Below are 123,966 nucleotides of genomic sequence, written 5' to 3' on the forward strand. Positions count from 1 at the left end.
AAGGCCTAACTTTGGGGGAGGTGGGGGAAAGGTTCAGTCAACCTTGACATTTCAAATCAAGACATTTATCAAGGTAGTTGCATCAACTGCAGCAGGGAGATCTTTTCTTATTAAGAACCCCTATCTGGCAGGTCTTTACATTTAGTATCATTGTTGTGGCTATTTTCCTTAATGAGAAAGAAGAGGGTTGTCTTACAAGAGACTGAAAAACCTAAACGTGTACAACTTGGGTATGTGACAAATAAGGGGGTGACGAAATGTGAAATTCATTTAAGGCAGCCAACATAAATAGGGAAAAAACCTGTTTAGTATAGTACAATGATTATAAATGTGAGGAAAGTTATGCAGCAACAATGAGGGTAATTTATCCTGAATATTACAAAAAGCTCTAACAGTGAGACTGAATTCATGTTCTGTGTTGTCAAGGGAATGGACTAAATAACATGAGAGGATTTTTCCCCCTCCTGTAATTTTCATCATCTTATGATTCAGTGATATATTTCCTTCCTACCTTTGCATTTCATTCAGATCATGCATAGGTACAATACCAGAACAAACTTCCTAAGCCAGTGGGCTGAAAGCTCTGATCCTGTGAGCAATACAGTCTTTTCAGGAATTGAATAACCTCTCACTTAAATGCAGTAATACCAATTGGCTATTTTCTTGCCATTTGATAGTTGTATTTTCTCCTTACAGTTCCCACTGGACAGCTGTACTAAAACTATCTGCCCTAATGATAATTGCATATGTAAGTAATTCAAGGCCAATTAATGTATGTTCTTGTGCCAGTACTGTCCTTTTACCTGACTATACTTTTCCCACACCCCTTACTACCTTAAAATATCTTTGAATTCCATCACTACCTCTCTCAGCCACAAAGGACTTACCTCTAGTTTTACAAGAGTTACCTATAGGTTTATGTGCACAAGTCCATGGGACCTGATGAAATCCATCCATGGGTCCTGAAGGAGCTGGTGAATGAAGTTGCTAAGCCACTGTCCATCATATTTGAAAAATCATGGCAGTCTGGTGAAGTTCCCGACAACTGGAAAAAGGGAAATATAACCCCATTTTCAAGAAGGGGAAAATGGATGATCCAGGGAACTATAGACCAGTCAGTCTGTGCTTGGCAAAATCTTGGAGCAGATTCTGCTAGAAGGCATGATAAGGCACGTGAAAAACAACAAGGTGGTTGGTGACAGCCAGTGTGGCTTCAGTAAGGGGAAATCCTGCCTGACCAATTTGGTGGCCTTCTATGATGGGGCTATGGAACTGATGGACAGGGGTGGAGCAGTTGATGTCAACTACCTGGTCATGTGCGAAGCGTTTGACACTGTCCCACACAACATCCTTGTCTCTAAATTGGAGAGATATCAATTTGATAGGTGGACCACTTGGTGGATAAAGAACTGTCTGGATGGCTCTATCCAAAGAGTTGTGGTCAATGGCTCAATGTGCAGCTGGAGACCAGTAACAAGTATGTCTTCTATTGCTCTCAAATCTAAGACAGTATTTACCAAGGAGCCAAACCAACTTTACTCAGAGTTGTATCCATGCCGCCAGTTCTTTATAGATCCCAAAATATATTGGTTGTTATCGTACTTTAATACCCCATCTGTAGTTTTTAATTATGGGCAAAAAAACCCAAAACATCAACAACCAAAAACCAAACCAACACATTCAAATGATAATTCTTATCATCCTTGTTTTTAAATACAGAACTCTGAATATGACATGAAATTGTTCAGACTCAAAAGACCAGTCCTGATCTCACCTCAAATAGTGAAAGTCTGTGCCAACATGCAATGATGATGCAGTAAAATCAGTATTTGAACAAAAATGAGGCACATATATATTTTTTAAGTTTCACACAGAATTGAACATTCTGGAACCTTTTCTGACCTTCGGGGATGAGTTTATTCCACTGTAAATATGCCACCACTTATGATAATCTACAGCAGTAATTGCAAGAGTGAATTTCATACATTCTATTTAGCTGAAAAAAAAACCAAACCAACCAACCAAAAAAAGCTATTCCAATGCTTTTCAATTCCATGGGAAACATACAGTGGCATTGCCTTCTCTGTGGGACAGTCATTCTGCTGAGATACTAACAGGTTTGAATTAACACAAATTCTAATTGAGGGGTGGACATGTGTTTGAGCTTTGGACACCTGAGATCACAAACTTATTTCAGATGATCTACTGAATAGCTGTCAGTTGGTAATGACTTTTGGTTGCTGGGCTCAATATGATTGGGTGAAAATTGGCTCAAAGCTTCTGTATCTTATTAGTAATCTCTTAAGCAATTATCCTACAGCACATGCTTCACCTTTATTTCTTTAGTTATACTTTACTACCATGAAGTACATACTTACTCTGGGCAAGGGGCAAGAGGGTGGTGGTGAAGAATTAAGTTAGGAATATAATCCCACTTCTTCATGACAAATTCCTGTTTATACTAGTAAATGCTAACTTTTATTTTTATGATAAGTAAAAATGAGAAATAAAGTAATATTTTAATTATCATTACAGTCTAAATTGCAAGTTATGTATTTGAAGAATAACTTCTTTCAGTGACGAGAATAAGGATTCTCTGCTTTAAGAAATGTAAATATACGCTGATTTTCTAAGGTGCTAAGCAATCCACACTAAATGCTATGCCAGCAGGACAGTGAGAAAGAATAATTCACATTGTGTCCTGGTGGCTGAAACCTTCAAAAAGAAGCAAAATCATTTTTCTCATCATGATGTATAAAAACTCTTCAAGCCGAATCATGAGTTATCTTCTACTAGAAATGTCTTAATTCAGACTTTAAAAAGAAATTTATGCCTAAAAATTAAAGTTTTAGTATAATGCTTAAAAAAAAATTAAAAAAAAATCCAGATGACTTAGCTTAACACTTACAAAAGCAAGTTTTACTCTTTTTAAATAATATACACACTCTTATTTTGCTAGTTAAGTACATACTGGGATCCATTTTTACAGCTAGCTTTCAATCAATCCAAAGTGGCACATTTTATTCCAAAAGAACTTTGTGTTCTAAGAAGCTCACTTAGCTTTACACGAGAATGGAGCTTCAGTATATACATTCAATATCTCATCACACACTCCAGGTCACAGCTCTCTTCCAAGCAGTTTACAAAACCTCTTTAGAATGCTAAAGGGAATTGCCATTTTCTTATGCCCCTGTAGTACCTCATATTGATACACGGGTAACCAATGTACAGGGGGGTAATACAGAGAAATTGTACAAGGGAGTTAAAGGAATTCCTTTGCTTAAACAAAAGTGTTGTCTGTCCTAAGTACCTGCCATTGCCATCTTGCCAAGGCATTGATTACTGCTGGAGGGGAAGAAACAGATGCTAATTCTACTGACAAAAGCAGATGAAAGGTCCTGCTGATAGGCGGCAGGAGAGGCAGACTGGGTGACCAAGCCTTAAAACCATGACAAAAGCACAGGTGTTGGGTCCTACTGATAAGCGGCAGGAGAAGCAGACTGGGCGCCGACTAACCCTAAGTCCATGTCTGAAGATTAAAAGGTGTAAAGGTTAAGAAGAGGAAGACTCATTTACTTCATCTTGAAGACCCCTGCCCACAGGAGGAAGACTCATTTACTTCATCCTGAGACCCCTGCCCATGACCAGAAGGGGCACTGCGCAAGTGCAAAGGACCTTCTGGCTCATTATAATACGAAGCGGGGATAGATAATACATATGTATAGGCGGATTGAGCAACCTCATGTCTATGTATACCTTAAGAGAATAAATGTAAAGGGACAACAACCCTGAGGTGTGCATGCTTTGGAGGAGCTATCCCCATGCACCTCAGCGCTGAATAAAAGCATACCTACTTTACAACTTTAACTAGTTGTGGAGTCTATCCGCGCATCAATATACACATACAAAATGGGTTCACCTACCCAGGCGCTTAAGCATTTACATCAGTAGAACCACCAGCACTGTCTAGCTAGCTGCAGCCAAATTATTCAAATAGAAAGTACAAAATGCCCAAGTAACTCCCTGCTACATACACACATACCAAAAATAAATAAAACCCCCTACACTGTTCAAGGATAGGGAGAAGTGATTTCCTGGCCCTAACCAATAACAGCATGCAATGGGTACAGTGCAAATATTTATGTGGGAAGCAGTTACTCAATAGCCTTTAACCCTCTTCCCTTAGGTATAAGATAAGCCTTCGGTATTTATAGATTTTATCTAATTTCCTGTCTCCAGGCTCTCATGCTGTTACACAATGTCTTGCAAGAACTTAAATTCCATCTTGAGGGCATTTAGCTTCTTTGTGCTTACAACGTGTTCAGAAAAACACACAACTTCTTCCTCAAATAAGGAAAAACCCCCACTTTTAGTAGCTAACACAACTGTAGTTGTCATAGTCATAGTTTGATCATACAATCATATCAGCTTCTAGCTGAAGCAATTCACTTTTTATCTATCCCAAATATTCAGTAGAGATTAGTAATCTTTCTTCTGGCCTTTATTAATTTTGAACAAACTAAACCCTTTATCTCTCTTCACTAAAAGATTAATTAGCTCCCTTGATCTTAACTGCACTACTCTGGTTCCATTCCCTTTCAAGGCAGTCTTTCTGAACAGAGGTAGTCAGAACCATGCATCCGCTTTTCCAAGTCAACCTACCACTGTTCATTATAATTATAAAATACTTCCCTGACTCTAAAAGCACTGAGGATACTTCATGTACTCTGTTTCAGGAGAATAGTCTTGAGATGCTTTCTCATGGCTTTCACTGGTGCCCACAGTCATTCTTCAGCCAGAATATACCCAAGATGTTCTGCATGTAACCAATCTGTCTAGATTCACTGAGATATGAAAAAATAATCTGCCTCTTTTCCAGCATGGGACTCTCAAAATATCATCTTCAGGTCTAGTGGTGGTCAGGCTGCTTAGAAGTATTACGCTGTAATAAAGATGAAGAACAATTGTTAGTTACCACATTCATACCACTTCAAGAAAGTATTAGGGCAATGATTTCCCAAGTTAGGTACCACATTTTCATTTTTTATTTTCAATAGACACAGTATTTAAGCCTTGATTAAGCAAACCCAAACAATCTGGCATACTGCAAGCACACATTTAACCACAAAAAGAGGAGGTGCCAAAACATCTTCAGAGCTGGGTCTCTGCATCTGACCTACAAGGGTGTTTAAGGTAAAAGCATTTTCTTCTAATCCTTCTGACACTATCTTCCTCTCACTTTCCTCTTTTTCCATACCATACTTCTTTGGTCAACTTGTCTCAACTAAAAAATGTAATTTTAAAATAAACTAATTCAGCAGAATTGCTGCCATCTCTTTCAAATAACCTCTGAAGCAAAAGATTAGGTAAATTCTTCTCACACAGCCAATTTGCCCTGTTCTCCACTGTTTTCAGCCTAGTACCAGCATGTAATGTTAGCCAAGGATTAGTAAGAGATAGTGTATGACCACACTGCAGCTTGAAGTCAAAGGTCATTTTTTTCCCACCAACACCTTACATCAAGAGAATTATTATTATTATTATTATTATTATTAAATGTGATGCTGTAAGTTATACTGCTTTTGTGGGATTTCTCTGTGACCACTGTCCAAACAGTCTTCATCACTGAAATAAAATATGACTTTTTCCCCTTACAGAGGCAGGTTGGTCTATAAAGAAGTGACATAATCCAACTTTGGACAAAAGAAGCCTGGTTTCTACTTAGATAATGCCAGTGACCTTTGCCAAACTCTTTCCTTTCTTATTCTGTGAGTCATACTGTTTTAAACTCCAAGCTCTTTCACCTTAATTTGCCTTGTATCTCTTCACAAATGAAGGGCGTGAACTGACAACCATTACAATACAATAAATAACCCTATTTCTGGAATAAGTTTGCAATAGAGACCACCTAAGAATAATTTTTCATAAAGATTAAGTACTCTGACTGTATTGTTGAAATAGGACAGTTGCTAAAGATGAAATTTTGTTCAAGCTCTTGATCTTTAGAAGAAAAAGATGAAGCTCAGAAATTCTATCTGTGACATAAATAAAAGCTATTTAACCATATGGGATTGTGGGTAAGACACACACCACCCATCACTGCCCACCCTCCCCCCTTCACTTTTTGCTTCCTATTTCTCTCTTTGGCACAAGGGAGCTAGCACATTATACAGCAGCCCCCAGAAGCCTTCATGTGGAACAGAACAGACATCTCAATCAGTATGATCTTGGAGGAGGACGTATGTGATGTCACTGCTTGAAGCCAGGAGAGGAAGAGCACACAGGCAGTAGCAACAGGTGGCCGCAAGATGTCCAAATAACATTGCAGTCCACACTGCAGCACAGAGCTGCAGGGAACTGCAGGTCAGTTCCACCTGGCACCTCTGCAAGTACTGCAGTGAGGAACAAGCAATTTAAGATACCTTAGCATCTTCCCAGTCCAGGAATAAAATCTGCAGGAGACAGTTTAATGAGATAGTAAAGATTTCCACCTTCCAACCATTTTCTACTAACTATGACTATCCTTCTCCCAGTATTTGCTTCTCTGATTTTCTTCTGGCAGTATAATCCATGCAGAAAATTAGCTGAGCTCCTTAGCTGAAAGATACTGACTTGTTTATTTTACCTCAATTCTAAAATATTTACAGGATACCATCTAGCTTTTGAATGTTAAGTGATTTGCCTTTGTTCACATTAAAATATTTCTCATTCTAAAGACTATGCAGCACTCTAAAATATGAGACTCATTGGCTTGCAAATTTCTCTTTAATGCTTGGAAAATTTTATTATTAGAGTAATGTAGCTGAAATCAGGGCCTCATTGTGTGTACTCCTTAAATAATGACAGGAGACTGAGGTGCAGAGAAATTAAGCACATTGATTGAGGTTAGAGAAAGGTTAGGATCATTGGAACTACAGCAGCTGTTTTGAGACCAGGCCACCATTCTCTGACAGTCCTTGTCAGGGTGCCAGAACTGCACTGAAACCAGAAACAGAACAACTGATCCACCACTTTTAAGAAAAAGGGATCACTTATGCCAGCCATAAGCAAAAATGAGAAAAATAAGACAAATGCAGTGCCACACTGATGGTAATTCTAGCTTAGGCACTGAATACTGCAGCACAAAGGAGGGATTCTTCACAAGCAAACTGGCCCTCTAACAACAGTGACTGATGGAAAAAGGAAACTGAACCCTTTCTGCACCCACAAATGATCCTGGGTTTGGTTTTTCTTTTCAACTTAAGAGTTACCTATTGAGTGATGTTCTACACATTGAGAAAAAGTTGATGAAGCTTGGATAAGCAGTTAAATAGTGTGGTTGCAAACCAAGTAGTTCTATTAGCTAGACATACCAAGACTATGTTTAAACTGGGAAGCAATCATGAGGTTGTGAAGAAAAAGTTACACTCATGCTAAAGCCAGTGCAGATTTCCCTATGCACCAACACTGTCCTACAGAAATGGGCTTTCAATTCTGGAAATCTTTTACTAGTGACAAAGGCAGCTCTCGGGAATCATGTTCCTCACACTTTTTGTGAGGAAAACTTCAATCCTTATTTTAATACATAATCATGGAATTTTAAACATTGTCTTTCTAGTTTTCAAGTTATATTCTCCATAGCATGATTTTTTTTGTCCAACTTTGAGTTCTTTCACTGAGATGCATTGGCAGAAAAGCAGCCTCTCACTACAGAAAGACAGAGAATTTTAGGTACCTCACCTATGAGAGATGTAGATTGTATGCTCACTTTGAACTCTAATAGCTCAGGGATAAAATTAATACAAAATTATCTCTTTGGTTTCTAGTGCTAATTCAGTTACAAAAACCTGAGATATCCAGCAGCTTTTACAACTCCTTTGCTTCATGAAAAAGAGAGATTTCAGCAAAGCAGCCACAGTCTCGCAATTGATCCTAAACATAACCACTCAAACCATGTAAAATCCCCACACATTAAACTATGCTAATATACTATAGTCTACAATATGCACACCGTATAGATGCTACCAACAGTAAAGTAAAATGCAACTAGAAGTGAAGCAATGTCATCCTAAAAACTAGTAAGTGTGTACAGCATATAACAAAAAATCTTAACCAGCTTTCACTATGTTGAGTAGCCACACATTTATGAAATCAGATGGGAATGTCTTTAGACATTATTTAAAGGTATAACTAACTTGTAATCATCATTTCTTGGCCTCCCCCTAAAAAAATAAAAGGAAACAAAACAAAACCAAACCAACCAAAAAAAAAACCAACACAAGACTAACATTACTTTGGACAGTTTTCAGAGTTCAAGAAAACAAATATAAAATGTTTTTCATTCATTTCTACCACATGGTTCCCCTTCCTTTCTCATGAAAAGAGAAATACAGAAGTGATAAGTAGCTTTGCCTGCAAGGCCCACAGGCAGCAGAAGGTGTAAGTTTTTGAATTAGCTTTTCAGAAGTCAGAAAACCCACAAAGCTGCCGACTCTTAAAGTTTAGTTCCAGGTACTAGCTTCAGAGAGACAGACATTGTAGAGATGAACAGAAGCAACAGTAATTTGCAGCTGGGACATTCCCTAGTAAAATCCATTTACTTAAGGCATTTCTGATTATGAACTTTTCCACTTGTTCGTAAAGTTAGGCTTAAAGGACAGTGACTAATAGCGTAGAGAAGAACTGAAATTGGAGCTCACAGTCTGAACACATGAAATAAAGCCCAATGACTGTTGCTATGAAAATAAATAGCAGTGTGTAGGTGTAACTTGTACAAATGAACTCCATCCATTTTAAACAGCCCCAAAGGCTACAGGAGAGCAAGAGTCTGGAAAAAAATACAGTCTGTGCTGAAAGTTATGGCCATGAGCTAAGACTGTGGTGGTCTTGCACAGAATGGCTGTGGGTAGAGCACGCGAGGGCATTCTCTAGTCCATCTGCCCTCAACCCCTGACCCAGCAACCACAGGGGCTTGCTCTAAATCCAAGAGTCAAATTCACAGCCTGTACAGATAAAGAATGATTTTGTACCAAAATCATTACACAAACAGGAAGGTTTGTACCTGATTCTTCTTGCATTTTAGAATTGCAGTGTACATGGTGTGAAGCAAAATGTGGTAGCTGCTGACTGGTTTGAGAATTAGGTAAACAAATCAGTGTCAGCTCAGCATGGGGGGGGGGGGGGTTGTTGGTTTCCTCCCCCAGTAAAGATAGCACAAGAACAGCGAGTATGTCCCACTGGGCTCAGTGTCCTTGCTGAGGAAGCAGCAGTACAAGGTTACACATCACTCTTGACACCTCAGTAAATAAGAATTGGCCAAATGACAGTTTTGATCTCTGATTATTCCAATGCATCAGCCTCACTGTTTAATTTGTGTCTAACAGACATGATTACAACAGAGGTGTGGGTTTTTTTTGCACCTCAGCCCTATTTTTCTTATGCATTACTCTACTAATTCAAGTTGTTTCCTTGGCAGAGAATTACAGATCATTATTGCATGTTCATGAGAAAAAGCTCCAGATAGAAAGAGGTCAACAGGTTGAACTTCACTTACTTTGGCATCATCAGCAGTTGCTCCTGCTTGTATTTTATGATAAAAAAAAAAAAGTCTCTTGTGATGCTGGAAGGAACCAAACAAAATAAAAACAAAAACATACTCAGCTTTTATGTCTTGATAATGCAGACATTTGTTTTCTCTTTGAAAAGAACAGCTCAGTACTTATTCAGGTATTTCTGATAGAAAATATCAACTTGCACAAGGCTTTACTGATAAATGCGTGTTTGGTTTTTACATTTAAAGTCATGTAAAAAATGCAGGTAAAATTCAGCTCTAATTATGTTTTCCTTTGCCCTTTAAACTTGGTAATTATTATTGAATAGAAACAGATAGGCATTTTTTCTCCTACTACCTGCAGCAGCCAAGGCTCTTTATTAGGCTTCAGAGAAACTGGCATTAAATTTGAGTTTGACAAGAATCCAATCAGTAGCATGGCTGCCTGAATACTAGTGCTGATGGTTAAATGATCAGTTGGTCTACAACTTATCACAGGCATGAGAATTTTACTTAGATGTAGCTACTGCAGAGACTGCCTAATTCAGAGGAAGATTACAGCTAGGACTGAGTTTTGTTTAACCTTAACCTTCCCAGGCAATATTTATTATTCTTACTGCATTACATCCTTGTTAGGAATTCCTGATCTCCCATTCCAAACCACTTAAAAGAATTCTGTTTGTCACTCATTAAGCAGATGTAGAAAACCACACAAAAGTTTTAATATCACAAGATTATGCAAACAGCAGTGAAAAACAGTTGCCATATTTTCCTCCGTAAGCAAGGCAAAGTCCTTCCAATTAACATTTTAATTAGAAAATTCACTTACCACGAAGGTTTCTGCATTTTCTTAAAGGTTGTAAATCAGTCTCCTTACAAATTCTTCCGCAGCATTTTTCACTGTGGTTCTATCAGAGATTACATACCCAGCAGCAAAAAGGGAGTTTGAGAGAATCATACTTGTAGCTCATATTTTATTCTCTTTAAAAGTTCAGGCACTCAGGCTTCTATTTCACTCATCACTTGTCCTTGGAGGCTACTGCAGCTTTGGGGAAATAAAACCATTATCTACTGTCTGTGAAAAATCTAGTAGTTAAAATTACAAAATAGCAAAATGTCAAAGATACCTAATTTACACATATGGTTTTAAGCTTCTTAGCTTAGTGCAATACTAAAATATATAGTCTAAAATCATTATATTCATCAGGTACAATGACCCCTTTGACTGAGATACCAAATGTAAATTCACAAACATTTAAACAGGATATCTGAGTCTGCATTAGAAATCAGCAACTGAAAATCTATTTTGTTTACTTTGTCACCAGTAATGGAATTACAGCACTGAGAAACATGCTTCCTTCTTTAACACGTTTAGCAAGCAGAACACTTTTGTCTCTAGGGTGAGAAGAGTTTAACGTTCACAACGCTCTATCTTTTGCTTCTCTTCCTCTTGGTGCTCACAAGTGTCACAGACCCCTACAACAACAGCTAAGCCTCGCTCCACAGCTGCTTTTGGTAACTGCTTCAAAAAACAAGCCCGATGAATCTTCAATAGCACGAAAGAAATTTCAAAGGAATAGAAACAGAAATAGCAAAATCTAAGCAAAGACAAACTTTTAACTGAAATTTTCTGACCAAACTAATCTTTACTCAACAATGCACATTTTCTGGAATGTGTAGACTCCAAAATTGCAAATTCTTACTGCATATGCTGCAGGTAAAGTCATGCTGATCTTAACATAGTTTGATCTGTGATAAGCACTGCAAGATGGCAGAAAAGGGGAAGAGATGAAACCCTTATTCATATACTCTGATAATGTCCAGATATTGTTATCACAGTCTAAGCTTTTCACAATGACTGCAGTGCATGGGTACAAACAATTCTTGCACCTTGAACATGACCAAGCTGCACCCCTCATCCTTACAATGGGCATTAAAAAAGCCATGTACTTCCACAGGTTTTGCAAAAATAGTTGTGAAGACGGCATTCAATATATGCTAAAGTAGAGAGAAGAATCACACATGATCAGCCAGGAATCAACCCCGGTGTAGGTACCTAGTGGAGAGCTTCTCCCTCCCCGTTACGTGAGTGAGTCCTTGGCATGACAAGGTGCTGGCTACAGATCTGTGGGTTCTGCTTCCTGAACTGTTATAGAACCCACAGTGTGATGGGGCTGAAGGACTATGTGCAAAATAGTAAGTTATGGAAAAGATGCTATGCCATCCAGCAAACAATTGGCATGCATCATACCAAGTCAGAGGCATTTTGCATTGTCTCAGAAGTCAGCACTACGTATACAAAATTGTAACCAAGCTGAGGCAGGAGACAAGGACAGAGAATCTAAGGGGTATCCCCTCCACAGAAATCTCCAGATGAGGCAAACCCTCCTCCTCTGCTTCAGAGAAACAATCAACTGTGAATGCTGCTGAAAAAATTCAAGCTTGTGTTACAAGTATGAGGGCACACTGTTTTCTCCCAGCCTTGAAGGAGCAAGTTTAGCATTGCCTAATACCTCTGTGCATTTCAGAAAGAACCAAAAACTTGGGATTGTGCATATTTGAGAAACTAAGCACAAGGTGGTATATAATTCATCCCAAGACTGAGTGAAGAAGAGGGAAATAGAACAATTGATTGTGGACAAGATTAGTGAATTCTTCCATCATAAATTACATTTACGCTGCATATTAAAATTAAATACTTGAAGGGTTTTTTTTTTTTTCTTTCAGACCATTTAAAAATGACAGGAGGAATGAGGACAAAAGCTGGATTTAAAATAGAATTTGGCAGATTTGTGACCAACACTATATGGTACATTTTAACCTCTGCAACAGAATACCAAACTTGATGGCCCAGAAGCATCTTTCAGTCCTAATTTTTAGCACTAAGTTTGTGGCTAGGAAGTGGCTCTGTTGCTGAAGCACATTTCCAACAGTCTCTTTTGAAAGTAACATCTGCCTAAAGGAGTATAAAGAAAACCAAAACAGCAGAGTAAAAAATGATAAAGTGAGCAAATGCACAATTAGGAAATGGGAGAATGGTTTTAAACTGAAAGCAGGGAGATTTGGATTAGATATTAGGAAGTTCTTTACTGTAAGGGTGATAAGGCACTGGAAGAGGTTTCCCAGAGACGTGCATACCCCAGTCCCTGGCAGTGCTCAAGGCCAGATTGGACAGGGCTTTCAGCAACCTGATCTAGTGGAAAGTGTTCCTGCTCGTGGCAGGGGGTTGGAACTGGATGAGCTTTAAGGTCCCTTCCGACCCAAACTGTTCAAGGATTCTACAAGTATGCAAAGCTCAAAGAGTTCCCACGCCTCTACCAGCAGAAACTACCTGCAGTGCCTTTTTCAGAAGGCACAGTGTAGTTCTTGCAGGAAGATGAGCCTGGTAGGGCAACCAAGAATAGCCAGTGCCCACTCCAAAGGTGGTAATCACTGCTGTACCAAATCCAGTTATTGGTATTGCACACATTAACTTACATTTATCTCCCTTTCATAATGGAATAATCTAAAACTTGTATTTGTGGCAAATTTGCCTAGATAACCTTTCCATTCCCTACCGAATTCAGAGAAGCATACACACAGTTTTTGTAAAATAAAGAGAGCAGATACTACCTGCAGAATAACAAGGCACACCTTCACTGGACATACAGCAAAAAATCTGAAAATTAAGGACCACTTCAGTGGCAATCACATGCAAAGATAATGCTTAATCAAGACTTGTACTATCTCATCCTACTGTCTCATCTTCCATTCATAAATGGAAGTTCTGACACCACACCACCATGAAATTTCATACTTACCACTTTATGTCAACTCAAGATAAAGTTTATATTGTGCTGGGCACCTGGCACTTCTTACAGACTTCTAAACAAAACTTTTTATCAGGATTAAAACAAGAAGCTTCTAGCCAGAAATCTAACTTTTCTTCATTTCTTTACAGGCTGAGAAAGATCAAAACAAGCAATTAAGACATTTCTTTGCTTCATTAACAAATATACAAAGTTTTATTTTATTAGATTGGTTTTCTCTATGTTAACATTATTGTATCAATTATAATCCACATTCACAGCAGAAATTTTCTAATAGCATTTTGCAACACTAACTGCTGTATTAGAAATCCTTACGAGATACTCATCTTTTGCTAGTCAGGTAACTTGAATAAAGTGCAAAACCACAATAAAATTTGACAGACATATACCCAGCTCATACTCAGGGGAAAATGAAGTTTGTAAGACCAGTAGATATGGATTCTCTGCACACAGGAATGTGACCTGAAGACATCAGTTTTCAAGTTTTCCCATTACCAGACATGGATTACAATGAGTTATTTTCCATTGCTCTTAAGGGCAACAAAACCAAAGCACAGAAGGTTACAAATGAAACAAAAGATATTGGCCAGACTACCTGAAGCTTAGCCCTGTATTTGGTACCTTTTGCCCAATAAAGGTTTTATGAAGAACTGATGAGCAGCAACAGTTCATTTCTTGATAGCCTCTTTAACTTCAAGGAATTACTAGGACATAACACAGCACTTTTCTTGGAACCCAACTCATAAAGGCCTTTTTTCTTTTTTTACTATGCTCACAGACATAAACATAGTATCATTCAACTAGTGATTCCCAACACTAGATACTGAAACCCAAACCACGAAGATAGTAAAGCCTTTAAATTTTACTGTAATTAAGTCCAACTCACGAAGCGTAATCCAAGATATCATGCCTTCCTTTTCAGGCACTGGTGCAGTCTTCCCCACACTCTTTTCAAGACAAATGAAGTATCAGAAACTCCAGGTGCCTTTCCCTTTCTTCTACATGAGTATTAGTTTTCATGAAGCCCTTGGGTGCTATGACTTAACATCATCTGCAAGGAAGACCACTCAACCTTTTTACTTACAGAATTCAACTATACAAACTAAATGTTGCTCAAACAGTCAGACTACCTCCTTAGTAGCTGCTAACATTGCTTCTCTTCTACCATTTCCCAAGAAATTAGTTTATTATGACAAGCTTTAACAAATAACAAAGTTTTAGCCATAAATTGTATATGCATCCCTTTGTCATGTTACTAAGCTCAATTTGCTAGTAAACATGAGACACCATCAAAACAGGAAACTACCTCAACAGCAAGCTTTAAGGATCATGTCCTGTTTACAGCTTCGTGTAACTGAGAAGTCCACAACAAACATTCCCAAGAATTCATTTTTACATAATTTTCTCCTTCACATTGTTACTTCACTAAAGTCAATGCTTTCATCAAGGAAACACTTCCATGCACAGATACACAGAACAACCAGTGCCATTCTGGAGAGCTGCAGATCACATTTTCCTCCTTTGGATCATTTAAGCAGATAACCAAATTCAAAGACCCATCTGTTGTACTCTGGATAAGGCACTTGACCTGAATGAGCCACAGAGCACCAGGCCCGTGTGTGAAAAAAGTCTGGGTGCAACTTTTCTTCATCATTTATACCTAAACAAGGAATAGTTCTGTAACAGTTGTGCTCTTTCAGTCTGAAGTCATCTTCTTGCAACAGCTTGTGCAGCTTTTATGAACTGCTTCACCTTGTTCCCTAAACTTACTAGTTATGGCCACATAAATATTTTGAAAGCTTTCAGGAGTTTATTCTAACAAAGATCCTTTTAAAAATAAACTCAAGGTGCACTTCAAAGGGGCATGCAAGAAACTCATTAGAACTTGTGAAATATTACCATGAAATCACAATAATAAAATTTTAATCTGCCCATCCGCAGTTCTTAACCATCTACACTGGGAAATTTTGTCAATCTAGGTCTCAGATGATTTCAGGCCCTGAAAAAAGTTGCCCTATGGCATGCATAGTATAGATATCGCTAGTGCTACCTGGGAGAGTTCTATCTTCTCTCCTCCTCCCTCCCAAAAGAGTACCAATATAAAACAGAATTATCATAATACTTTTAATAAATTCACCCACTGTTGCATATATTTTATCTTCTGCTCAAAACCTTTGAATAGTCTAGGAGTAAAAACCCATTAACTCATCTCCAACAGAAAATTAAAGAAGTGAGGTTTGGTTTCTATCAAAACAAAAAGCATGTATCACTTCTGGGGTACTTTATTATTTTGTCAAAGACATTAATGGAATCTGGTATTCTGATCTAGTATTAGGTCAGAGTCAAAAATATCAGTTTTAAGGAAAACCCCTCATTCTATACTCATTTGAACTGCCAATACCTTTAAGCACCAGAGTAATTTTCATTTTTCCATTTCATGACTGTTCTGTGGTTCCAAAAAGACAAGTTATGCATCTTTGTTCACATACAAAAAGACAGTCTAACAGATGTAAACTATTTATTGAATATTTGCCACCAATATTGTTAAATACATAATCTTGCAGTTTTCCGCTTTCAAGTTAAAATGTCAGAAACAGAACATCAAATATTTACAATTCTTATAAGGAATGTTACATAATGACACATTAAGGCGTAAATTCTTTTGGCTTATAATTCTGAAAAGAATGATAATAGCAAAAAGTGATGCAAAATCTTCATTGTGAGATTATGATTAAGCTACAATGTTTTACAAAAATATGGTGTAAGATGGTAATAATCCCATTCAAAATCCTGCATTAGGCCCCTCAAGAGGGGCTGATAATTTATACAGTCAAAACTTTAAAATTTACATATAAAGGTACCCTATTCACCATTTAAAAGTACAACTCTAAACATATACAGTTTTCAGGCCACAGTTTTGAAGGTCTGGAGTATCAAGTTGGTTTGATGAATTAGTCGGTTGGCACTTACAAACACATTTATTGCCCTGTTAAAAAGAGAAAGACACTGCTTCAGACATTTTTAGAAACATCTCATTCAACAGAATAGAATCATAGAATAGTTAGGGTTGGAAAGGACCTTAAGATCATCTAGTTCCAACCCCCCTGCCATGGACAGGGACACCTCACACTAAACCATATCACCCAAGACTCTGTCCAACCTGGCCTTGAACACTGCCAGGGATGGAGCATTCACAATCTCCCTGGGCAACCCATTCCAGTGTCTCACCACCCTTACAGTAAAGGATTTCTTCCTCATATCCAATCTAAACTTCCCCCGCTTAAGTTTTAACCCGATACCCCTTGTCCTATCACTACAGTCCCTAATGAAGAGTCCCTCTCCAGCATCCCTGTAGGCCCCCTTCAGATACTGGAAGGCTGCTATGAGGTCTCCACTCAGCCTTCTCTTCTCCAGGCTGAACAGCCCCAACTTTCTCAGCCTATCTTCATACAGGAGGTGTTCCATCCCCCTGATCATCCTCGTGGCCCTCCTCTGGACTTGCTCTAACAGTTCCATGTCCTTTTTATGTTGAGGACACCAGAACTGCACACAATACTCCAAGTGAGGTCTAACGAGAGCAGAGTAGAGGGGCAGGATCACCTCCTTCGACCTGCTGGTCACGCTCCTTTTGGTGCAGCCCACGATATGGTTGGCTTTCGGGGCTGCAAGCACACACTGCTGGCTCATGTTCATTTTCTCATCGACCAACACCCCCAAGTCAAATGGATCATTAAGTTTGGGCAAATAAATATACTGGCATTTAAGCTCTGCAATTAGGAAGCATATTGATGTTTTACCGTATCATGATCTATCTAAAGCTTACTGCTGGCAGACTTATGTGCATTGTTAATCTTAGAAAGACTGTGTTTATTGGCTAGAACTTAAAGACTTTGGCTCTCAACCATCATTGACATCTCAATCATTTATTCTGGGGTTTTAGCTAAGAGTGGAGCAGATGATCGTTAAACACCTGTTCTTTCAAAGCTGAACACCTCATCCCCTAGTAATTTCAGAATTTGCAACTCTTCCCTCAAGAAAGCAAGCATGCATATGGAAGCAACATACTCTTTTAGATATTTTTTGTTAAGAACAAGGTGTGGAGTCACTTTTTCAGCTCAATAATGACATCTGTGAGCATAACTTTTATTTAGTGCTGATATCTTCTGGTGGGAAGAGAGCAACTTCAATGCACAGTTCAGATTTAAATTACTTCTGATTCCACAAGGATATGAAATACAAGCCCTACCTGGAATTTCTTGCAATACTGATAATACCTAACATTTTAAGCTTATCCCTACAATGTGCAGCACAGCATTTGGTTCATATAGGGCTAAATAAAACTTGTCTCTCTCAGTATGGTTGGGGTACAAGCATAACATATCCATCCCTTTCTCCATTTTTTCAGTCAAATAGTTTTCTAATCAACTGAGATTATTTAGACCTAGTTCATGTGTAAATTTACTTATACATCTATTAAGTAATCACAGAGCTACCAGAAAGAAATTTAGACCTTGGTATCATCAAATTCAGCCCTGATTTCGTTAACAATAAAAAAAAAAAAAGAATGCTTTGACAGGAGCAAGGTAGTATTCAGAGCTGGCTTCAAGAGTTCTCTCTCCTTTAGTAATGCACCACTCCCTGAGTGCTCTTAGCCAAGCTCAACAAGACCGAACATGAAAGTCAGTCCAACCCAAACCATTCTATGGGTCTATGATCTTTAAAACATAAAAAATCTTGGGGGGTATATGCTCACCCTAAACAGACACTACAGTGAAACACACAACAGTGGCTTGAAAATCCAGGGGAAAGACCTGAAAAAAGCCTCAGTCTGAAGGCTAAAATGTTCAAATGAAAAGATTAATCAGCTAATTCAAAATACTATGAAGCACTATAATGAGTTATAAAGGACAATACAAATGTAAGTCAAGGAGAACACTGCACAGATATTTAGTTCTTACAAATGGTATTTCAAAAAAATAGTTTTTCATTTATTCAATACATAAGTTTTTGTCCTTATATATACACAAAAAAAAATCACACAAAGTCATGAAATTTAACTTTATATATTCAAGTTCAAAGCTACTACTGAACATGGGTGTTGTATGGTGGTGCATTTAACAAAGTTTCCTTTCCTTAAAGGCATTACAAAATGAATAAAAGTCTTTTAAACCAGACATGATGGTCTGTGGACACAGGTGAGAAAAAAAATTAGGTAGGTTCTTAAGAAGGTAGCTTACACCCCACAGATTGTCCTAGTTTCCCATTAGTCAACAGGGCCTTTAATTATGTAAAATATTAGTACAAAAACATACTTACTTTCCATCTTTAAAATACGTTTTCAGAGTATCACTGAAACTTTTGGAGTATTTTACAAACTCTTTCTTTTGGTGCTCAAGTGCCTAAGAAAACAGAAGCACAAGGAGCAGTCTTAGTTCACATACTGTGGACTACAGTGAGAATCTTGAGGTTAAACTGGCAAGAAGATTGGCTAACATTATGCTAGGCATAAAAATTTTATTTTCTTACAAAAAAACATGCAGAGAAATTATCCTTTTACTATTAAACTACCAGGACCTATCATACAATACTTTAACAGGACTGTTATGCCATTGACCATTTAAGCTCTCCTATTCATCCTGTAATCAAAAAAATATGCTTCTTCTTATACTATTAAAAAATATTGTGTAAAAGGAGTTACTGCACGTACCCGCCGGTTCTGGTATTGGTATTTCTTGAAGACATTATTTACTGTGTCAAGAAGTTCCTTTATTGCACTCGCGATGTCCCTATTTGGCAATAAAAAAATAGTTGTCATATTCTTAAGCTACCCTATTTAAATGTCAGAATTTAATCTCCTAGTAGTCAAATACTTTTTACAACAGCCTACAAAACAAGAATCAGACAGGATGTAGCAAGACCAAATGCAAAGACATAGACCAGCAAAACACAAATTCAAACTAGGAATCAGCAAATGAAACTCAGCCTAGTAATGTGGAGCTCCCATCAAAAATCCTCAACTCTCTCTTTATCCTCATTTTATAAGCGAGGATAATGCTCTTTTCCAACGGGAACAGTGTTGCTAGCATCTCCTACAGCATTTGAATATTCATGAAAAATTTTACCCCACTATCTGCAGAAAAATACATAATATGGTACTTACTTGATTGTCTGAAGAAACCTCACTCTGTCATTGATCTCATCAGGAATCTTACTAAGAATCTGTTTAAGTGCTCGTGCCTTTTCGTTAAGATCTTGGAATTCTGGTTCTGGCCTTTCAATCATATACTCTAACAAGAACAACATATTAAAAAGACTATTATGCTTCCTCAAGTATCTAGCGACACTAGAAACACAACTTCACAAAACGCATCAGTATTGCCAAGTTACATTTGAAGGTGAATAGCTCAGAAAGAGCCATGACCAGTAAACTGCAGTGAATACACACTGCATCAGCAGAAACACAGTGCAACAATAATCTTTATTATTGAAGCTGGAAAGAGAGTCCATCTTATTTTGAGACACTGAAGACACTAACCAAATGTAGCATTAAAATAACTTACTAAAGCCTACTGTATACTCCCCTTCTCTGACAGTGTAACTGCTGCTTTTAACATGAAGCGAAGGAAAGTGAGTATTAAATTCCATATAAGTTTTATTTTCTGTTTATTAATATTAAAAAAGGTAAATTATGCACCCACACACATATAGTTACAAATACTTGTTTTCCTTCTCTTATTAGTCAAGTATGTTTTTTAAGGAGATCAAGCTTCTCCAAAAGAGTTATTCAGAAAATACAAATATTCTACTACCATGCTGAAACAAAAGTCCATGAAGAAACAAATAACCTCTTCTGAAAACACGCATGGAGAAATATATGTTCCTTATTAATAGTGTAATTAAAAAGATACTTATTCAACATAAGAGATATTACCTTCTACATCATCAGCTGCCATACGCAGAAGAGACTCTGTGAAGTTCACATCCACACTTTTTTTCTCCAAGATTTTCATAATGATGTCTTGTGTAAGACCTGGATTTTCTTTTTCAGCCTGTATGGCAAAGAAAATTTTTATTCTTAAATATGCAGTACCTGAATATTGCAAGCACAAAGGAAGATTTTCATATAACTTGCTTCCTATACTGCAAGAGTTTGCTAAAAACTTTTCTAATGGCTTTAGAATAGCAAATTGTATTGAAAACCGTTCTTTCACTACATCTATTTTCTTTGATTATATCAGAGGTTTTGTATAAACAATTTTTCCAATAAGCCCTTCCACTCATTTCAACTTGAGTAATGAAGTTTTTAATGGAATTCTGTATTCTATTTAATTTTCATGAACACTAAACTTTGAGACAAAGATATTGTATCCACTGGGAATTAATTCAAACACAGGTGCTACTGCCCCATCTCCCACGTAGTGTTTTATAAATGTGCCACTTACAAATCATATCATATGCTCAAACATCATCTTGGAATTCCTTGGGGTTCTTTTTAGTCAACCAAACAAAAAAATTCCCAACCTTCTGACTGACAACACAGCTAAGTAAAGCTACACTAGACTACCTGTGCTGTTAACAAAAAGCACTGCTGTGTCGAATGAAGGTGTGAGGTTTTTTCAGCTACTGCTGCCATTTCTACCAATATCTCAGTTTTTAAAGTATTTGCATTCAGTAAAGCTCTCTACCACCTGCTGTAAAAGCATTTAACTTTTATGAGCTCTCCTTGAGCCAAAAGACTGTCTAGGTAGATTTAAACCTAAGTGTAGAAACAGGAAAATGTTACTTAGCTGCACAGGTCACATGTTAAGATATGTCATGTCTACAATTATTCTTGTTTAAAGGTTTTCAAAAGATCACTATTTCAATAAAGCAATATAAAGGAATATCTGTGGTTTTACTCTACGAATATAACAGAAAAGCTAGGAAAATTTTTTTTCCATTTACTGCTGGATGTAAATACATTGAATTTATCCAAAAAAAAAAAAAAAAAAAACAAAAAACCCAAACCTATTACCAATCACTTTGTAAACCATTTTTGAGGTCTGCTACCTGCCTGTTTCTCAAAGCACCTATCTATTCTACATAATCTTACATTTGGACTAAGTTTATTATCCTTAATTCCACATTTAAGTTTTTGTACTACATGAAGAAGGCAGGTTTTTATTTGTTTAAAATTGCTCAATGTTTTATCATTCAGATTTCTTCTTGTAACATTTGCGTACATCTCAGACTTACAGTCCATGCAACTGTCCACTTTATTTTTATGACTACTGCATCAAGGATGCAGACTTCAAACACAAAGACACAAGGGAACAAGACAGCTGAATATGTAGCTTCATCATATGTGGTTTACTTTTTAAACAATCATTCTTCAATACAAGTTATTTCTCACCTTAATAAAAGCTGCTCTCAGTGTCTGAGCTGCAGATAGATTTACTCTTTCTAGCTGCAATAAAAGTTTAGAGTTATTATCAATTCTAATGTTATCAGAACAACATGAATCAAGTAGTCATGCCTTGCCTTACACATCATAATGAAAAAGGGAATTGACATGCATTCAAACTACTGGTCTCATTTGAGGGAGAGATATTATAAAATGAATCCCAAATAAACCAAAAATCAAACATGTCACTGGGAGAGTTTTGCATTTATCTAGTCTACAGCAAAAATCTGACAGAAGCTTTTGAGAATATTTTGATAACCTCTGATACTCACAAAAATCCAAATATCCTATTTAGTTAGCAGTAAAATTAAAATGTATTAAGTTGTTTACAGGTACATGTTCAATTGCATGTTACTTTCTCCCATAGAATACCAGACCTAGCATTTTTGTGACAATCCTCTGTAAGAGGTTAAGAAAAAAGATCAGGGGCAAACAATGCACAGAAATAAGATGATGTTAGATAGAGCTTTCCCAATCAAGATGAGCAACCCAGTATTGTGATCACATTTCCCAGTGTGAAGGGGATTCTTACATTCTAAAGCAAAGTGTAGCTTACCTCATTAAAGACAGGGTACATAACAGCATAGAGAGGCATGGAAACCATAGAAGTGGTCTCTGCTTCATTCTTCATCTCTTCCATTGTCATCCTCATTCAAAGACCCACTTCTCAAGGAAAACACTATAGAAGCAAAAAACTCCTCATTCACTGAAATGTTTCTTCTTTCTCCTTGTTGTGCCAGAATACTTGAACTTGAAAAATAAATTGTCCTTATGTTGTGCAAGAAAAAAAAAAAAACAACAAACAGTTATGAATGGTCATGACTGACAGGTTCTAAAAATGAAAAAGGACAGAACAGCATTAGTTTATTATTGCCTTGAAACTAGGAATTACTTACTATATGAGTTAATACAGAATGACTACTTCACGTAACTTCAAAACGCTAATTTAAATCTATTAAGTGAACAGATATTTTAAAGAGTTACCACCTTCAAGTTCTTATGGAATTAATTTTCCTGAAAGAAGTGATTTTATTTGATATTACAAAAATCTTGCTACCACTCATGAGCAACAGCATCAGGTTCCTAACAATTCACATATAGAAAAAGCTCGAAATGCATTACATGCTGTAAACCCAAACCTCATACAGATGCATTATGACAACTAACATGAAAACTACCTATAAATACTCCATATTTTTGCATATGCAACAAGCTGTGATTCTGTTGGGGATCAGTGCCTGCTTCCTACCCATTTAAATTCTGAATACTACTTTGGTTTTACACAAGCAAGAGTCTTCAGTTGTGTTTCCACTGAGGTTGTATTGACAGCTGTACTAGCTCCACAGAAAATTATTATTTCACTAACTGAACCTAGGTTTTAGAAGTTCTCCACCCAGCCCAGCTCACCATATCTGACATGGAGTGATCATTGCTCAGGCCCAGAAATTATTTGGAAAAGCAAAAATGTCACCCTACAGCTCATAAGAAATTATTGTTACAGCCTACATTTTTCATTCATAAGATTCTTTTAAAATGTTTTATGTAACATAATTGAGTTCAAAGACCTGAAGTCCAAGACAGGAATAAAGTTTATATTTCCTTACAGTATTTAATGGACTAAGTAAGTTTGGCGGTTTCCTAGCTAACAAGCTTCAGATATCAGGCATTTGTATGTTCAGGTATTGATTTTATTGGTATTTTAGTAAAAACTGAAAAAAACTGACATTTCTAAGAAGCAGCAGAAGCTACCACAGTGATCAATATAACTTCCCAGTAGTTTGAAGAAGTTAAAAAATGCCAAGATTGTCTCTTCAAGCTACATTCCTCATTATGCCCTGCACTGGCTAAAAATCTTCAGGTTGTTTAAACAGAAGAATAGGTATTCTTTTTTGCCCAAGGCAGGTTAAATATGTGAGTTTAGCTATAATTATACAAGTGAAATTTGTTACTTATCACAGTAAGCATGGACAAGAACTTGTGATAACTACAAATATCTTGCTTGTGTCATCGTAACACATGATTAGGCAACATGAATGCACCCAAAGGTGAGAAATCAAGTGAAGAACTGGTCATATAACAGAAACAGCCAACAGTTACAAAACAATCTGAAGTTAAATTTAACATGACTATAGTTATAAGCAGTAGCTTTTTATAAAAAAGTCTCCTGACATGGACTATTTATTGCAAAATATCATTTTTGTTTCTCTTACTGTTCCAGCCTTTCAACATGACATACATGAGCAGATTCCTAAAGCCACAGAACACAATTAGCAAGATTTTTAAAAGAGGCTGTATAGATAAAACATGCCCACATGGATGGAATTGCAAAAATTAGCACTCTCCAGTTTCCATCAGCTATCCGCAGATATTTTATGGCTGTCAGGAACGTGGAAGATTACAAAAGAATATCCATAATTCCTCAAAAAGTTGAGTCTCTCTAAAGAACATATTTCAGACTTAAATAAATTCATGCAAGATCTACTCACATTGGGGGGGAGGGGGAACTTGTCTGAACAAGTTTTCACTCACAACTGCAAGTACAAGCTGTCCCATTTATTATACATGCACATTCTTTGCTCTTAAGACTCTGGCATGTAAGGGGCAGGGTGGAAGAAGAGCTATTTGGTTTACTGTTTAATTCTGCATTTCTGGAAGTTCAGTAAAAATATATACTTACTCAAGATACTACACTAACAAACACCACTGATGATTGCATTCACATACTGAATTTACTGCATGTTTTTATCTAGAGAACTGCAATTTCAGAATAAATTTTTTAAATAGTTAGAGATCACTGAACATTGTTCTAATCTACCCAAAAGATTTTTTTTTAATCATAGCAGGAAGGGCAAAACAGGACAAAATAATCAGTAGATATAATTACTTTGTTTTTATGGTTTATCAGTATCCACAAAGAAAAGGAAATACTAAGTGAAATGATGGATTTTTTTATGATGACGAAAACCTATTACATTGTGGACTACCAGGAAGAACTCATTTTCTCCTGAAGAGCAATAAGCTACTGTTACTAAACCATGATAGTTAACTCCCCCCCCATTCAAAAAATATTATACACCATCTATCACCAGCAGACACTGAAACTCTTCAAACAAAACATAAAACTTTGAGTTTATATTAACACAAAAGACCCAAGTGTCCTGACTGAATAGGTAGATTTAAATATACATGCACACAAAAAAACACGTAAGAGCATCAAATAGTTTTGATGCCAGCATATAAAAATATATTCAATATATCACACTGGTCATTATTCCAGAAATCTTCCCGTTTTCCAGAAGATACACTAAGTAGTGACATGGTGTCATGCAAGTAAGTGACTATCAACATTGCCACACTATTTGTCTTTGCAGACAGATGTAAGTTGGATACACTGCAATCTCTGTTAGTGTTACATAGCAGGAATAATAACATTAAAAAAATCAAGCTAAAAATAAATAAATAAAGAAAGCAAATCCCAAACCCATTTATTTGCATTACAGAAAGAGTCTGACATAGCTGCACTAAACCACATGCATATACCTTTAAAGAAGGTCTATGGATCCAATCTCCATGAAAACTGAAATTTCCATTCTATTATTTAGATAGATTGTATCAATTATCAGAAGTCCACTAGCCTTCAGAATGGCCTAACTAACACCAAAGTTTAACACACATTATCATGCAGCAACTAGAAGATTTCAGTATTTCTTTTGGTATGTGATCAAAAGCAGTCAGTAAGCTGCATAGTTGCCAAACTTTATGACAACACTGTCTTCTAAAAGCTTAACTTCAGTTCACTGTCATCTCAAAAGTGTCCTTCATTTGCTATGAGTTTATCATCCTTTCATCTGACAATTGGGTTGGTTTTTTTTTTAATATTCTCAAAAAATGGAAGAAGATTCTGTGAAAACGTGATCTATTAGAACAGCAAAACATTATCATGCTGTTCAGAAAATCCTGGTAAAAATAAGAAGCAAAAAGGTGTTATTGTACTGGTAAACTTGTTTATTGGTCGGAGGTAAGGGGAAAAACAAGTGAGACAAGGAGATTCTCTGTATCAGAAGACAAGATACTGCTGCATGCAAGGCTATCTTTTTTTGTTACAATGATCCCATACATTCAAATCCGTGTATGTGCAATTAGGACCATGCTTCATGCTACATCAGATGAAATCACCCATCAGAGAGCATGTACAGGAGGTACAGAGAATTTAAAGTGCATCTAAATTAGAAAACTCTGCTAAGGTGCCAGTTAATATAATCCTGTCTGCTCAGACTTAAACCACCAAACACATCAAGCTGGATTCCAAGAGATGTACAAACATGGAGAATTTATTCTCACTGTCAGTGTAAATCTTACATTCTACCCCTTAAGCTCCAGCACTAGATTATCATCCCAGCTATTCAGCAACCAAAAGAACTGGTACGCTTTAGATGAGGAATTAGTTCGGAAGGATTCTGTAATAGATCTTTTCTCCCAAAGCCATCCAATGGCATTTTATTGCATTCAACTGAACTTTATAAGGAAAAAGTCCTACGTTAAGATAAGCTTCCGGTAAGCCAAAAAAGGTTAACAGCAAAAAACCACCATGCTTACCAAAACCTACAACTACTGCTATCAGTACTTAAGATGGTAATTTGCTTTCTCTGTGTCATTTACTGGCAGACTTTTGGTCTGCATCAAGTAGCAGAACTGCAGAACGACTTCACAAGAATATAACCAGCATAGTATGACTACAGAGTGCAGTAGTCTTTCCCAGAGCCACATGTGCTCATTGGTCAGTGTGAAAACAAGCAAGTTACCCATCAAAGAAAGGTGTTCATTTAACACTATCTTTTGAAACAGTGTTTAAAGAGAGCAGAGTCTCATGATTACAACTTCTTAAGAATTTTAAAATATCACACACCTTAGACATCAATCGGCAGGATTTCAATCTTTAGTTATGTCATCAGCTGATCTACCTTAGCACTGATATTATTTCTATTCCCTTCTCCAGGCTCCACCTTAGATCTCAAAAGCTTTAAGAGTGTAGACATTAATATGTTTTTTTAGAAAAATACTTACGAGAAACAAGGCCCAAGGCAATGATCTACCAGAATGTTTTTTAAATGTCTGGCTTCTAGCAAAAACTACAGCTCTATTCCTGCTAGAAAAGGCTATCCCTTCCTACCAAGAAGTTTTGCTCCTCTTTTTGCACTGAGAATTCAAAAAGAGGTTTTACCTTTAACCTGATCTGAGACCCAAGTTACCAGAAAAAAATAATTTGAGGAGGAAAGAGCAGGGGAATGGAAACACCAGCATAAATTCTATCCTAAATTCAGAATCAAAGAGCTTGGCTCCTATTTTTACTCTTTTTCTTTGTGAGACAGTAACTTACCTGTTAGCACTGTATTTCAGTTATAGTTTGCAATTATTTCTCATTGCATAACTTTATGGTATGAAGCTTAAAATCTTTGTGCTTCATATACAGAACTATGCTCCTCTTAAAAACTGAAGTGACTTCATGCCAGGATGGCTGAATTGAGTTAGCATATAGATCAACTGTTACAATAACAACAACCTCGGTATTTTAAAATCAATAACAAGAAGCTTTTTTCTTAAATTATTCTACTACTCTGATCCCATACTCTACTAGCACACCCAGCAGTTTCACTGAAGAGTTAATAAAAAGAATGTTATCAGAAAAATATCACTGAAGTTTTAAATATACCTCAATAGAGATACGCAGTTTTCAAACATCACACACATAATAGCCACTTACATTTGAGTTCACTCTCACAAAGCATAACTACTAACGCATTTTACTATTGTAAGAACAATTTGTATGACTAATTCAAAAATCACACGAGCTTGCAATAAACCCAATATATCTATTTTTAGAATCATGTTAACTTAAAAGAAAAAAACCAAAATCCAAGCCTACTCTGATGTCAGACTTAAAATAATGTCTATTTTTTTTTTTTTGCTATGTTGAACTTTTATTTTGATTTAGTCTATCCGAATAACACCCAGCTTTTGGGTCTGCCTACCACATGAGAAACTATCACCTCCTGGACTGCACCCCAACTACACCGGGTAGCTACGTTCCAATTATGACATCGTATAACTGAAACAAGTTCTGGTTCAGAGCATATGTAATTACAACAGTATACCCCTGTTTGGTTTTCTTCCTTTTTGGGACTGTGAAAGTAAAGCTATCACTCCACCAAACACAGCTTTGATAAAGCCACAGTTTCAAACATAAAAATACATTCCAAAAAGTAAACAAACACCAGAGAACAATCAGTCCCTCTGATAAGTGAATCAGCAGAAATCTAGCCCAAGGTTTCAGCCACACACCTGCATGTGTAATCTATGGAAAATGAACTAACCCAACTCACCAGTTAAGTTAGCAACTTAATGGGACTTAATGGGACTTAAGTCTCCCCAGACAGTTGGGTTACCAGGAGGAAGACAGCCCAGAATACCTGCTGTCTCTGCCCGGTAGTTTCACTTTCTGCTGCGGTGCGCTGCGGCCCTGGAGCCGCCAAGTTTGCGGGAAGGACCCGCGATACCTTTTTCTCCCCCTCACCTGAGGAGGTACCAACCGCGCCGCTGGCACTTGCCGCAGCCACCTGACATCGCTCTGTTCCGGCATGAGGACGAGCTAAAAATAATACACATCCGGGCCTACCGTGCCCGGGCTCAGGCGTCGCCCCCGGCCGCCCTCTCGAGACCGGCCAGGCAGCGCAGGACAGCCAGGCCGAGGAGGCTCAACCCGGCCAGCTCCCCCATACCCCGTAGAGAACGCAAAAGCACTCATAGAGCCGGGGAAGGGAGAGCTACGAGAAGGGCAGGGACAAGGACAAGCTCTCACGCCGCTGCGCCCCCGCCCTGGGGCCGAACGAAACGGGTAGCACACCCGGCAGGGCCGGACCCGCTCCATGTCAGGGCGAGGAAGGGCATCCCCTCCCCCGTCTTTTGCACACGGCGAGAGCCGAGGCCGCACTCACCTGCGGCGAGACCTACCAGCGTCCCCCCCAGCCCGCGCTGTCCTCCGCCCACCTCCCTAAGCTTGGCCCAGCTACTGGGAAGAGTTTTAATGCTTCTAACGCGGCGCAGCCCTGAAGAGTGAGCCAGGCCATGCGCGCACACACCCGCAGACCCGCCACCCCCCAAACGCACTCGCTGCCCCGCGGGTCCGCACGGAGAGCAGGACCGTGGCAAGGCACAGTGCAGCACCTCACCTCCCCCCAGCCCACAGAGCCTTCGAAGCTCTCGAGTGAGCTCCACCGCCACACCGGAAGCACAAGCGAAGAGGAAGCGTCCGCGGCTGTTACCACACACCAGGCGTTGTCCGGAAACAACCGGCAGCCGCGCGGGCCCCTGGACTGTGTAGTCCACTACCGGCGACCACAAGCCCCACAATGCTACGCGGTATCGGAGCAGGGGCGGAGACAGGCGGGGAGAAGGCGGTGGAGTCTGCCAATCGGACCGTGAGGCAGGCGAGGGGGAAGCCGGGGGGGGGAGGCGGAGCCTGTGCTGGGTGTTGAGACTACCCGAGCGGTGGTAGCGGTTGCACAGCCGCGGCGGATCCCGGAGCGGCGTGTGCTGCGGAGGGGTAGTGGGCAGCGGGCGGGGGTGTGGTGGCTGTCACCCGGCTGGTGAGTGAGCGCGTTCCTGTGCCGCTGGGGCTGTATGTGCTGGGTGGCGGCTGTTCTGGTTTATTACTTGAGCGCAGCTTTCTGCTGCTCCGTTTCGGCGCGCGTGTTGGGCTGGAGGTGGCAGCTGCGCGGAGGAGCTCCTGTGCTGGAGCGTGAGGGGACTGCTGGCCGTTAACAGTAGCCCGAGCCGGGTTCGCGCCGCGCGGGGGCCGCCGTAGCGGTGTTCCGTTAGCGCCTGAAGGGAGGGCGGCTTCGCCCGTTGCGGGGGCAGTGGCGGCTTTTGGGAACCGAGGTGCCTTCCCGCCGGTGGGAGAACTTCGGAGCAGGCGAAACAGAGCTCGGAATACCTGCAGGTGCTCCGTCATCCATCGTCTCCGCTTCTGTCTGCTGGCAGCGGCGGGGAGGAGGTGGCTGCCGCCTCCGCGGAGCCGCGGCGCCCCCAGCCCCGCTCGGCGGCGGCCGCGCCTGAGTGGGAGCGCTCGGTTCTCGAGTTAGTCTGCGGTGAGTGTTGTAGTGGGAGTTCCTAAAAACCCGGCAGTGGTGGATGGGTCTTCGTGGCTTTTCTGGACCCTTTCTACCCGTGACCGTGATGTTGGTGTGGGGTTTCTCTCGCGTATGGCATGCTTGTCTGCCCGCTTGGTCGGTAATCTGCAGGATGCATGCGTGTCCGTAGCGTTTGCTCTTTCGGGTGTTCAAAAAAATAAACTTGTGTTTACTTAATTTTTGAGGTAACTGTGTTACCGGTAAGCTTTCAGATTTAAAGTTTTAAGTTTTATTTTAAATTAGTTCAGTTGTTAAAGTGTTAACTCAGTTTTGGATTTGTATCCGTGTTAAAACTCGCTTCTTTTTTTAAATCCTGAAAAGCGCTACCTAAACTTAAGACGCACAAATTCCAATGCGAACACGTGAATGAAAAGCAAAAGTGTTAAACTTGTCAAACGTTGTCTGTAACTTCCCGCAGTGCTGCAGTGGCAAAGTGGGAAGAAGACTGACGCCTGTGGGACAGATCTTGTGCATGTATCCGTGTATGTTTACCTTCACTTAGGTGAGCAAGAACGTCGGCTAGGAAGTAAAAAGGAAAAGAGAAAGGCACTTGCATTGGTTACACTTTATTATGTGCACTGAATTTTTTCCTCTGCACACCACCGTGTTTTGTTTTAATCAGGTCCATGTGTGATCTCATATCAGATAACTCCACACCTTTTAGCATTAAAGGGCTACTTAAAACCTGCATGGTGTGTATGAATTGTGCATTATTAATCTCCTACAGTCTCAGATTTCCCATTTCCTGTTGGTTTTGATGTGATCAGTACTTTAGTCTAATGGAAAATGGAAAATTATGCCATTCTGTTCAGGTAAGAGATGTTTACCAAAATTGATGGCATGGACTGAGCCAATCATATCTAGGGTATTTTATCCTTTCAGTGAAATTAGTGTGTTTTAGTATAAATCTACAAAGCTGCACTCCTACAGGTGCTAAAATGTAAAATAGTCTGTTATTCTTCTCCTTCAGTTTTGTGATACTCTCCTAGACTGTGTCTGTGTCTTGTGTGTTTGTTGTGTTGAGGGGATTTTTTTCTGGGGGAGGGGGGAGATTTGTGGTGTTCTTTTTGGTTAGTTGGTTGGTCTTTTTTCTTAACTTATTTTTTCTTAAAGCAGACCAGATTCGTATTTTCCTATTTTATGACCATTGTATTTTTGAGTATTGTTGATTGGCTTAGTGTGGTGAGGAATAATTGCCAAGGAAAGAAGAGAGGAAGTAGGAATGATTGATCTTTAAGGTATGGGTTGTCTACAGTTACACAGGGCAACTGAAGAAGTAGTACAAGGTGAAGGCTTATGGCAATGTTAAGCTTGCTGTTAAATGAAGTTATGAATTCCAAAACTTAACTTCACAAGACTGTCTGTTCTGCATGTTCACATTCTCAAACTGAGTTTTAGTTTGGGTTTTCAAATTAGCTTTGACTTTGTCTCCCTGTTTACTATTTTTAGTAAATGATTTGCTCACGTGTATGTGGAAGTATTCATGAAGTTGTCACTCATCTACTTTCATATTCATTGATGAAACCACACCATACACTGTGTGTCTTTCTGCCTCCTGCATGCCTTAGCTACAGTGCTGCTGCCTCCAGTTGATTAAAAAATGGACTGAGATTAATGTACTTCTGAGCTGCTAAGTGATTTGCTTCCTTTGGGAGATGCTGGTGTGGTTTTGTGTTGGTAAGACTTGTGTCTCGTTATCTCTTCTCTTCTGTCATATGGAAGAATGTGTATACATACATATGTAGTCTAGCAGAGCTCTAGGAACACTACATTTTTGTAGCAGCTCTTGAAATTTATTCTGTAGATGTAAATGTCATGTTTATGCACAGTTTAATTTGTCTTCTAATCTTACCTGTTTCAAAATGTATTAGTGGACAGGGGTTAGTGCTGGTAGGATTCTTCACATCAAGATCTAGCTACTTTTAACTCACTAAAGACCTTTTCAACTAACATCTATTTTTTTTTTCCTTTTTCCACTTAAAAATTTCAAATTTGTTTTTTGGTTGCTCACCATCCATGAAGACACATTCTTTTGTCGTGGCTGAATACCTTTTAAAATTATTTCTGACAATCCACATTCTGTGTAGGCAGTACCTTATCCTGTCTTTGTAAAACACAAGCTGAATACAAATTAATATAGGGTACATCTGTCTTATATGGAGTCTTTAGGCTGTCCTCATCTTAATAAATGTTTAGTGTTCAAAAATAATGTTAAAAATTGGTGTGTAAACATGGCTTTAAAAAGTCTGTTTTTCTTTTTATATACTTGCATATCAGTGTATCTGATTGCACATCAGTATAATGGGCAGATAGTAGGGAAAGACATCTATATAGTCAATTGTGAACAGTGAGAACATTGTATTTTTATTCAAATGAATTAAAGACCATTGGAGGAAAGTTAAACTTGGAAACGTATTTTAAATTCTTTAGTTTAATTCATGTCTTCTGAGTACTGGCTGTCTTGTGAACTGGATGACAAGAAGTATCGGAACTTGGGTGGGGAAGATATAATGTAATGTATTCCTGCAGGAGAGAAGGAAATACTTGCTGAACTGTGAATCATTGACTTGACAGAACCTCTTTTTCTTTAAATGTCTTCATAAAATTGTGCTGGTTATAATGATGCTGGCCATTTCATGACAAAAAAAGTAATCCCACATAATAACTGTAAAGTTTTGGACTTAATTTCCCACTTCACTTGATATTTAAAGCAGTACAAAATTACAGGGATGTAAGTAACTTGCATCAGTCACAGTAGGAATATTTTTTTATGTATATAGTGTAAATACATTAATACAATCATTAGTAAGGCAATCTGTGTTGGAGAAGATCTCTTTAGCACTGCCATACTCTGAGTATTCAAGTAGGATGAATTTCTACATGAAATAACTTAAGTTTCCTGACTTCACTGTAGAACGATGTATCATCTCTCTTCACTTTCCCTCCCCTAAATACTATTTCTAAAACCGTACTTGCATATTGCACTAAATATAAATGTAGATAAAATAATCTGTGTATTTGCTAATCAGTAAAGCTACACAACTTTATCATTTTAGAACCAAAAGCTTAAATTTTGTTTCTATTAGTCTTGTACACATGCACACACTCATCTGCTTATGCTTCAGCCTATCCAAAATCAGATGTATGCTGGAAGTTGTCTGGTAACACTGCATTTGGAAACACAAACCTTGTAGCATGGTCACTGCCTGGCCTCATTTGCGTATGCAACAGTACCTTTCTGTTCTGCTTTTTGCTGTTTTGAGTAGTGCTGGATAGCATCTCATTTGCTGGCCTTAATGTATGCAGGATAAAGAATTGTTCTTATGTGGTATGCCAGCAGTGTGCACTCACAGCCCAGAAAGCCAACCGTATCCTGGGCTGCATCAAAAGGAGCATGACCAGCAGGTCGAAGGAGGTGATCCTGCCCCTCTACTCTGCTCTTGTGAGACCTCACTTGGAGTATTGTGTGCAGTTCTGGTGTCCTCAACATAGAAAGGACATGGTACTGTTAGAACAAGTCCAGAGGAGGGCCACAAGGATGATCAGGGGACTGGAGCACCTCCCATATGAAGACAGGCTGAGAAAGTTGGGGCTGTTCAGCCTGGAGAAGAGAAGGCTCTGTGGAGACCTCATAGCAGCCTTCCAGTATCTGAAGGTGGCCTATAGGGATGCTGGAGAGGGACTATTCATTAGGGACCGTAGTGATAGGACAAGGGGTAACGGGTTGAAACTTAAACAGAAGAGGTTTAGACTGGATATAAGGAAGAAATTCTTTCCTGTTAGGGTGGTGAGGTACTGGAATGGGTTGCCCAGGGAGGTAGTGAATGCTCCATCCCTGGCAGTGTTCAAGACCAGGTTGGATGAAGCCTTGAGTGATATGGTTTAGTGTGAGCTGTCCCTGCCCATGGCAGGGGGGTTGGAACTAGGTGATCTTGAGGTCCTTTCCAATCCTAATTATTCTATGATTCTATGATTAAAATACCAACTGTAAGGTTGTGTTCTGCTTTGTTTAGTATGCTTCAAAGTGAATGATTATGTAAACTGCAGACTGTGGCTAATGTGATAAACATTGCATGAGTTATCTGCGTCCTTTTTTGTCTTTTAGAGTCATTGCAAAGCAGCTGTAGCTATGAGATGGGACAAGAGAAAATTTCCTATGGATAAAAGCTGATTAGTTAAATACGCATCTGGCTTTAGGTTAATAAGATACGACCTCCTGTGTTGCAAAGGATTTTTTGTTTAGTTGAGTGTTTAAATATTATAATTCTTGAGAAATACTTTTTTAGACCTTGAGACTATTCTTTCGAGAAGAATCATTAATGGCAAGTAACATACTGTCTAGAAGAAGAAAGTTAAAACCATGTAGCTGTGTTCAGTTTTAACCAAATAACTAGCCTATTAATTGAAATATATTTCCACTGATTTATGCAATTGAGCCCTGCAGCCTTTCACCATTATCATTACATCTAAACAAATAATTGCTTAATAATGTAAACAGTTTATAATGTGCTGTGTGTCTGACAGTTCTAAACCTATGATGACTTAATGAAGCTAATGGACACTGGCTGCTTCTAGGAAGATTAATTCTGTCACAGTTGAAACTGAAATTGTACTATGTGTGCAGTGGGATTTTTTAAATACACAAAAATAGGCACTTGTCAGCTAGGAGTGATTTCTCCAAACCTTGGAAGAACTTTAGTTCCCATGCTTTTCTGTTTTCATCTATTTTTGTCATCCATGTTTCTGTATGAGCAGTGGGTTTGGAGATAAAGACAGGCTAAAATAATTTGGGCTGTTCAGCCTGGAAAAAAGGAAGGCTTTACAGAGACCTTGTAGCAGCCTTCCAGTATCTGAAGGGGGACTACTCAGATCCTGGAGAGGGAGGCTTCATCAGGGACTGTAGCGATAGGGCAAGGGATAATGGCTTCAAATTTAAACAGGGGAAGTTTAGGTTAGGTAAAAGGAATGAATACTGTGAGGGTGGTGAGCATTGGAGCAGGTTGTCCAAGGAGGTTCGGAATGCTTCATCCCTGGCACTGTTCAAGGCCAGGTTGGATAGGGCCTTGAGCAGCCTGATCTAGTGTGAGGGTTCTCTGTCTGTTTCAGGGAGGGTTAAAACAAGATGATCTTAAGGTCCTTTCTAAGCTTAACTATTCTATAACTTCCTCATCTGCAAAGGGAGAACTATAATTACCTTTCTAACTCTTCTTGAACAATGTATTTAAGACTTTGTTTTGCTTTTGGAATTCTGACGGAATACTGACAATTTTGCTCAGACATCACAGGAAAAAAAGATGCTTTAGTTGCCTTTTCAATACGGTAATATGCCCGAATTACACTAGTTGTGTGTTGAGTCTGGTACCTTTTGAGCAACAATGTCATTCCAGCTCTTGGTTCTCCTGTAGATGTTTGGAGTAAGCTGGAGAGCTTGAATGTCTACTTTTCAACACGGTTTTTAACTGATATTGTCATGGCAAGGTAATGTTAGGAGCATGAATACTTCATCAAAGACAGCCCATCTGAACTTTTCAAAATTACTTAGTGGAGATTGCCTCCTTCCTTGACAGTATAGCAAAATGTCATTTTCCAGTCACTATGACTATGTCTGTGGTAACATTCACTGCCCCAGTTTTTCCCCATACATCTCAGTTATGCAATTTGTGGCTAGAAAGAAAACAGGTTTAAAGGTTTTTGCTTGCTTTTTTTTTTTTTTTTATTTGGTACACTAAAACTGCCCTTTTGAATGCTTTCTTTCCACATTTAAATTTAAGCAGTTCTTGGAGCACTTAATTATTGTGTACTTCACATAGCAATTTGAGTTCACTGAAGCAACTCATGTTTTGTTTCTTGGGTATCTTTTTCCAAAAGAAGCATTTCCTCTGGTTTCTGTATGTATTTAAAGCTATTAATCAAAACCTAAGACAACACACACAGCTTATTGTAGCATCAGGTTTTCAACTTGAGATCCTGTTGATGTAAGGAAAAATGCCTAGGTACATACCCAAATTTCTGTAAGTATATGTAAAGTCTGTATGTGAATGATAACCTTTTCATCTGCAAAGAGAAATATGAGAAGTGGGAGGAAAAAGAGAGGGAAGCCAAGCTATTTTTACTGTAAATATGTCAGTTTATTGACTTGAAATTTCAGATTTATTCAAAAAAGCAGGAGGAGGAAACAGTAATGTCTGCCAAAAACAAAGTAATTAGTGGGAGTGGAAAGATGTCTAATGATTCTCACAAGTACTAAAGAGGAATAAACTAGTCTCTTATTAAACTGGATATGGACTTTTAAAACACTGTAGTAATTCTGTTTTGTCTTTAAAAGCATGTGCACTTACATATGGTGAATAAAAACCTCTTCATTAAAGTAACATTGTTTGTTCACAGTAACATTAAAGGCAGCGGGTGTTTTTCATAGTAAAAAATCAAAGCTGACTCCACACTTCTGAAATAAAGGTTCAGATAATACTGTGTACAACTGATGTTTTAGTTGAAGATGACAGAAAAGACTTTTAGTTTAAAACTTAATGTGCTTGCTGCACCGCCACTGTCTAGTGTGAAAAATAAGGTGCTGCTTCATGACTGCATGCACTATGGAACCATCTTTTTCCCTTGTCCTATGACTCTGGCTATGATTAGTTTGGTCACAGAGTGCAGAAACATGTCTGTTCTCCCAGTTCTTTCTATGCAAAGAAGCTATTAGTGAAGGTCTATGATTTCATTTTCATCCTGCAGTAATATTGACTTCTAAGTATTACAGGTGGGGAATATGTGTTGTCCATAACCCATAGTAGTAAAAAAGATGTTTTGCCTTTGGTTATTTGTTCTCTATCAGAACTGGGCCTTCCCTCTTCATCTGCTCACTTGTTTTATCTGTCTCCTTCAGTGCCCAGACCTCACCATAAAATCTCCTTGCCCATGCGCTGGCATTTCTTCTGCTGTGTCCATGGTGCTCTGTGCTCCCGCAGTGTGTACATATGGATCTTCCCTTCTTTTAATCTCCAGGTGACATTGCCTGCCTCCTTACTTCTGCTGTTTGAATATGCCATTCCAAGGAAGCAGAACTGTGAGAAGTAACAATTGTGGCTTTCTGTTTTGAAGTAAGCCATAATTCTATTGCTACCAGATCAGACAGAATATAGCAGTAGTCTGTGAAATATCCCACCCCACATGAACTTGTCCAGAAGTGGTTTGGGTTTGGTTTTGGTTTTGTGGTTTGTTTGGTAGGGTTTTTTATGTTGTTGTTTGTATTGTTTTTTTTGGAGGCTTGTTTGATTGATTGATTGTTTAAGCCAGAGACAAGAGAATGGTTAATATATAACTTCTTTGCTCATTTCCCCCTGCCTGTCATGTGACAAACTGAGGGGTGGCTCAGGTGTGTAAAGAGCATGTCTAAATAGGTGTTGGGAATTCCACAAGACCTGAGGTAACATTCCTAATAGAAGGGTAGTGCCAGATAGAAAACTAATCATCCTGAAACAATATCTGTGGTGCTTTGTAGCTTTAACTGTTCTTGCTCTTCCTTGGCAGAGGTTCTGAAGTGTCATGTGCCATGCATGCCTGAATGCAGCTCCTCAATTCACTCTCACCTGTGTGGTCACTGCATGCAACAACTATACTTGTTCTCAATTTGCTGTAAGAGAGTGCTTTTATTAGTTCTGCCCAGCATCTCTGAGGCATAGCAAATGCCATGGTAGCACAAAAATCTGTGTGGATTTTAGAGCTTTTTGGAGTCTTCACTTTGCAAAAGCTACTTGGATCATCTGTAGCTGGCAGTTTCATCTGCTCTCCCTACTGTGCATGTGTTGAAAGAAAGCAGGATATTAGATTTACAAGTAGATACCAAGAAAAATATCAGAAAAACAAGCAAGCAGGAGTGTCTAATTACGGGGAATATAGAGCAGCAGGGCATACACAGATGATGTCTATGGAAGTAAGAAACAAATTGACTGAAAGTAGATATATTTTGAGGGGATGATATGCATGAAGTGAAAAAATGCCATTGGTAATTTTTCATACATGAATGCAAGGGAGGAAAATGTACATACAATATCAGAACTTAGTACATTTGTGAATTTGAAATAACTGATAGCAGGTCTCCATATATGAAGTGACAGCAAAATAGCCTTCAGCTTCAAGAGCTGAAGTTTTCATTCAGTCACAGTGAAAATAAGTTCTTGAAGCGATGGAAGCATATTTCTCAATGACAACACTTGGATATATTGTCTTTGGAAGTAGAAGAAAGCAACATGTATTCAGGTCTGCATATAAAAATTGTTACAAGGAGCTTGGTCTTAAACAGTATCGTCTTCACTGTAATAAAAAACATGTGGAGGCACATGTATGATAATATGAGTTCCCACAATTTGTCATTTCAGGATGGATGGAGTCTAATTGAATTGATATTCACTATCCTTTCCTAATCCTTATCTATGTAAATAGCATATCTTTGAATTATTACTTAATTCCTTAATTAAAAGGCTTTAGAAGAATCCCTAATAATATTGCCAAAGCAGTAAGAAGCAAGGACAAAATTAATTTTTTGCTTTCAAAAATGCTAGGGTTATCTTGGGAGCTCAGAGAGGGTAACACCAATGAATAAAACAGTTTTAAAGAAATAACGAAAAAACTTTACTTGGTTTGAGATCCTTTGGTAGTGGACAAGTCATTTAATCTATACTTAACCTGTGTTTTTCCATCAGACTCTTCCTACTCATAAAATAAAGTCCAGTGATGAGCTTGTGTCATCTGGCTATTAGTTTGTTAAAATGTGAAGGTCTATTTGAATGTGATTAATACTTTTAACAACCTTAATGTATTGTGTATAAGCCATATAAGCAACTAGGTGGTCAAATCGTTCATCAGGCATGGCAGTCTATGCTATCCTGGAGCAGCTTGGTATAGATTTTTAGACATATTGGATCATTCATATTACTTTAAGTGTAAATGATAACATTTATAATAGACTTCCCATTTTTATTTTGTGAAAATTTCAATACAGTATTTTTATGCTTAAAGGGATTAGCTCTGAAGTCAGTCTGCTCAACAAAAACAGCAATTTGGAGCTACTTTGCAGAGCTCGCTTGAGTCAATAGGCTCTTGCTTCTTCATTTTAAATATTGATTATGGAGACTACTGAAGATTTTTTTTGCATATTTAAATTGCTGCTAGTTTTATTTTCTTACATTTTACCTGGTTGACTGGAGAAATAATTTTTTTCTGTCTATCTTCTAGATTATACAAAATATAGCTAATTAAGTCATGCTGTTTGCTCCCTGGAGTCAAAGTATAATGTTCAGCTGGCCAACTTGCATGAATCATTAATTTAGAAGACAAGCTATGGTAATTGGTGTCTTTATGCAGGCAATAGAAATGCTTAATGATATCACTCATTTTAGAACATTTTGTTTCTTTTTTTTTTTTTTAGTTGTTTTACTATATTTCTAGGCCTGAGTAGTGTTTTGTTATGGCTGTGAAACAGAATCACCTGAGATTAACTGTTTCTGTGGGAATGTGATTTTTTTTCTTGGTTTTGAGTAAAAATCTGGATATTTTCATTCTGAAAAAATATGGGATTTTAATGCTTACTCTTGGGCTAGTATGCATGTGTGCAGATTTCATGTGTGCAAAATATGATAGAATTAAAGCCTTTCTATTTACCTCAGTGGGTTTTGGACTACTGTGATATCCTCTGTTCCACAGTGGAAACTTCTTAAATACTTAATTCTGTGTTCAGTAACTCAAATGCAAAGTGGACCACTTCTACACACAGTATTTAAAATTTAACAGTTCTGAAAATGAGCAAGGATACTTTTTTGTGTGTTTTTGGTGGGGTGGGTGAGTGGGATTTTTTTTGTATGCCTTTTGTAGTTTGGGTCTTAATTTACTGGTTTAGGTGTTTGTATTGGGGTCTGTTTTTCTTAAAGGTTTGGTTTGGGGCTAGTTTTGTTGTTTGCTTGGGTGTTTTTTTCTTGTGGTGGTTTTTGTTTGTGTTGGCTTTTTTTGTTGTTTGTTTTGCTTTGTTTTAGGATGTGGTTGGTTGGGTTTTTCTGTTTGTTTGGGGATTTTTTCTTTGTTTTGTTTTGTTATTTTTTTCTTTTTTTTCAACCCTGGAATATTTGCCTCCTGTTCAGGCACCAAAATAGAGGTCTCTTGTATCTCACATGCTTGTCTGCTCCAGTTTGCTCTCTGCTGAGCCCTGGTGCACTGCACTTCCGGAAATACAGCCCTAAGTTTTGACATTATATATAAAAACAAAAAGAGAACATGTTCACAGTAAACAGGCATTTGAGCTAAATTCAAATAGATTTTGTCATTTTGGTTCAATTTTATAAAATATGAGAAGTATAATATTGCCCATAAGCTTCAGTTACTTAAAAATGGTAATCTCAACTTACATGAAGTGAGACCAACCATGTTTATTAATATTTCCTGGAAACATACAGTGACTTGGCCCTGGGACACTAAATGCCTAATTGGGTTGTGTGATTAACTTTATTCCCCTGATGGACTGAGCTGCTAAACATGCAAAGTTTTCTGAGTAGCTTAAAATATTTTTGCAATATTAGTTCAAGCCAAAGTGAAAAATTTATCAATTTTCAGGCCTTTTAAATAAAAAAAAAAAGATTCGTAGTGAACAGAACTTGATTCCTAGTGGGGCTATATGCCAGCCATAAAACTCATAAAACAATTACTACTTCTGTTTCATACCCGACATGGTGCAGAGATTTGAGTGTTACTTGCCAGTTTTACCAAAGAATCCTAAAATTACTGAACCAAAAGAGATTTTGAGATGTACCTTTATCTCTTTTCCCTTAATAGTTGTTTCATTTTGCATAGAACATAGATTATGCACATGTTTATATAGTCTTCCTCTGGCTTTCCCTCTCATGCATCTCCCATGTGAGAACATTCGTTAAAGTCCTTCTCAGCGCTGCTTTTCAGTATTTAAGAGGTACATAGTTTCATGGCTCTTAAAATTGGGCCATAAAATGTGTATGGGTGAAGATGTATGTGTGTATGTATACCTGTATGTATATGTTTAACATACATAACTGTGTGTTCTGTTTTTCAGAACATGGATAGTGGAGAAAATGTGTGCTGCATAGGAGGAACTTTGAAACTCACTCCTCTAGTTCATCTACTTTCCCAAGTTACAGTCAGCACTCTCCTGACAGCTGACGTGCTTGTCTAAGCTTCTCAAAGCAATATAGTGGATATGGGTAGATCTAGAGACCTCCCCAAGCAGCTTGTTCCAGAGCTTCATTGTCTTTGCCAGCAAAATACTGTCACTAGAAGTCCAGCCTGACATTTTGTCACTACAATTTGAGACTTTTCTTGTCCCATTCACAATGTGCACACACCCAGAATAATATTTTAATTTCTTTTTTTGTTCTCCCTGCATCACTGATATCTAAGAGACTGAAGTAAAGCATCCCCCAACTGGCATAATTTGAGCTTTTAGATCCACATTGCTTTCATACGTGGCTTCTTCAATTGTCGTTATTCCTGTTAAAAAATAAGCATCTGATTAAAGAATTCATAGCTGGACTCGTGTCACAGTCAAGATTAGGAGAAGATTACTTAGAAAATTATTCTGGTTTTTGAAAGATACTGTTTGACAACATAAGCTTTTATTTCACAGTAACCAGCTTGACCTCTTTGACAATTCATTAGCAACATCATAAAGACACTGAGACATCCACCATTTGATTGGGACATTACAGGGAAAAATTTCTGGTATGCATTCCTGGACAAAGGAATCCCAGCAATTGTTGGAGTGGCAAGTTGCTTATGTCAGGTAGCAGGTGAATATGGTTGCTGTTCTCTTCCTGAAACAATTCAGCAAAAAGATGGTGATGAGATCTATGAAAATCTGAACAACCTGAGGATTTCAAGGTAATTAGTACTATAATTTGGTAATGTCATAATGTGACTCCTGAGGAACAGGTTAAACTTGTACAACCCTTAAAACAGGTACAAGGAAAGATTTGTTTAATAAAGCCACAGTAAATAAATTTTTCCTAATGCAGACTCACTGAATGGGATTGTAAGCAGTGTTAGGGAGGTGTAAGAAGTTAGGGATAAGCTGTGGCCATTCAGGCTTGTAATTACAGCTGTGATAAGTGTGTTTTCAAGTCTTGCTGTACTGAGAGTTTTCTTAATCCATTATTTTACTAGGCCTTTCTTTGCCCCTCCTAGTACATTGTAATAATTCCTGAAACCCTATGAATCATGGAAAAACAAATGTTAGTCTATTAATTTCTGGTGATGCAGAGACATAAATTTAAGTCTTACCTAGGCAAGTGCGTGCTTATGCCTGACATCATTAATGCTGGAGTAGGTGCAGTATGCAATCCAATATTACAACTCTACACAACTGGAATATTTAAAGTCTAGCTTTTTAATTTATCATTGGGGCAAAAAATATGTAGTGAACCTGTAGCCCATTATTATTAATAGTCTTGGTTGCTGCAGACTTTGGAAGTTAGAAAAGACATGTCCCATGTTTAATGTTTGCTGCAGTTGGCTTCCCTATATTTTTACAAAAACAAGAATGAAGCTGATGCCTCAGCTGATAAGTTGGCTCTTTAACTCATGCAGAAATCTATGCTATTGAATGTCAAACAGGATTGGACACTTGATACAATTGAACTGCTTACACCTGTGCACAGGCAGTTTCAAACAAATCTGTGAGCATTACTCTTCAGTTAAAGAAAGCCTGTATATTCTGCCTTGAATGACTTTGAACAAAGAAGCATACTTAAAAAGAACTTCAGATGGATAATTTAATACTTTAAGTGATGTTTTCCCTTTAAATTCTACCACCACGTCTACTTTTCTCCCTTTAAGAGCTGGGCTAGCCATAATTTTAAACAGTACTTCATGTATCACAGTGATACACTTCCTAATTATGAGACAGAGGTGGCTGCAGTACACAGTCTAGCTTCTGCAAGGTGTACAGTTGATCTCAGTGTGCTCCTTCAAGGATTAACATGCGATTAGATAACAGCATTTGCCCATTTACACATTGGGATAATGTTATGTGGTAAATAACTAAAAAAATGTGCATGTTTTGGTCAACATTTCTCATACAGCTGTACCAGCTTCAGAAGGTCTGAATGAGGCAAGCATTCTGGTTGATTATTGGCTAATGAGTTACATGCTGAGATATACTGATTGAAAACCTTTCCTGCTGTGGCTTCATTAATGGACCTGGTTGGCACAAACTAGGTGTAAATTCCTTACTTTGAGGTACAGCTGTCCATTTTGCTTATTTAACTACTTAATTTAGATGTAACAATTGGATAACCTGTGGAAAGCTTGAAAACTGGGATCTTAGAGAGGCACAGGAATTCAGGTTAGCGTATTTGGTTTTCAAAGTCACGCTTATTAAAAAGATTAACCTAATTTTTAATAAGAATGTATATATTATCCATCAGCGTAAAATCTTAGGAGTGTATGACTCATAGCTTATAATAGAAAAAATGGGAGTAGTATTATAGTATTGCTAACAAAAGGTAGAATTAATATCAACTTGCTACAGGAAATCATAGAGGAAACACCTAAGACTTACTGGAAAACAGGTAGTCTCTTTTTGGGAGGGGGACACAGTGAGGTTTCAACCCTCATTTTTCATCATGGGTGGGGGAAATTACTTGATTACTTTCTATAAGGTATTGGAATTTTTGAATGATAAAAACCTATTCAAAAATTCTAAAAGAAAACCAAGCCAAAACCAAACCCCTAGAAAAACAAAACAAAACAAAAAAAAAATTGACCCCCCTCTATAACATACCACAAATGTGTTCATACAGCCACAGGGAGATTATGTAGATGTGTGCTAGTGACTGACAAAAGTGGACTGTTTCTTCGGTGCTTCATGATTGCTCCTGTTCATGTGAATTGCTTTAGCATTTAGAATCAGATCTAACAGGATACAAACTTCTCTGGGTGGGAGAATAAGCAAGATTATGACAAGTTCAGCTCCCTACATGTGTTTTAATGGCTCATCATTGAGTGGATACTTGAAACAACATCATTTCTTATAAACACAAACCAATGAAGCTTGAGCAGTGATCTGCAGAATTGTGCTTCAAGCCCAGATTCCACCTTCCAGGCACAGCTTGAATACTGGACTCTGAACTGAGCTGTTTTGTTCATGGTGAGCCAAGAGGGATGTATCAACAGCTACAGGTCTCAGAGGCCATAGTAAACAAAAGTATTAGAACAAAAATGTGAATATTCGTTACAAGTGAAATGAGTCTTGTTTTTTCTCTGAGGAAGCTATATTTCTTTGGTTGTTGCATATCTTCTGTTGTAGATAAAATACCTGCACAGCAGGTGTTCTTTTTTTTTGTATTCTCTGCCTTTCTTTTTCCAGCTTTTCCGTTTATTCCTTGAAACTGCTGCTGTTCCAGATATTCTCTCTGAACAATTTCAGTAACACATGCAAGGAGCTGAGGTTGCTTCTTGTCTTTCTACCCTGCCAGCTCATCCAGTTTGAACAGTATGAGGCTACTACTGTTTCTTTTTTTTTGCCTTAAGCTGCCAAGTTGATGGATGCTTATGAAGAAGCAAGGAGGAGGAAGGACTTGAATGATGATGTGGAGAAAATGTGACGATTTTGGTGTCAATCCTGTACACTATGTCACAGTAGCTGTTTTTTCCTCCTGTGCAGACATGGTGTGAGCTGATCAGTTGCCTGTATTGGTGTTTGTAATCAGTGCTAAATTTTTCTCTGATACAGATTTTGATGAAATATACTTGCATATTGACTCCATTTTGCTGGTTCAGGACTAAACACTGAGTCTTGTTTCTCATCCTTTTGTCTCTGAAGTTTTTGTGGAAGACCAGCTTTACAGGCTGTTTTCATTTTGATTTTTGCATCAACTGTGGCTCTGTTGGTCAGGTTAAGCACACTTGCCAAAACAGCTCTTTCAACTGGTGTCAAAATGAATCTTTCATCAGTCCTGTCCAGCTTCAGCTGCTGTGCCAGGACAGCTCTATTAACTGCTGGTAATGGCCTGGCAGCTGCCAGTGTGGAAGGTGCCAGGGCTGCCCGGGTGGCTGGGGAGCTCTGCTGGCACAGTGCTGTGCTTGGGAGCTGGTGTGGGCCAGTGTTTAATACCATTCTGTTGCTGGCTGTCAGGACTATGGCTGTCATGACAGTTTGTCTGATATATGCAGTTATTTCTGAGAGTAATTGTAGCTGCCTGGAAGCTCACCAATGGCTGCAGCTGCTGCAGTCTTGCATCTTCTGTGTAGAAATGGACTATGAAGCTGAGAAGTGTTAGAGAACCAAGGTCTATGCATCACAAATAACAAACCTTGCAATGATGAATTGCCATTTGCAATTAATCAGGGTATGACATCTACTTTAAATGCTGGAGTTATTTATTTTTCTAACGTAATCTGTATATCTTATTACTATACTGTAAGAAACTAATTCTGATCTAAGTTGTGTTAATGTAAGTGAATAATAGCTCTCCTGGCAATAGTGACAATCACCAAATGTAAATGCAGCCCAGTGTCAATTGCAACTCTGAAGCCAATATTGTTTTGTAGGAAAGCAAGCTGTTTTGTATATTATACTTGCATTCAGTTTATGAAATGATAGACTCCTTTTCTGAAATCCTGATACATTTTAATTGACTTTCTTCATCTTCTTGACATACTTACACTATAGCTTGATCATTTTTTTTTCTTCTAAAGTCCTTGCAAAGGAAGCTGAACAATGAATTGAAAAATTTAACTTCTGCTTTGAACTTTGGAAATACTGTTTCACAGCTAATGTATACCTTGTCTATTTAGTTATTCTGGGATGATATAAAACCTATCATTCTTCATAGCATTTTGTTAAAGACATTTAAATTTTTTCCTGAGCTGGTTGGTAGGCTTTTGAAATGCATTCAGCAAATCTCCTCCAAAGAGACACAATTTTAAGGTACCTTTGATTCCTGCGAATCACTGAATAGCAAAGGGCTTCTGTTTTTGTTTATCCCTAAGTAGTTGCATCCTTTGATCCTTCAATTTTTGAAGGTTTAAAATTGTCTGTAAGGCCTTGTATAATGCCAGGCAAACTATATAGTCTAATGTTTCATATCTCAAGTGACTTAATGATGAATATGGAGTTGCAAGAACGTGTATGGCTCTTAAAACGTTGTTCCAAGCTCATTTGCTGTAAATGCTTTCACAAAATGTATTATTAATATTTTTTTGATTCTGCTGAAACTGCAGTGTAATGGCTTACAGCAATATCTGTGACATAAGTGACAGCTTTCATCACTCATAAAACTATGCTTCAGTACGTGCTGTAACGTCGCCTTTAGACTTAAACTCTGGTGATTGCATCTGGCAGTTGCATATGGTGAAACTTAGCTACTGCCCTTTTAATTAAATTATACTTGGGAGCTTGCTGATCAACTTAATCTCACTGTAAGATAACAGAAATGTGACTATTGTAAGCAAGAGAATTTGCAGTACATGCATGAGCAGGCAAGAAGTTATTCTTGCATCTAAAGTAACTGATTGCATTGTGCCAACTCTGCTGCTTCTGATAGAAAATGACTTCTACAGAATTGGATCACACTGTTCCTTTCCCAAACAGCCCTAAGGAAATCTGAGGGAGGAAAAATAATGCTACTGTCACATTTAGGATATCTTCACTACATGGTTGCACTGTGAGTGGAGTACTGTGTTGGCCTTTTCACTGAAAATTAAAATAAATCCAAAAGTAGAGCTTGTCAGAATTGGTTCTTGTGAGTTTCTAAGACCAGATTTCACCTTCTGTGTCTACACATTGTCCTTCCATAGTAAAGTCAGGTCAACATCTTCACCACAAGACGAACATGCATGAAAGCGACCCCATTGAGTAGTGTACAGGACTGACAACCAACAAACCAAACAATGGTCTGTGTCAGATTGAGCTGTTTATACGGAACTTCACAGGTAGACTCCCCTTTTGATCTACTGAAGATACTTCAATCTCTAGCCTGGAAGGTCTCCCTAGTCAGGCTTTGTCAGCTTTCTCAGAAGGGCCACGTGTATCTCCAGTTTGAGCATTTATCCCAAATTCTGTAGTACTTAACATTTTCTCCTTTGCAAAGCTTGTTTGGCTTGTGTTTTCTTATTTATAGCTTTTGCTTTCTGGGGCACGTTGTAGCTGTCACAAATAAAAATACTCTGCCAAACAATTTCTAGAATTTCTTCTAGACAGAAGAAAACATCTAAATACTAATTTGTCAAAATCAAATTTACAAGATTTGCTGCAACAAGGCTATTCAGAGATTCACAGGAATAATAGCACACTCATTTACTTAAGGGAAATTCAGCATTCACCAAAAATGTTAGACTGATCATCCTGAGGAGTTAAACCACCACTTTGTAATGCTGCAAAGAGATAGCAACAACAGTGGCCTTCAGAGCCATCTCATTTGTGTGCCTTTTCCTTGAAAACTGCAGCATAGGGTAGGAAGGCAGCACCCTGGAGTGCGTATATATATATATGTGTGTGTGAGGTGTCCCTGCCCATGGCAGGGGGGTTAGAACTAGATGATCTTGAGGTCTTTTCCAATCCTAACTATTCTATGATTATATATATATATATATATATATATATATATATATATATATATATTTAATATTTTTTTTACCATGAAAAATTTGTGGCAATGAAGTTCGTGGTCAGTGATTTTCCAAGGATTTGTCCCAGAATTTCTTATTTTAATTCTGTTTATAAAACAAAATGTGGTCTAAGCAGCTGTCTAACTTTACCATGTCTGTCTAGCAGTAAGCCCCGTCTGACCTCCAAGCACAAACTGGATGTATCGTGCTTTTAGCTGCCCCCCCTTCTGCTGCCAGTGCTACAGGAGCACACAGTCCCTAGGGCATGTGACCGTGACACATGTGATGGCTTTAAGCTGACAGAGGGGAGATTCAGATTATGAGTTAGGAAAGAATTAATCGCTATGAGGGTGCTGAGGCACTGTCACAGGTTGCCCAGAGAAGTTTTGGCTGCCCTGTCCTTGGAAGTGTTGAAGGCCAAGTTGGATGGGACCTTGAGCAATCCAGGCTAGTGGAAGGTGTCTGGAACTAGATGATCTTTAAGGTCCCTACCATTCCAAACCATTCTATGATTCTAAGAAACAAATAGAGAAATTTTATGTGGGTCCTCATAATTGCAGGCCTTATAGTAGTAGTTTTTTGAAATAAGACCACCTTTTCTTAGTTGTCTAGGCATGATTTTAAATGTTTGCTTTAGGCTATTCAAATTTGAATATTTTGGACATGGCTTCTTGGTATCTCTTTTTATCTTTTAATTGGAGCTGAAGGATTATGCTTGAGGAAGCTCAATTAAGACAACTTTGGCTTGCATAATTACCTTAGCAGGTTAGTGACTCCATGCCAAGCTCCATGAAAGTTTAAAAACATTTGGGACTCAATAGTAGAAATTGTCAACATGCAGGTTTTCAGCATACCATTTTCCTTTCAGGTTTTCTCAAAGCTGCTGGCATTATGGGGTCATTTTAAAAGATTTGAATGAAGACTCCTGAGGGGCATGCCTTAATATATATTGGAAAGCAGAGTTCTGGTATGGTCCAAAGACACTTCTTTGTTGTAGTCATTATGTGCTAGAGGTTTACATACCCCCCAGTCTTTTATATATTGTTACTGTGCTGCTTTCTAATGAAATTAACCTCAAGGTTTCCTGTCCCAGAAGGCAATGACTCCATAATTGACAGATGGTTATAAAATCCTATAACCTTATTACTAGTGTTTGTGCAGATTGAAGTATGGATGTCGTTGCACATCTCTGAAACAGATTCAGACAAGCTTAATGATTCTAGTTGTGTCTATAGAACCTCTGATAAGGTCATATGTTCACATAAGCTGAAGATAAAACATTTTTTGGGGATAAACATTTGTTGCTACACAGAAATGTAAATGCATACCATAATATGAAGGCATTGACTTGGTAGCTAAATTTAACACGTTGTAGCTCGTATTTATGTACCCACCTGTTATCAAAAGGCATGTGTAGTTTCACATGATTGTCAGCACTTCTAGTAACCAAACTACTTCTAATAACCAAAGTACTTTGTAGATACCCTCATGTACTGCTTGCACTATCCACAATAGCCATAACTTAAATTGTTTTATGGATATCTAGTTACTCTATCATTTCCTTGCGTATATTCTTCTGGCTATAAGCAGTAATACCTTATGAATTGCATATCTATTGCTCTTAGAATTGGTACTTTCATTTACCTCCTATTACCTTCAGGCACGCTTTCCTGTATCTCAACTGCACACTTAAGCATGCCCTAGTGGGGAGACCCTTATAGCCCTTGGTAGGACATAGATTTCCTGTGTAGATGCTTGATTACAGCAGTTAGCATTTGCACTGCTGTTGCCTGCATACCTGCCTGTTTTCAGTTGTTATGTAAAAAACTATTTTTCAGATTAAGTTAACTCGGGTTATAGGTTTGTTTCATAGTACACTGGCTGTCATTCCCTGTGCTGGAGAGAGAGAGAGTGGCTGAATGACTGGGGACAAAAGGATGAGGACCTGATGGGAGGAAGTGTCACATTAGTTCTGTGGGATTTTCTAGAGGTAAAACCACAATGCTGTAGGTGGGAGGATACTTTTGCTCCAGTAATGCTGGCAGGAGATGAAATTTTTGCCTGATCTTTAAAAATCTGAAATCTTGGATACCTGCACAAAGCAGAAGGGATTTAAAAAAACCCCGATTATTACATTGTTGTGCACTACAAACTGCTCAAGTGGATTTGTAAGAATCTTGAGATTTGTGGTAACAACCACATTCCCATTTTTGCAGGGCAGTGTGCTCGAGGTGAGCCTAAACTAGTCCGAGAGCAATTCCTATGGCTGTGCACTACCTTTGCACATCCTTGGGGGTAGCCATGACAACCACAGCCTGGTCCTGGTGAACAGCTGATGATCTTGCTAACTGATCCAGCTCAGCTGGTGATCACTGCCTGCTTTTTGCAGGGAGTGTTTATTGATTTTCTAAATTGTTGTTCTAGTTAAGCAGTCCCCTCCCTCTTTGATGTTTTGTTTTATATGACTGCCAAACAAAGATCATGGAGACTAAAAGTGCCTGTGGCAATTACCGTGTTTACTAACTGGCTGAGCAGTAGGGACTGAATTTAACCATCTTGTATCTTTTCATGATTAATCTATCATAAACATGACACAATTCTGTTTGAGGGAAAGGAGGAAGCACCCAACTCCTACCTAGATACATAGAGTTTTTTTAGCTCTGATCAGCAGGGCCTCCTCCCTAATTAAATTCATCTCTCACATTACAAAACTGGTCTGCCAGACTTCTGTCTGTTCCTGCAGATGCTCTTCTTTCCAGAAGAGAATTAAAGCAGTCTTGTTACCATACTTGCTTTTCTTCCCAAGCTTTTCCTATCCTATGCTGATAGAAACAAATCAGCATTTTTTTCTCATTTGTGCTTCCTAAACCTTTGGTGTTTAGCTTTCATGTAGCCAAGAGTAATCTTGGAGGCAACTAATCTTAATTTAAGTCTGCTTACTGAGAAACTAAGGCAATATATCACACCTTTATTTGGTAGCTTTTTAGAGCTATATGTGAGTTTCTTTATAAAACCCACAGTCTGTAAAGGTGTAAAAAACAAGTTATAATCTCTTGTTTTTCAACCTGTCTGACATGTACAAAGTACAGGTATTCAACCCTTGCTTGAACTTTTGTACTTTCTTACATGGAGTCCAATTCTCACTGTTCCACAATTCATAGTACTTCATGTCTGTGAACTCAGTTTGAATTTTTTTATATGATATTAGGAAGAAATTTTTTCTTGTGAGGGTGCTGAGGCACTGGCACAGGTTGCTCAGAGAAGCTGTGCCTGCCCCATCTCTGGCAGTGTTCAGGGCTAGGTTGGACTGGGCTTTGAGCATTCTGGCCCACAGCAGGGGGGTTGAAACTAAGCGGTCTTTAAGGTTTCTTCCAAGCCAAACCATTCTATGCTATCTCTCAAAATATCTTGGCTTAGAGAGGATGTTTGCCCCTTTTGCATTTTTGTGAAAGCATATGTAGTGAATTGAATAGTTCAGAGTTTGTGGGTGTGAGGGGGTGATGTTCTACTTCCTCTTAGTCATTCCAGCCTTATGCTTAGGGAAAGGCAAGAGCTATAGTTAATCAGTCCTGAATTCTAGTCTGTCAGTGTTTTTCTCCAAATACTTCAACTGGTGTTCCCTCTGCCTGCCTACAGGATTACATCTATGGTGGCCACAGGGCAAACAGGAATGCTGCCCTTAAACTGAGCTGGTTGTGAGCTGTTGTAGCAAAGTGGTAAGCTGGATTTCAGGCCTGATGAAACCTTTCAGAACAGGTTTCTGAAACTTTGAATGAAAGGTTTCCTGGGAATTCAGCTAGTCATGACCTCTCTGCCAGTACCTACCTGATGTCATATACCTGGAGTCTCTTTTTTTATTATTTTAAGTAAAGTGTGAGGGAAATGGAAAAAAAAAAGAGAAAAAATCAAAGATGTCTTTCAGTTATGTTGTCTCCAAGAAACTCTCAAACACTGCACAGAACAATGTCCAAAGGCAAAAGAAGCCCCCAGACAAAGCAGGCATGTCTCTGTACCCAGAGCAGAACCACCAGAAGAACCACACAGGAATATCAAACTGAGTGGAATAGATGTTCAAATAAAAAAGTGTGTTTATGTTGGAGAAGCCAATTTACATTGATGTTGTGGTACAAGTCACATGGTAATATCAGGTATAACTGTGTAGTAAGGTCTCATCTGGAGGTAGAGTTGTTTCTCAGATGTTTGAAGCATTGTTTAGTGTTCTGTTACTGCTTTTTCCCCCATGAACAGTTGTAAGAAAGGACTAACCTAATGCTCAGACAGAAATGTCTAGCAAGCAATGGTTTGTGATATGCAATGGTTTTTCAAGAAGAGGCTATTGCAAGGAGAGTGTTTGTCTTTTTGCACTCATTCATCGATTGCCTTGTAGGGGAGGGTGGTGTTCACGCATCCTTTAAAATAAAATAAAATTTTAAAAAAATGTAGATTCTGCCTGAGACTGGCCCTCAAACAAGAAATTTCTGTCTTTGGACTTAACATCTGTGTAATGGAGAAGTCAGAGTAATTCAGATATCTTTTTTTGTCTTCATATCGATAGCCAATAAATGCAAATGTGTGCAGTAATATTTGAAACTGATAGTTCTTGATTTTTTTTTAAATATTGTGCGATGTAAATTTTGACTCCTTTTCAGCTGATCCAATATTTTTAGCTAGATTTCATTAATGCAGAAAACAGTGACGAGCTATACTGGTGATGACCCTGAGGAAGAGTCTAAAAAGACAAAAAGTTTTATGATAGTTATGGGAATTGTTCAAGTTCCTGGACATACACTGCATAATAGTCAGCTTCATTTCCTTCACTTGAAGTATATTTGTGAATAGGGTACAGTCAATTTTAGAAATGCTCTCCATACTGCTGCGGAAACAAAACGGAGTGCCCTCTGTTCTGAGGAGAGATGCTGAGAACATGCCGCACCATAGTGGGTGCTCAGCTGTATTTTTGGATCAAGGCCTGCTCATGGAGAAGCATGAAGAAGCATAAACCAGAACTAATGCAGCCTAAAGTAAGGCAGAATCAGAGAAGCAATAACTGTTATGACTAGAATGATAATTAAGAGCTGGATTCCCTGTTGTCAGTAGAACAGTGTACGTTTGTACTAGAAGTGCAAGAAGAATTAAACTGAAGAATTTACCAGAGACATTTCAGGTTAGATGGATGAGGTTAGACTGTTTTCACATTGGCTGGCAAGGACTGACCAGGTTTCTGTCCTGCTTTACAGTCGTCTCCCCACTATAACCTACACAGATCTTCAGTTTGCTTTAAAGCATCTTTCCTTTCATTGTACTTTCAGTCATACATTGTGAGCCACATTTTTCACAAATATCTTGAGAACACTGCCAGCAAAAGATCTGGTCACATTCTCTGCCTATACCTGGTTGTTCATTCCTGTCTCTCCTGTTCTCTTCCTTTTCCCTGGACATGTGTATAGGAAACTTCACTATGAATTCTATTAGAAAACCTCTCTAGACTAAAAGTGGGGACAAAATCTGAGTTACTTGGCTTTAATTTACTCCTACTGGGAACTTAAATTCTGTACAGCTTAACCTCTTTTATTGTCATCCATGGGATTTAAGCAAGTATTAAAAAATGAGTTTGGTTCTTTGTCATGCAAAATAATTTCACTATGAATTTTATTCGTCCACATCTATGTTCCTACTCTGTTTTCTGTCTAACTAAGTAATTGCAAATTTTATAACTTGATTGTCTCACATGAAGAGCTTTTCTGCAATGGTCAGGAGGAGATGGCTTTGATCTGTTGGGTTTTTTTAGGATTGTCTGATACCAAATAGACTATTTAAATGCTAATAAAATAACCTACATGTTAAGCACTTAATTAGGATGTATGGATTTCCTCCCTTGTTCCCTCCTGCAGTTACTTAAGTCTGTGGAGTGCTGTGGAGTGATGGAGTGCTGAATAGCTGCCTCTGCAACCAAATGGGGAAATTTCCTTTTTTGAAATTGAAGATTCTTATATCTGTTGTAACCTTGTCAGGTCTCAAAGTGAACTCAAACAGTTCTTGATACCCGGGGGGGGGGGGGGGGGGGGCGAGCTTAGCTACCTGTATAATTGCATCAACACTGAGCAACACTGTTTCTTTCCTTAGATTAGGATGTGAGATTCCCTGGACTTGCAGGCCAATTTAAAAGCCATGATGATGTTTTGGGTTTATCCTCAACAAAAGAAAGATGAGCTGCTGCTTGTCTTTTTTAGAGTATCGGTTTTGACACTGCTACTGTTTTTGACCTCCTTTGTGCCATAACTTTATAAACCAGTTTTTAGGATGTGAGACTAATACCTGGGCTCAGTTTGTCAGAGCAATGTGCCGAATCAAGTCTTATATTATACAGATAATACGCTGGGAGAGTGCTATGCTCTGCCTTTTTTTTTTTTTTTTTAATAGAGAAATCTAGAATGCCTGTGATCACGAGGAAAACAAATCCGGTTATTTCCTGTGACAGAAACACTAATAACCTAAAGTCAATAATTAATAAATGGGCAGGTTAAAAAAAATAATTGCTGCAAGAAAAACAGTTATTGGGAAAGTTTGTGGGATGTTGATGTTTTGAACAATCATAAGACTGCTTCAGTCTTTATGAAATAAATAGCAATGGTCATGGCTCTGGTTGAACTGTTTTCCATTGGGCAGCAGTGAAGTGCTGGGTAGTTTTATAAGCATACTGAAATATGTAGTCATCAAGTAATAAGCACAATATGAAGCTGGTGCTTTAGTCTTATATGACTTACAGTGCCGTTCTTAAATAGCATCAGAGCCTTTGGTGGAGATTTTTGATATCTTGCTAAGAATGAGAGAAAGGTTGATCAGGTAGTCCAGAGAGATGAAGTGATGTCAGCATAGAGGAGGGCTTATTAGAAATTGAGAAAAGGGGCAAATTTCTTATGGAAGCAATTATCAGAAAGGAGATGTGGGGTAGGGGAGAAGCAAGGCTACAGCAGCCTTGTCGCCCTAGGATCCTGTCCTTCCCCTGAAGAGCGGTAGATGTGGTTTTTCTTGATTTCAGTAAGGCATTTGATACTGTCTCCCACAGCATCCTCATAGAAAAGCTAAGAAAGTGTGGGCTTGACGATCAGGTAGTGAGGTGGATCAAGAACTGGTTGAAAGGAAGAAGGCAGAGAGTTGTGGTCAATGGCACAGAATCTAGCTGGAGGTCTGTGACTAGTGGAGTCCCTCAGGGGTCAGTGCTGGGACCAGTGCTCTTTAATATTTTCATCAACGACCTGGATGAGGGAACTGAGTGTACCCTCAGGAAGTTCACTGATGACACTAAACTGGGAGGAGTGGCTGACACACCAGAAGTCTGTGTTGCCATTCAGCGAGACCTGGACAGGCTGGAGAGTTGGGCAGGGAGAAACTTGATGAAATTCAACAAGGGCAAGTGTAGAGTCTTGCATCTGGGGAAGAACAACCCCATGTACCAGTACAGGTTGGGGGTTGACCTGCTGGAAAGGAGTGAAGGGGAAAGGGACCTGGGGGTCCTGGTGGATAGGAGGATGACCATGAGCCAGCAATGTGCCCTTGTGGCCAAGAAGGCAAATGGCATCCTAGGGTGCATTAGAAAGGGTGTGGTTAGTAGGGCAAGAGAGGTTCTCCTCCCCCTCTACTCTGCCTTGGTGAGGCAGCATCTGGAATATTGCATCCAGTTCTGGGCCCCTCAGTTCAAGAAGGACAGGGAATTGCTTGAAAGAGTCCAGCGCAGAGCCACAAAGATGATGGAGTGGAACACCTCCCTTATGAGGAGAGGCTGAGGGAGCTGGGTCTCTTTAGCTTGGAGAAGAAGAGACTGCGGGGTGACCTCATCATTGTTTACAAGTATGTAAAGGATGGGTGTCAGGATGATGGAGCTAGGCTTTTTTCAGTGATATCCAGTGATAGGAGAAGGGGCAATGGGTGTAAACTGGAGCATAGGAGGTTCCACATTAACATTAGGAAGATCTTTACTGTAAGAGTGACAGAGCACTGGAACAGGTTGCCCAGGGGGGTTGTGGAGTCTCCTACATTGGAGATATTCAAGGCCCGCCTGGACAAGTTCCTGTGTGATGTACTCTAGGTTACCCTGCTCTTGCAGGGGGGTTGGACTAGATGATCTTTCGAGGTCCCTTCCAACCCTCGGGATTCTGGGATTCTGTGATTCTGTAAAGCATGAGTGATTGCTGCAGCAGTTCACCTATTTAATTTTTTTCAGTGCAAAAATAAACAAATGGCTGCTCTGTGGGTAGAGAACAGGAAATATTTTAACTAGTGACTGCATAAGATGCTACCAAGGCATGTATGTGTACCCTGGTGCTTTTTATGTTTTCTCAGCTATAAAATATGAGTAATAATGCTTAAGTTGCATATTGTTCAGTGTTGTGTGAGTTAATCAGATAATGCTACATAGACGTTTGAAGACGAGATGTGTAATGTAAGTGTTGTATAAAGCTTACTAAGTTTCCATCAGGTGTTTGGAAGCACACAGTAAGTGGAGGCACAGGAGAGCTGGGAAGCATAAGGTAGAGGCACTGGGGTTGGTTACATGCATGTTGACTTCAGTAGATCAGTAGAATAGCACATTAACACAAATTTGCCCCATGCTGACAAGATCTGCAGACTGGCACATGTAGATGCTTCTGGACTAAAGCTTTTAGTCTTTCACTGTCTAACTTTGGGAATCTTTGCTGTGTATGTGTTAAAGTGGTGAAGAAAAGGAATTGAAATGCAAGCTCTGTTGGCTTGGTATTTCTGACCCAAGACACATGGCAGTAGTGGGTCAGATGCCAAGGTAGCCTGGAATTTAAGGGAAAAAATGGAAGGATGGAGATAGATGTACACTGCTCCAAGAGCTCGAATTTTAGTATCAGTAGTTGTGTGATGAGCTGAACTATGGTAGGGTGAGAATTGTTGCTTACTGAAGCATTTTAGCAAAGCTTGGAGGATGGATTAGTCAGAAGCATTAATGCTAGCCCCTTTTTGCTATTTTGTTTACTTCCTTGTTTCCCTGATGGATATTTCTCACTGATGTGTACAGTAACTTTATCCTCTAAAGATCTCTGAGGGGGTGTTGTCTCTTAGCTAGCATAACTACCTAACTTTTCACCATTATTTACTAACAAAAAGGATTATATTGGTAACTAAGTCAAGACTTTTCTTTCAAAGAATTTTTGGCTGCTTGTCATGTCTTTTGCAACTGAGCAACATCATGGTACATTTCATTTGTCACCAGTGTCCACAAATTCTGTTATGATGCTTGAAATAGGAATTAGCAATTGGGGCTTTGAGTGACTTAGATGAATAAATTATATCTTACTGGAAAGCCAAATGAAGGTAATGTGGATTTGTAGGTCTCCCTGGTGAAGAAGTACAGGAACACATACCGATTCCAGATCAGCATTACTTAAGAATTACAACAGAATTAAAAAGTTGAAGTTGTTGCTATGTCTTTGAGGTCTTTTTCTGTACAGGCCATGTTTTGTTAATCTGTGGCTGAAAGACTTGAAAAACCTTTAGGTCCGTAATAAAGTAGTCCATCTTTTTATGTAAATAGATTTTTATTTTTGTTTGAACAGTATGTCTATTAGTGTTGTTTCCAAATAACTGAATCATGCACTGAACTCCAGTTAGTTTTTTTTTCCCCACAAAGTTAAGACTGAAAAGTTTACTATTTTTTCTCAAGTTGAATGTATTATTACTTAAACAAGATTAACTTATTTTCTCTAAAATTTATCTTGCAGATCTTAGAATTTCAAGACATGTATTTCCTTGGACTGTTGTCTTTGCTTGCTTTCCAAAGCAAAGCCTTCAAGATAAATTTTCCCGATGAAACCATTGCTGAGCTTTCTGTGAATGTTTACAATCAGCTACGAGCTGCAAGAGAAGATGAGAATATTCTTTTCTCTCCTCTGAGCATCGCAATAGCCATTGGAATGGTAGAGCTTGGAGCCCATGGAACCACTCTGAAAGAAATTCGGCATTCGTTGGGTTTTGACAGCTTAAAAAATGGTAAGTCCTTTTAATCATGTTTTACGATGGAGCTTTTTATCTGAAAGAAACAAATGGTAACGCCTGAACAATGATGGAAGTGGCCCGGTCATGTCCATGGGTTATTAATCAGTAGGCTTCTTGGCATCCTGTTTGATGGCCTGAGCATGCTGAAGCATCCTTTAGTGCGTTCTGCATAAGCTGAGAGATGAGAACATCAGGTGCTTGGCTTGAGCACCTGAATTTGCAATTGAGCAACCTGAAGCAGTTGCAGATGACTGTTGATCTTGGTTTCTGCCTGCAAAATAAGCTTGCCTTTGCCTTGAGAGTTATAAGAAGATTTTTAGAAACATCTGGTTATAATGAAGCCAGAAAAGGAAAGTAGTAGCTTCAGCAATATTGCTTATAAGAAAATATGAAAAGCATAGTAATTTAACTGAAAATGTCTCTTACTTTTACACAAATTGTTTGGTTCTTGTAGGTAGAACCTGTAGGTTCTTTACCCTGATTCTGTGTCACTAATGTTCTTTCTGCATTGCATAATGTCCCATACAGATATACAAGCTAATGAGGAAATATAAGCATTGTGGGTATTTCAGTAAAATATGCCATGTGTTCCCATCAGCCTTTCTGAGAAGTAGGATTCAGTTCTTAAGCAGAAAACATTACTACCATTCTGTCCCATCTGTAATATGGGATGAGATAATTCATGGACCTGGGTGTACTGATGAATGTTAGTTTCAACTGTTAGTGCATGTGACTGTAATGTGACTGCAAATGGACAATATCGGTGAATGACAAAAAAATTGCTTGGAAGAGGCAATTTCTATTAATTTTGATATAAAAGTAATTGGTTTGAAACCTGAATGATAATTCTTACTCACATGATGTGCTGGACTTCTTAGTCTTTGATAAATGGATCCTGGGAAGGAACTTCTGAATACAGTGTTCAAGATGTGTTCAAAAGTACCACTGCACACATCATGTCTCTCTATGGAGACTACAGCACGTGTTTGGTTCCACAGTGTGTCTCTAAAACATTGATAAATTATCCCTTAGCACAAGACATACAAGTGTGACTGGTAAGAATAATTTTTTTTTTTTAATTTTTTTTTTAATTCCTCTTTTGGTTGAAAGAATTAGTTGATAACTGTCTGTGATGGGATTCAAATATCTCATTAATTATGCTAATTATAGATAATAGAAAAAAATAAGCTCTAATTAGCATATTCTGCCTTGTAGATTGTTCTTTCAGATCTTAAGGAGTTTGGAAAAAAGACTGCGAACTTCAGCAGAAAAAAAACCACTTCCTTTTCTGACACAGTTTTTCTTTCCTCAGGTGAAGAGTTTACCTTCTTAAAGGACCTTTCTGATATGGCAACTGCTGAAGAAAGTCATTACGTTCTGAATATTGCTAATTCTCTCTATGTGCAAAATGGATTTCATATCAGTGACAAATTTCTGCAGCTGGTGAAAAAATACTTTAGAGCTGAAGTAGAGAATGTAGATTTCAGCCAAAGTGCAGCTGTAGCTACCCAAATCAATAGATGGGTGGAGAATCATACAAATAGTAAGTCTATGTGATTCTTTTGCATACTTCCTGCAGTGTTTGTGTTTCTGAAGTATTACAGTGGTGTTGAATTGTTGCCTTGGCTTTTGTCTATTCCATTTGAGACTACAGTATCTCCTTGCATAAAAAGAATTCTAGTATCTGTTCTTTGTGAAATTATATTTTTTTTTATTGTAAAGGAAAGATCTCTCTTAAGTAATATTAGCCATGGCTAACCATGTAGTAGTAGACAGGTGAAAAAAATATTCAGATACTATCGTAAAGCATCTGTAACATTTACTGAAGGAGAATGTTTTAATGGTAGGCTTTTTAATAATATTTTAATACTCATTTTGGTATTAAATTACAAAAAATAGGTAAGTACTATTACTAACTGCAGACAAATTGTCTACAAAGGGGTTATTGGTGTATGCTTTGAATGGCTAGAGTAGATCTCTAAGAAACTCAGTTACAAGGTGGTAAGAATACAAAGGAATACAGAAGATAATTTTAAACCACAAAATCAGACCCTGTAATGTAATCTTTTCCAATGCGAGGAACTGTCAGCAGGGCTTCACAACAAAAATTTGCAGCAGGGGAATAAACACAAAATTACTGTTGTAAATATGCATATTCAGATCTGCGTGATTTAGGTCTTGCTTTGCCTGTAGAATCCCAAATAAGTGACATTTTCTGAATACATGCGGTATGGGAGTGAGGTATGGGAGTGAGGTTAGTCCCTTGTTGTGGGGATCAAAGCATTATCACATTCTACTTCATCTGACATCCTCTGGAGGTTGGTATTTTAATTGTAATTCAACAGGGGACTCACTCTAACATCAGTTATACCCTTGTAAATGTGAAGTTACTGGAATGATGACTTAACACATCACCATTTAGTCTGAACATTTGAGTCCACAATGCTTATTGGAAATGTATGGCACTAAAGTGGAATAACACCTTATATATTGATTTTATTTCATTTTGAATGTTATCTGGTTTTGTTTTGTTTATTTTTTCCAAGGAAAAATAGCAGCTACTATATTAATACTTAATTCTGCCCTTTATCTGAAGTCACAGAAATAGAGGAAATGTAAGCAATGCAGCAGATTGCAGTGTTTTCAGAGAAACATGGTGTATATCTGAAGGAAAAGTAGAATTCTTTCTTTTAGAAGGAACAGCAAGAGTTCTACTTAACACCTCCAATGTGCTGACCGAGTTCATAACCTTTCCCTGGAAGGAGCTATGTAGAGCTAAAAAGGCAGCTATGGGTCTCTTAGGGGTGGGTCGCAATAGTAACAGTCCCTCAGCCTGGTCTCTGACCACTAGATCTCATTCTTTCCTGCCTGCTAGCTCATATGGTAGAGGCTCATTTTCTCATTAGAAAAGGGGTACAAGATGGGCAGGTTTCCAATTCCAGCTTGTTAAGCATAATGGGAGGGTCAGAGCAGAAAATACAACTGTCCAAGGTTTTTCTGGCCAGGAAAATTCTTAGCGTTACAAGTGTATTAACAAGATGTGACTGAAAATATAAGGGAATATGATGTATTAAATATAAATATAAAAATTGGAAGTGTGTTCCTTCTTAATCCCTTTTTGTTTGTTTGTTTGTGATTTTGTTTTTTTCTTTCCTAGTCATAGAGAATGAGTGTAGCAGTATTGGTCACATCTCATTTCTGAGAATGCTCTAGATAAAATGAAGTACAAACAGCGACCAGAAGAAACACTGCCCTTTGATACATAAATTTCACAGCAGTTAGTGTCATATGCTCCAGAAAGCAGAATTAATTTGTATTTTAAACCATGGATTAAGAAGTAATAATCTGAGAAATGTGTTTATTTTAATACTTTGCATTGCTATATCGGTTAAAAATAGAAGTGAGCAAGAAAGCTATTGGAAGTAAGCTGTAATTCTTTAGGAATAATGACAAATTGGACAATGCACCAAATTTAACCAAGTCTAAATTATTCTGCTTAAAAGCAAGCCATTTAAGATGAATTAAAGCAGGTAACAGACAGTATTCTGATGTAATTGACTTGGGAGTTAGGAGCAAAGCAGCTGCCGTGCTCAGCTGATGTACCTCCCATGAATAGAGCAGATGCTGAATGGTTGGGTTATTTTGCTTTTCAAGAGCTAATGTCAGCAAAACAAATGCTATGAACTTATAGGGGATTTTATAATTATTCCATACTTAGAAGTCAGTAGGACATTACTGAAAGTGAATATTTCCTTCAAAATTGGCCCAGGTGAAGGTTCCAATGGGTATGCCCTTTATGCACTTTAAATAAATCATATGTTTTAAGTGCTTCTTCGTATTGGAGCCAGAGTTTTTAGGAGTTTTGATGTTAAGACAGTAGTGCTGAACTGTATTATAGCACCAGTACAAACACTGCTTATGTGACCCTTTTTCCACTTGATTCCACTGTGTATACATTTAAGTACACAAGAAGTAGTTAACTTAACATGTACTTAATGGAAGGGTTTACACACCTACACTGTGATTTAGGTTTACAAAACATTGGCAGTTTAATTTGAGATTTAATGAAACATCTGGATTGGAAATTACATGGTAGCACAGCTTTTTTTTTGCATTTTTCAAGCTGTCTTAAGTTTTCATTTAATGCTTAATTTGATACGCAGACTGACACTTGGTTTTCTTCTTAGATATGATCAAGGATTTTGTGTCTTCAGGAGATTTTGGTTCTCCAACTCATTTGGCTCTCATCAATGCAATCTACTTTAAAGGCAATTGGAAATCACAGTTCAGACCTGAAAATACAAGAACTTTTTCTTTCACTAAAGACGATGAAAGTGAAGTGCAGATTCCAATGATGTACCAGCAGGGAGAGTTTTACTATGGTGAGTTGGACCTTTAGCAGCTTTAAAGCTAATAAATCTTTCCAGAATAGGTATGTTGCAGTAATACTCATTTGTGGTGTTGTCTGTTCTTTCACCTTGAACTTTAAATGTGATGTTTGTCCAGTGAAATATCTCTGGTTTCAGCGTCTTTTTGTAGTGTGTGTTCTTGTGTGTTACAACTAGATAGCAGCATCTATAAAGAGGTCTTTCTTGATTACTTTTTAGGTATGTGTGTGATGGCACATTGTGGATTTCAGAATGTTTATCCATTAAATCTAACCTCTTTACAATTCTTGAGCTAGTCTTGCTTCTTGCAAGGAATTTTTCTTGTTCTGTGCTAAATATTTAAACAAATATTCGCTTGTTACTGTTGTAGTATCCTTAGGGAGGTAAAATAGGGGTTCTTTGAACAGCAGAACTAAGGATCATTTTTATCTTGAGCTTGAACCCAAAGTGAATTCTGCAGTGTCTCACACTCTAGTATTTTGCTCAGGCTCATCACTGAAAAATTCTCATGGATAGAAAACCTCTGCCTGTTTCAATGAAAGTCTTGGCAGCCTTAACAGCTTCCATACTTCTCTCTAACCAATGAAAGTTGGGTAATAGGTTCAGAAGTGTGATTATTTACAAACTGTGTGATTGCTTTTTTCTATGAGAAAGCAGATGTAAGCTTCAAATCTTATAATGAAGACACCAGTATAGATTTCATACAGAAAAAAGAGGGTCACTTTTGGTTCTATACCTAATAAATACTGCCTAGTATTAGCCTTCTATTTTTTTTCCTGTCTCCAGTGAAAACAAAAGGAAATACTTCTACTGCTTTTGTTGTTGTTGTTTTTCTCTTGTAGGAGAGTTCAGTGATGGATCCAACGAAGCAGGCGGTATCTATCAAGTTCTGGAAATACCGTATGAGGGAGATGAGATTAGTATGATGATCATTCTTTCCAGACAGGAAGTTCCACTGGTCTCATTGGAACCACTGGTTAAAGCCTCATTGATTAATGAATGGGCTAATTCTGTAAAGAAGCAAAAAGTGGAAGTATATTTACCAAGGTGAGAATATGCTCCCATGTCAATAGAAGGGGAAAGACTGCCTTCAAATTGTTTGGAGTAGCAGAATAGTTAAAACTTGAACACCTTGACCAAGCCTGCAGTTAGGTAGCACCCACATGAAGGTTGCTTTGACAATAAAGGCCAGGGGGTGTGCAGTGCCGGGTGATCGTTGTTTGAGCAACAGATGAGCACTGTGTATTTGCATCCTTCTCATATATGAGTTCTAGAAAAGAAAATTTCATCATCAGGAATATAGCCATTCTAAATGATGTTCAGAGTGTTGCAGAACTCATTATGGCTAAGTTCCATTTAGACAGGAGCCATAGAAATATTGCAAGTCTGAATTAACAAAAGCTAAAGTGTTTCATTTAGTTCCTAATTAGATTTCTATATGCTGCTAATTTAAAAAGTTCTAATGGTGTGTGTCTGTGTAGATACAAATGGTTGAGTGTTGAGAAGTAATTCCAATCAATTTGTCTTTTGTCTATTTTCTTAGTTGTAATAACTGATGCTTTCTTTTCTTAGAGGAGCAATAGAATAGCAAGATGTTGCTACCAGAAGGGATGCAACTTCTGTCAGTTTATCTGTAGACATAAGTTGTGTATGCTCCATAACTTATTTGCTCACATCTGTCTCTTAGTTATCTTGCCCAGAATTCGGTTTCATCTGCCTTCAAGTATTTTTCATGCTTGCCCTATACTTGACTTAGTAATGGAGTTGTTTACTACTAAATGTCACTGATGTATAGTTGGATCATGATGTCCTTTCAAGTGATTTATAATGATTTCATTAAAGTGTTTGTATAACAATATGGCATGAGTTTGATGTGGATCACTTCTGTTTATTCTACTTTTTTGGCACTGTACAGTGAGTACATGGAAGCACTTAAAAATGCTTTAGATGGTGTTGAAATAATATTTTCTTAGGTTAAGGTTGTTTTCTAAAACAAGAACAAAAAAAAACACACAAAAAAATTTTAAGTGAATTCTTTTAATCATTAAAATAGTTTTTCGTTGCCAGGTTACTTGCAGAGTTGAGAGGGACTTCAGACCACTTTCAAGAAGCTAACTGCAGCTGAGCACAATAAAACAAGGCTAGCCAGGATAAATTAGGTTGAGATGGACTCCATTGTGGCATGCTCCAATTCCAGTTCAAGGTGGAATTTGAGTTCTCTTTTCAGCTCTTATGCTTAGTGTCAGAGTAGCAAGGGAGCAGCAGCATTTTGGGGCTTGTTTTGGCTGTCCCATAGAAAGAGGTCTTTTCTTTTTTAAGCAGCATTTACCTTGAAGAAATGGGGAGAGCAAAGAGCAAAGAGCTGCACTACAGGTTTTATACAAACTGTACACTATTCCTGTGATTTTGATTTTTTTTTCTCTTGGAGCTTCAGGTTCCAGGAGCTGTAGTATTAACAGTCCACTAAGATGCAGGGAAAGAGTGTTTCTCCTGCAGGCTTGGGCAAATCTGAGGGTTTTTTCATCCCTTAAGCTTTCCTTTTATAATTGGAGCATATCACAGCCTGTGCATCAGGTGCTGAAGTTGGACATCTTCTCTCAAGGAATTTCTAGTGTGTGAAATTCACAACAGAAGTCTCTCTGCATGGATTATATAGGAAATCCATAAAAACTAGCTTCAAATTCAACAAGCTCAGGCATCTAAAGTTAAATACATGAATGTAATTGAAAACACATTATTTATGTTTATATCATGAATTAAGTTTGTAGAGGTAATTTGGGGCTTTATTTAGTTTTAACCAAAAGCAGAGGCTCTGGGATTCTCTGTAGCTGGGTTCTCAGACATGAGTTCAAGGCCTAGGTTTTGTGTGCTCATAAAATGGCCTTATTTATTCCATCCACATGCTAGTCTGTCACTCTTACCTAAGAACCTCAAACAATTTGGTAAGCATTTCTGAATTAGGGCTATACAAAGGCAGAAAATTTACAGCCAGTTGCTGGTTACCATCAGTATTTTCAGGTTATAAAAGATGACTGTCATGAGCTTGAAATTCCCTATAGTAAACCTGCAGTTCCCTTACAAAAAATCCAAACATTAATTGCATGCTCCCAATGTGTTTGGTTTGCTGTTGGGGATTCAGAGGTAATCTACAGGATTTTAACAATCTTCTAAATAAAAACTTCATAAATATTTAATATTCTGACTCAGAAAGGCATGTTATGAAATATGGCCTGCAGGCTATGTCCACTAAGAAATTGAAAGCAGCAGTGGAATGAAATTAAATTTTTATATCCTGAAATATGCTATCCAATTATAAAGTGAACATTTTTTAAACTTAAACATTTGTAATAGGACCTGAATGACCAGCCGAAGCAGAAGCAGAGTTAATCACAACTTTCCAGTTTCTGTCCGCTTTATCTGTGTGCAAATGAAATTGTGTATTATTCCTCTTAATAGCAAAGGAGAGATTTGTACAGAGTTGTTAAGTTATACATTCTCATTTTCATTTTCAATCATTGTTTCCAGCTTAACCCAGACTAAAGTGATCAACATTTTAATCCACTTTTTGCATAGGAGTGAAACAGACCATGAATCTAATTTACAAAGCTGTCTTACTAGCAAAAATTATTTGAAGAGCGTAAGAGAAACTAGTATCTAATAACAGTATAAAAGTCTGCAGATGTTAAGGATTGCTACAATATGCTCACCTCTCCATCATGATTACCTTGCCTTTTTTTTTACAAATACCATATAAGTGCCTTAGATGATGTTGAAATGATAATGCCCTATACAAAACTTAAAGGTTCAGATACATAACTAAGGAGACTATCAATGATAAAAATGCATCATTTTAATCTAATGTTTGTGTCTTAAATTTCATGAAAATACCATAATTCTGTGCAAAACTGTTAGTTTCTCACTCTAATTCTGCTTCATAAGCATTTCATTTTGTTCTTTGTTTCATATGGGAGAGATCCAAAGATGGTGGAAAACAAGAGAAATATTTTTGTTAAGCTGTTTGGACTTCATTTTACATGTAGGAAGTAGACAGACTTTACAAATGAACAGTGTAAAAATAAATATAGAGCTAACTCACATGTTCACTTCTCCTAGACTTTGGCTAAAACCTGATAGGCAGAGTTACTGTCCTTTATTAATTCCTTTCTGGTCTGTTGAAGCATACATCAACGAACATGTAATGTTAATGAGCCATCTAGAACTGCTTAAGTGCAGAAGATCTCCTCTTGACTCAGCAGACCAGTCATTCTGTTCTGGTCCTATGGTGAAAATATCTTTTCTTCAGTGTTTATTTCTTGGAACTTCCTTTGTAGTTTCTAATGCTCCCAGTTGCAACTATTCCATGACTTCTGGTATTGAAACTTTTTTTTTTTATATAGTATTTTAAAATCAGAAGCACCTTGTTTGTTAAAAAACATATGACCAGCTGGTTTATTATATGCAACAAACACTGCAAATAATAATGTGTCAGTACTAGTATCATGTAGCTTGGCATTTCCAAAGTCTGAGGTACAGTAAACACCTGGCTTGGGAAATGAGATTGAATGTCTCTTATGTGTTCTAGGTTGTGAGCTTTGATTTTGAATACCCACATCGCTGTCTGTAAGGAATGCAAAGAAATCCAAATATGACTGGAGGATAACTCGCACCAAATTTTTACATCAGATTGCATAGTCTGAAATTAAATTTCAAAGTGTAAAGCAGCATTATTATTGTTCAAAAGAGGATAGTTCTCATGTCAGCTAAAATATTTGAGATGTTAATACCTTATCTGTAATTCTAGCTGAGCTTCATATCATGTGAGAAAGGAGGGAGATACTGGTTTAAATAGTGGTTTAGAGTGGGGGTTTTACCATATGAAAAAAACAAAAGGGGAGAAGGGAAGTAATTAGTTTTATTTTTGTAAAGGGATATTTTGGTATTTATACAGCTGATGTGATATTTTTGGTGTCCTTTATTTGCATAAAAAATAGAAACTCACTTGTATAGATATTATAGAGACCTTTGCTCATCTTAATACATTTAATACTAACTGTGGTGAAATAAAAGCCAGAAAAGCCATGAAATTTTTATAAAATACATTTTAACATACTTTTTTTGTTCTGTTTGTAAGGTAGATACAATTGGATGTGTTTTTCAAAACGTTATAGTTTTAATGTAAAAGGAAATATTTCTGGATTTACTCACTCTGGATTTATTCACTCTGGATTTATTCAGTGTGCAGGATCTCTGTACTGGTTAATTCTAACTAGCATTAGGAATCAAATCTCAATTCTTCTATCTTAGGGTTTTTACTTAAGTCTTTAAAATAGATCTGGGCATACCTTACAACTGTGTAGTGAGAGTTAAAACTGGTCTATAGTTTTGGAACCTAGAAGCTAGGGAAATTTGAATGAATGAACAACTTGTATATTTGTCTCTTGAAGCTAAAATCATGGATAACATCTTGAGAGCATAGTTTTTGACCAGTAGTGTGTGTGTCCAGAGCTTTCTAAGAGAAGAAATCTAACAGGGCACATCCCCATTTTCTAAAATCCTATTGGGTGTTTTCAGGTCATCTCATGCGAGTACCTACATCTCATTCATTAAGGTAATGTCTTCTTGAGTTTGGTTTTGCGGGTGGGGGAGGTTGTTTTTTTGAAAACCAAACGCCACACTGATGCGGAATATGCCAGAACAGCATGAGAAGCTTCCTCCAGTGCATAAATCATTGGTCTCTTCTGAATCTTTTGAGAGCTGCCAGAAGAGTAAAACCACAAGAATTAGTCCTTCTGGTTTTATTCCAGGCATATCCTGGAATTCATATGGACTGGGTACACAAAGACTTGCAATGCCACCAATGATTTATCAGTCCTGAACTGTCTCCAGATCTTATTCAACGTGCATAAAATTCTTCTCTGGGTAATGACTAACATCTATTCTATCATAGATTTTTGGCTTCTAATGGCATTTCTAAGTTCATTACAAATGTAGATTCTGTATTAGATTTTTTTTATTCTGTGTAAATGTTGTAAGTGAGGAAGATCCACTTGACTCTTATCCAGTGGCTGTTTGATGTCCAGATTATTCTTTTTCAAGCTGCCAAGGCTTTTACATGCCAAGGTGTCACACAGCTTTTCATCAGCTGTTCTCTGCTCAGAGTTCTGGCTATATTTTCTCCTGAAAAGAATATGTTCTTCCTTGTAGCTGAGAAAGCTTAATCCTGGAAAAGGAAATTGCACAGAAGCACCTATTAATTTATTTGGTTCTAGCATGGGTAGGACCTGTCAGCAAGGACTGCAATGTAACTGCAGAATTGTTTCTGACTGAATGGCTCGCTGGAGAATCTGTAACAACACCTGATGGACTATATTTTGTGTTGTATAGTTATAACCAGTCACTGTTAGCAAATGTAAATCACTAATAATTTGATAATTCTACGGTGAATCCATAACTCACCCATAACAAACATTTATGATTAGTCTTTTGTATTTGTAGACTTCTGGTATTTTATGGTTGGGGCTGCCATTCTTCTTTTTAATATAATTCTGACATGTTTCTTTGTTTCTCCAGCTTTCCAGTGTGCTTCTGGCCATACACAAAGGACTTGAGTCTTTTTTTTTTTTGTCTTACTGACACTAGGCATAACTTATAATGTTTGAAGAGCAGTCTTTGTAAACAGTATAAGCTTTTGACCAAAATCTTGCCCTCAGGATAAATCTCAATTTGTCCTTCTAGCACGGTAACATAGCCTAGAACATGGCTTTGCAAGCTAACCCTGAAGTCCTGCCAGCTTATACTCACATATGCATTTGCATTAACTATGTGTTTTCCCTGTTCTTTATTCACAATCAAAACCCAGTTAAAGTTTTGCCACAAGAGTAATTCAAAGCTGAGTCAGAAATGCTTTAGATTCATGTGCATAACTGCTGGTCTTTCCTTATACTGTCTAGACAAAAAGAGCATCCTTCTTACTTTCCTACTCCTTTGCCAACAGCTTTTTCATGAATTTATGCTGTCCTTTGCATTGTTTGATATTCTGTTCTAGTATGTGTACAGGTAAATTCAGTTTTTATAATAAACCTGTTGTATATGAAGTACACATTTACATTAGCTACTTTGTAATTTTGCACTGAGTTTTTATCACCAGGGGCTGTACATAACCTTAGCATATTTTTGTTTCTGCATTAGGAAAAAAAGAATTGAGCTGTAGGAGCAAATTAAATTGAAGTGTTTTTATAGAACGTGTGTCACTGTAGTACTAGCACTGAATCTCCTACTTTACATTATTTACCTCTGTGTTTCAATTGTCATTACCTTACTATTGTTATTGTCATAACAATAACCTCTGCTTATGTCTGGACTTTTTTTAATTTTCTATTAAATTCTCCAGGTTCACAGTAGAACAGGAAATTGATCTGAAAGATGTCTGGAGAGGTCTCGGAATTACAGAGCTGTTCAGCAGTAGTGCTGACCTCACTGCAATGTCTGGTAAGAAAGAGGTTCTTGTGTTGTCTCCGAAGAGCATATGAGGAAGTACTGAAATCACCTAAAGATAACCAACAAGCTCAAAACAAAACCTGCTAGCAATTTGCAGATCCTTTATTATTTTTGTATGCTCTAAGAGTGTGCTCACTGTAGGAGCAATTGAGACAGAGGAGAAAACCATCAGGGGGGTGTATTTGAGGTGTGAGATTTTTGACCTGAGAAAGTTTACTCTGAGTATTTCAGCATTGAATCTCATTAGAAATGTAGCAAAAGTATAATATGATGCAAGAGGCAGATCCACATTGGAGCAATATATGTCTTCAGTGACTTGATGGCAAATGGGATTCACACAGTAAGGGGCTTGTCATCTTTTATCTCCAGAGGCTGTTTGTTCATAGCCTTAGGAGCATTAAGCTGTTGTACAATTAGTCATCTCCCCAGATACCTGCTTTATAGAAGCACCGTAGGAAAGAAAGAGTTCTGATAAAAGCAATTCAGTCACATATGTTGACAACATTTATTTTCAGAAGTTAAAATACTCAATACATTTAGAAATGGAGGTGGAAATGAGATATTTATGCTTTTAATACCTCCTAAAAGTTATTGAAGTGGCACAAAAGGTAACTGAGTCATCTTTGCCTGCAAAGTGGTTTTACTTTTGTATAACAAAAGTAGCCAATAAGCAGTGTATTTAGCATGGGCTGTCTACACCCAAATTTTGGTAAACCCAGTTGTTCTCTATCTAGACGCATGTGCCTGTGTGAAATTGCTGTCATTGTTCTTGTAATACGTGTTATATACTGCTCCCTGTGTGGTGCTCTATGGATTACTGCCTAATTGGCCAGATAGACCCTTAGCTGATGGGGAATACCTCTTCTTAATTGCCTGTCTCTGGAAGCAAACACAACTTGGTGGTTTATTTAAAATAGTGGTAATGAAGGCAAATGTTCCTTTAAAATCTACAGCAGAAATACTTGCCATTTTCATATCCTTTTTACTTTTGCTAAGTTTGAAATATTGTTTATAGTATATCATGTAGCTTATTCCACTGTTTTGCTGCTTTCACTTTTCCAGTGAAATTGTGGGAAAAGCTAGATTTAGACAATGCACAAAGAATTTAAATAAATTAAAAATCCTACTTTAAAGAAATACCATTTTTCTGAAGAAAAAAAAACCTTCAATTTCTCTGCCATCACAAATAAACATAAGCTTTTCAATAAATTCTGATCTATATATGGAAAAGTATTTACTGGAGGAAAAGTACTATGGAGAATGGAGAATACACATGGAGACTGAACCACCAAGTCAGTGTTTGTCTCTTATATAAAATGTCATGTAAAATTCACCTCTGTATAGGGGACTAATTCAGTGGTGGAGAGGCTAGCAGAAAGATTAGAATGTGCTTGTGTTTTAATCCACATGACTAATGATTTGTTTCATGTTTTACATTTTTGACAATTATTCTGTACAAAATCAAAATACCATGTTTTGCATGACTGAATTAACGCCTCTACCATTTAAAGATTAACTTGTTTGTTAAGCAATGTAGAGCACTGTATAGAGAGAATTCTTGAGTGGTACTGTAACCTTCTTGCTTTTCACTTAAAAGGGGAGGTGCTGCCAGGTGATGAAAAGGTCATTCATTAATTAAGAATGAGAACATATTTTTTAAGTAATGTCTTTAATGAAAACCTTACTATTGAAGCTATGGAAATTACATTTTAAGTAATTAAAATACAGAATAATTATCCTATATCTAGTTTTCACAATGTAAAATGGGGAGGGAAGAGGAAGGGGGGAAAGTGTGAAGAAAAACGTTGAAAGCTTGGTTTTAGAAATACACGAATAGTACGTCAGTTAACAGGGAAGTTTGAAGCTAGTAGTTTACATGCATCTCAGTGTCAGGCTTCTGGAAGCTTCGTGGCACTTCATTACACCTTAAATGAAAGTTTTACATTTTGAACAAAATGTTTGTCTGGAAACTTAATTTAGGAAGATAGAAAATCATAAAAAAAAAAAATCTAAGGAGATTTTTGAGAAATTCTGATGCTTTTTAAAATACTTTTCTTCCCCTCCCATTGCTCTTGCTTTTGGATAATTGTCAAGGAAAGGTGCCTGCAATTTTAACAATAGCTGTAATCCTACAATCAGATCCAGGCACAGATTGTTGACTTCAGTGAAATTCTATGTGGGTTTAGTGGATATAAATCAAATTGCAGGATTACAGACTTATTTTTCAATATTTAGAATTTTTTGGGTTTTGCACTCAATCTGAAAAAATGGAAATAGAGAAGTCAGCTTTACCTTCCATGATGTCTAGATTGGTAGCAGCCAAAGAGAAAGTATTAGTCCAGATGCACATTTTAAATGTTACCCTCCTGCAGAAATTGTCAATTAACCCAGGTGGATAGGAGGATGTTCCTATTTCGCTGTCTAATTAGTGTATTCTGACTCTCACTTTCAGCAAAAGACTTACCAGGTTTTGCTTGTATCTCTAATTCTGTCAGGTGTACAAAATAATCCTGAAACAACTTCCAGTATTTGGGGTTTTATAATTTACACAGCATGCAAACTTACTATTTGAGTATTTCGACATCACTTACAACTTACCCTTGAACTAATTTAAATACTGACATTCCCCATCTCTTTCAAATGCTGATAGTATTTCTTATTGTTGTATAATGCTTTAAATGGCAACCACCTTTAACCTCAAGGTGACCTGAATTTCTGTGAGCAGCACAGTGATATTAATGAGTTACTTTCATAGTATAATTAGAAGAGCATCGGTAAATAGCTCTTTGAAGTCTTGACTGATATACATATAATTTTTCTGGGACAGCCTAAGCTAGAAAAGCCAATAAACCTGCATTCTTTTTTAAAATGAGACTTGAGAGCAACCAGTTGGCAGCTGTGAGTAGGAGTTTGCAAGCATATGGAGTGTAGTGACAAATGAAGTGTGATGCTAACGGAGTCATGTACATTAGAAGTAAGCTTCAGATTACTCCCACACGTTAATGGATATCTAGGCTGTGGTCCTGCAGAAAGCTTAAACTTTGATACCAAATCTCCAAGAGACTTTTCTGAGATGCTAACAGTCAAATCATGTTGGTTCTTATGAAAATCCAGATTCAAAGAAGCTACTAGAGAAAAATGACGTGATAGTGGATACTCAGGTAAGTCCCACCTTATCAAGTGAAAGCCATAACAAAAAGATGTGTAATAATGACAAGATGGATATGATACTGAGGTATTTCAGTCAGTGATTTGACAATCATAAAACAGAACAAAGAGGAAACTACCTGAATACTCAGTGATGACATTATGCTTTGATGGAAAAATGGAATCATTCACTTCAGGGAGAGATGAATAAGAGGGATGTGATAGTGGCAATATAAAGGGAAGAATCTAGAGAAAGTTAAGTGGGCTGTGGACTTATTCCTTTCACCATCCAAGAACAAAGGTATCCAATGAAGCAAAAGTCAACAAATTAAAACCAGATAGAAAGTGTTTCTCTTATGGAAAATGTAACCACAGAGATCATTACTGGGTATTCCTTGATGTCATGAGATTTCTGGAATTAAAAAAAAAATGCTTCAGAGTAATCAAAACCATCTATACTACACTGAAGAAAGGCATTCTGCATATTCAGTGGATTAGAAACTTGGGTCAGGGTATAAGGCATGTGCTGGGTGAGAGGATATTTTTCTCTTCTAAGTTGTGCTGTAATTTTCATCTGTAGGGCTTCTTTAACCTTGTTATGAAACAACAATAATGCTATCACTGGCACAGTGTGCTAAGCTGGTTGGACATACTGGTCTCGTCTGTAGTGGCACTTCTTGTATTCCTGTCAACTTAACAAAATGTTGGTGGTTAAAGTTTTTTGTGGGTTTGGTTTGGTGTTGATTTTGGGGGGGGGGGGGTGGTTGTTGTTTGGTTTTGGTTTTTATTAACACCCAGATATATTTACAAGTAAGCCTGCTATTATATCTGGTGGTAAATATTAGCAACATTTATGCTGTCTATAAACTTGTCAGATGGAGACCACAATTCTGAGGTGCTAAGAGTTCTGACCAGAAATATACTTGGGAGTAATGTAAGCACCACCACACTATGCAAAATAGAGCTTTCAGAAATAAGATACAGAGCATTGCTGTGAATATTACAGGTCACATGAGCAGGCCTAAGTGCTGTAATCAAAAAGGTGATCAAAATACATGATTAAACAAAGTGGGTAGTTCTTTGACTGTTATTAAACACAAAATTTTATTTGGGTTTAAGGTAAGGAGCTCCAGTATTTTTCTATAAAGGCTGAAAAGTTATTTTTTTCTTCTGGTATGTGCAGCGTAGCTCAGATGTTTAATAGAGCTTTGAAATGGACTCATGCAAGGATAGCAAAATATAGCTTGATAGAAGGTGAAATACATAGGATTGACCAGTAAACTCACAAAGAATCCTGGTAACTGACATGTTCACAAAGGCAACACTCTCATAGCACAAGACATGCACAGCAGGAATTACCGATTTGTGGATCTGTTGCCATTTTTGCCTTGGGTATCTATCCATTATTACCTAAGTACTCTTGCACATCCAGTGTTTGTTCTAAAGCAGTTTTTGAAAACTTGAGTCTTAATGGGTCCATAATGGAATGGAAGCTTTAGGGGATGACTATTGAGTACCTGATAGTACTATTTACTTAGGTTGTCGTTTGTTTTTCACAGGTAATGCTTGAGGTTTAAAGTGGTGTTAGTGTTGGAATACAACCAAGTTGTGTTTTCAGATGGCCTTTCTGTTAACAGTTACAGAGACAAAAGCTGTGAGGATTGTGTTAAGTGTTCAAGATAAGTAGATGCTGCAAATCCTTTGTTTTAAAGTAATGCAGTTGGAACTTTATCCTAGCTTTCAAGACAGCATTACTGAAAGTTTAGAACTGAAGCCTCTAACTACAGGTTTTAGGATTCTAGGACATTTTACTACACACAGTTTCAAAGGGGATGACTTTAGGCTTTTGCCGGTGAGATTGAAGTAAAGTAGCCGAGCTAGGAAGCTTAAGAGTGTATGTAGGAGTAATGAGATCTGCTGGGGAGAGACATTTTAAACTGTTGTCTCTTATAGTTTTAGTTTACATTGGTGTTAGAACTAGTGGTTATCACTGAGAGCCAAAATAAATGGGTAACAATTACATTAATAGTCCCAAGCTTTCCTTTCTTAGTCAGCCTTCAGCTAGTTTTGGTGTTGAACATTTTGTGAAGGATCAGAAATACACAATGGTACAGCTGTCTCACTGGGGTGATTAGATTAGATTTTCATGGTTGTGTATCTCCCAGTTGGAAAAAGCCTTTATTTCTTTCTTAACTGCCAGTTGTGCTCTGTCGTTACTGTGGATTTTGTGCAGGTACAATAAATGTATATCTAACCCTTATTATGTCTTACTGATGAAACTTAGTCAAACAGATCAAATGGTGTTACGTGTCTTGCTTCCTGCAAGTTCCTGAGGATTACAATAGATCTAATCATTTAGCCACAAAAGAAAAGCAATGAAACATCTACTGAATTAAGAAGGAGTGGGCTTGGACCAAAAATAAAATACTGACAAAGAAGGATGGAAAATGAACAACTGAAAAACACCTAGTTCCATTGCAGTTTTTTCTTTAACTATTTATCTTCAGCTTCTTTTAAGTATAATTACAAGGGAGAAAATACCTACTAATTTTGCTGGAGGAAGTTTATCCTGCACCTAATGCAGAAATAAAATTGTTTGTTACACGCATTTGCCATATAATGTCATAATAATTTTTCCCAGTACTTGCATTTAAAATCTTCTGTTAAAGGATTGTCTTCTACTCTGTCTGGTATGCTGGTGCTCTAGACAGTGCCAAGCTATTTTAATACTATAGTGTAGGAGAGGGCTACAAATTTCAGTGAGGTAAATGGTGCTATTTTAATAGTATAATAAATAGTGTTGGCAGAAGGTAGTTTAATGCAACTGCTATGTACAAAGCTATTGTACTTGCCTACTTGGGACAGAAAGTGGATAATAGTTTGGGGGGGTTTGGCAGTGTTTGAGGTTTTTTTTTAAACACTTTAGTCTTACTGTTGAGCCACTTGAAATATGTTTCCTTTTCCTCTCCAGATAACAAGGAACTTTACCTTGCAAAGGCATTTCACAAGGCATTTCTAGAAGTTAATGAGGAGGGATCAGAAGCTGCTGTTGCCTCAGGTACCTGACTGAAAAGCAGAACTAAATCTAATGTCTGGTTATTTTGTTAGTTAACTTTTCAAAACTGAGTTGCTGTATGGGCAGAAGAGCTAAATAGCATGTAGCATGAAGACACAGCATAGCTAGTATATTGCTTTTCAGGAGAGAATTCTGGAAATTTAAAGTGTTAGCTTTTTTTTTTTAACAAGGTGTATTGCACAATGTTTCTTTTCTGTGGAAAGATTAAAATCTTCCTTCCTTTGCTTCTGATTGTCAGGAGGGTGCAGGCTGCAGCTTGTATTTTCTTTACAGAACTTCTGCATTCGTAATTTTTTATCTGGTAATGGAGATGGCCAGAGACATTTGATTCAGAAGAGTTAAGAGGAGAGTAAGAGTTGTGGCAATTTCACATTTATAAGCTGGTACACAGAGATGTAAGATTTGAAGCACTAAGTGCAGAAATATAGCTGGCTCTTATTCATGCTAGGAGGCCAGGTAGTTGCTTTACTTGGTTATCATATGCTTTTCCTGAAAATAAGTTACATTAGTTGCCAATACGTATTGTTAGGTGATTTCTAATTGCCTCTACTTGTACCAGTCTTTGAAGAAAGGAAGAGTTACTTCCCTGATTATGAATGTCAGTAAATGGGTTAAATTGTAACATTAATATGGACAGAGATTAGGGGCATGCATGAGTCTTTATTAACATTACAGTGAAAATGTAAAGTAAATGAAGCACTGAGAGCTAATAATAATGTCATGGAGGCATCTATGCATCTCCAAATAAAAATAACAAAGAGCCCAATTCTGCCTGATTTCCAGTTAATTTTACTTCCTGCATTATTTAAAGTAGATGAACGAGTTATTTAAAGACTCAAGCTCAGAGCTTCAAGGTCAGCCCACTTAGTTGTCATATTCCATAGTTATTAAGGGTTACCTTTTACTGTTATCTTCAGGCTTGTAGCTGTTTAAAACAGGTCAGCAGTGCTGTCTAATGTAATGCATTTTCTTTCTACAGGTGAGCAGGAGTCATAACTCCTCTTAGAGTTCTGGATCTTACTGTTTATAAGCTGCTCCCTCAGCCTGGGAAATTGTGCCACTCTATTGTTAATCATTCTTAAAGCATAAGTAGGCATGCAGTTAATTTATCAGACTCTTCTGTTTTCACTTAGATTTTTCATGATATTTCGTGGTGATGCTTAGTGCTGAGTGTGGGACTTCGGTGTCTGCTCATGAGCTTCACAAGTATCTCTCATGAAGAGCAGGAGAATGTGCAGTGATATTTAACAAGTTGTCTATGTTCTTCTTCCTTTAGGAATGATTGCCATTAGCAGAATGGCAGTGCTGTATCCCCAAGTTATAGTTGACCATCCCTTTTTCTTTTTGGTCAGAAACAGGAGAACAGGTGAGAATAATGCAGACTCTTCCACATTTTTCACAGTACATCATCAAGTATACAAAAGAGAATCACATATTTTGATCAGTGAATTGGCCTTATATAATGAATTTTCCTTAATTTGCCTTAAAATACCCAATATTAAAAGATTTATCTTTTCTATATTTCTTTAATGCTTCTCCAAGTAAAATATCAAAATCGGACATAATCCTGGAAAATATTCACAACTATGTGATTAAAAACCCCAGAGAAGAAAAAATCACTATTTTTCCTCAGAGAACACAGTGTTATTGCCCTGAATATCTATAATCACGCATTCTGTGAGAGCTTGGCTGTAGTAAGACCAGTGAGATATGTTCTTGGTACTAAATGATTTGCATAATAGGTATTACAGCTATGAATAATTCTGTTGTGCTCTTGAAGCATTCTGTGGCAAGCAAGGGAATAGAACAGCACTCACTAGCAAAATGGGCAATGATTAAGGAGTTCCTTAGTTTCATATTTGTAATTTGTTTTAATGATATGCATGTGACTGGATGACAAAAGATTACTATGCACCCACCGACTATCATACGTGTGTTCCAGTATTTTTCGTTTTCTATAAGCAAACTGGTAGGTTCAGTTAAAAGGGATTTTTTTCCTATATTTGAGATCCCTGTCATAAATATCAACATATGTTAATCCATTTAGATTGCACTAATACTTACAGCCTAACTAGGTTAGAATCATTTGTGTAGAGGGAATGACACCAGCTCTTGTTTTTAACCAAATCTAAGTTGAGGATCACTACTGTTGTAGACCGAATTAAGCAACAGTGTTCCTGAAGGAGGAGATATGTTCTTTTCCCTACTCAATATACAAAATCTTCCTCAAAAAGAAAAGTTTAAATCAGAACAGAGTAGAGCTTGGTAGTTTTTATGCAGTTCTTAATGTTCATAGGGGTTGCTGTTGCATGCAGAAAGAGGAATTGCCAACAGCTATAGTTAAATCCTGAAAGCCCTTTGCTAATTTAGACATCTAAGATGTGAAACCTTTTGAAAATACAATCTGTGATGATTACTCTTCTGAAGAATACCCTAAGTGTTCATGATTGATTACTGTATTTGAAATAGGATAGAAATGTGTATAATAGGAAAGATGTAAATGGTGATTAAACAGTGTAGAAGAGCGGTATTTATATATGAGTTCCTTGTTGTGGGTTGCATGCTCTGATGTGGAGTAAATCTGTGAACATGCAGTATCTATCTATTAATTGTTAACTCATTGGTGTGGAGTTTCTGGGGCTCACTTTTAATTCTGTGAGGAATGTTGTCCAGCAGGAATGTGGGGGTCAGAAGTGGTCAATAAGGTTACTCTGGTTAGGTATTCACATTTCAGTTAGGGTCAGCTGCCACCTTTGAAGCACCCCAGCCTACTGTGTCATAACCACTAAGATGTCAGGGACAGTACTTCATAGGCCTTCATCAGAACCATTGAAATGAAAGTGAGCATTTCTGTTGATTTGTGATGGGTTTTCAATCAAGCCTTTAGAAATAAGCAGAGGGGCACTGAAATGCAGAAGACTTCCATATGCTTGTCTGTCCTGTATCAGTTCTGAATACAAAAAGGTCCTCTTCTCTAGGGATATTGATCCACTGCCTTTAATGGCTACTAAGTCCTCCAAGGCTTATATTCCTATAAAAATTGTGAATCACATGCTCTCTAACTTATTATCAGTATTCATCATCTTACAGCCTCAACTTTTCCTTTTGGTTCTGACATTTTTCCTTCCTTCCTCCCTTTCCACAGGTACTGTGTTATTCATGGGAAGGGTAATGCACCCTGAAGCAATGAGTGCAAGTGGCCATGACTTTGAAAAGCTTTAACCGCCACCAGCTACCAAAAGAGGAGATAAGCACATAAAGTTTGAAGTTAATATATTTAAGGTTTTCTGTGTTTTCCCCCAAGATATTGTTTAAAATGCTTTCAGATCTAACTGTGCAAGTCAATTTCCAGAGGAAAGCTTACAGTATTACAGTAATGCCTTTGTTTCTGTCATTGTGGTTGTCATGTCCTTAAAATAAAATTGTGTACATGTCAACAACTGTTTCTTGTTCTAGAGAATTGTAAAGCAAAAAAAAAAAATGCAAATCCATTATTGGTAGTTTTTTTACAGTCCAAAGACTGACTTGCTCAATGAGACAGGAGTGGAATGTGTGCAGCTTTGAATAATGCAAAGGGCAAACCTTGATGATAATTTATAGTGTTGAAGAACTACATCTGGAAAATGTAATCTCTTCCTGTAAAAATAGTAAACAGACTGCAATACACTGTCTCATCAAAGTTAATGGAACAACTTAAGCCTAGCCAATTTTATTCTATAACATAACCTGTGGTAGACTTTGTGTGAACTCTCTCACATGTGATTCTGAAATGTTGCTTTTATGAATGCTCCTGCATGTTACTCTGCAGTTGACCTTCCGTAACTGTTGATGCCAATAAAATTTGATTGCATGAATATTTGAGACTAGTCAGTATAGAATAGCTATGTATGTGACTGAAGTAAATTAGTTGAATAGTAATGTCATTCATGTGAATGTAGTTTTCTCCCCAGAAGTTGTTCTACTCTAACCTAAGCTTTGCAGTATGTCACTTCAGAGATCTAGAATGAGCTTTCTTTAAAGTAAAACAAAAAAAAAAAACGTAATTTTTAAGTGTCTAAAAATGTTCTATTCATAAATAAATTCTAAAGGAACAACATCATCCTTCTGTTCCCTAACTTTTTATTGCAAATAAAGTGACAGAGAGGAGAGTGACACATACCACAAGTAAGAAATGCTAGCAGGGGAATTAGTTGTTGTTTCCATTTACAAGAGGAGAAGTACCAGTTGTCACGGGAAAGGCATATAATTATTCCTCCCTCACTGTGCAAATATAAAGTGAACAGAAGTTATTAAAAAGGTAAGAGAGAATAGAAGAAAAGAAGGGAGGAACTGCTTTGTAACATCATAAATATGAACTTTTGGATAATAAGTGGGTTTCTTCTCAGTCAGTAGGAGTTTTCTCTTTTGAATTCTATGGGAACAAATGTTTATTGGCTGAACTTTAGTTGCAGGCTTCTCTGGCATATATCCACTTCAGAACAGCATAGATACTGCTACCAAAGTTATTCATGCAAGGAGAACTTCCAAACTCTGACACAATATTTTTTTTTTGTTTTATAATGCTGGTGAAACTCATGCAGGTCAAACTGCAAAGTGGTGGATGTTCTCCGTGGAGGCTGATTACACTCCCTCAGAAAGGACATTTGAACACATTTCTAGCCCTGCCTCTTTGGATTGTTTAGTTCTGTTGCACAGAAGAAAAAATGAAGCTCCTTAGTGTATTGGTGCTGCTTACTACCCCTTGTGTATTATAGTCTGGACTTGGTGAGGCAGTTTTTGTATTCAGATTTAGACAAAAGAAGTGTAATTTTTATTCTGTATAGCTAGAGATGTCATGCTTGGGAGGGAAAACAAGAGAGTGCTTCTACAAAGGAGCAGGGAGTAGTTTTATCAACTTGTAGAACTAATCTCCCTGAAGGTAAAACCAACTCCCTTGGTTCTTTATCTTTAAATTACTCTCTTAACATCATCTAACATGTGTGAAAGTAACCCATGTGCTAAGGATCTCATGTGATTTTAACCTTATGGGAGCCTTATTTTTAAGCTATTACATTTTTTAGGCTAGTTTTTGAGATTTTTACTCGGATTTGGAAAGAAATAAGAAAGCAGATGACAACCCTCACTCATGTTATTTTCAGTTCATATAAAGTTCTTCATGACCAATTTTGTGATTTCTTTGCATTAGTTCCTTTCGACATAGATGTTTCTCACCAAGGGAAAGACTGAAGATAGATTGGAACTAAAGCTATGGAATTATGGGAGTACAGCTGCCAGTCAGATTTATAGAGGATATTAGACAAGTGTACAGTTTTCCCTAGCAGTTAGGCTGAGTATAGGTATAAGTGGAGTGATGCAAAATCGTATATTCCAAATCTGATTTTGAGAATTGACTAAATAGAAGCATAGGAAAACCAGCAGAAACAGAAATACAAGCACTAGTTATTTTGCTTCATACTCCTAGTCTTTACAGATGCAAAATAGCCATTTCATGTTTTCTTGAAAATTGAGAATTACCTGGTTTTCAACAACATGAATTGATTTATTAGCAAATTATGTGAAGATGTTGTAGACTGCAACTAGAACAACTCGCAATACTGGTTTTAGTACTGATAGTATCTTAAGTATTGTTACCAGCTTATTGAGGTACATGAATACTATTCCATTGTGGGTTTTCATCTGGATTTTGTATAATGTTCCTTTCAAAGACACTATTGCTTTTCAAGACAAAAACCAGCAAAATAATTTTGTCTTTTTGTGTTTGATATTTTGTAAGGGGAATTTGTCAATAGTAGCTCTTAGCTGTGTAGTCTTACAAAAAAAAAATTTAAGAATTGTATTTTGTGTTGGAAGATATATCAGAAAATAAATTACTGAAACTTCTATAGTTGTGCTGTGACACTGTCTACTGAGATCCTTCTGTGATACAGATGGAGTTAAACCATGAAATGTAGTTGTCTGATGCTATCATCAGCTTCTTTCTTTCTTGCATACTGGAGTCCAGGTGGAAATGCTTTTCAGAGTTGCAGTTGGAAAGAGTAGTTTTCCTATGAATCCTTTCGGTAGCAGTGCTGCCACTGGAGGCTGATTTATTAAATAAGATCCCATTTGTACATGACCTTGAACACCATGTTTTCTGTATTAATGCTGCATTCTGAGAAAGCAGTTGTCATGCTGTATAAATTAGAATTTTTTTGTTGCTGTTTCAAGCACTAATTTCCACTGTCCTTTCACAAGCCTTGATGATGGCATTGTAAACTGTTGTACACATTTCTCTGATTTGGGTGTATATTTCTAAAAATAATAAGATCTTAGTGCTATACCAGAAACAAACAACAACAAAAAAAAATTAGTTAAAGCATTTATGGCTAATTTTTATTTTTCAATACTGGTCAAAAGAAGAAACCACAAGATGTCACTCTATCCTAAGAAGCTGAGAAGTACTTTCCCATTGACAGTAATCCTATGGAAGTGTTGAAAAGCTGAATATCCTGAATGGGACTCAGTATATTTAAGTTTTGGTAAAATTAATGAGAGTTGCTTGAGTTTGAGAGCATAATTAGACCGAGATGCCTGAGATTAATAACAAACCCCCAGAAAACTTGCTTTATGTTGCAGACTTTTCTCTGGTTCTCGAAAACGGATTGCTGCATTATAAGTTTGTTGCTCATAGGGGACTTTTTTTTTTGTCCAGTTCATAGCCTGCGTGATTGCATTGTGTACTTCATGGGGGGTAAAATAAAATAAAAGGCCTGTTCTTTCAATCCATCTCCATGGACAGCAGTAGAGCTGTACTGTGGTTACTTCAGAAAGTCAATTCTGCAGTAGGAGGCATTTTTTCTGACTACAAGAGAGAAGTAACTGAGGTTAAAATCCTTGATATGATATTCTGTTGTTGTTCTCTTTTTACTTACCTTTCTTTATTTCCCCTCTCCCTTGTTACCTTATATACACACACTAGAATTTCTGCAGGAGCAGATTGCCAGTGTGTTCTCCCCTTGTACATTGAGGTTATACCACTGTCAGTGTTCTACTCTCTCCCTGGGGAGGAGGCAATATTGTTCCTTTGGGGGTTTTCTAAAATAGACAACAAGGCATACTCCAAAAATGGTGTTTACAAGTGAATTCTTGAGTTGTTTATGTCCCTTTTAATGGGCAATCTTTGCTTTGTCCTTACAGTGGAAAATGGAAATATATGGATTGAAGAGGGATGGATAATTTACCTCCAAACCCCAGTGCCAGGGAGGAGGAAAATAGTACCTTGGTAACTCAGATAATGCCAGCAAGAAGCGAGTTTACCTCCTGTGTGAACTACTCTGTATCTACTGACACAGTTGATGAGAAATCGTAGATAAATTTAGCTTGTAAAACTGTCTCCAATTCCCAAGAATTTTGGATCAAGCTGCAGTAGTTACAGGGGTCCAGACAGAATGAAGATTTTGCCTGCTGCCTGGGGACCTTGTTAACTGGTTCAGTGGCTTGTCTTTCACATCCAGCTGGCCTTAGTTGAGGATTCTAAACCAAAGTTGCATATGAGAAACCATTTGCAATACACAAGCATATTCTGTAATTTAAACTCAACAGCACTACATCTCTGTTACCCCATCTACGAGGGCTTCTCAGATGGTGTTCTCTTTATATAGTACTACTCTTACAATAACATTCACATGAATGTTTTTTATTTCACAGTATTAATTAGAAGCCTGAGTCATGGACCAGTTCTAGGCATTAGGCAAACTGAATGAAGACAGACAAAAGTCATGTAAGAAAATGCAGTTTAAATTGGAGCTTATAGACAATAGCACAGTGCAATAGCAAGGCTGTGTGAAGCTAATGAAGGGTATCAAATTTATTCACAGTCACTCGGGCGAGCAGGTAGATGGAAAAAAAATGGTAAAGATAAATGTATTATCCAAATAGGTGACTCGCACTTCAGTGATAAGTTTCTTTACTGTCTCTCTCATAAAACTGTATCTTCTCTCCCATGTGGAAGAGTCATCTGGGCAAACTGAAGGAAGAATTCCTACAGAAAAATGATTCTGTATTTGTGTAAAAATGCGTCTGAGTGAGGAAGAAAAAACAGGAAAGCTGATTGTGTCTAAATCATGTTGTCTGTGATCCTATTAATAGGTTATAACTGGACATAGAAAAAATCCTGGTTTTTCTTTAACAACAGTTTCTTTAGATGGGCTTCAACTATTCCTTCAAGTACTCTAATGCTACCAAAAGTTTAGACCAAATCATAGTCTAACATTTGTACTCTATTTACATGTATTTGTTGAGTCATGTTTTAAAACCAAGTAACTTACACTGCTAGAATGCTTACAGTAACTGATAGCGTTGCCTGAACAGAATGAAATATGTCAAAACATGCTAAGAAATAAGACATCAAAAAGTCCATCATGCCCTGAGATCTGTAAGGGTCATGGTCTGGACAATGCTAAATTTCACCAGTCACCAGCAGTCTGATACAAAAGCCTATTTGTTTTAGGCTTTTGTCACTGTTAATGTATGTTGTAAATGGAATGTTTCTAAAGGTAACAGCCAGAAAGCTGACATATTTTAATGCAGAAATTAATGACATTTCTTAAGTTATTACAAGAGAAACACTTGTCTTAAAATTCATTGGCTTTCTTTGGAAATGTTCTCTTTGGGTCAGGCTGCAACTTGGAATTATCAGTGTGTAGTAACAGTCAGTTGTTTCCCTGTATAGAACTCCTGCCAACTCTGAATCAAGGATACATCTTCATCAACTGAGCTGCTATAAAGCATTCGGTGAAACCCACAGAGAGGTAAAAGAGGTCAATTATGGTGTTGCTGCTGCCTTTTTACACATGCCTCCACTGATTTTTCCACTACAGAATTTTCTCCTTGGTCTAATCAAAAAGAGAATCAGAGACAATGTGCTGTAGTGTGTAAGTTCACTTCAGGATTTTTTTAACAGAAGTTATTTTTGAATTGTCACAGTATTTTGGAGTTAGTTGTACTGATACAGTTTCATAGAATGCAAGTTGTACCACCTAAACTTGAATACTTTTAATTAATTTATTTTTTTCAGTGTCGATCCAAGTTTAAAGTGTAAACCTTTATGTAACAGTGATCTGAGGTGATTTCTTGTGCTACGATTCATAAGATCAGTAATCATGTGGGATGGAGAGCTTGGAGCCATGAGTGAAATAGCTTGCCTTGTATCAAAAGCTGAGGACATAGAATCATAGAATAGTTAGGGTTGGAAAGGACCTTATGATCATCTAGTTCCAACCCCCCTGCCATGGGCAGGGACACCTCACACTAAACCATATCACCCAAGGCTTCATCCAACCTGGTCTTGAACACTGCCAGGGATGAAGCATTCACAACCTCCCTGGGCAACCCATCCAGTGCCTCACCACCCTTACAGTAAAGAACTTCCTCCTTATATCCAATCTGAACTTCCCCTGTTTAAGTTTTAACCCATTACCCCTTGTCCTATCACTACAGTCCCTAATGAATAGTCCCTCTCCAGCATCCCTATAGGCCACCTTCAGATACTGGAAGGCTGGTCTGAGGTCTCCAAGCAGCCTTCTCCAGGCTGAACAGCCCCAACTTTCTCAGCCTGTCTTCATATGGGAGGTGCTCCAGTCCCCTGATCATCCTCGTGGCCCTCCTCTGGACTTGTTCTAACAGTTCCATGTCCTTTTTTATGTTGAGGACACCAGAACTGCACACAATACTCCAAGTGAGGTCTCACAAGAGCAGAGTAGAGGAGCAGGATCACCTCCTTTGACCTGCTGGTCACGCTCCTCTTGATGCAGCCCAGGATATGGTTGGCTTTCTTGGCTGTGAGTGCACACTGCTGGCTCATGTTCATTTTCTCATTGACTAACACCCCCAAGTCCTTCTTCTCAGGGCTGCTCTGAATCTCTTCTCTGCCTAACCTGTAGCTGTGCCTGGGATTGCTCCGACCCAGGTGTAGGACCTTGCACTTGACATGTTTAAACTTCATGCAGTTGGCATCAGCCCACTTCACAAGGTCCCTCTGGATGGCATTCCTTCCCTCCAGCATATCAACCGAACCACACAGCTTGGTGTCATTGGCAAACTTGCTGAGGGCACACTCAATCCCATTGTCCATGTCACTGACAAAGATGTTGAACGAGAACGGTCCCAACACCGATCCCTGAGGGACACCACTCGTTACTGGTCTCCAGCTGGACACTGAGCCATTGATCACAACTCTTTCCATGTGGCCATCCAGCCAGTTCTTTATCCATGGAGTGGTCCACACATCAAACTGATGTCTCTCCAATTTAGAGACAAGGATGTTGTGTGGGACAGCATCAAACACTTTGCACAAGTCCAGGCAGATGATGTCAACTGCTCTACTCCTGTCTATCAGTTCCATAGCTCCATCATAGAAGGCCACTAAATTGATCAGGCAGGATTTCCCATTAGTGTAGCCATGCTGGCTGTCACCAACCACTTTGTTGCTTTTCTTGTGCTTTAGCATGCTTAAAATCGAGCAAACAATCAAGTAGTGTCCAAACACACATAGTGAAGACCATCATCAGAAAAAAATAAATTTTATCAGAGTAATTTGGAGCCTGTTACAAATCCCGTTGTGGTCAAAAAAAAAACCCAACAAAAAACAGTTGCTATTAGTTTCATTCAGTTTGGACCAAGTGCACATTTCCCTCAGGTTGTGCCCTGCAGCATGGGTACTGAGTCAGTCCTGACATACCTGTGATTTTTTCTGATTACCAAGATCTTATTTTTTTTGCCCTATTTGCAAAAATATATTCTGGCCACTTATCTTATATTCTAATCACTGGAGTTCTAATCACAGTGTCTACAAAAACAAAACATAACAAAACAAAAACTACTATATTGATGCAAGATGTAAAAATCATTAGGTGTTGTTTTTGTTTACATATGTGTATTCACTCAATTTAAATGTGGACATGATATGAGAATGACAAATGTTACTATTTTACTATTATGTTATGAAGAGTAAGCAAAATCCAACCAAAGTATGTTAGCATGAAACCATAAGATAACACAGTAGAAAATAATGAAGCCACTGTTTGTCTCTTGGTTTAGAGGCTGGAGGGTTTTTTCTCAGTATAGGATGCCTATAATAGAGTAAAAAGGTTGTTTGCCCCTCTCACTTTCTCAATAGCTAGCTTGGCTAGGTACTTGTCTTTAGGTCCCTAAAGTTAAATGAGATTAATTCAGGGCTCTTGAAACAATTGGCAGTGTATTCCTCTGCACAGAGAATTCATAAGGTAAATGTAAGTAGATAGATAAAGGCAGAGAATCCTGGGGAAATAAACGGATATAAGGTCTTAATACAGTGGGCAGTGGCCAAGCTCATCAACCATCCAGCCCGTCAGCTTAGAGGGTCCTGAAAATGAGCCATGACCCATGTTTGAGGAGATGGTAGGACTCATTCCTTTTACATGCTGCCTCTGTATTTACATGTAATTCTTAGACCACAACTTGGTAGGTTTATTGGCAGTGCACAAAGAAGTATCTTTAAGACAAGTTAATTCAGGCTCTCTTAGCCTTGATAACGCCTGCTTAAAATCTGCTTCCTTCTATGAACAGCAAGAGTACAGACATTATGTTGTGATAGTTCCATTACAAGTGACTTCCACAAAGCAATGTGGAAGGCTGTATTTTCGGAAGGGCCATTAACCATCTGGCAGCCCATTTTCCACCCTTCAGGGTAAGTATGATATTCTGAACAGCATTCAAGAAAAAGCAGATCGACGTCTTTGCTGTTTCCCCAGGAAATACATCCTGATGACTTCATAGACAAAGATTTTTCAAGTGGAAAACATGTTTTATATTTGTATCTCTTTTGGCGCTGTAAAGCCCTGCTTATTTTATAGACTTTCTGTACAAAACCTTTTTTTTTTTTTCATTAGTGGAGCTTGGAGATTATTAATTTTTTAGGTGTGTTTGCATTCAGCACAGACATAGGAAAGACCCTAATAAATTAAGGGGAATGTGTGACAGTCGAGTGCTTTTGTGTGTCTTGAGTAAGAACGGCAATAATGCTGCTGGTGACTCAAGCTGCTGTAATGATGTCTAAACCTGCACAGGCACAGCAACCAGGACTTAGTTTTTCCTCAACACAGTATAAAAACACAAACTTTACTCCTGTCCTCAACCTCAGAAATCTCAAAAAAATGCTATTTGTCAGCTGAGATCTGAGATCTGGAGGGAGATGGCACTCTGTGAGGCTGGTACTCCTTTTGGTTTCCCCTCTCTCCTGTGCCTGCAATGTGGCACAGTCTAGTGGTTTGCATGCCTGTTACTCCTTTCCATGGAGGGGAAGATGCAGAGGGATGGTGGTTTGAATCACCTGGTTTTGTTCCAGTGTGCAGCTGAGGCACTGGCAGTGCATGCGCTGGACTCAGAACAGGTCTCTGGTTCACCTATTTGACTGTAGCCCAAGTGATTCATTCCACAGAAAATAACACTGCTGGAGCAGAGAAAGTAACCCTCATGTTGAGTGACCAACAAGTACAATTGCCCTAACGCTGTTGCAGCAGAGAAGGAAGAATCTTGCTATTTTGGCACTGAATTAAGTTCCCTGCCCTTTTAAACTGCTGTGATGTCTTTCTGAGACAGAAAATTGGAACGATATGAAGTTGTAAATTGCTGATCATAAAACAAGATGGAGACTGAGGTGCAGCTATCCACTGTGTCCCAAGCTACTGTCCAAGTCACTGAGTCAACTTGTTGGGCCAAAGTATCAGTGGATTTATGTGATAGGAAAATCCAGTGAACAATCAAAGCATTTAAAAACAAGCCAAAAAGTACGAAGCGTTTGGGAGCAGCAGCTTATGTTCCCTCAGAGATGTAACACAATTTCTATAATCATAAAAATATATTTAATTTTGTTTATTTAAACTAGCCTGTGTTTTGCTGTGAGCATTAATCATCTGATGTCACACAATAGCACACTAAATGTCACACACTGAATCACTTCTGCGACACTCTTATGATTATTCTGGATGTAATCCACAGCTGTAGGAAGAAGTACTTCATGCCTTGCTAGCTGTAGAGCAAACGTACACTTGCAGCTTCATTTTATATTCAGTAGCTCTACAAAACAGCAAAGGCAGCATGCAAAATGAAGAATACTGATGAAGCTCAGCTGCTGATCTTTCACAATTCAGCTGTAAAAGCTATGAGGTCTAAGAGAAGACATTGAAGTATAAGTATCAGCAGAAGTATTAGCCTTAATCAAGAGAATTACACGAGTTTTTAATAAGTTTTGTTTGCCTGAAGAAGCAACAACAACACATAATGTTTCCTGCTGAACACAGGTCCCCCTTCTCCCAGTGGGAGACAAGGAGAAAAGAGAATTCCTATTTCCCAAATGCTGGAATACAACATCGAGCTGGTAGAGCAAGACAGAGAGGAGCAGCTGAAAGATGGGTATCATTTATGTCTGGGACTAGTTCAGTGGTCTGGCAGATCTGTGACTGGAGAATATAGTAATATGAAGTAATTTAACAGCACCTTCATAATGCCCCTTTGCACCAGCAGTGGACTTAGCTTCTTTGAAGTCCAAAGATCAGGATGGAATAGTATGGGGTTTAGTTTTGTTCTTTTTTTCTTGCAGAAAAGCTGCTGCTTCCATCACCTCATCTCTGTTAAAGCAAAAATGTAAGGGGGGTGTGGATGGGAGTAGGGGGGAACAAACCTACGAAAATATAGGTTTGCCTTCAGAGGGGATTTTGGATGAAAACAGCTAAAGCAGAAGGAGGCACTGGATCAAGTCATTCTGCTTCAAGCCAGCAGATTGCCTTTACTGGACTCTGATTAAAACGAATCAGTTGGCAGGAAAGATTAATGCATATTGAGGGTAACCACCCTTATCAGTGATTACAAAAAGATGCTCTGGGAAGATCCACCCACAGATTTACTGTCCTACAGTACCGAACTTGGGTGGAAAGACAGCATTGTGGAAAGCAAGGGAAAGGTGCATCATCTGGCTGAAGATACTATATTGTCTTCCTGTGTTTTGAATATGTATGAGTCAAGAATCCCTTCTCTACTGAAGTCAGTAGATCTGAATTAAAATAAGTATTCCTATCATGCCTTGTGAATGCAACATGTTTGTTGCTCAGAAATCTCCATTTGGTGATGCTAGCACTCACCTGCTTAGGAGCAGATACAAATGCTTCACAATGGAACATCAGTCCCAAGAATTATAAATACCCCAAATACTTCTGGAAGGAGAACATTGTGTAGCCCCCAGATGCATATACTGTGATACAGCAAATGCAGTCTCTGACTTTGACCAGAAACACATTTTCATTGGATTTAATTTCTTTCAGCAGGACATACCAGTGTCCAACTTTAAATGCAGGAGTTGTAGACAGCTATAATGCATCTGTCTCCTTCCTATAAAAGAGGCAGTGGAGAGAAACAAGTCTGTTTCTCCTTTCTTGTAGCACAAGGCTGCCAATTTTTTTTTTAAACTGAAAGCAAGTGGGAGTGAATCATTTGGATTTCCTGACAAAACTGCATGAACACAACACCTTTAATAAGAATAGATGGTTCTTCTCATAATGTTTCTTTCTTCTTTTCCCCATGGTCATAAGAGGCCCTGCTTTCTGTTTTCAGTTGGGGAGCATCCTTATTATTGTTGCAGACATTGAACAACAAGACATTCATTTAACTACTTTTTTTTTTGGCAATAAGACTCAGGAAAAGAACAGAGTTTAAAAATCAGAGATGTGAGAAACAAGTTCTGCCTGTAAATACACATCCATAGTCCTCAACACCTTCTTTGGTTGCAGTGGGGCAGGGGTATCTGAATTTTAAAACACTAAATTAGGTTTATCATGCAACTGTATGGCTTTTGCATGCTTTCCTGTTCTTTCACTCCTTTCTTAGCATATGTAGAGCTGGGTAGTTTTTACCATGTTGGCCCAGCAATGAAGTAGCATCAACCAGAACAATCAAACTGCTGTTCAGTAGCATATGTTGTATTATTGAAGCAAAAGAAAGAATGGATAGATGTTTGAAAGAGAGCAGATATGTTTTAAAACACATTTGTAATGAAATTCAATGGTCTTCCATAAAATTTTTGTCTGCGTAAGAACACCTACACTCTGTTTCCGTGCCTGTCTTTGCACATTAGTTACATATATGTGTGTATGTATGTGTAAGCATGCACACACACATCCACACACAAATATATATACATGTACAAATATGCATAGCTGTAAATATGCATATAAAATGTGTTTGCTGTGCAGGTGGAGTTTGGTATGTTGTGTGTGCCTGCATGCAACTAAACATAATTCAGAACACAAATGAAACATGCATATCTGAGGACGGAAGTTACTGGGAAGAAAGGGAGGGAAAAGTGAAAGGTATTTCAGCCAAAAGAAAAGGCTGCCCAGCATAAAAAAAATGAGAACTGCTGGTATTGATAATGAGACTGAATTAGTCCAATGTATTATGAGTAGTTTTCAAATTCCACACATAAAGAAATAATGCCTATTTATCTTACATATCTAACATATGACAACTTCATAAAGCCAGTTTAATAAAGGACTGTTCTAGTGACTCCTAAGTGTTCCTATATTTGCTAGATCTGAGTTTCAAGAAGGCAGAGGTTTGATGAATGAAGTAAAATAATTTTTGCAGTATAATTCAGGTAATCAATTCTTCACAAAGAAGGAAACATAACTCTAGCAGTTGGCAGTAGTTACATAAATGAACACAATAATTTATGGAAATATGGTGGCATCTTGCAATGATGAAAGTTAGGCAGGAGAATAATTAGAGATTCTGCTTCAAATGACACTATTTAAAAGGAAGTTTACAGGACTGCAACAGGAAATTGTTTATCAAAATGAATTAAAAATGATTTTCATATGATTAAAATTACCTGATGAGATATATGTTCAATAAATTAGGAAGTACTTAATGAATGTTGTGTTTCATCAGGAATTATTAACAATTAACAAATGAAAAGGTGAAACATGAGATTCATAATAAAGATGTTGATGGAGGCAAATGAGAGTGCCCTCATTCCAGAGTGTTCATCTCTTGGTGGCTTTATCAAATGCCCGTTCTTGTTTGTTTTGGCAGCTTTGGATCACATACTTAAAATTTTGAGAATTAGACAGAAATGGCATTTGGACAAGTGAAGACTGACAGAAAGCTCATTAAGATGGATTCAATTTCAATGAGCTCTAAAGAGTGACCTCTGTAAAAGAATGCTTGCTTCAGTCTCCTGTGAAAAATCTGGCAAGCATCTGGCTTTTGGTTTTTTTTTTCTGTATACATCGTACAGGTTTGATTCTGCTCCAGTCGAATTCAGTGGCATTACTCTTAAGGCCTAAAAGGATAACCATAGTTTGTGTGCATCTGTGGAGTAGGGATGCAGTAATTTTTTTCAATATGAGAAGCCGTGGTTTAAGGTGAAAGGGGAACTATACCTGTTCTCAGACATATAATGGGAGAAATCACCATTGTACATCAATCAAGAGGAGTGCTGCATACCACTGACTTCACTTGGGATACGATTTAGTTTTCTCTTTCATACATTTGCAGATATGATATAAAATGTGAAACAAGGCAAGTTATGTCTTTTTTCTTTTTTTTTTTTTTTAAAAAAGAAGGAAGAAGCTTTCAGGAAAAAAAAGTCTTGAAACATAACTTATTTATGATCTTTTGTTGCTGTCAGAAAAAGCTTACATCCAGAAATTGTTGACCTACCTTTTAGTAGAAAAGCCAGATTTGATACTGCAATAAGAAGTCTCTCCTAAACCAAATGAAAATGCCATTCTTCACTCCATAAACATCTGTTTTTTTGGCTTGATTCCAAAGACCATAAGATCTGTGGATAGACTCAATCTTCAGTGCCAAATATTGTCATGATGACTTGCTAGCCCATTGTTCTTCCAGAAAAGAGACCCAAGTTTCAGTACTTGTTGCTTGGTTACAGCCACTTCAACCCTCTTGTAATTCCTGGGTTTATAACACCTAAGAAAACCAGACCAGTTTTCACTTGAATTATTTATGCAGCTAGTTGTAGATTCTTTTTTGCCTAGTAACCCTGATGATATGTTTCACTAACTCTGCTCTTCTTCTATCCAAGGGTTTATTCTGCTGTACTTGGCTTTTCCCTTTTCATGTTCTCAAGTCCTGGCACTGGGAGTCAAATAGTTTACAAGAATCCTGAATGGGCAGGACAAAAGGAAGTTTGTTGCCTAGGTAACTCAGCAAAATAACCAGTTAGTTTATGTAAGTGTGCCTGCTTACCTGCTGAAGCACAGATGAACATACAGACATTTAATACTGTGTTCCTTTTGTAGTGCTTCCTATGAGTATGCATGAAAATTATCCTAATTAAATATTCAAAGAAGTTTTCTCTAACTGATTCATCCAACACAAATACCACGGATTCCTGGATATAGTCAAACTAGGTAAGATCAATAGAGAAATTAACTTTATGCTGTTGCTCTAATATTAAGTTTTTAGATCTTACTTTACTGATGGCATCAAACCAGTGGTGTGATACCACCAATAAGTGTCAAGCTAACACTAAGTAAAGTAAGAATTTTACATAAATAACATGAAATTACATCAACAAGCTGATTTTTACAAACTCCTGTATCCCATAATCAGAAAAATGTTGTAATAGAGAAGTATAATCTAAGTATTCTTTAAAGATGATTCCTGTAACGTCAGATCAGAAAAACTCAGCCATTTAAATGTATTGACTTTAAAGCCAGAATGTTCATCTAGTCTGATCTTAAGGGAGTCAGTCTCTATACAAATCCTGTATGAATGATGATATTCATATTATTGGATTTTTTGCTGTTGACTGAACTATAGGGCCTCTTGTGGACTACAGCAGTCATAATAACTTGAATTGTTTCTATTATTAATCAGATCTCAGGATGAGATATATTCTGCCCAGTTCATACATATTTCATGTAACTGCAGGATTTACAAGGAAGCATCCAATCAGTTGAATGTAGATGGGAGAAACACATGGTTGAGACTGATGCTGACCCTGTATTTGTCCTGCTCAACATTTCAAAGACAAAATTAGTGGTCAAAATTGGGTAAAGTGGGAAAAAAAAATATTTATTTCTTGCAGGCATGGGGGTTACTGCTGAATTTCTTGGCAGAAACACATTTTTATGGGCAGGTTGTAAAGATCTGAAAAAAAATGTGTTTATAACAGAAGGGCCAACTGAAATATCATATAGGTAGTTTTCCATGTGCTTCATGAGGAATGCATTCGCTATGGAAGATCTAAAGCCCATTAGACTGCGATGTGGACCAGTACCTCTCATTTTATATACCAAGGAAAAGAGCAAAGCAGAAAGCCCCCAGATTACAGTCTTGTTTAATTTAGAAACATTTTTTTTTTCTTAGGGGATAAAGATAAGCTAAAGTGACCTCAAAAACTCTTAATACCCCATCCTCTGCCCACCCTCTAATAAACTGAGCTTGTATCACCAAAAGTGGAATGACTACTTTGTTAAATTTCAGATAATGATCTGATAATTCAGTATTTGGAACCACAAAACCCCTCAAACTTTCAGATAAACATTATGTTCCAGTAGTTTACTGGCACAGTCAAGTTTGCCAGCATAATTTTTAGAATGTTTTGGTGACTTCAGTCAATGTTGGGAAAAGAATATGCCTTTCTATATAGTAATATTTTATAATGATCAGCCTTTGTAACAACTGAGAAAAGAGAAATCAGAAGGAAAGAGAGGACAGGGAATAATTTTTCTGTGAAGAAATTGAAAGGTAGGAAGTCTGAACCATAGGGGTTTGTGACTATAGGGAATTTCTAGTTGCATATTCCTGGGCAGAGGGGTTTACTGTGTGCTTTCTTCTGTATTGATCTTAATTTATTTTTTCCATCTTCTTTCTGTATGAAGACTAAGAGCTCAAGTGAAGAAGGAACTGTGCCTGTTTGTGGGAGATGCAGATCAATAGGGCATGATTGACTGCTCTATTATAACTTTACACAGCAAGCACTGAAACTTGGTTCCCATAACTACTGTTAGAGTTTAAAAGCCATCTGTAAATTTCAGCAGGGACCAGTCAACACAGGTAACAATACTGGGCTGTTGCAATTCCATCAGTGGCACACTGCCAGCGTCTACACTTTGAGTGAACCAAACAAACATTATATCAAATGTATTTTGAAGTTAACAGCTTCACTAGACTTATTCTCAAAACTTACAACTTTAGTGTTTTAAGAAACATATATTATGAAAATAGACACCCAAAACTGACCTGTCAGTTCCCACCAAGAGAAAAGTCTCATGATGGAAACTTGAAGAACAAAGCCTGACAGATTGTTCATAAAATGGCTGAGCACATTCAAGTGAGTCAAGATTATTCAACAGAGTGAAGAGATGCTCATAAAGAACTTTCACGAACATTACACAAAATATGAGACTCTAAGTATCTCTTTTCTTTTCATCCAAAGTTCTTGGATAAACTAATAAGACTTTTAACAGCCATTAATGAAGCAGGGCATATTTTAAGCAAGGAAAAGATGAACTTCAAGCAGGCAAAAATGTGACAGCAATTCAGAAAAGTGAAGTCTCTGGAGTGAACACACCAGAGATTCATCTAACTGATCATGTATCTTGCTACAGGTATTACCAGCCTATCTTTAGCCACGTTCTGGAAAGACAGTTCATTGATACCAGCTAGATCAGCACAGGAATTTGTTTGATGTGCTTAAGAGATCAGTAACAATAGCTCCTAACGTGACTGCGTTGCGAGGTGACAGTGTTTCCTTGGAGACAGTGAATCCATACAGCCCCAGCCAGGATCCTGTCAGGTTACATTTCTTCAGAGGATGTAGAACTACTGCTCTGTACAGGGGTAAAGATGGGAAGATAAGCTTTGACTGTAGACAAGTAGTCTTGTGCAAGATGTGAGGATTTTATGCAACAGCAAGACATGTCTGAAAGGTAGGAGTGTGAAAGAAGTAACTGTAGTCATTTCACAGCTGGCTTGACAAGCTTTGACAACAAAGATAGTGTTACAGGATTGAGTATCTTTTTAAAATATACCAACCTGCATTGCTGATGGAGGTGGTTGTGCAGAAATCAGGAAGAAAAATGTTTTTTCTCTTGGTGTCATTAGCTGATTACTGAAAGACAATAGGTGTCTCAACAAAAATATGTAATTTGTTGTAAAAATGTGTGAAAAGCACATTGATTGAGCTGTGGAATTTGTATCGCTGCAAGTTAATTCCATGAAGAGCTGCATGGAATGTTAGTTAACATGCTGGGAATGTATAATTATGGTGATGTGACGGTGATAAGACCTAATGCTGTTAATTATGTCTTTTGGGGGGGCAATTTTATGATGCATAAAGCAAGATAATTGATGATACAGCTAACAGCAAGTATACATTGTAGCCATAACTTACAGGTGTGTTTGTCACTGAATTATGCTCAAAAGAATTGTTTCAAGATGTCTCATAAAATCCCTTTAAAAATTAATTGAAAGGTAATACAGCATAGAAACACTACATCCAAGTCCTCTACTATTCTAAGTTCAGAGTTCTTATCGTAAATATTTACATACAAGCAACAGCTGCAACGTATCTGTAATTGTGTGAATTCTGAACAAAGCACAGCCTGATTTCTGAGTTTGCTGTCTTTTAAATACCTATACAAATTGGGTTTGTAATTTAACCCTGCAGTTATTTATGTGACTGACTTTGGCACATTCAATTGACTGAGACAACATAAATAATGGGGTGTTTGTATCATGCAAGCAAACAGCTATTTGTGTAAGTGGTTTGGACAGGTCCATTAACAGATCTCTTATCTCATAGAGCCTATGCAAATTCAGCAGTTCTAACCTAGATATAAGAACTTTTTGCTTTAGTTTAGTTTGTTTTTTTTTCTTTTTTTTTTAAGAGAATGTTAAAACACAATAGATTTAGAACTTTTAGAATGGTCCATATTTTCATTTCTGTAGTAGCAGGACTGAAAGAGCTTGGAGCCCTTTGTTGTCTCACCAGATTTCCCCTGAGATCAACTGCAGGGAAGCAGGGGCCTTTCCATATCTTAGAATAATAAAATCATAAAATCATAGAATCACAGAATCATAGAATGGGTTGTGTTGGGAGGGACCTTAAATATTATCTAGGTCTCTGTCATGGGCAGGGACACATTCCACTAGACCAGGTTCCTCAAAGCCCCGTCCATCCTGGTCTTGAACACTGCTGGGGATGGGTCAGCCACAGCTTCTCTGGAAAACCTGTTCCATTGCTTCATCACCCTCATAGTAAAAAACTTCCTCCTAATGTCTAGTCTAAAACTGTCCTCTTTCAGTTTAAAGCCATTCCTCTTCTTCCTACATCTACATGCCCTTGTAAAAACTCTTTCAGCTTTCTTGTTGACCCCTGTAGGTACTGGAAGGCTGGCCTCATGTTTCCCCAGAGTTTTCTATTCTCCAGGCTGAACAACCCCAGCTCTATCAGCCTGTCTCCATAGACGAGGTGCTCCAGCCCTCAGATCACTTTATGCCCTCCTCTGGATTTCCTCTGGCATGTTCATCATACGTGTTCTGTGATTTTGTGAGATGTGAAGCTGTAGCAAGCAGCATAGGAGTTCTGATTCTGAATAAGTGAAGAGGTAGTTTTAACCGCCCTACTATTTGTTCCCAAATCTTTTATCAAGGATATTTCAGATCTATGGGAAAAGCAGACATGGTTCAGTGAAAGCTAAGACTTCTTGAGGCTGCTCATTCTTTAAGAGTAGCTGGGGATAAAACTACTGGAAGCTAGGCCAGACCCCAAAACTGCTCAGAACACTGGGGCAAAACCTTTTAAATCCCAAATTGCAAGTTTGCTTGTTAGCCCACAGAGCTTTTCATTTGCCATTTTCTGTAAGGCAAAGCTGAACCTGTGCTGTAGTCAGACTTTATCAAGTCTGCCAGGAGAAAGAAGTCTTTTGACTGACAGTCCTTCCAGCCAAGTATCTAAAATAATACAAAGGAGTAATGTTTTTCACACAAAATATCTTTCACTGTTGTAGTTTCAGAAGTAGCTCAGTTATAGCTCTTCAGAGCATTTAATGTACTTTTAATATATTCTACCCTGAAAGTCAGCTGGACTCAAATGTGTTTGCACTGCAGTTAGGAAATTTGCACCATTTTGTTGCCTATGAAAATTTTGCCAAGATGTCAGTGGGAGGAGAAGCAGACCCATTTCATGGACACACGATTGACACTGACATCTTGATAGAGTCTGACTTTAATCAGAGAACTCTATGGGAGTGCATGTTTTTCCAAGATATGCCCTGATATCTCATAAATCATGTTCTGAAAAATGCAGTAGCTGTTCTGTACTCATTCCTCCCAGTTTACAAAATATTTCAGCCACTTAATTCCCCCTTCTACTGAGGAAAATGCATAAAATACATTGGATTAGTCATGAGTAATTTCGCTTACCCCCTTTGCCCAGCTATTTCAAAGCACCCTTTGGGCACTTAGAGTGAGATCCTCCTCATCAAACTTTAGATGCCCTGAAGTGGTGTTCACTCTCAGGAAAATCTGTGGGCTCCTCATGTAGACAGTGCAGACTGTGGTTCTTTCCAGATAAGAATAATAGGCATCAAGTGTCTGAACATAGCCATTTGTCTCCACTGACTGTAAAGGGAGCCAAGAAAATTTGTGAAGCCTGGTTCTGCAGGCTGACAACTCCAGTTGGGTGGGAGAAATCATGCTTCAACCAGATGGAGGATTGTCCTGGTTTGAGCAGTAGCAGTCATTTTTTCTCCTTCTTGGTAGCTGGTGCAGTGCTGTGTTTTGACTTTCGGGCTGGGAACAGTTGCTTGATAGCAAGTATGTTTTGAGTTACTGCTCAGATGTTTGGTTTATCCAAGGCCTTTTCTGAGCTCATTCTCTACAAGGGAGGAGGGGAGGCTGGGAGGAAGGAGAGACAGGACACCTGACCCAGGCTAGCCAATGAGGTATTCCATACCATAGCACGTCATACCCAGGATGTAACTGGGAGAGACCTGGAAGGGCTGGAGCTCTGGGGGGATGGAGGAGGTATCGGTCAGTGCTCGGTCGGGCAGGGTGGAGTGAGTTATGGGTCGGTAGCTGGTGAGGTGTTGTATTCTCTTCACTTGTTATTGGCTTTATCATTATTATTTGTAGTAGTAGTAGCAGGAGTGATTTGTGTTATGCCTTAGCTATTAAACTGTGCTTATCTCAACCCGTGGGGGCTACATTCTTTGGATTCTCCTTCCTAACTCTCTGGGAGTTGGGGGAGCAAGGAGGGAGTGAGTGAACGAGCTGTGTGTGGACTTGGTTTAAACCACGACAAGGATTTAGATGTTTGACACTGTCTTGAGCATTCTGAATTTCTGTACATGAATTTGATACTAGTGGCAAAACTGTAGCCATGATCTGAACACCTAGACTGAGGGTCAGGCTTAGAAGTTGCTCACACACAAGTTTTTACCTGCTTACCATTTTAAGTTTCTTTTCTGATCCTCTTTTGTAAGATTCTTAAAATATAGCCAAGTATCTTTGCTTCAAAGACATTACAGATACCCTCCCACAAAAGAAGAGAATGGAGGAATGAAATTGCCACAGAGGGTTTCCATTAGTGAAATTAATTCCTCTCTCATAAGAATTTAGGTCTATGATTTATGATAACAACCAATTTCTCACTGCAGGCAACATGAGAGGAAATGACTCAGCCTGGACAGACATCATGAATCTAATTTTTTTTTCCCCCTAATGCTTGACATAATCTAGTGTGCTGCTCCCAGAGGTGTCATTGGAGATTCATATCCAGCCAAAGGGCCTCACAATCAAGGCAGAAAATGTTGTTACTTTCATGTATTGTGTGATCTGTAATTGTTTGAAATTGCATCCTGCCTCATTCACTGACATTTCTTTTGCATCAATTTTGCAGCAAAATAGTAAGGAAAACAAAGAAAGGGAGAGAAAAGCAGTGTTGCACTTGCTCCTTCAGAAAGATCTGTGACATCATGTTAGGGTCCAGCTGGTGCTTATTAAACTCAGGCAGTTTTGAGATGGAAAATATTTCCTTCTGTCACTCTTTCCAATAGAAATCTCACTACTCACCAGATTGAAGAAGTCTTATCTATCACATATTGACTCTGGAATTTTATGTTTTATTTTCTATCAACAATACAGATTTTTGTGAGTAGGTTTCTGCCAAAAGATCAGAATAGTTACTGTGTTAAATGGCTCAGCTAAAATATTTCATCCCACATTTCAAGGGACTAGGACCGTATATTCATGTCTCAGCAGAAGAGGTAATATCTAGCTGAGAGAAAGGTAGGTTTTGAAAAGCCTTGCATTTATAAATAGTCATCTGTTTACATGCTAACAGATGCATTTCCTCACTTGCAAAACTGAGTGCAACATACCTGTTTCTTAAATACAAAAGAATACTTACATATTTATCTGGTACAACCTCATTGAGCATGCAAGGAACCAGAAGCAAAAGAAATATCAAGATAGGGCTAAGCGAAAGACCTTATTAATGGCTTTTGTCATGCATGTGAAAGCCTGCTGATCTTTATCAGCACAGATACATGAAAATGGACTATTTGCCTCAAGATGAACTCCAAAAATGCCTAAGTAATTAGATGACATTTTCAGAAATGCTGAGCTTGCTCAGCTTCTTTTAAGTTGCCTGCAGTTTGTTGTGGCTGGTTGGATTCCATTTAAAAAAACAAAGAAAAATAAAACAAAATAAAAACCATAAAGCATGAGGGGAGTTGTAGTTCTTTATGTCAGTACTGTTATGTGCAGTCTGTGTGCACTTTAAGGCAAAAGCCAGGAAAGATATAATATTGTTTTTTACCAATGTTTAAAAAAGGCAAAACAATCTTAGTAAAGTCAACAGTACACAACACTTCATGATTATCTGCCAGTAATCTTTAATCATAGGTTTTAACTGATGTTCTATTCAGATTGTCTGTTACACTCAACAGGAGAATTTCCCTACCATCCTCACTAGACCATTTTAAAGCTGCATTTTTATTCTCCATTAGTGCTCCTGACTATAATTGTTTTAATGATGCTTACTGACAGCTGATACTTTCTGGCAAGCTCTCACCAAGCTTGTACAGTAAAAGTCAAATTATAGCACTGCATGAATACACTTAGTAAATTAAACTTTTTTTTTTTTTTAATTCCATGGTAAATTTCTAAATTCCAGCTGCCAGTCTGCAAATTATTCAATTTCTCTGGAGCGCTGTTGGAGAAATTGCATCATCTAGTATATATAAAATGTACACCTGAAAGTGTTCTGAGGCAATGAACTAGCAAAACACATAACCACGTGACTTCAAGACTCTGTTGAACAAAGTTCAGCTTTTCTCTGGAGCCTTGATATTCTACTAAAACATACTCAAGGGATTAAAATAAAAATGTAGTTGAGGTATCTTTTCATACAACCTGGATCCATAAAGACAGGATATAACGGGACAGTATCATCCTGTTGAGCAAGTTCAGTTCTTCATTTTCTCCAAGGCTGAGTTTTTCTAAGAAATTGCCAGTAAGTTCCTCTTTCAAATGTTTGAACATATATCTGAAAGCCTTGTACATATAAATAAGGGGTCCTTGGGTGAGAGGTGAAATTAAGGGATTAGAGTGGATTACCTACAGTTTGACCTCAAGATCGTGTGGCTATTGTCTGGTGGTAGGACAATACTACTCTGTATTTTCTATTATTATAAAACAGCTTGCATTTCCCTGAACGGAAACAATTAACATCTCCTCTCTAGCTCCTCAGGTCTGACTACAAGAAGTCAAAAGTTCTGTGAATCGTATTCATCCTGCTGCTCCATCCTAAGTGACACATACACTGTTCCACTGGTTCTATCACAAAATAGAAGAATCAACAGGCAGAACTGTGATTCTGAACTACCTTCCTCAGTAAGTGCTTGGCATACCAGTCTGATTACAAGTTTATAGATGAGAGAAAATGACAAAGAGTAACTAAGGCAGAAATCTCTTCCTCAGCTTGAAGCTGAGTGTGGTTTACCTACTTCTGTCTTTCAAAGCTAGGACAGATTATAAACAAGATTATATGATATGGTTGCAACAGTATCAAAGGATTTGACTCAGCTTTTGAGCAGTATACACAGAACTGGATGCAATGGGTGAATATATATTAAGTTCTCAAGAGGCTATAAAATGTCATAACCATGAGTGTTGGTGTGAGAAGATCTCTCTCCAGGATTTGAGCCAATTCATAGAAGTAAACCAGGATGGACTGTGGTAAACCACACCTAAACTGTGGATTTTCACTGCATTTACCAGCTTCTGTATGTGGCTTTAACTGGTGGGGTTGAGTCAGAGATGCGTGCTTCACCTCTCTTCCTGCCTCAAGTCCACCATTATGGTCTCCAGTGACAAAAATGCTGGAAATACAAGCAATGCCAAACTGCATTGCCCTGAGTGATTCCCCCACTATAGGTAATCATGGTGCTGTATCTGTTAGGCATGGCACAAATCACACCTACTCCATGCACTACAGGCAGAGTTAGACTTTGTTCTTTGCTGCTTCCTGGGAGACCTATGACCTGGAAATTACAGAACATGTTTTAGTGGAAAAGCAAAGTGGGCATAAACCTTGTATTCTTGAATGCAATTGCAGGTTTTCTGTATTTAGATTTAGTTCCCCAGTTGCATCCAGGATATATTGTATGTAAGCTTGTCCAGAAATTTATATATATACATACACAAAGATGTGCCATTGTCTCCTCAATTCCATACAGAATTTTTCTATTCACCAGACTGTATTAGGGCAAAAGACACTGTAAACATGTATGAATATTATTTTTACTGTAACAGGGACAGAAATATGAAAAAATACAATGTGAGAAGCTGAAAAATCTTAACTGATTATTTTATGCCTTAATTTTTGCTTTTTTTTTAAGCTTCCTTCTGATTGCTTCAAGTATGTCAGCTGGTGTGACATAGAAGAACATGATGTTCAAGGGAATCTGCTTCATTGTCCCCGAGTGAGAGAAGGTAAAGATCAAAAAGATGTATTCATGTTGAAGCCTCAACTCTATTTACTTAAACAGTACATCCTTAAATGTTATGAACTTAAATCATTAAGCTTGACATTGTTTTGAAAAGGGGCAGGATTTCATCCCATATTGTACCTGTTTGCTTTTTTTAATCACTAGGAAAATGCCCTTCATAATTTTGAAAATGTAAAACAAAAGCAAAAGCTGTAATGTGAAAATTCTTAGTTTCAATGTGGTGCCAATTACTTCTCTCAAAAGTTCATTAGCATTTAAATACTGTTGAGAATGCAATAGTCTTTTACCAAACAAAAAGCCAAGAATGAAATCCAGACCTGCAAGCCACTGTTTTATATATTTTTGTTTAGGATTGAATTGGCCCAATTACAATCTACAAGCACACCAAGAACAGAGAATGAAAGGTGGATTTTAAAATCTAGTGTTTGGGACTAAACAATGGAAAAAGTCCATACTTTACTTGCCTTTGTTAGGAACTTGAAGATATCCATAGCTGTAAACATTTCAGTAGACCTTAAGATTTTAAGTCTTCAGTGTGTGTTGTTCTTAATATAACTGAGGTTTTGAAGATGGCTGTTGATTCCAGTTGCAGTTGTTATCAGTAGTCTGGAATTTGCAAACATACCCATTTCTTGTGAAAATTAAAGGATTTAGTACATAACCACTATATAAATTCATAGCATGTGAAACAGTATTTTAGAACTCAGATGTTTGTGCTCAACCATTTAAGAAAAGCTTTTATTCTTAGATGTAGAAGAAATGTCATTTAGTAACCACATACCAAATCATCATGACCTTATATTGCTTGCTGAATTATGAGCCCAGAAATGATAGAAAAATCTTCACTTTCATTTACATTGTAGAAGCCTGGGAACCCACACACCTATAATATTATATATATTTCATCATTTCAGGTATCTTCTAAGCTATATATACAGTCTTTCAGCAAGTAACTAAGTGCCAGTTCACTATCACATCCACTATTTTAATTGGGTTTTTTTCTGACCAGGGCCCTCAGAAGAAGAGCTGTTTTTCAGAGGAGAAGAACATACCTCGAAAAAACATACAACTGACACAGAGAAGTGGCAAAAGAAACTGCAAGAGAACTGGGAAGACTGTGCTGTAAAACTTTCTCATTAATATTTTATACTGTAGTAAATAAGCCAAATAATAACGTGCTAGCTGCTCACTGCAGTTAGCAGTTTTAAAGCTCTGGTTGGCACTATAACATTGTAAAAGGAAGAAACACTGGAATATGCTATTATTTGCATTGTGACCCAAAAGAGTTGTGTTGTGAGTGGGCTTCATTTGTCCTTGGGCATGTGGGCACTAGTGACATTCCTTGCCTGCTTAGTGCCTTCTTCAAAAATTGATGATAAATGAATGGTTAGAGAACATATTAGTTTCATTTCAGTTCTTTCAATCTCTCCTTATAGCAGCCTGAGCAGTTCTTTTGGCTGAAGGTACTGCATCATTGCTGGTTCTGATCAGCAGCAGGTTATGATCTCTGTAAGATGAAGGAGAAAGCCAGGTAGTAATCTAACACTGAGATCCAGTACTCTGAATCACACCTCTCCCTGTGCATAAACATCCTACACAGACCAGGGTATCTGATTGCTGCACAGCATTTTTTATTTCAGATGAGTTTAGAAGCCAAACCAATAAGCCACGATCACTTAGTCCTGCTTTCTCCAACCAAAGCACACACACACTGGCAACCCCACTCAAAGAGAGAGGAGGGGCTGGACAGTAAGTTTCACATGCTTAACAGATGATTTCTTCTTTCCTTTCAAAGGATTGTGCAGTGCATCACTATGATTCTAGGGTAAATTTGGCAACTGTCAGTACCAATTGTTATAAGAACAGCATAATAAAATAAATTCACCTTTTTACTAATGCTAACATTGCAAAGTTTTAATGATATAGTTATTAGAAAGCAAGAAAAAAAAAGTAAATTATTTTGCTTATTTTTCCCTTCCCAGGAGTTGAACCTTTCATTTCAGGACCTGGGTGATCTTTATCAGGTGGGAAACTTCAAAAGGATTCTCCAAAGATTAATCCGGGTGGAAAAACTTTTGTTGGTGGACAATTCTTTGACAGACCTAAGTGCCATAAGGTTGCCAAGGTAGACAAAATGTCCTGTTTCTCTTTTTTATGCAATATCATAGAAATCAAAATTATTATTTACTTAAGTAATAGCTGGAGCAGCCTCTTGAGGACTTCCAAAATATGACTTTTGGGGGGTATTATGTAGAGAATCCATCGCTATATTGATATTCTGAGTTCATGTCATTTCCAAGTTGAAAATATTCAGCAAGGAGATCAGATTATGTCCCCTTTATTCCTGGCAAATAATTAATGAATCTCTTTAAGATCAGTTATATTTATGCTGAAAAGGAAGTTTCTGAACACTGAAGGGATCCTGGAACATAACCCAGGCAAAGATGGTTTTTATAATCCATTTATTGGTACTATGTTTTCATATGTCTAGGCTTACAAAAAGTTGTAATATTGAGTACAAGAATGATGTTCTATCTATTGTACAATATAAAGAAAGCTGAGAATATAAAGTGTAGGGATCTGATCTTTCAGTCCATTGGTAGGCAAAAATAGCACTAATGTAAAACTAGTGTGAAAGCAGGTCCCAAGGAATCCAATTCTTGTATCTCTCATTGGAAGCTATAAGTTGCCAGGACATTGACTACTGTGTCCTGTTTTGATTTACAGGTATATACTACTACAGATGTGATCAGTGATGTCTTACATTTTATACTTTACAGATGCAGAGAACTAAATGTCAATAAAAACCACTTTACATCCTTCAAACAGCTGCCAAGGATACCTCAGATTCAGCACTTATCACTTGCTGAAAATAACATTATGACACTAAGTGGAATATCAGATTTCAGACATACTCCGCTTGAATCCCTTATACTCAAGAGGAATCCCTGTGAGTTTCAAGAAAGATACAGACAACTGTAAGTCTTACTGTCTCATGGCTGGCTGATCAACACAAAGAAGTGTTTGTGAGACAGTTCTGAAGGATATGATCTCAAACACAACAAGCTCTCCATAACAATCTTTATTTTCCCATAGTCTTAACTATTATCAATGCTCCAGAAACACAGGCTGGTGGGCCAGTTTCTGATAATAGCCACAAAATATTCAGAAGCTGCCTAGAAGGCTTTCTACTCAGATGACTGGCAGCTCTTGAACTGAGATAAGTCCATAGATCACATTTAGAGACAGTGAGTAAGGCATATAAATTAGATTCCCTTTTATTAATAGAAACTACCTATTACTCAAACTCTCTTCACTCTCATTGCATCCTTTGTGTATTCTGAAAGGAGTCTAAATTGCATTGCATCTTAGAGATGGAATCAGAAGGATGTGGTGAAAAATGGGAGCTAAAACAAAAGAAAACTAAGTTACCTTAATTTGATTCTTCTGGATTCTCTCCTCTCACTGTGGCAGCACTGTAGAAGTTGCACTGCCTTGAATACCCTATTTGGCACAGGTGTATGTTGCAGGCAGTGTAGTGTAGTGTGAACTTAATAGACCTGCCTCAGGCACTGGAAATGAACATTCAAATCCAAGACAGAGTAGAGAATTCAGGGGAAGATAATTTCTACTGTCTCACGAATGTTTTGACACTCATACCCCAATTCCATTCTTTCCCAGTTGCTTTGACTCCAAAATGTTGCCAGAAAAAAAAACCTGTGCATGGATTGGAAAAGGGAGCAAAGCACGTTTCTTCTGAACCCCTCAGAAGTCTGCATGGTTGCATGTTTTTCACACTACACAGACTCGTGTTAGCCATCTACAGAAGACATTATTGATTTTTTGAGATCAACCTTACAGCATGTGTCTAAGAAGTAATCTTTTTCTGAGACTGGGGAAAAAAAGGAGACATTTAAAAGTGTTTAATAAAAACCTGGGTTTCCAGTATGGTTTTTCCTTCAGTCTAGAGGCATCAGCCTGACAGTGTTATACAGGCAGATAGCAAAGTAAAAGCTAAAAAGTAGATTTAAAATTATGGATTTCACATTTTATTTGCATATCAAAGGTCCAGAAGAACAAAAGCTTAAAAGCACCTCCTAATAATTACTGTTTATGTTTCTGCTCCAAATCCTACCTATTCTTAAGGCGATTAAATATTGGTATTACTCCGGTATTACTTTCATTGCCATTGTTGGAAGACAGAATTAATTAGTTTCAAGCACAGACAAAGCCCTGAGATAAATAAATGCTGAGATTGGGCACTGGAGTCCACACTTACCTTCAAAGGCACAGAAGCAAACACCATAATATGTGGGTTGACAGCCTTTGCCGTGCTTGTGGAGGGGCTCTGGCTCCACTACACTCCTCTGAAGAGGAAAACAGCAGTCTTCAAGACTGAGGTTAGAGATACTGATGTGCTGTTTAAAAGGGACAGCATATCAGGAGGTAGAGCCACAAGGACTTTTCTTTGGGAGAAGCAGGAGTGCAAAAGGTTTGCAGAGAGCCTGCTTTCTCTGCCACAGAAGGATAAAAGTTGCACTTCTTGCAATCTGAATCTGATGCGCGGATAGACTCCACAACTACTTAAAGTTGTAAAGTAGGTATGCTTTTATTCAGCGCTAAGGTGCATGGGGATAGCTCCTGCAAAGCATGCACCCCTCAGGGTTGTTGTCCCTTTACACTTATTCTCTTAAGGTATACATAGACATGAGGTTGCTCAATCCGCCTATACATATTTATTATCTATCCCCGCTTCGTATTATAATGAGCCGGAAGGTCCTTTGCACTTGCGCAGTGCCCCTTCTGGTCATGGGCAGGGGTCTCAGGATGAAGTAAATGAGTCTTCCTCCTGTGGGCAGGGGTCTTCAAGATGAAGTAAATGAGTCTTCCTCTTCTTAACCTTTACACCTTTTAATCTTCAGACATGGACTTAGGGTTAGTTGGCGCCCAGTCTGCTTCTCCTGCCGCTTATCAATAGGAACAAACATCTGTGTTTTTGTCATGGTCTTAAGGCTTGATCGCCCAGTCTGCTTCTCCCCGGCTTATCAGCAGGACCTTTCATCTGCTTTTGTCAGCAGAACTAGCATCTGCTTCTTCCCCTCCAGCAGTAATCAATGCCTTGGCAAGGTGGCAATGGCAGATACTTAGGACAGACAATACTTTTGTTTAAGCAAAGGAATTCCTTTAACTCCCTTGTACAATTTCTCTGTATTACCCCCCTGTACATTGGTTACCCGTGTATCAAATCTTTGCTTGTCAGAAGTCTAGGAAATTCAGTCTAGGCTAACACTGTGTCATCTCTTTTGCATTAGACAACTGGTTTGGTTCTTCCCTATTAAAAATGTAGATATTTGCAGTGCTTTACTGAGTCTGAGAATATAAAACTTGTGCAATAGAGCAAAACCTGAAAATTTTTAATTAGCTCTTTATCAGATGAATTCTGCAACAAGTGAAAAATCAAGATTTCCAGTAATACAAATCTATTTTGGATACGTTGGAATCCACAATTTGTTATTTACCAGTGTCTATTTTGTTCTAAATATTTCCCAAGGTTATTTATCTCAATTTCTGTTTTACTTTTGTCTCTCTTTAAGCGTGTTCTCCAGTTTGCCAAATCTGAAAATGCTGGATGGTATCCCAAAACTGCCAGAGGACTGTTCATCTCCAGATATCAGGTTTTTTTTCAAAATGTGTACTATACTCTAGCACTGTATTTTTGTAGGATTAAAACTGTGCTAGAAACACCCCATCTAAAAGATACAACAATCCCTGTGTATGGAAGTTGCTCTTTTTTTTGATGAAAGAAATAATGAAGCAGAAATATATATTTTTAATGTTTGTGATACCACATATTTCAAGTAAGCATGGATAAATTATATGTAAATAAGAGATAGCATGTATACTGAGTGTAATGAGTTTGGTGAATTAAAAATGTTGGATTACATTCTTGTCTAGGAAATCTGTGTAGACAACAGCTCATAATTACTGACTCCCATTGCATTTACTTAAAACTCGTCCAAGTTCAGACCATAATGTACCATGATGTTCATGTTCATCATGGGAAATGGTACAGGGATTAATATCCAGGCTGCAAAGAAAAGAAAATAAACCAAAACCAACTTCCTTCTTCAGGTCCCACCAATGTCCTAGTGCTCTTTAATGTGCTTTGTAGATGGGAAAGACAGAACTACCCCAACCATTTTGACCCTTGGAAATCATAGATTAAATAAAATAAAAATAATGGAAAAAGTTCTTGCTTGGGAGTCTGGTATGGCTAGAGAGCAGTGGGGAGGTAAATCATGAAACACGAAAGAAGTCTTTTGACACATTGCTGGCATTGTTAGGAATGTCTTGTTGCTCAGTACAGGTTCCTCAAACCAAAACCACAATGAGGGAAAAGAGCTGTGGAAACTGAAAAGGGATTTGTAAGGGCTCCCCAGGATATCTGAATGTAATTATCTTTGAGAGTTATCTGTCCTTGTCTTTGATTGATTTGCTGTTCAATTCTAGCTTTCTTTCCAGGCAGCTCATGCTGGCACACAAATAGCTGTGGCACTAATGGTTCAGGAAAAGAATGAGAGAGTCCTGGAAAATGAAGACAATTAACAGAATTGCCTAATTCCAGAGACAATCAATAAATTCTCTGCTGTGTATTGGCTGCAAGCATGCTTTGGTTCAGTTGCACAGGGAGGAGTAATGACTGCTCAGGCCTGTAGAGCTCTGCAGAGCAATGACAGCAGAAGGGTCGCAGGAGATCTGTGTGATGTCTGTGCTGGATCTAGGCAAGAGAAATGACCAGCTTGAAAAGTTTCCAGGCTCTCCTTTAAGACTGTCCTTACCTCTCCCTCAGCCTAGTGCTCAGAAAAGTTGATCAAAATATTGCATGAACTAGATCACAATATTTTGAATGTATAATAGTATCTAGCTCGGAGTGTTTTTTAAAGCTGTGAAGGAAACAGATAATGGACCACTGCAGAGAGGTGTCAGGTTCAGGGCACACACTCAGGGAATATTCTTGCAATTCATAGAAACAGGCCAATTCCTTTCCAGTATTTACGTGCTCACAGGGTTTGATAACTAGATCCAGTCAGTGTAGTCCACCCTGCAATGGGAACAGACCACACTATGACAAACGCTTCCATAAGCATACTACAGAATCAATAGGATACAATTCAATGATACATGACAATACACTTTTACAGATTCAGAGAGATCATGTGGTTTACACAGCAACAAGGCAACTAGATCTTTGAAACAGGAAAAGCAGAGCATTGTGTGCTGTACAGCATGCATGGCAAATTGGTCCAGAAGAATTGAAATGTTTCATATGGGGAGGATAAGAACAAAAAACATGAAAGCTTTCTAAGGAGTGAAGCTAGCAGTCTACCTCAGATCTAGAATTTAATCCAGATATATCATAATGCAATCATCAACATAAAAACCTCACTGTTGTGTCTGGGAATGGAAAGGGTAAAAACAAAGGCTGAAATATATTCTTCTCAACTGAGGATATATATGAGAAAACACCATCTCCTCAGAAGCAAGGCAGGGAGCTAAAGCAGACAGGGAACAGAGCCTGAAGGACTGCTTATTGACCAAGCCAGAGACAGATAGCAGCGACCAGCTGAATACTCACTGCTGTGAGGCTGTGCATCTGGAGATGGGAAAGGCAAACAGTCCTTCTGTAAGGTATCAAACACAAAGGAGCATTCATATCAGTGATGGTCAAATTACAGCAAAAAGCACTTGAGGACTAGGCTTTCTTCCCAGAATTCAGCATTAGAAATTGAGACTGAGATGGGAAATTACTTCAGTCCCGTGGGTAGTCCTTTCAGTCACAAGCTCCTAGTGAAGTTACCACCCACTTCTTCCATATATAATTAAGAGCTGGTTGAATCTCTCCTGAGAACATGGTCAGAGGATTTGCTCTTAAGATCTGAGTCATGGGTCAGTCACAAGAAAGAGGCACAGACGGTGATTTATTCTTTCCAGATAGGAAGTTGATTCTGCTCTCATATATTTTCCTTTCATTATTTTAATCCTCTGGCTTTGGAATCCCAGAGAAATACAAGGTAATATCTGGGGAGTGTTCTGATGTTATTTAAAGTACATCCAGGACCAAGAATGTACTGGTTATGTTTGAGTCATTTTGCTGAAGTGAGACTTAAATGACATCATAGAATCATAAAATTGTTGGGTTGGAAGGAACTTTAAAGCTCATCTAGTTCCAATCCCTCTGCCGTGGGCAGAGACACCTTCCACTACACCAGGTTGCTCCAAGTCCCATCTAGCCTGGCCTTGAACCCTGTCAGGGATGGGGCATCCACAGCTTCTCTGGGCAAACTGTGCCAGTGCCTCATTACCCCCACAGTGAAGACCTACTTTCTAGTATCTCATCTAAATCTTCCCTTTGTCAGTTTAAAGCCATTCCCTCTTGTCCTATGCCCTTATTAAAAGTCCCTCTTCAGATTTCTTATAAGGCCCCTGTAAGTACTGGAAGCTGCTCTAAGGTCTCCCTGGAGCCATCTCTTCTCCAGGCTGAACAAGCCCAGCTCTCTCAGCCTGTCTAAATAGGAGAGGTGCTCCAGCCCTCTGATGGCCTCTGTGGCCTCCTTTGGAATCGCTCTAGCAGGTCCATGTCCTTGTTGTGTTGTGCACCTTCAGGTTCCTTAAATGTTCTTGAACCTGATCTTCTCCCACAGGGAACAATTCTTTTTGATCCCAGTCCCTGCCTTAGCCTTCCATGACTTGGGCAATGTGGCTGGAGCACTTCCTGGTGAAGACTGAGGCAAATAAGTCATTGATTACCTCAGCTTTCTCCAAGTCTCAGGTAACCAGGTCTCCTGTTTCCTTCCATAGAGTGCCCACATTTTGTCTGGTCTTCCTTTTATCACCACCATTACCTGTAGAAGTCCTTTGTGCTGCCCTTGATGTTCCTGGACAGATTTAATTCTGTGAGGACTTTGGCTTTCTTAACCTGGTCCCTGTCTGCTCAGACAGTTTCTCTGTACTTCTCACAGGCTACTTGTCCTTTTTCCCACCCTCTTTAGGCTTTCTTTCTGTGTTTGAATTTGTCCAGGAGCTTCTTGTTCATCCATGCAGACATCCTGGTGGTTTTGCCTGACATTCTCTTTGTTGGGACATATCACTCCTGACCTTGGAGGAGATGATACTTGAATATTAACCTGCTTTCTTGGGCTCTTCTTCCTTCCAGGGCTTTATCCCATGGAACTCTACCAAGCAGATCCCCAAAGAGGCCAAAGTCTGCTCTTAAGAGAACCCATTACTATCACCCGTCACCTTTGTAGATGTTCACTGTTAGCAGTATCACATGGGAAACTGGGAAAAAAAGGAATTAGGTTCCAGCTAGGACAACAGACATAAGACAGAGGAAGCACACTGGATACACTGCAACATTACCAGTCAACTAAACACCCCAGCAGTAGGAGCCTTTTGAAACTGGCCTCAAGCTCATGCTAAACCAGGCATAAATTATGATGCATTTTGTGTTCTAAATTAGATTATTACTATCTAACTTTCTTTTCCTGCCAAACATATACTTACATTCAATCCAGAAAAAATGAGCCTGCAGCAAATTATTATGAAGATTTACTCTCTTGTTTTTCCACAGTTAGGTTATGGAATGGTCTAACCTAAATTTAATCTATGACTTCAAGTAAATCTGGAAGGAGTGGAACAATAGCTTTTGAGATTTCATCTATTGTGATTGCACTCTGAAATCGAAAATAATAGCTACCACCTGTGAACTCAGTATCAAAGTATCATGACATCAGTTACCAATTACTCACACAGAACCCCTCAAACCTGATATTTCATGAAAATTTAGCAAAGAGTTTCCAAAGTCTTGCCTAACATCATGGGACAGTTCCAGGACTGATAAAGCTCAGAACTGAGTTCCCAAGTCTCATTTTATCCATCTTTTCATTTCTTATTATATCTAAATCTCTCAATACAAAATACAAAGTGGACAATATCAAATCAAAAGACAAATACCTTAAATGAACAGAGAGAAAGCAAGACTTTTCATTTAATCCATTTTTTATGATACCAGGAATCCCAGAGCAAAGTTAAAAAAAATCCCCTTTTTATAGCACATGGGTCAGGGGAACAAAGAAATTTGTAACAGAAGAGAAATCATCAGCCACTGATGAGCATTTCAAAGACTGCTCATATACACATTAATCTTGTAGAACATGAAGCAGAAACACTATGTGTTCATGTTGGTCCAAATTATTTAGAACACCAAGGAAATGAAGATTTCGAGCCAATATCCTTCTCCGGGACTGTATATTGCAGCACCCACACTAGATGTGAATGCAGTGAAGAGGAAAGTAGTGGCTTTCTTTGAAAAAGGAGACCTTGCAAAAAATGTCTTTTAATTCCTTACACAGCCTCAGAAGCTGAGAGAGCACATCAGAGGCAAATCAGAGCTATTCAGTTCAGCTATAATTCATTATCATGAATGTTAAAGCAAGTGCCTTAAGCCCAAATTTATACACCTAGATGGAGAATTCACTCGCCAGTGATTCCCTAGAGGTTAGCCTGGTAGTGCTGGAGCACAAGAATGGTTCAAAGGATGTCACAAGTGACTTCTTCAGGTCCTTGTCTACTCTCAGGTGACTCTATCTGTAAGAAATTTGCCTGGCACAGACTGTGAAATATGGGAAAGGATCTGGGTGACACAGTAGCTTGTGGTGCTTGCTGCATCACCACAGGCCATGAAAGAGCTGGTGCAAAGGGCAGTGCTCAAAATGGTTGCTGGCCTCTCACTTTGCGGCAAGCTCTGCTTTTGCTGCTGCTGAAGATGGTCTACCTCTTCCTCCATGAGCCAACTTATATGTTCCTGTGGACAGGGAGTTAGTTTTCTTTTGTCGTTTTAGCTTCTTTCCATGGTATTTATGTCAGGATTCCAGGACAGCAGAGATTTCAGTGCTTGCTTATTCCCTCACTAAACACAAGTGGCTACCAAAGTCTTTCCTTCTTTAACACCAAAGCTTAGAGTGACTTCAAAGCTGCAGAAGCACAGTTTTATGCTTCTGTGTGGAAGGAAGGAAACTTCACAAATCATGGATCAGGTTACCAAGAAGGGCACTATTGAGGCTGTTAACCTTTGTGAAGCAGAACACTCTCCCCTTTCCCTGGAGAACCATTTTGTGAAGATCAGAGTATATTCATTTGTTTTACCATTTCCTTCCTGACTGTTAAAATCAAATACCTTCTGGTCTGTGTAAGGCAGCTTTCAATCACTGCCACATAAGTTTTGCTGTTCAATAAAGAACCTTTGCCATTTTTTTGTAATTCCCTTGCTATCAGCACTAAAAGAAAAAAATAATTTAGTGAATATATAGGCTGATGTTTTAATCTATTTGGATACATGTATGAGACACACAGAGACCCACTGGCAGGAAGCATGGATGGAAATAAGCTATTAACGTTCGGTTTTTATTTGTAATCTCTCATCCAAGATACATTTTCCTTGGAATTGCTGGGTACCATGCTACGTTATGTAACTGAAAACAATGAAGATAAAGAAAGAAGGCCATTGACAACATATGCTTTGGATAAAAGCAGCTATAGAAATAAATGCAATGACCACAACATGGACAAGATAAGCATGGACAGTAACAAACTGGGAATGACCAGAAAGTTCAGGAAGAGTCAAGCTACAGGAAGTGGTGCAGCCAGACTTGGGGAGTGAAATCCAAGCCATTTTTTATTTGCTTTTACACTGATCATTTTATTTTTAATATGTGTTAACATATTATATTTCCCATTCTTATTCTAATTATAGTCTATTTTCTTTTGGATAGACTGCTATAATTACTCTTTGCAACCTGAGCACTGAACCAGTTTAAGGATGCTCCTATTAAGGGGCATGAATGATGAAGTTAGATGTTCCTTTGATGCAGTTTTAATTTTCTGTGTAAAACATACAAGTTCCATTTTCTCTGAACCCAATGAAAATCAATCAAGATACTGCATCTGTGCTCAGGTCTCCGAGCCCTTTTAAGCCAGTACTTAGCTCTCACCTTTTCTCAGAGCTATGCATTTTTGAGCTTTACTTTCCTGGATTTTACCTTGCTCCTTTTTCTGTGTTAGCTCAGTCACACTCTGTGGCCACAAAGACGTTCACCATGTTGGGCTACTGCTTCCCATGAGCCTCAAGCTGCAGCCCAGGCTGTCTCTGGTCACTCAGGCTGCTTCAAGCCTTTCATTATCTCTCAGGACAAGCTGTTGTCTCCTTGCTCGTGTCTCTGGTCAAGGACTTAATAGATATGGAAGAGAGAACTGAGTCAGGGCAAGGGCTGAAAATGCATTGCTACAACAAAGCTAAAGAGGCACATGTCAGCAGGAGCTTCACAAGATGATGCCTCGCTGATCTAGAAGATGTATTGCTGTGCCTTCATTGTGAGTGATGCAGTGCGGTTATCTTCAAGTTTAGAACATGGATGGAAAGGTAATGTCTCTTGTCCTTATCAGTGTAAAAACTCCAGATGAGTAATAAAAGCCCCAGATACCTCAATCATCTACATTCACAGCAAAATACAATGTGACATAATAAATGTATGTGTATTTAATGTCAAGAAAGTTCAATGTATGTGCAAGCTAGACAGGACAGTGCACAGTGCAAGAGAAGGGTGGGTTGGGGGTGGTGGCATTGTTTGCTTAGTGAATAGTCACCTCTGAAAGAAACTAGGTATTTCTAAAACTTAAGTACAGTGAAAAGTATTACATGACAGTATCAGGAGAAAACAAACATCTCAGTTTCTGATTCTAATTGTAAACGTCTGTGTTTAAATGAAAGCCATTTCTCCCTCTATAAGCATATCTCCTCCATGTGCCCAATTCCTCTGAAGGGCAGGAATCCGGTATGGATGCTGTAACATCTACCATTAAGTGAGGGGGACTCCTGATGTGCTCATATTCCGGTTGCTACTGGTCTTCCTGTTACTCCCTCTCCTCTTTCCCCTTCCTGCAAATCAAAAAATATGCTGCCCTCCGGGCCTGGGGCCCATGGAGCTATCTCCAGATATAAGGCAGCCCTCCTAACATAGGAAGGGTTTTTGTTAGGCTTTCTGAGAAGCTGAGGACAGAGGTCAATAGTCTCCTACAAAGCAGAATGGGTGAAAGGCATATAAATAAAGCCCAGACAGAAGCATAGCCAGCTACAGCCAGTGGATCAAGACAAGTCTGGTCTACCTAACAAGGTAAAACTTGGTGAACTGAACTTTGGAGCCTCTGAAGAAAGAGTAGATGAAGGGCTAATGGATGCATGGAGTGGCTGAGAAGGGGGAGATCACTGAGGCTGAATTTGTTGTGTGTGCTTGCTACACAGTACTTACTGTGATTTGCTTCTCCAGCCTCAGCAGGTTTGCTGAAGCCTCAGTTCTTCCTAATAGTCTGAGGACAACTAGAAACTTGCAAGTGGAAACAAATAAGGAGACGACATGCTGCTAAACAAGGTAAGCTAATTATTGCACACTTTCTCGTAGCACATAAAGCTTGGATTATTAATTACTGAATGTGACTTTGCTGGAGAAAAGCAGCTGGTAAGCTAGCTTCTTCAAAGACTATTATATATTGCTGAAGTTTAACACACTTCTTGCATTATCTAATTTCCAAGAGTACTGCTTGCTTTCCCACATGGGACAGCATCTGAAACAGCTTCTTTGGCTATTGCACTGTAAGTTATGGGTGCATCTTATGGCTATGCAAATGGCATGTCTTTTGTTCTGTCTGCTGCAACTTTAAATCTTTCAGAAACAGACTGGTGCTGTGTTCTCATTCAATCTCTCTTCCTTTTTGTTTCGAAATACAAACTGACTGCAGTGAGTGATTTCTGTGCTTGGGAAGTATGCTATAGTAAAGAGATGTATTTGTGAAGCCACCTACCAGAGGAGAGTCATGCCTCCTGGGAATAACTAATGGAAATTCTTGTGCTGATGATGTATGATACCTGAATGTCTGCTTTCAAAGTGCTGCAAGGACTGGAGCTCCCTTAGGACTGGCCTGAATTCTTCCTTTCTTTTCCAGACTTATGTTGTTTTAATTAAGTTGTACTTTATCTCTGTCTTTAAAACATATTGTTTTCCTAATTTATTTGGAGATTCATCTTTTAATTTGAGATAGGCCTAAATGCTTGATACACTATTTACAGTAAAGCCAAGGTGCACACTTTCAAAGAAAATGAATAGGGTTTTTCAGATATGTTTAGCCTTGTCCTTTTTCTAGACAAGTGAAGGACAAGGCTGACTCACCGGCTGGTGCATGGTTCATTCCTGAAGCATGGGGCTTTGTAACTCCCTTAGTACTGATTTTAGCTACTCACCATAGAATCTTCTTTTATTCATTTCAGTGTATAAGCCTATTTTAACAAAGACCATTGATTGGAAGAAAAGATATTCATAGGATTAGGGGCTTATCTATTAGATAGATGTCTGTATAAGTACTGAGAACTGTCACAGCAATTAATATTGTCTTGTCTGAAATAATATGACCTGAACAATAAGAATTGTAGGGAGCAGAGCAGGCACCAAGCCAATAAACTGCAGTGCAACTGCCAGAAGTTAAAATTAATTAGAAATACAGAGATTTTTTTTTTTCCAGTGGAATGAACTACAGCCAAAAGGAACACATTTCAAAGAGAAATACTGAACTTTTTGACCATAATAATCAGCTACAATTTGCTGCTTTCTTTCTAAAGTTATTCTGGGTCTTTTGGTTGCTGATTTTTCACTAAGAGTCTAGGCTGTTGTGTCCAGCATGCCTGAAAGAGCCTAGCTGAGGTAGCTGATGTTAGGTCTTGGAGTTAAAGTGCTTTTCTTTCCTCTGTGATGATTTGTTAGGTTGTGCAAATTATCCTCCAAGGCTTCCTGCAGGTCTCAAAAAATTCTGTTTCATACGATTCCCAAAAGGATAAAATCCCTTTATTATGGTGCTTTTTAAAATTAAGTAGATGCTCATTTTAAAGGTCTCTCTTTAGACTCACAGATGCCATTTCTGTGCAGAAATATTCAACTCCCACTGTATGGCTGATACTGTAAGGCTGAGTGCTTTCAGCTCCTCAAAGCACCCATGTACGACCACAAACTCTTTCTATTGTGCATTGTTTAAACATTTCTTCCTACAAAACGAAATTTAAGTTTCCCTCCACTAATTTCCACTTCAAATGAAGTGGAAATATCAATATTTCCACTCCTCAGGTTGGGGGTGTGTTAGGGAACGGTCACTGTTGCTGCATGTTTGCACTTGTCCTGTAATTAAGCTTTTATTTTTTCTCGCCAAAGGCAGCTGGGTTTGATTGCCTGCCTCAGGTGTATCTTGTTGCTGGAGTACATCATAGTGGTCAGGAGAAGGCAACTCGGTGTTAATGTTTGTGTTACAAAGGTTATGATGAAGATTATGTTGCAGCATAGTTTGGGTTGGAATGGACCCATCTGGTCTGGCCTTACCCAGGTAAGTGGAAAATCCTGTACCCAAGATTTTTTTGCCCAGATTGGTTGTGCAAACTGATTGGTCTTACCAATGTTTTGGGTTCAATACTAATTATAACAGGGATTTCTGTCTTCGTATGATATCTGTATTGAGTACTTTGGAAATCAACTGTGCAGTGCAGCACGAAGCTGTGATTTGAGAGCAGTATCTAAGCAATAATGTCAAAGTAATGATGTACTCTATTTTGGTTTTTGCAAGATGAAAAGGACTTTAAACAAACGGGTATTTATCCTGTGTTTGTCTTAGATATAATAATGTCTGGTATAGCTTTTCCATCTACTCTGCTGCCAGTGTGGATTAGGGTGTTATATATGGGGAAAATTAGTTCTCGTAATCTGTTTTTGAGGGCTTTTGTCATGAGGTTTTTTGTTGTATAATGGGAAGTCCAGTCTTCTTTAATGTTATACAGTATCTTAGCTAATTCAGCTGTCTGCATTTCTTAATTCTTTCATAATGTAGCAAATATTTTTTCTTTGCTTGAGAGATAACAGAAATCCCACTGAAAACAGAAAGCAAAGCTAAGCCAAAAAATATTCCTGTAAATTTACATTGAACGCAGAGAAACTGAGAAGGCATTTCAAAGACAGTGAAGCCTATACAGAAAGACAGTGAAAGCCTCTACAGCCAGCAACTGCTGTCTGCAAGAATGGTTTTAAAGTATTTCCACGTTTTTCACACTCTGTTCTTTGACCTTCAGTTCAAGGCCATCTGTGCTGAGCAGCAGACTTTTCTTGGTCCCCTGAGTGGCTGTTTGAAGATAGGCTTCAGTATATGTAATGAGGAACAAAACTGTTGGCAGAGTACGTTTTGAAACCTTCCCCCTTCCAGATAAAGTTTGATGGAACTAATTTAGCCCTTGAAGGAACAAGTCTATTAGCTCTTTGATACCTAATTTAATTCTTGATAATTTGTTCTGCTGTATGAGCTGGTAAAACAGATTCAAATGCGTTTTAGTGGGTAATAAGAAATCATTATCAGGAGAGAAGAAAAAGGCAAAATAATAAAACTATATGGAAAATAGTTGAAAGTTTAAGTAGACAGATGGAAGTGCCCACCTGACATGGGGTGTGCAAGGCTGGCAGCTTGAAGGTGGGAACTGAAGACAAATACTGTATCTGGGAAGAAGATGAAGTGAATAACTTGTCTTGAGGGGAAAATACATTCTGTTTTTAGGCTGGTTTGTCATCTTGAGGTTTCAGAAGTTCATGCTTTTCATTGCCAGATAAAAAGGCCTGGTTTAATATCATAGAATAGTCTGGGTTGGAAAAGACCTTAAGATCATCTACTTCCAACCCCTCTGCCATGAGCAGGGACACCTCATACTAAACCATGTCATCCAAGGCTCTCTTCAACCTGGCCTTGAACACTGCCAGGGATGGAGAATTCACAACTTCCCTGGGCAACCCATTCCAGTACCTCACCACCCTAACAGGAAAGAATTTCTTCCTTATATCCAGTCTAAAACTCTGCTGTTTAAGTTTCAACCCGTTACCCCTTGTCCTATCACTACAGTCCCTAATGAATAGTCCCTCTCCAGCATCCCTATAGGCCACCTTCAGATACTGGAAGGCTGGTCTGAGGTCTCCAAGCAGCCTTCTCTTCTCCAGGCTGAACAGCCCCAACTTTCTCAGCCTGTCTTCATATGGGAGGTGCTCCAGTCCCCTGATCATCCTCGTGGCCCTCCTCTGGACTTGTTCTAACAGTACCATGTCCTTTTTATGTTGAGGACACCAGAACTGCACACAATACTCCAAGTGAGGTCTCACAAGAGCAGAGTAGAGGAGCAGGATCACCTCCTTTGACCTGCTGGTCACGCTCCTCTTGATGCAGCCCAGGATACAGCTGGCTTTCTGGGCTGAGAGCGCACACTGAAGCTGGCTCATGTTCATTTTCTCATTGACCAACACCCCCAAGTCCTTCTCTGCAGGGCTGCTCTGAATCTTTTCTCTGCCCAACCTGTAGCTGTGCCTGGGATTGCTCTGACCCAGGTGTAGCACCTTATGCAAAGAAGTAAGGGGCAATGATTAAATCTGAGTCTGTTTTGGTTTGTTTTTTTTTTTTTGTTTGGGTGTTTTGGTTTTTTTTTGTCCCCGCAAACCTCAGGGATTTACGTCATTAATTTGATTTTTATTTATTGTTCCCCTAAACTTTTATCTCTAGATATGGCTACAAAATGTGGTTTGTGTAGCCCCCTGTTGGCTTTTATTGTTTTATCTGGAGGATAGCAGTATGCTCCCTCAGTGAATCAACAGCATCGAAACAAGTAATTTGTATGGTAATCCAAAAAGAGGTAATTTATTGGCACATGTTAGGTTTCTGGCATGCAAGAGTAGGTGAATGTTCTGCCAGCAAGCTAAGGGAGCAGCAAAGCTACTCATGTTTGCAGGACATCTTGCATATTAATATGCATTTTCCTCAAATTCGACCATCCTACCAGTTGGGTGAGCACAGCACAGTCACCCAAGTCTATGCCTCTGAAATGTGCATCTTTTTCTCTTGTATTGTATTTTGTAGTACCACAGTTCCTGCCAATCTTAGCTGGTGACTGCCATGTGTTAACAATTTTCCTAACACAAAACCAGTTAGCTAACACTGCATCTTTCTGCTTTGGTTAGACCCTGGACCAGGACACAGATTTCAAAGCATGTGGGAGCCCTGCTCCCATTTAGTTCTGTAGTCTTGCCGTAGGTTTTTCTGTTTGTATTCAGGCAGGCTGCTTTCTCTCTTGGTGTCACCTTCTTTAAAGTGAAGCAATAGCATTATTAGAGAATTGCTTGTTTGAAGTATAAGATTGTTAGGCAAAGAGCAGAACACAAAATAATCCCCACAGTTTAAAGAGGTTTTTGCACAGCTTGGCTGAATGATGCTTCCTTCACTCCAGCATCTTCTTTACTATAGCGTTTTGTGGGGTGAGCTCTGTGAGGCTCAAAAGGCTTTCTTCCATCTTGCAGTGTTCTGGGGACCAGACACCATACGGGCATATCCCTGTCTGTGGCTAATGCTCCAGTCTGTGTTTCCTTGTGAAAGGATAGGGCTGCGCGCGTGGAGGCAACTGCAGTGGGAGGGGAGCTGCTGCCTCAAGGAGCAGGTCCAGGGAATGGAGGCTGTGGCAGCAGCAATGCCCAATAAGCCAGTTCTTTCCAAAGGCAAACCAACAGATTGTTAAGAGATTCATTTTCACTTATGAGCCATGAAATAAAGCTTATATAATAAAGCAATTTGCTACTATGCAGTCCCATTGATTTTTATAGGAGTTGCCTGGTGTTTCTTAGCAGAATGGAATTCTGCTTTCTTCTGGACATTTCTGATTTGTCTATCATTCACTCAGTGGTTCAGTCAGGAGCCCACTGGGCTTTTTATAGTATTCAAATAGGAGACATTAACATAGCATGGGTGCTTTAATGCACTTAGATATGTATCTTTCATATGTTCTTAATGATCAAGTCTTTGTATGCTAACAAAGTGCTGTCCTCCCCATTTCCCCAGACAAAACTGAAATACAGAAGGGAAACTAATTGCAAATGTCATATGCAGGCTTTAGCAATAAAGACTGAATCCCACTTATTCCAAATCTAGCATCCTACCTCTGGGATCATTCTTTTTCCTTTGAGAAGTTTTTTTTGCTACTGTTTGTAGGTGTCAGAGTTGATTGCACACAGAAGGAGTCCTATGCTCTCTGTTATTTATGTTATTCTCTTTGGTTTGGTGAGACTTAATCCTGCTCTGTGCTGAGCCTTGATTTATAATTGGAATTGTTGCAAAGGAGCTAAAGCAGGTTCTAGGGTTTAAAATGCCCTAAAAGCAATTATTAATTTATGAGGGTAAATTGTTGGTAAGATTATGTGAGCATGTGGAAACAACTCTTGGGGTCATTAAAAACAAGACTGGATTTATTGACTGATCAGATGTCAATAAGCTTCCCTTACAAGCACGGACATTGTATCCTGTGAGACAGTCAGAATGGGCAGGGAAGGTATCTGCTCTTGCTAATACAATATTAAAAAGAAATTCTCTCTACTTAATCCTCTTATTAGGTATTGTGTTACTTTGGCTGCTAGCATGTTTGCTGCTTGTTGGTAAGAGAAAGTAACGAAGTGATCTGCCATTTTTTGAGAACATTTAAATGGCTTGTATAAGAAGGGCTGATACAGCAATTAATTTACATCTGTACAGTGCAAGAGGTGATATCCATATGGATCCAAATCTTATGAGGAATGGGAAAAATTTAGTAAAAGTTTAATATCTTAACTGTCAGAGACAGAAAATGGATGTCCTGTCTTGCAGAGGACGAACACAGTTTGCTTGCTGATGGCAAAGTTTTATTTTAATATGGGCCTGGTAATATGAAATTTGGAAAGCCTTTAACCTCCCTATGTAATTGTAAGAAACTGAGCAGATCGGGCCCCTCCTGGGATGGCTAAACCCTTGTTTCTTTGTTTCTCTATGTTTCTGTTGTGTGTGTTCCCTGTAATGAAATTCATGGGTTTCAGAGGCATAGAGTGGGGGCTGAATTCAGCCCTATTACAAATCCCATTCCTCTCACCAGGCTTGCAACGGTAAGATGCTGTGGAGTTGGGTGGCTCTACACATGGGGTGCTAAACGGTGTCTGAGTGATCAGTAAACAGGAACAGACAGGAAGCCTCTGCAGGGTGACCTGGACAACTGATGTGGCAGCTGCTTTCACTTCTGGGCATGACTGTCCCAAGAAAACAGCATCAGAAGAAAAAACACCATTTTGCGAAGGCAAGGAAACAAAAACTTCTGAAAACTGGAACCTGGCTCTGTATTTTTACTCCAGTTGAATGCTGCTTTCTACACAGGGGCTTGTAGTAACAAAATTCAGCTGGCTGTGAACAGAGTAAGAGACTATGTAGGATGAGCAAATTGTACAGGCCAGGTTCTGTGCAAATGTGAATTTGGCTACAGAAAATGTTAATCTCAAAAAGAATTAGTGATTTGTGAAAATGCAGGTGTTCTGTGCTCACATGAACCAACTGAGCAAGGCCTGAGATTGTCCTATAGAAAGAATAATCCTGATTTTAATTTTCGGGTTTTTTCCGCTGATGATTTAAATATAGTCAACCCACGCTAGATCTTAATCGATGCATCTGTGGTGCTGTACTTGGTATGAAAAAGTCCCCATCTGTAACACGCCCAAGAGAACCAAGGAATTCTTCTAGAAAGCCAGGGCTTTTTGAAATATTCATGAATCTTTAGCTGTTTCCTAAGATAGAATTTCAAATTCCTTTTCTTTTCCTTGCTATAACATGTAATAGTTTACAAGATGTGAAACCTTTATTGTCCACCAAGATGAAAATGCCCCCTCCTTTCCTTCACTCCTTACAATGCTAATTATGATTCCTATAATGCAGATGGTCCACTAACAACATGGATTAGATAAGTGCAACTCAAATTTTGAGTTTAGGTTGATTTAATGGTGACATTATCTGTAAAAGGCTTGAATCCATGAGGTTCGGTAAAGCAGTTTAGAGCATAAGGGGAAGACCTGACATAGCAGAGACATTTGTGTAGATTTTCATGAAGTATAAAAGCAGTATAAAACCAGTATAAATAAAAACAGTCTAAGGAAGTATAGGAAAACAGTGCTCTGTATCATATTTAAGTAATGGTACACCAACAGTTCTTCATGTTAACTGAAACAGTATGACACTA

At 38.3% G+C, this 123,966-nt stretch overlaps 3 protein-coding genes across 5 annotated transcripts; 2 read left to right on the forward strand and 1 right to left on the reverse strand.

The window, feature by feature from the left end:
* Positions 1 to 15,839: 15,839 nt before the first annotated feature.
* PDCD10 (programmed cell death 10) lies at positions 15,840 to 29,161 on the reverse strand. The gene is made up of 8 exons (XM_034063744.1): positions 29,008 to 29,161; positions 22,338 to 22,549; positions 21,731 to 21,784; positions 20,270 to 20,387; positions 19,499 to 19,625; positions 19,046 to 19,124; positions 18,655 to 18,737; positions 15,840 to 16,324 (listed from the first exon to the last, which is right to left on the reverse strand). The coding sequence occupies exons 2-8, from the start codon at positions 22,431 to 22,433 to the stop codon at positions 16,243 to 16,245; spliced, it is 639 nt and encodes a 212-aa protein (XP_033919635.1). The 5' UTR covers positions 22,434 to 22,549; positions 29,008 to 29,161; the 3' UTR covers positions 15,840 to 16,242.
* A 170-nt stretch (positions 29,162 to 29,331) lies between these two features.
* Positions 29,332 to 81,602, forward strand: SERPINI1 (serpin family I member 1). Of its 3 annotated transcripts, none has more exons than XM_005146868.4 (9): positions 29,332 to 29,424; positions 57,339 to 57,606; positions 58,925 to 59,155; positions 61,800 to 61,994; positions 62,843 to 63,047; positions 69,391 to 69,488; positions 75,616 to 75,702; positions 76,997 to 77,086; positions 78,866 to 81,602. In XM_005146868.4, the coding sequence occupies exons 2-9, from the start codon at positions 57,357 to 57,359 to the stop codon at positions 78,940 to 78,942; spliced, it is 1,233 nt and encodes a 410-aa protein (XP_005146925.2). In that variant the 5' UTR covers positions 29,332 to 29,424; positions 57,339 to 57,356; the 3' UTR covers positions 78,943 to 81,602. The 3 variants fall into 3 exon arrangements, with proteins under 3 accessions (XP_005146925.2, XP_030902964.2, XP_030902963.2); XM_031047104.2 differs by lacking the exon at positions 29,332 to 29,424 and adding an exon at positions 29,698 to 29,925 and having other exon boundaries at positions 78,866 to 79,238; XM_031047103.2 differs by lacking the exon at positions 29,332 to 29,424 and adding an exon at positions 30,417 to 30,469 and having other exon boundaries at positions 78,866 to 79,238.
* A 7,487-nt stretch (positions 81,603 to 89,089) lies between these two features.
* LOC101881474 (uncharacterized) lies at positions 89,090 to 108,534 on the forward strand. The gene is made up of 7 exons (XM_005146950.2): positions 89,090 to 89,148; positions 101,508 to 101,658; positions 102,666 to 102,759; positions 103,786 to 103,898; positions 104,759 to 104,901; positions 105,557 to 105,754; positions 108,371 to 108,534. The coding sequence occupies exons 1-7, from the start codon at positions 89,090 to 89,092 to the stop codon at positions 108,480 to 108,482; spliced, it is 870 nt and encodes a 289-aa protein (XP_005147007.2). The 3' UTR covers positions 108,483 to 108,534.
* The last annotated feature ends 15,432 nt before the right edge of the window (positions 108,535 to 123,966 follow it).

Source organism: Melopsittacus undulatus, chromosome 6 (assembly GCF_012275295.1).
Source record: "Melopsittacus undulatus isolate bMelUnd1 chromosome 6, bMelUnd1.mat.Z, whole genome shotgun sequence".
Taxonomy (NCBI): Eukaryota; Metazoa; Chordata; class Aves; order Psittaciformes; family Psittaculidae; genus Melopsittacus; species Melopsittacus undulatus.

What these genes read in the sequence shown, in the direction of transcription:
- PDCD10 (XM_034063744.1), bottom strand. Translation starts at nt 22,433, where the DNA reads ATGAGGATGACAATGGAAGAGATGAAGAATGAAGCAGAGACCACTTCT. An exon ending in AGGTTTCTTCAGACAATCAA is followed by an intron (nt 19,125 to 19,498) that starts GTAAGTACCATA and finishes ATTGCCAAATAG; the next exon opens with GGACATCGCGAGTGCAATAA. An exon ending in ACGTATTTTAAAGATGGAAA is followed by an intron (nt 16,325 to 18,654) that starts GTAAGTATGTTT and finishes TCTTTTTAACAG; the next exon opens with GGCAATAAATGTGTTTGTAA.
- SERPINI1 (XM_005146868.4), top strand. Translation starts at nt 57,357, where the DNA reads ATGTATTTCCTTGGACTGTTGTCTTTGCTTGCTTTCCAAAGCAAAGCC. An exon ending in GCAGGGAGAGTTTTACTATG is followed by an intron (nt 61,995 to 62,842) that starts GTGAGTTGGACC and finishes TTTCTCTTGTAG; the next exon opens with GAGAGTTCAGTGATGGATCC. An exon ending in AGAAGCTGCTGTTGCCTCAG is followed by an intron (nt 75,703 to 76,996) that starts GTACCTGACTGA and finishes TTCTTCCTTTAG; the next exon opens with GAATGATTGCCATTAGCAGA.
- LOC101881474 (XM_005146950.2), top strand. Translation starts at nt 89,090, where the DNA reads ATGCTGGAATACAACATCGAGCTGGTAGAGCAAGACAGAGAGGAGCAG. An exon ending in AGAACTGGGAAGACTGTGCT is followed by an intron (nt 103,899 to 104,758) that starts GTAAAACTTTCT and finishes TTCCCTTCCCAG; the next exon opens with GAGTTGAACCTTTCATTTCA. An exon ending in AGTGCCATAAGGTTGCCAAG is followed by an intron (nt 104,902 to 105,556) that starts GTAGACAAAATG and finishes TATACTTTACAG; the next exon opens with ATGCAGAGAACTAAATGTCA.